This window comes from Rhinatrema bivittatum, chromosome 8 (assembly GCF_901001135.1).
Source record: "Rhinatrema bivittatum chromosome 8, aRhiBiv1.1, whole genome shotgun sequence".
Classification (NCBI taxonomy): Eukaryota; Metazoa; Chordata; class Amphibia; order Gymnophiona; family Rhinatrematidae; genus Rhinatrema; species Rhinatrema bivittatum.
The window spans coordinates 243,211,200-243,355,378 of record NC_042622.1 but is presented as its reverse complement, the minus strand read 5'-3'; the positions used below and the strand labels follow the sequence as shown (position 1 = coordinate 243,355,378).

At 46.1% G+C, this 144,179-nt stretch overlaps 1 protein-coding gene across 1 annotated transcript; it reads right to left on the bottom strand.

The window, feature by feature from the left end:
* Positions 1-40,840: 40,840 nt before the first annotated feature.
* Positions 40,841-124,695, bottom strand: PGPEP1 (pyroglutamyl-peptidase I). The gene is made up of 5 exons (XM_029614369.1): positions 124,450-124,695; positions 119,604-119,656; positions 100,491-100,607; positions 60,458-60,690; positions 40,841-44,010 (listed from the first exon to the last, which is right to left on the bottom strand). The coding sequence occupies exons 1-5, from the start codon at positions 124,484-124,486 to the stop codon at positions 43,818-43,820; spliced, it is 633 nt and encodes a 210-aa protein (XP_029470229.1). The 5' UTR covers positions 124,487-124,695; the 3' UTR covers positions 40,841-43,817.
* Positions 124,696-144,179: the final 19,484 nt, after the last annotated feature.

The following is a 144,179-nucleotide window of genomic DNA, read 5'->3' as shown; positions in this document are numbered from 1 at the left end:
TGAACGTTGTCCACGCCGGCAATGTGGGTGGCCGCGAGACGTTCTATGTGCCATTCCGCCCAGGCCATCAACAGCGCCGCCTCTGTTGCTACCGCTGGACTTCTTGTGCCTCCTTGTCGATTTATGTACGTCACTGTGGTCGCATTGTCCGACAGGACTCTCACCGCTCGTCCGCACACCATCGGAAGGAGGCTGCACAAGGCCAGACGAACCGCTCTGGTCTCCAACCGGTTGATGGACCACGTCGCTTGGAGCGCTGACCAGGTACCCTGGACTGCACGGGACTGGCAGACCGCCCCCCAGCCCAAAAGGCTGGCATCCGTTGTCACCACCAACCAAGACGGGGGTTCGAGGTCCACCCCCTGTAGGAGATTGTCGGGAGTCAGCCACCAGTAGAGACTGGAGCGGGCCGGCTCCAGCAAAGGCAATTCTATCCCGTAATCCTCCGACCTGGGATCCCACCGAGATAGAAGTGCTCTTTGTAACGGTCGCATATGCGCAAAAGCCCATTGTACCATTTCCATAGTAGACACCATATGACCAATGACTTGTAAATAATCCCAGACCGTGGGAGTCGCGAGGTCCAACAGGCGACGCACCTGAGCCATGAGATTGAGCATGCGTGGCTTCGGAAGAAACACCTTGCCTACCAATGTATCGAACCGAGCCCCCAGGAACTCCAGCTGTTGGGTCGGCTTGAGTCTGCTCTTCACGAAGTTGACTACCCAACCCAACGCCTGGAGCTGGCGCACCACTAAGGAAACCGCCCGGGTGCAGGCCGCATGCGACTTTGCTCGGATGAGCCAATCGTCGAGATAGGGATGCACAAGGACTCCTTGTCGCCGGAGGGAAGCCGCTACCACCACGAGAACTTTGGTGAACACCCTCGGCGCGGTGGCCAACCCGAAGGGGAGGGCGCAAAACTGGTAGTGGGACCCCATCACCATGAACCTCAAGTATCTTTGATGTCGTTCTCGGATTCCGATGTGTAGATATGCCTCTGTCAGGTCCAAAGAAGCCAAGAATTCTCCCTTGTGGACGGCCGCAATAACAGACCGGAGAGTCTCCATCCGGAAGCGAGGCACACGCAACGCCTTGTTTACTCCTTTGAGATCCAGAATGGGCCGGAAGGTGCCCTCCTTTTTGGGAACCAGGAAGTATATGGAATACCGACCCGTCCGGAGCTGGCCCTGCGGAACCGGAATCACTGCCCCCAGAGCCTGTAGATGATCGACCGTTTGGGCTATAGCCATTTGTTTTTCCACCGAGCCGCACGGCGATATCATAAAGAGATCCCGGGGGGGACGTACAAAATCAACTCGTAGCCGTACCGTACCACGTCGAGGACCCATTGATCCGAAGTAATTTTGACCCACTCCTCCCAGAACAGGGACAGCCGCCCTCCAATAACGGGAACGGAGGAGTGGGCCTGCGCACCTTCATTGTGCGGGCTTGATGGCAGCAAAACCTTGGGACGAGCCCCCACGTTGAGGCCTCCTGCCGCGAAAGGAAGGAGACCAAGACTGGGTTCTCATTGCCTGCTGCCGCTGGGGAAAGGAACCACCTCTTCCCCCACGGAAACGCCTTTGCCCCCGGAAGCGAGCTCTGGCATTTCCAAACGACCGAGGTTGCCGGGGCCTATCCTCCGGCAATTTGTAAACTTTGTTGTCTCCCAGGTCCTTAATGAGCTGATCTAGTTCCTCGCCAAACAGCAACTTGCCCTTAAAGGGGAAGGAACCCAACCTCGCCTTGGAGGTGGCATCCGCCGACCAACGACGGAGCCACAACAATCTCCTAGCTGAGACCGCCGAAGACATAAAACGAGCCGAGGTGCGCAGCAAATCATATAAGGCATCCGCCGTATACGCGACCGCAGCCTCCACACAATTGGCCTGCTCAGCTTCGCCCGGAGGAAGCTTCTGCGTGGTCAGCAGCTGTTGGACCCAGCGCAGGTTGGCCCTCTGCACGAGGCTGCTGCATGCCGCCGCCCGGACACCCAGTGCCGCCACGTCAAAGATGCGCTTCAGTAGGACCTCCAGCTTGCGATCCTGGAGATCTTTCAATGCAATACCCCCCGTCACGGGAATAGTTGTATGCTTGACCATGGCCGTGACAGCAGAGTCTACCTCGGGTGTCTTCAAAAGCTCCAATGAATCCTTAGGTAAGGGATATAGCTTTTCCATGGCTCGATTCACTCATAGAGAAGCCTCTGGTAGCTCCCATTCCTTCGAGATGATCTGCAAGACCTTGTGGTGAAAGGGAAAGGTCTGCGGGGGGGGGCTCTAATCCCTGCCATTGCGATATCCCCCGTAGACGTGTCCGCCTCCTGAGGCGGAGTCGTTAACTCTAGCTCCTGCAACACGTGGAGAATAAGGGAGCTTAATTCCTCTTTTCCAAACAAGCGTAGTACCTGGGGGTCATCCCCCTCTACGGCCCCCTGATCGTCTGTCGTCAGCAAGTCCGGAGCCCCCGGGGATTCCGGAGCGGCTCCTGTGTCTCCCAGGTCCTCAGCTCCACCCCCCCCCCCCCGCGGGCGGGGACCCTTGACCCCAGAGGACCCCACGCCCGGTGGGCTCCCCCGGGGCAAGGAAGTGGTCTTGGGGACCTTCGGGGGAGCGGGAGCCTCCGCCTCCCAGCCGGATTCTGCCTGCAAAAAGGCTTTGTGCATTAAAAGCACAAAGTCCGAAGAAAATGGCACTGACCGCTTTAAATGTTTCTTCGGGCCATCCGATGAGGGGGGGCCGTGAGGAGACCCCAAATCGGGCTGGGAGCGCGGGCTCTGTGCCTCAGGAGAGGGAGGAGGGGAGATTTTCTCCTCCGATGCTGAAAATGCAGTCTGCTGTGGGAAATATGCGCTTGCCAGCAAGCCATTTCATCAGGGTTAAACACTAACTTCCCTTCTCCCTGACATTTGCCTGAATAAAAACATCACTTGTGCTTAAGCCTCTCTGCCTAGGAAAGGATACCTGACTTCATGTATTTCTCTGGCTTATAATTAATCCTGTTAGCCTGAAAGTAGGGCTGGGTGTTCCCTAGTCAGAGGCAGGACAAAGTCAGGAGGTATAGATTTCAGCAGCCAATGAGATGATCCGTGCACACCCCCTGAGCCAAAGCCAATAGTGTAGGGACTCGTCTGTTGCTATGGGAAAGTAGCCAATCATGTAATGACACATCATCTGCCTTTGTATGAATGTACAATAAAAGGAAGAGCCTCGTGAGGGCTCACCCCTTCTCTTCCTGCCTGCGATGAAAGCTGCCTCAAGTGTGTTCTATGCCTCCATATTCAACATCTGGTGAGCCCGACCGTGATACTCCATGCTCATTTCGGCTGGTCATAGCTTAAGGTACGTACCGTTCAACAGATTTGCAATCGTAAATATTTTTTAAAAAGTACTTCTTAGTAATTTTTAAAGTATTTCTCAGCAAGTTTGTTCCCCACACTCGTGAGCATGGGCAATGATTTGACTGTACAGCAGAGGCTACATGCCAGGGAGCTGCAGCAAATCATCAATAATCATTATTTCATCACCAGAAGAAAAATAGCGCAAGTCAGCCTGGGGGACTTAGAAAAATTAATAAGTGAAATAGCTTGCCGTTGCCCTTGGTATTCAATGGAGGCGGGAACTCTAAATACCCAGGAATGGATTTCAATCGGCAATTGTCTTCATATGGCTCCCAGAGCTCCCATAAAGCAAAGATTAATCTGGCAAAAATGTACAGAGGCCATCGAACACATAGAAAAAAAAAGTTTAAAGACAGCAGTTTCAAACCATGTGCTTTTAGAAGCAGGCAGACTCAATCAGAATACCCTTCCCCCATCTTATGCTCAGTCTCCCTCAGAGACAGCAAATTCTTTGTATCAGCTCTCCATACCCACACCCAAGCCCATTCACACCTCTTCAGAAAAGCAACGCTTGAGCACAATTGAGCCACAACCTGGCCTGGGTGGGATGATTAGCATTGAACTTCAGCAGAAAGAAAACCTTACAGAAAAAGAATTGTTGGAAGGACTTCAAGCCTTCCCCATCACAGAAAAGAACCATGAACAAAGGGGGACAGAAAATGAAATAGAACATCTGGGGACACACACTCACATGGCTCCTGTGGCTTCCTCTGCGTCCACCTCAGAGAAAAGGCCCCAGGAAACTGAAAACACTGAGGTCAGAAAAACTAGCCTTCCTCCATCTTGCCTGCAACCCCCTTCCCCCACCAACCACTCCCTGTACCCCCATTTGCCATTGCCTGAGACAGTCATTGATTCTGCATCATCAATTTGTCCAGGTAAATTACCATCTCAAACCACTGCTCCCGGTAACAATTTATGTGCCGCGGTCAGCATGGGATTTCACCTAGAACATGGAAATCTCACAAAAGAGGAATTATTGAAAGGGATTCAAGCCTTTCCCATTACAGAAAGAAACAAAGAACTAGGTGTGGCAGCAATAGAGTTGAGTGCCATGAGCAGTGACTATGCCCCCAGGTCTTCAAAGAAATCAGCGTGTAAGACCTTGGGCCAAGCAGCTACACTCCTGTGTTACAAGCAAAGAAAATATCAATATGAAAAAAAGGATTTAATTAGACTCCTGCGTTACAAGCAAAGAAAAAATCACTATGAAAAAAATGATTTAATGAGACAGTACAATGACCTGTTACAAACCAGACTACATCTAGTGCTGGAGCAGGCACAGCAAACTTGGAAAAAATGGTTTCTATTAGTCTTTGATATTCAGTTACAAAAAATCTGCATACTTTGAGAGTATTTTCCCCCACAAAGTGTATGCATAGCCTTATGTTAAAACTGCACTGAAATTTGAACAATTGCTGTGTGGATTTCATGTGAGATATTCACTTCTTACAAAATTAATTTGGCTCACATTTAAAATGACTCCATTTCTCTGAGATTTAAGTTTATAGCTTGAATTGCCAGCGCACAGATTTTTATTGTAATTTTCTCTACAGGAGAAAAATAGTATCTGTCTGCAAGGAATCAGCAAGTACTTGCCAGCCATTGTCTGTGGTTGATGTTATCTATTGTTAAACAAAGCTATCTTTCAGTTCCTATTGACTGAAGGATTAATTCCTTGGGTGCAGTTCTTTTCTTTTGAGAAACACTGCTCCCCCCCCCCCCTTTACTGTAACTCTTGCTTGCCACTCATGGGGGAGGGAGGGAGAACTTTTGAAAAAAAAAAACAAAAACTGGACTTAGTACTGCAGTTTCTCTCTCTAGTTTATATATGTTATAACTCAGACAGATTAATAGTAGTTACAGTCACTTTAGCGTGCAGCAGACAGAGCAAACAGCGTGTTTAATTTCCTATTCTAATAATTATATGAAGAAATTCTATTCTGATACTCCACATTGAATTTAAGCTCAGAGTATTATTGATTGCAACCTGGAACAATAGTTGCAATCTATAAAGTAATGATGGGGTCTCCACTAGGAGGCGCTATGTTATTCTACCAGTTATATTATATTATTGTTTTAATAATTCTGTTGTATAATAGTTTTTATTTTTCAGGCCTACAGACCTTCTGTATTAAAGAAACTTCAGTTTTATTTTCTTTTTCACAAAATTTATACAGAATTCTGAACCTTAAAATTTTTACTGATAGAGGTTGCTACATCTAAAGCAATCCCTCCCAAGCCTTTTCTTGCAAATCCAAATTGATTTTATTAAATTGAATAATAGAATTGATTTCTTCAAGGTTAAAAAAGTAAGAAGCTCACTTTTATCCTTACCTTAATAAATTTTTGCTGTATGCCAGTTTTTAATATTTTCCAGATTTACAGCCTTCCCGCCATGAGAGATGTGAAGGTGAACACTTTGCAGTTTATTTTAACATTTTTCTAACACCTTTTGACTTTTGATCCTTGATCTAATTTTGTTTTTGATAACTTTTTGATAAGATTTTTAGCTTAAATTATGTGTTATCTGTTGTCTGTCTTGATGCCAAGAAGACTATGAATGAATATTTGATGAATGAATATGAATATGTGTCAGTCTTGTGTAACATAGGTTTAATGTAATGTCTAATATACTTGTCATTTGATTCTGCTTACTGCAAATGACTTTTCCTTTAAATGATTAATTTACACTTATTGCTATTTTACTGAATGAAAATTGATCACTGCATAAAAACTTTCTTGATAATGGGGTTACCCTCTGTTCGGAAAACTGATAATGGCTCTATTTACTGCAGCCATTCCTTTGCATGAATTTCGTCAATAATTGAACATTAAATACTTATTTGGCATCCCCTACACCACAGGGCAAGCCATTGTGGAGAGAGCCAATCATACCCTTAAGAGCTCTGGACCAAACAAAAAGAAAAAGGAGGGATTGCCCCTGGATTTTCCCCCTGAACAAAGTATTGTTTACTTTAAATCATCTAAACATATCAGGTTCACATAAGAACACAGCCATGAGTAATCATTATGGGACTAGGGTTAGTCACCCACAGCCATCAGTTTTGTATAGAATATTTAATGTCTGGTACGGTCCCGTTCCCTTAAAATGGGGAACGAGGATATGTTTCTCTGCTTGCTTCCACAGGTATCAAGCCGTGGAAAGATGGAAAGGTGTCCAGGTCTACAGGACCCGATCCCCAACTTCTCCCTGAGCCTCCACAGCCCTCAGAAGGACAGAGACCGGACTCCTTGCAAAAAGCAGCGCCACATGATCTGGGGACAGATCAAGGCCCTATCCAACCAATCTGCACAACTCTTAGAACAGCAAGGCCTTGAGAAAACTCCAGAGAACTTATTAGCCGCTTTTTCTTGCCTGAATGCCAACTCATTAACAATTGTGTTCTGTACCCTCATCCTTTGCCTTATTTCTCCAGCTATGGCGATTTCAGAACAAGGACTCTGACAGAACAACATGTACATCCTCTGCACAGAACTTTTCACACCTGTTGAATCGAACAGACTGTTGGATCTGCACACACATGCCAACCCAAGCCTGCGGAGAACTACTGATGCATGCTGTACCATTTAACCTTACAGTATGGACTAATTATCCTTTACAGAGAGGTGTTTTCATTAACTCTCCAGTTAATAATACCATACTACACATTGGTAGCCGTATTCAAGAGACTGCCGCTCTTTATTGGGACTATGATACAGGGGATGGAAAGGGAATTCAGGTGGGAAATATCCATATTGTAACCGAACCTTTGTATTAATCACTGAACACTTACATAATTATACCACATATATGTATGCAATTGGCAGATTTCAGGATGTGCAGTGGGAGACCCAAGCAGGTACAGAAAGTATAGAGGGGATGAAGGATTTACCCTTTGTAGTTATATAACCTAAATGATATGAATTACAGAGACTTACATATCCTAGCTAACTGGACGACTGCCATATTTAATCAGACAGTCCATGCATTAAAACTACTCACAACAGAAGTTTCTCAGATTAGAGAAGTAGCATTACAGAACAGCTATACCTTAGAAACCATTTTAGCCTTAAAGGGTGGTGTTTGTGCATTAATTGGATCTCATTGCTGTGTGTACATATCAGTTTATAAAGCAAACCTCACACATACCATAGAGCAGATAGAAACCATGGTTGCTGATGCACCACTTTCAGACAGAATACCAACTTCTCCATGGGACTGGCTATGGTCCTGACTCCCTGATATTTCTGGTCTCAAAAGGGTGATTTCTATTATAATTACTGTAATTATCTTAATTATTTGCCTGTGATGCTGTATTCAGTGCATACCCAACCCTCATATCCATATTGAAACCTTGCTCTCAGCCCGGATATAAAGATGTCTTGTAAGATGCCTAATAGGGAATCATGAGCCCTGCAGCGTTGGCACACCACCTGCACCAGCTCTGGGTGATATGGAGATTCAGGAGCTCATCGGCAGCTGGCACACCACGCCGAATCAGCTTTCTTCTCTCCATAATCCCCCTTCCCCTATTTCCAGCCCATACCAAGACATAACAGATTTCAGTAAGGGTCTAAAGCTTTATTGAGCTTCCTAAACAAAAACAGAAAGGGTGAGATGTGGGAAATATGCGCTTGCCAGCAAGCCATTTCATCAGGGTTAAACACTAACTTCCCTTCTCCCTGACATTTGCGTGAATAAAAGCATCACTTGTGCTTAAGCCTCTCTGCCTAGGAAAGGATACCTGACTTCATGTATTTCTCTGGCTTATAATTAATCCTGTTAGCCTGAAAGTAGGGCTGGGTGTTCCCTAGTCAGAGGCAGGACAAAGTCAGGAGGTCTAGATTTCAGCAGCCAATGAGATGATCCGTGCACACCCCCTGAGCCAAAGCCAATAGTGTAGGGACTCGTCTGTTGCTATGGGAAAGTAGCCAATCATGTAATGACACATCATCTGCCTTTGTATGAATGTACAATAAAAGGAAGAGCCTCGTGAGGGCTCACCCCTTCTCTTCCTGCCTGCGATGAAAGCTGCCTCAAGTGTCTTCTTTGCCTCCATACTCTACAGTCTGCCGCGTGTTCAAGATGGCCGCCGCACTCCTCCCCGGTGGAGGAGGGGCCGGAGAACGGCTGCCGGAGACGCTGCTGTGCCGCGCCGCAGAGGGGAGAGGAGATCCGCTGCGGGCAGCGCTCGGCCCCCCCCGAGGGTCTCTCGCCCCCGGGAATACATCGGGGGGCAGAGACCCCCGCGGGAAAGTCGCGCCCCCGCCTCTCCATAGGTCAGGCAGACAGATCGCGGCATCAGCACCGCGAGCGGAGCAGCAAGGAAAAAATGGCGCCAAAAACCCAGTGAGGAGATCCCCACAGCAAGCGCGCGCCGGGTGAGCTAGCCACCCCCTCCGGGGTCCGAACAGGCACTGGCAGGCTGGGGTCAATATAAAATGAGCGCACTGCCTGTCCCCAACAGGACTTAAGTGGCTCTGGAAATAAAACTTTAAACTTTTTTTTTTTTTAAACCCCCTTCAGGACTAAAAACCTGGAATTGGGGGGGGGGGGGAGGGTGACCGGCCCACCGGTAAGCTCTCCCCCAGCCTGCGGACACTCTAACCCGGGAATATCAGGAGGGTACTACCCTCCGAGCCTGCCTCACACTGATCTCTAGCTGCGCAGCGCAAGACACTCACACAGACACTCACGCAGACCGACAGGCAGACAGAGGAGAGAAAGGAAGCATCAACTGATCTTGTCCCCTGTCCTACCTCACTTTTTTTTTTTTTTTTAATTTCCCAGTACCGAGAAAAACCGACCGGACCAGGACCGCAGGTTATGCCTCTCAATCTGCTGGAGTCAGAGAATATACTGAAGGATCGCAGTATATCTAGGGGGTGCTTTCAGTTTTCTCTCTGACTCCATCTGCTGGAGGGGAGGCATAACCCAGCTGTCTGGACTGATCCTGGTACGTACTGGGAAATGACTGTCGCCAACTGAAGAAGAGTTTCTTTCCGAATGGCAAGAGAAACTATGAACGCATCCAACACTGGACAAGCAAATTCTAAGGCATAACCATCTCTTAAGACCGACAGAACATACTAATCTGTCTTAATATGAGTCCACTCCTTGTAAAGTTGGGCCAAATGCCCTCTTATTCTCTGAAACGAAGAGCGGAATTCTTGACCTTCATTGTAAAGACTTGCCTCTCCCTGAACCTCCACAGACACCATCCTGAACATCCTTCTGGCATGAGTGAAAGGACTATGATCTTCAAACTTGTTTCTGAAAATAAAAAAAGCAAGATGTAGACCTTCCTGGCCAAAAGCACTGCACATCTCAAAACTTTGGTCTACTATGGAGCACTTTACAGGATGTCATGGGCTTATTTTCAGGAAGCTTAAGTTAGTTGGCTTCACTGTAATACTTCACCAGCTTTTCCAAATCATCCATGAAAAATAGCTTCCCTTTGAAGGGTGACTTCCCTAAACAAGACAGACCAGAAATCCGCCAACCACTTACACAGCCACAGCAAGCGCCTAGCTGATATGGAAACAACCATTCCTCTAGCTGAAGTCCAGATGAGCTCATAAAGGATATCAGCCAGAAAAGCAAGCCCAGATTCCAACCTTTCTGCTTTCCTTTCCATGACACTCTTCTCGGATAGCACAAACAGGCCCTGGCCAAATAGCTGCCACACACCTTGCCTTTAACATTCAATTTTTCTCCTGCTTGCATACTCAATAAAAGGAATAGACTGGATTAGAAAGCTGTTTCCTGTGAAGAGGTATATTTTGTTATCAACTTGCATATGGACAGTACCAAACCACCAGCTAAGGTACATCTATCACGTGTTGGTGTCTTCTACTAAATCAGATCTTAAAACATGACCCTGAACTAATACAGCTTCTAAAAAAAAAAAGGCACTCTTCTGCTTTTCTCTGTCAACTCTATAAACACCCAGCCCCACATCTGCTCGGCTTTTGCCAGAGCCACTTTTAAGTCTGTGTGAACAATGCAGCCACATGAGGTGCTGCTGGGGGTAGGCATGCTGCTGTGGTGTTCTGGAGGACCTCCCCTGCTTCCTGATCCTTAAATGGTTTGGGGAGGGGAGAGAAACCACTTACAACCATTACACAACTGTACAGGGGACCATTCCCCTCACCAGGCCTAAGGCCAGCCCTGACTTTAGCTCAAAAAATTTTTAAAAACTTGTTTACCACAAGAAAGGGGATGCCAAGCTCAGGATTGTTTTCTGTGTCCAAGTCAGCAGGTTTCACCATGTGTGGACATCAGCCTCAGAGAGAATAGTGCTGGAGGGGACTGTATGGTATTTTTGCTCTGTGAGTAGAAACAAGTGAGTAGAAATGGGAATTTTAGTAAAAAAAAAAAAAAAAAAGCCACCATAAAAAATGTGAACTGAATGTTAAAAAGCCACTGCTAGTTACAATTTATATTGAATATTATCTAATGCAGAGGTTCCCAAACTTGGCCTAGGGAACCCTCGGGATATTGGGTTTTCAGATATAAGCAATAATTATGCACAATAAATTTGCATATATTGAGTCTCCATGATATGCAAATTTCTCATACATATTCATTTTGGATATCCTGAAAACCTGACTGGCTAGGGGTCCTCCCGAACAGGTATGAGAACCACTGATCTAATGGAAACTGTGGATTATAAGAACTGATACATAAAATAAAGAAAAAAGGCAAGCTGGAGGTTTTAGACAAGAAGTAAGACAAAATGAGGCTAAATGGCGCAAAAACCCAGGAACCAACACCCTTTCAATCTACAAATCATCTCTGCAGCAATACAAATCAAGCACCTTAAGATCCAAGAGGGACTACTACGCCTCGAAGATACACAACCTTGTATTCGATGCCAAAGCCCTCTTCAGCTATGTAGCCAACCTCACACAATTAAACCAACCAGAGATTGCTCATGACCAAGCTCAATCGAAAGCGGAAGAATTAGCTCTATTCTTCAGCAACAAAATCAATACTCTTCTATCACAGCTCCCCACGAACCCCACTGTTCCACTAACCACTCCTCAACCCTCAATCAACTACACTCAGTTAGAAGAACTTGACACAACTTCATCCATTGAGATCCAAGGAATTCTTAGGAAAATGAAACCTTCCTCTCACCCTTCAGATCACATCCCAGCCAAACTACTACTATCAATTCCAGAATCTATCTCCAAAACCTTGGCAGATATCATAAATTGCTCCCTTACACAAGGATTCTACCCTGACAACCTCAAACTTGCCTCACTCAAACCCCTGCTCAAAAAACCAAATCTCGACCCAAACGATTCTAACAACTTTAGACCGATAGCCAACCTCCCATTCATAGCCAAGATAATGGAAAAATTGGTAAACTCATGACTCTCAAACTACATTGAAGATAATAACCTTCTATTCCCATCACAATACGGATTCCGTAAAACTTTAAGCACAGAAGCCCTCCTCATCTCTATGACTGACCACATCATCCTAGGCTTAGACAAAGGACAAGCCTTCCTTCTGATACTACTCGACCTTTCGTCTGCATTTGATACGGTTAATCACTCCCTTCTCATCAACCAACTAACAGCCATAGGTATCTCAGGCACTGCCCTATCATGGTTCAGAACCTTCCTCAGCAACAGAGGATATAAGGTTAAGATTCATAATAAAGAATCCTCTCTTCACCCCGCGTCAGTAGGAGTCCCTCAGGGCTCATCCCTGTCTCCTACCTTGTTCAACATTTATCTGTTACCCTTATGTAAACTTCTCACCGACCTCAATCTCAAACACTTCCTCTATGCAGACGATATCCAGGTCTTGATCCCCATCGAAGAGTCACTCGCAAAAACTCTGTCTCACTGGGAAACCTGCCTCCAAAATATCAAACAGCTTCTCACAAGTCTCAACCTGATACTAAATTCATCAAAAACGGAACTTCTACTCATCACACCAGAAAACAGCTCCCTCACACTCACCCATCCTACCGTACCAAATACTACACAAGTAAGAGACCTAGGAGTTCTAATTGACAATCACCTAAACCTGAAAGCCAACATCAACAAAACCACCAGAGACTGCTTTTATAAGCTCCAAGTGCTGAAAAGAATACGACCTCTCTTCCACACACATGACTTTAGAACGATTCTACAATCAATCATTTTCGCAAAGCTGGACTATTGTAACACCATCATGCTAGGTCTCCCCTCATCACACACCAAACCATTGCAAATGGTCCAAAATGCCTCCGCCCGTATACCCACTAACACCAGGAGAAGAGAACACATAACCCCTATCCTGATGGACCTTCATTGGCTGCCCATACACTTCAGAATAATCTACAAGGCCATTCTCACCATTTTCAAAAACATCCATCAATTAGCTCCAATCGATCTCCATATCCCCCTCCGATTACACCACTCTACAAGACCGACAAGAGATGCTTACAAAGGTTCACTTCAAGTACCTCCAGACAAAACTACCAGACACATCACGCTTAGAGATCGGGCATTCTCCACAGCCGGTCCAACTTTATGGAACTCCATTCCCCCGGATCTTAGAATGGAACCCAGCATCTCAACATTCAAGAAAAAACTCAAGACGTGGCTGTTCACGCAGGCATTTCCTAACTCCAACATTATTTAATCTCCCATCAATCAACACGCTTCGCTAGTAATAACGTTAATAAATGTTATTTATTCAATGCTATCTATACTTATATATAATTATCTGATCTTCATTTTCCTTCTCACTCCAAGTTATTGATTTCCTTGTTATATGTAACTGCTTTTTCTGCACTATTGTTCAAATTGTAAAGTTTTATTATTATTACACCCCTGTTTCTTGTGAACCAGCATGATGGGACTATCGTCCTGAATGTTGGTATATAAAAATAAATAAATAAATAAAGTACTGTTTCTTTGCATATTTGGATTTTAGATTTAAATACTTATCTTTCCAAATCCAAGCTCAAGGCACATTACAATTGGGTACAGTAAGTAGTAAGTTAAGTCCTTTCCTCAGAGAGCTCACTAACCCCGGGATTCATCATTCCCTTATAAATATAGCAGAATGATGGCCCGCGGGGGCAAAAAGGAGCGGGGGGGGGGGGGGGGTGAAAGTATGCAGCCAGTGCATTTTCGCCTGCCGTGGTTGTGGCTGGGCCGCACACTTTCACCCCCATAGCGCCACGGGAAAAGGTGGTGTTATTTCCCACAGTACTGCCAGCGATAATGTGGAAAACATTATCAGCCGCAGCGCTGCCGGGCCATAACTCCACCCACACTCTTCCCCTTCCTGATTTAAATTGTACCGCCGCAATGCAGCCGGTAACATGTGCGATAAGGCCCTAACGCCCGCGATAACTGCACATCACAGTTTAAAGAATGACCTTGTAAGTTTGTGCTTGAGGGAATGGAGGAAGAAGTGACTTGCTCAAGGTCACAAGGCGTATCAGTGGGAGAATGTGATCTGAACCCTGGCTTCCTTGGTTCTCAGCTTGTTATTCAAATTCCATCCACAGCACCAACCTAAAAAGAAAAAATCTTCCAATTTTAATTTTACTTGATTGGCATCAAGTAAATTGGCATCAATACTTAAGTCAGTATTGGCCTATGGAAATAAATATAAAAGCTTTGTGGGTGTGTATATTTATTCTATACCACTGTTACCAAATCTGCCAGTTTTTAGGAGAATTTTAACCATATCACATTGCATTTGTGATAGCTGTGGTCATACTCCTTCCATTTGGAATGAAAACTACTGGTATCAATATGCCTCAGATAGGCTAACGTCTTCCTCTGGGAATAGTCTTAATAGGGAAGAAATGCAGTGGGGAGGCGGCAATAGTCAGGAGAGCCTAAGCTCACATATTGCGTATATTTTATTTAAAAGACTTTTTTATGCACACCATATCACTAAATATAATGAACAACCAATGCAATCTCAAAGGACAAAGTCAATGATTTAAGAACTATGTTTTCAGCATGCAACAAACAACTAAAAATCTTGGGAAAATATGCTGTTCCTAGTTAAATTCTACTTACACCCTAGCTCAGGGATGGCCCTCAAGTGCTCAAGAGCCACAAACCAGCCTGGTTTTCAGATTATCCATATTGAATACGCATAAGATAGATTTGTATACAATGGAGGCAATGCATGTTCTGGCTCTTAAACTGGAGTTCGCCACCCCTGCCCTAACCAGTAGAGATGTGAATCGGAACCGAATCGGTTCCGATTCAAATCGTGCATTTTTTTTTCGTCCGGCCCGATCGGTTTTTTTTTTTTTTTTTATCCTCTGCGCCCGATCCAACAAACAAAAAACCCACCCTGACCCTTTAAAACCGCTCCCTTAGCCTCCACCACCCTCCCGACCCCCCCCCCAAAACGTTTTAAAATTACCTGGTGATCCAGTGGGCCCCGGGAGCAATCTCCCGCTCTCGGGCCGTCGGCTGCCACTAATAAAAATGGCGCCGATGGCCCTTTGCCCTTACCATGTGACAGGGTAACCGTGCCATTGGCCGGCCCCTGTCACATGGTAGGAGCACTGGACATTTTTAAAAATGGCGCGGGCCATCCAGTGCTCCTACCATGTGACAGGGGCCGGCCAATGGCACAGTTACCCTGTCACATGGTAAGGGCAAAGGGCCATCGGCGCCATTTTTATTAGTGGCAGCCGACGGCCCGAGAGCGGGAGATCGCTCCCGGGGCCCACTGGACCACCAGGTAATTTTAAAACGTTTTTTTTTTGGGGGGGGGGGGTCGGGAGGGTGGTGGAGGCTAAGGGAGCAGTTTTAAAGGGTCGGGTGGGTTTTTAGGTTGTGTCCTAACTCCCGTTAGTGTGCACTAACCCGATTAACGATTTTTTCACGATAAATCGGTGGAATTTGTATTGTATCGCACTCTTTAACGATTAATGACGATTTAAAAAATGTCGGACGATATTTTAAATCGTCAAAAAACGATTCACATCCCTACTAACCAGTCCCCATCTCCAAACCCAATAATTTAAGCCAGGGTTTGTGAACTCTGGTCCTCAAGAGGCACAAACTGGCCAGGTTTTCAGGATATCCACAATAAATATGCATGAGATAGAACTGGGCAGATGCAAGTTGTGCGCACCAGCCCGCAATCCTGGGCACAGCGGCAAATGGCCACTTTGCCTGGAGGCTCCAGCCCGGCTCCCGCACCACCCCCACCCGCCCATGTCCCTCTCCTTTTTTCAAGCCCCGGAACTTACACGCATCCAGGGGCTTTATGCACGCCTCCGGGCATTTTGAAAATAGGCCCAACGCACGTAGGGCTTTGAAAATCTGCCCCAGTGGGTTCATTAGTCTACCACTGTGAGTATGGGATAGCACTGGAGGAGTCTTCAGCCATTGTAATAACAATGATCAGCTATCTCCCATTCCTTTTAACAAACTGATTTGCAATATGCTAGCAGGGCAAAATGCATTTTACAGTGGGAGTGGTTAGAAACCTGATCCAGACTTATTAAAAATGAAAAATAGGATCCAAGATGGCAGCACACCGTGAGTAGGAGCGGAGTGCTGTCCTGCTGCTAGTTTGGAAATTACTTGTTTCCTGAACCTCAATGCCTCTGAAAAGAAAGGGGAAGATTAGGGTTTATCCCTCTCTCCCCCCACCATCTCCAGCTATGCAGCAGGAAATTATCAGTTTCCTAACCTCGCCAGTTTCAGCGCCAGGAGTCGAGGAGCCCTTGGTGCCAGAGATGGAGAGAGAAGACCCGACACCGGAGGAGACGACACTGAGTCCCGATAAAAGAACAGCCCTGACACAGAGAACAGAGTCGTTGTTTCAACCCGGCGCGCTGAATGTTGAAACTCCTTCCAGGTTGCTTGCAGTGAATCCTTCCTTGACTGTAGCCTCTCGGGCAATACCAGTTACTACGGTTGCCCCAGCAGAGATGATCAGTGCGGAGATATCAGGACCCGGTTTGAAAGAAGGGGCAACTGGGGTAAGTCCCATTGGAATATGTTGCCAGAGGATGTGGTTAGTGCAGTTAGTGTAGCTGGGTTCAAAAAAGGTTTGGACAAGTTCTTGGAGGAGAAGTCCATTACATAGAAACATAGAAATGATGGCAGAAGAAGACCAGTCTGCCCAGCAAGCTTCACACATTTTTTTCTCATACTTATCTGTTTCTCTTAGCTCTTTGGTTCTATTTCCCTTCCACCCCCACCATTAATGTAGAGAGCAGTGATGGAGCTGCATCCAAGTGAAATATCAAGCTTGATTAGTTAGGGGTAGTAGGAGTAATAACCGCCGCAATAAGCAAGCTACACCCATGCTTATTTGTTTTACCCAGACTGTTATTCAGCCCTTATTGGTTGTTTTTCTTCTCCCCTGCCGTTGAAGCAGGGAGCTATGCTTGATATGTGTGAAGTATCCGTTTTTCTTCTCCCCTGCCATTGAAGCAGAGAGCTATGCTGGATATGCATTGAAAGTGAAGTATCAGGCTTATTTGGTTTGGGGTAGTAACCGCCGTAACAAACCAGCTACTCCCCGCTTTGTGAGTGCAAATCCTTTTTTCCACATTTCCTCTTGCTGTTGAAGCTTAGAGTGATGTTGGAGTCACAGTAACCCTGTGTATGTTTATTGAATAAGGGTATTATCTCCAGGCAGTAGCCGTCATTCTGGCGAGCCACCCACTCTTCATTGACGGCCTCTTGACTCTATGGATCCACAGTGTTTATCCCACGCCCCTTTGAAGTCCTTCACAGTTCTGGTCTTCACCACTTCCTCCGGAAGGGTATTCCAGGCATCCACCACCCTCTCCGTGAAGAAATACTTCCTGACATTGGTTCTGAATCTTCCTCCCTGGAGCTTCAAATCGTGACCCCTGGTTCTGCTGATTTTTTTTCTACGGAAAAGGTTTGTCGTTGTCTTTGGATCATTAAAACCTTTCAAGTATCTGAAAGTCTGTATCATATTCACCTCTGCTCCTCCTTTCCTCCAGGGTGTACATATTTAGATTCTTCAATCTCTCCTCATAAGTCATTTGATGAAGACCTTCCACCTTTTTGGTCGCCCTTCTCTGGACCGCCTCCATCTTGTCTCTTCGGAGATACAGTCTCCAGAACTGAACACAATACTCCAGGTGAGGCCTCACCAAGGACCTGTACAAGGGGATAATCACTTCCCTTTTCTTACTCGATATTCCTCTCTCTATGCAGCCCAGCATTCTTCTGGCTTTAGCTATCGCCTTGTCACATTGTTTCGCAGACTTCAGATCATTAGACACCATCACCCCAAGGTCTCTCTCCTGCTCTGTGCACATCAGCCTTTCTCCCCCCATCGAATACAGTTCATTCGGATTTCCACTCCCCATATGCATGACTCTGCACTTCTTGGCATTGAATCTCAGCTGCCATATCTTCGACCACTCTTCCATCTTCCTTAAATCCAGTCTCATTCTCTCCACTCCTTCCGGCGTGTCCATTCTGTTGCAGATCTTAGTGTCTTCCGCAAAAAGACATACCTTACCTTCTATCCCTTCCGCAATGTCGCTCACAAAGATATTGAAAAGAACCGGTCCCAACACCAATCCCTGCGGTACACCGCTTAAAACTGCTCTCTCTTCAGAGAGAGTTCCATTTACCATCACACATTGTCTTCTGTCCGTCAACCAGTTTGCAATCCAGGCCACCACCTCAGCACTCACTCCGAAGCTTCTCATTTTATTCACCAGTCTCCTGTGCGGGACAGTGTCAAAAGCTTTGCTGAAATCCAAGTAGATGACATCGAGTGCTCTTCCTCGATCCAATTTCTTGGTTACCCAGTCAAAAAAGTCAATCAGATTTGTCTGACAGGATCTTCCAATGGTGAATCCATGCTGCCTCTGGTCCAGCAATTCTCCCGACTGTAGATAGTTCACTATTCTCTCTTTCAACAGTGACTCCATTACTTTTCCCACCACCGAAGTGAGGCTAACCGGTCTGTAGTTACCAGCCTCTTCTCTGTTCCCACTCTTGTGAAGCGGGACCACCACCGCTCTCCACATTAACGGCTATTAATCAAGTTTACTTAGGGAATAGCCACTGCTATTAATTGCATCAGTAGCATGGGATTGTCTTAGTGTTTGGTAATTGCCAGGTTCTTGTGGCCTGGTTTGGCCTCTGTTGGAAACAGGATGCTGGGCTCGATGGACCCTTGGTCTGACCCAGCATAGCAATTTCTTATGTTCTTATGTCCAAGAGAATATCCCAGAGTTCAAGCCCCTAATGATTCCTGAACGCCCTGAGATAGTCACTATGGCTGCTTTATGGGATTTAATGGTGGCCATTTCTACCACAATGAATAATCTTAATATGAAAGTGGAGTGCTTGGCGCGATAAAACACTCAAACTTCATATGATCTACAAAGGAAAGTTGATCAAATTTCTATGAAAGTTCTGACTTTGGAAGTGAAGGAGTGAGAAAAATTGAAATTTAAAGCAGCAGTGGTGAAAGACAAAGAATTTCTCGCCAGAAGAGTGGAATCCCTAGAAAATGCCTCTAGGCATTTAAATATTAGGATCCTGAACTTTCCTAGAATACTGGGAGAAATCCCTTATGTTTCCCTGAAAAGGTTTCTTTGTGAAGTTCTTGGATTTGAAGAAGAGAATCTGCCTGCTATAAATAAGTGCTATTTTCTACATAAAGCTGCGGCAATATCAAATAGATTGAATCTTCACAATAATCTTACTGAAATATTAGAAAATTCAACAGAGGTTCTGGACAGAGCCACACTTCTGGTGTCATTAATATCGTTGGCAGATGTTCAAATTATTATGAAAAATTATTTCAGGAATTTTCCAACCTCCTTCATGAATGAAAATGTCAAAATTTTTCCAGACCTCTCTTCAACAACACAAGAGAGGCATAGAAGCTTTTTAGCTCTACACCAATAAATAATTTCTATGGGTTATACCTTTATGTTAAAATTTCCATGCAAATGTGTGTTAAAGAGGGGGGCTGAAACTTTTTTTTTTTTTTTTTTAAACTTTGGAACAATTGAAATACTTTATTCAATCTAAAATCCCCACCACTTCTTCTCCCATAAATATATAATAGAATGTAGAAACTGGTAGACGTGCAACGCCTTTCCTTTACTTATAAATTGGTTTAATATCTCTGTAATTTTCGGATCCCTTAAGATTATACTATATTGATTTATGGAAATGTAATGGAGAGTGTCTTTTCTTGTTCTTGGAAAATGATATCTGGGATCTCCATTTGTTTTCTGTTGTTGCAAAATTCAGTTTTTGTAATATTGAAAAAAATTGATAAAGAATTAAAAAAAATAAAAAGGTTGGTCCTTTTTTTATGCATGCCCCATACAATAAGTTACATTGCAGAGACTTTAAAATAAATTAGGAATATTTGGAGTCCAGGTACAAAATTCTTGATGTAGAATCACTCTAATGAGAAGCTGATTAAGCAAATGTTGCTTACCTGTAACAGGTGTTCTCACAGGACAGCAGGATGTTAGTCCTCACATATGGGTGACATCACAGGATGGAGCCCAATCACGGAAAACGTCTGTCAAAGTTTCCATTGACTGGCCCCTACTGGGCATGCCCAGCATGGCACTAACCCTGCAGCCAGCAGGGGTCCCCCTTCAGTCTTGTTTAAAAGCTACAGGCAGTGCCGAAAAATAGAATAAGAAAATGTAACGAACCCAACACTGCAGGGCGGCGGGCAGGTTTCATGAGGACTAACATCCTGCTGTCCTGTGAGAATACCTGTTACAGAGGTTAGGACTTTTCAGCTCGGAGAAGAGACGGCTGAGGGGGGATATGATAGAGGTGTTTAAAATCATGAGAGGTCTAGAACGGGTAGATGTGAATCGGTTTTTTACTCTTTCGGATAGTAGAAAGACTAGGGGGCACTCCATGAGGTTAGCATGTGGCACATTTAAAACTAATCTGAGAAAGTTTCACTCAACGCATAATTAAACTCTGGAATTTGTTGCCAGAAGAAGATGTGGTTAGTGCAGTTAGTATAGCTGTGTTTAAAAAAGGATTGGATAAGTTCTTGGAGGAGAAGTCCATTACCTGCTATTAATTAAGTTGAATTAGATAATAACCACCGCTAATACTAGCAACTGTAACATGGAATAGACAGTTTTTGGGGTACTTGCCAGGTTCTTATGGCCTGGATTGGCCACTGTTGGAAACAGGATGCTGGGCTTGATGGACCCTTGGTCTGACCCAGTATGGCATGTTCTTATGTAGGTAAGCAACATTTGCTTTCTCACAGGACAAGCAGGATGGTAGTCCTCATATGGGTGAGAACCGAGCTGAGGATGTCCGAGAAATGCACCAAATGTACCCAGGTGTGCGAGGCACTTGGACTGGGTTAAAATTTGGACAAGGGCATCCTGAACCCTACCGGGCAGGCGGAAGGGTGTTGGTACGTCACATTGTAAATAGGTTACGAAGGACAGACTGGCCAAAGATGGAATCTAGTCTTCCAGCTTTGTCCAAGCAATAGTGGGCTGCAAAGGTGTGGAGAGAACTCCAGGTGGCAGCACTGCAAATGTCAGGAAGCGGCACCGATCGTAGGTGTGCTACTGAAGTTGCCATGGCCCTCACAGAGTGTGATTTAACACGGTCTTGAAATGGAATGCCTGCTTGCTGATAGCAAAAGGATATGCAGTCCGCTAACCAGGAGGAGAGAGTCTGCTTACCCACAGGCTGCCCTAATTTGTTAGGAGGGAAGGAGACGAACAATTGAGTGCTTTTCCTGTGGGCAGCTGTACGGTCTAGGAGCCCGTTTACAGTCAAGGGAATGCAGAGCCTGCTCTCCTGGGTTGGAATGGGGCCTGGGAAAAAAGGTAGGTATTATGATGGATTGATTTAAATGAAAATCCAAAACTACATTGGGTAAGAATTTAGGGTGAGTGCGGAGTACGGCCCGGTCCTGCAGAAGCTTAGTGTAAGGCAGATAGGTAACTAGGGCCTGTAATTCACTAACTCTGCGAGCTGAAGTGATTGCCAAAAGGAAAGGTGGTGAAGGCAAATCATCGGTGTCTGGTGAGGAATCATCAGTCCAGGTATCATAGGGATCAGCCCCTGCTCCTCTAGGATGTAGAGGGGGACGGGATGGTGGGATACCTGAAGGTCCTGGTCTAGGCTCCGAAGGAATAATTGGAGGCACTGATGAAGGCATCGAAGGCACTGGCGCAGGCATCGATGGATGGCTCGGTGGTGCCGACGGGCGTATCGGCACCAATGGTTGGATCAGTGGCGATGGACGTAACGGTATCGATGGCTGAGGCAGAACTCCCAAAGGAGGAATGCGAAACTGTGTTGCTCCTCCCGATGACAGAGTGAGCGGGGAGGGCACTGGTGCCATCGGTGACCCAGGGTCCATCGGTGGAAAAGCAGCAATGAGCGCTTCCATCCTGGAGAGCAGCAGTGCCAATGCTGCTTGAATCGGGTCGGTGATCGGTTCTGCAATCGGTACTGGTGTCTGAGGAACCTGAAGTCGTTACATCGTCTTGTCGATTGCCTCCTGAACCATCTGGTCCAGTTCTTCTCAGAGACCTGGAGCAAGCAGCCCCGGCTCCAGAACAGAAGAAGGAGACAGAGGCATAGCCGGAGGGACCACCGTTAAAGGCGGCGTTGCAGCTCCTGATGCCCTTTCGGGGGAGGGTTGCCTCGGTGACCCGCTTGCCGAAAAGGTCGGTGCCTTTTCTGGACGGGGTTTCTTCGACAGCGGCTCGGATGATGGCGAAGTCGATGATTTCGCTCCCTCGATGGTCCGAGGCTTTCTATGCCAGTGGCAATGTTTGTCTCTATGATCCCCTCGGTCCTGAGGGGGAGTAGAGGGTGTCGAAGGCCGAGATGTCATCAATGCCGGATGGTCACCGACCGGTGGTCGGTGCTGGCGCGAAGTTGACAGTGCCGGTTCTGACGTCGATGCAATGGATGGAGTCGGGGTTTGAGCAAGGAAGAGAAGTTCCATCTTCTCCATTCTGGCCTAGCGACCTTTTGGTGTCATAAGGGCACATTTGGTACAGGTCAAGACATTGTGCTCTCGTCCAAGACACATTACACAGACTTTATGGGGGTCTGTGATAGACATGGTGCGATTACAGTCCAGGCACTGACTGAACCCCCACTCCATGGCCATGGAAAAAAATTGAGCTGCGGTACGGTCGTCGGCCAGTAGGCCGCGAGGGCCAAACTAGACGGAAACATGGGTAAAAACTTACCGGAGTACCGCGGCTTGAAAAAGTTAGAGGGACCCCTGTTGGGCAAATTAACTTTTAGGAATTCCGTGAGGAAAATTCCTGTCAGGAATCTCTGCAGAGCTCCTTAACCGCGAGGCTACTGCTGCATGGAAAGAAGACTGAAGGGGGTCCCCCTTCAGTCTTCTTTTGGGGCTAGTCAAAGTTCTGGAAACTTTGGCAGAAGTTTTCCGTGATTGGGCTCCATCCTGTGATGTCACCCATATGTGAGGACTACCATCCTGCTTGTCCTGAGAGAAATATATTTACATACACACGATCTCCTCTGTGTAATCCCTACTCTATTAAGTTTTAGCAAACTCACGGGCCGATTCAGTAAAGTCCACGGGAGAGAGTATTTAAATTAGGTCCGGCGGTAGAAACGGGCAAAAGGAGGCGCTAGGGACACTAACCCGTCCCTAGCGCCTCCTTTTGCCCCGGAGTGGCGGCTGTCAGCGGGTTTTGGCAGGAGACTCGATTTTGCCGGCATCGATTCTCGAGCCCGCTGACAGCCATGGGCTCGGAAACCGGACGCCGGCAAAATTGAGCGCCTGGTTTTCAACTCGACAGCTGACTTCAAAAATGTTTTTTTCTTTTCTTTTTTTTTTTTTTACTTTTGCATGTTGAAGGTGCTATTAGGTTCGGCGAGTTGGACGCGCGTTTTCCGCCCCTTACTGAATAAGGGGTAAGGGAAAACACGCGTCCAATGGCAGGTTAACAGTGCGCTCTGTCAGAGCGCACTGTACTGTATCGGCCCGTCAGTTAGCTTAAGGGAAGGACTCAACCAACAAAAACAAAAAAAAAAAGATACAGCCACAGTATAACAGAACACATCCAAAATTTACACTTGAATAAAAAGTTATCTGCAAAATACTTTGAGACTAATGCACAATTCCACCCAGCCCTTCCTCTCTCCATACACACAAAGGTTCAGAATCAAAAGGGCTGAACCTTTAACACCTGGAGATTATTTCCTGAAAAACAGTGCCTTGTGAACAGTAAAATAACAGTTCCTTTTAAGTCCGCCTGCAGCCTTAATTTTATATTTTCTAGTGCAAATACTTCTAAATGGGTATCACATTTTAACTATGTATGATTGGGTGTTTGTTATTCCAAATATACTACAACCAAACCATTAAGAGCTAAAGCCCTCATTAAGGTATTTATGCCACAGCACCAAATTGTAGAAACATTTGCTATTGTGAACGTACAGCACTCTTGAAAAGTGCCAAGCCTGATACTGATAGCATTTGCTATCTACCATTTTTCTATAAGATAGGTACATTATGGGTGCTAGCAGTCAAACATCTTACCAACTGGGCTGCCGAGGGACCCAGCTTTAGGGGTGAGGAGGTGATGGTTTATAATCTGGATCCATTCAATCTTTGGTTTCTATGGAGCAATGGCTGCCTATTAGGGTGGTAGCTTTGGTGACAGACATTAATTCCTCATTTCCCACAGGCCACCGAATGGCCATCAAATGGAATCATGAGAAATCCTTTGCAAAGTATTTAGAAGTCATAACTTAAGTCTCGCTGTTCATATAGCAGAAAAATAAGAATAGGTTCAGTTTCATTTCTCATATGTATGGAAAGTGATTTATTTAAAGCTGTGAGTTCTCACATCTGCACTTCAGATTACAATGAGGAACCTAAGCAGTACATTTCTGGTTAGTGATTATCACCAATCCCATTGCATTTCTTCCAAAACATACAGAATGGGGAAAAGTCCTTTTTGAAGGTAACCTCAACATTTTTTTTTTTTAAAGAACAATTCACTCAGTTCTTTGGAATATCTTAAGTAACCAAAAAAATGCATACATACATTTTGAATAGAATTTATTTTTTGAATCATTTTGGCTCTTACAACCTACTATTTCTTGAGCACCGACATGCAAGAATTACTGAGTTACTATAAAAATCAAGAAAGGTCTTAAAATTGTAAACCACAAGCAAGAGGTATGGGTTGGAATTCTTCAAGGAATAGCATGAATGTAATGGAAAGTGTCTGAGTGAAGACAGATCCTGTGTGGGTCAGGTGTTTAGAGCATTCTGCTTAGCCAAGCTCTGGTCCATTACTTCAGAATTTTCCTTGATCTTTTGTTACAGGTTTAATTGTTGTTTTGAAATCTAAGCCCTTGTTCTGTTGCCTTACCTGTTTTGTCCTATTATTTCAGTCCTGGTTCAGTTTTATCCACTTCATTTCTGGACACTCCCTGCACATTACCACTACTGATAATTTCTATACTGCTGCTAGACAAACAGCACTATACAGAGTCCCTGCTGAATGGAGCTTACAATCTAGTCAAGAAACAGTCAAAGTTCCAGGAAATATATTTACCACCATAAACAATTAAAAGCAAGGCTAAGAGCTGGACATGATAGCGTTTAAGATTTAAAGGCAACCTCAAAAAGGTTGAGATTTCAGGCCGGGTTTGAATATCACCAGAGAAGGAACATAACTCACCCATTGGGAAAGGCTGTTCCAGTCATATGTTGCAGGAAGGTAGGAGGTACAAGACTGAGCTAAGAGCAGCTTACCCAATGAATGGAGGTCATGAGGAGGGGAGCTGGGCGAAGGGATAAGAGTATATAGAATGAGGAGCTACAGAGTGAAGGCACTTGTAGGTGAGTAGGGGTGGCTTGTACTGGATTGTGAAATTAGTTGGGAACTACTATAGTGACTTAATGAAGAGGGATTATAGGGTCATAATGGCAAGAGGAAGATATCTCATGCAGCTGAATTTTGGATAGATTACAGTGGAGATAGATGGAACAGGAGACCACCTGTGAGAAATGGATTACAGTCATTTAAGTAGGGGATGAGGAAAGAGTAAATAAGTATATATAATCCAGAGCTTCCCAATCTTGTCTTGCTGGCCCACCCCATTCAGGTTCTCCACAATGAATATACATGAAATAAAGGTATAGATACTGGATCTCCACTGTATGCAAATTTATCTCATACAAATTCATTTTATATATCTTAAAAACCCAACTGGCTGTCATCGGGGTCACCAGGACAGGTTTGTGAAGCCTTGGCATAAGTGCAACATTCCCCAAGTCTCTTGGTTACTTGTGCTTTTTTCATTAAAAAAAATTTGTAGAAAATGCACTACAGGAGGATATCGCAATCTTATGTTATGCATAATAGCACCTCATGTTTTATTTAAACAAAAAAAAAAAATAGAACTTTGGTGCAGACCTGATCCAATTAGTCAGTTAAATGCATAACATCAGGCACAGTCACTTTCCTCTTAGGAAGGTATGCAGTTTAAAAGCTGTGGACCTGCTACCAAATGGAGCTAGGGCATGAAGCTGTTCCCCAGGGGCTAACGCTAAAAAAGCCTTATGGACAAAATACAGGTAAGCATAGCACACCCAGAAAATATTAATTAAAATTATATGGTAATTCTCTGCCCCAACTTTTAATGCAGAAGCTGAATGCAAAATTTGTGAGAAAAGGAAAATATTCTCCCCAGAATATAAGTCAGTTAATTTAATAGCACTAAAATGGTTTAGGCTCTTAAAGAGTACTACCTTAAGGGGTTTCCACCAAAATGTCAGAGGGACACATTTTAGTAAACAAACCTAAAATTTAAAAAGTTTGTTGGAAGAACTCACGTTCCATTTAGTTACATACAAGAACTCCATTAATGTATTTTATTTAGTATAATAATTATCTGTGCACAGAACTGTAGATGCAGAGACCAAATTCTAATCCTACCACCACTCTGAAAGTTAATTAACCTCTGTATGCTCAAATGTAAAGACTGGCTCTGAGACCTTATACCCTAGTGATTCATCTTGTATAGAGTTTTATATCCACATTAAATGCAAAATCTGTTCAGACTGATAAAGGAAATTGGCTCTTTTTGGAGCAGACACACGATTTTAAAATATTTAGTCCAAACTTTAGCCCATTTGGCCATGCAATCTATCTACAAGTTCCTCCTCACAAACACTTCATTCTTGAAAGACAATTAACCTATTTAAGCATGCAACCTTGTACAGAATAATTAAAGCTTCTGAAAAGGGAGCCCCAAAGACCCTTAAAGGTGAATTTTAAAAGCCCGATGCACACCAAAACTGGGAGATATGCGAATGTCAGACTGGCATACACTAAGCAGATTTTAAAAGCTTCGCGAGTTCACGCATATCTCCCACTGCACACAAATGAAAACTTCCAAAAAAAGGGACGGGACATGGATGTTCCTGGATTTCAACTTCAAATTAGCGCATAAATACTTACCCACAGGCATGTGTAACTTTACTTTTATCATGGAGGACTTATAAGTAATAAAATAAATGAAATAGATTGGCGGGATTTTAAGGGTCGAGGCTAACAGGGGAGTTTTGAAGTCCTATTTCTGGACAAACTGGTAAAACTGGTAATGGCGTCAGGATGCATCTTAAAATCCCCCCCCCCCCCCCCCCCCACTTACGCAGTGGAAGCATTTGTGCACATCCATAAAATTGTGCACGCGCAACAGGCTATTTTGTAACATGTGCTCACATACACATTTGTTATAAAATGGCCACATCCCTGAGTGTGGGCCCACGTACCTATTTAAAAGTTACACACAAAAACAGAGCTTATCTTAATTTCCACTTGTCAAAATTCACAACCAAAAAGGAAATATCAACTCGGGTATTATTTAACCACAGGTGCCACGCACCAAAATTAATTTATCCAATACTAGAAAAAATGTTTTTGAAAAATATTGTTTTGCTGCATCATCAAGCCTGACAGCGTGCCTACCTTACTTTCAAACGGAGGCCACCCGGTCTTCTAATCATCTGCGGTCACAGTTTTATCTTTTTTTTTCTGTTTTTTTTCTTGAAAAAGGACATTCGTTTGATGCACTACAAGTTTGTGTTCTGGAACAAATTTTGCCACATTGGCGGGGAGGAGATATAAATAAAAAATGGTTACAGGCAGAACAAAAATGGATACATTTTTTTTAATACACTACATCCCAATGGCCTAAATGCGGAGCTTGAATTGAATGTTTTTTTTTGAATCAATAATGGTGATGACATCACAGTAAGACGTGACGTTACTCTGATTGTGATTGGTTAACATCCGGTTTTAAGCTGACGTCTGATGCAAAGATGGTCTCTGTTCCTCCTGTTTGATCATTTCTTGAGACGTTGGTCGTCCTATGAGAAGGTCCAGTTTCATGCCAACACCAGATAAGTAAAAATTTCAGACTAGTTTAAAATGGTTTTTGATAATGTTTCCTCATTACACAGGAACGTATATTGGAAAGGAACTTGCCCGTATTGCACGGTATATAGCAATCAGATGTGTATGGAACGGTGTTTATAGCAGTTTGTCTGCGAAACAATCGGCTGGTTGTTGAGCCGGGCTGAAGTTAAAGTATTTTGTGACTTTAAAACCAAGCAGAGAGTGAACTTTGTGTGTATGTTTAAGAAAGTCTAACACACAGTAATTACTGTGACCATATATTAAAAAATATTTTTTAAACAAAAAAACAGAAAAAGAAAGATAAAAGACTGTGACCGCAGATGATTAGAAGACCGGGCGGCCTCCGTTTCAAAGTAAGGTAGGCACGCTGTCAGGCTTGATGATGCGGCAAAATAATATTTTTCAAAAACATTTTTTCTAGTATTGAATAAATTAATTTTGGTGAGTGGCACCTGTGGTTAAATACCACCAGAATTGATATTTCCTTTTCGGTTGTGCCTATTTAAAAGTTGACATCTTAGTGTCAACTTTTAAATAGGCACAACCATTATCTCCATTAGTGAGCACTCGATTTAGTGCTCACTAATGGAGATAATGTCTCTGATGTCCAGGTGGGTGCCCACCTCAGCACCAGTGATCATCATATGGTATTGTTTAATATCACAAAAAGGGGAGACTGAGAGGAAACGATTGCCTGCTTACCATTTCCTGCAAACCCGGGGTAAGAGCTGCTTCTTGCCCAGAAGGTGATCTCAGCGCGTTCCTCGACGTGGAGGGCGGGACCCAGGAAGTGGTCTAATAAAACGGGCCCTTCTGACTTCCACATTGAGACTGAGAGGGAACGATTGCCTGCTTACCATTTCCTGCAAACCCGGGGTAAGAGCTGCTTCTTGCCCAGAAGGTGATCTCAGCGCATTCCTCGACGTGGAGGGCGGGACCCAGGAAGTGGTCTAATAAAAACGGACCACTTGCGGCGCGCAGCCGACGCCGGCGCGCTGCCCAAGGGGTGCGCGCCTGTTTGGCTTCGCCCGGATTCAGATGGACTCGGATGGACATTTCAAAAATTTAAATCAACTACCTCTCTCTCTCCAACTGGGGAATTAAGTCTAAGACGATCAACCTAACCAAGATAAGTACTTTTTTTGTCTTTTGAATTTCCTTCTCTACGCAACACAATGCCTCACTCGGCCCGAAAAAGAAGGGCAAAGGAGAGGCTTGTGGATGATAACTTGGCTAGTCCGGTGTTGGGCCCGATGGACGCCCATATCAGAAAGGTCTCCCTTCGACCGGGTGATGAATCACTTGAAGTTTTGCAGGAAGGCACGGCTAAACTTCGTGAACTTGACATCTCTCTATCCCCGGAAGTTAGAGTTCCCCCTGTGAATCCGGCATTTGTAAGATCTGACCTGAATACTGACAACCCACAGCCTGTTTTAGAAGTGGGCGAGTTGGGTGTTGGACTGGGGTCAACTTCAGGTTCATTAGCAGAACATACTAGTTCGTCTAGTATAACAGAGGGGAAAATAACTGAGGCATCTGTGTCTCTTCAGGACCAGAACTTAAAGGGAGGGAAAATAGAAACCATATCTATAGAAAGACCTGAAGTCTTTTCTTTAGAAACTATTTGGGAAACCTTGGTTATACTGAATAAGAATGTTATATTACAACTTAACCCAATTTGAGTAAAATGGAGTAAATGGATATTAAAATTAATAAGATAATGATGGATGATAGTAAAAGAGATCAGTTTATAGAAAAAAACATTGGTGAAATAAAGAAATTGAAAAATTTAAATGAGTTAATTATAAAGGAAAATCAATATCTTTCGAGGAAAATGGAGGGTTTGGAAAATCAACAGAGGAATAAAAATTTAAGGTTAGTAAACTTTCCTAAAATCCCACATCTCAGAGCTAGAGAGTTATGGAATAAATATGCTATGGAGGTTTTGAAAATTCCCCAGCAAACTTTACCCCCATTAACTCAAATATATTATACCCCTTCATGGAAAAATATAAATGATACCGATAAAGAACAACCATCTTTAACCCCATTAAATGTTACTGATATACTAGAATCCACTAATTTAGAGTCAATACAATCTGCTACTCTAGTAATTTCCTTTCTCTTAAACACTGATAAAGAGTGGGTTCAGAAACTTTTCTTTAGGAACATAGGAGAAAAGTTCTATCAACTATCGATAAGAATGTATCCGGATGTAACAAAGGAAACCCAAAAAAAGCGAAAAGAATTTCTTAATTTAAGAGCTGAAGTATTGAAAATGGGAGCTTCATTTAAATTGAAGTTCCCATGTAAATGCTGCATAGATTGCCAAAAAGTTAAATATTGTTTCTTTCAACCCTCACAGCTAAAAAAGTTTCTGCTAGATAAACAAAAAGTGGATCCTTTGAACAGTACAGGTATAATGCCTCAGTGATAAATCTAACAATAGTTAAATTATTTGGGGAAACCTTGTTTGATCGTCTGATATTTCCTTACCTTATTTCCAAATATTATGCCTTGAGATAGTTTTCTTGAGTCTCTTTCCCCTATTATAGAGGACTTAGTAAAGGTGTAAAAACAGACACATTTAAACCATTATAATTGTACTAATATTTGTATTTGTGATATTTTGTTTATGTTTTTCACCTAAATATCTGAATCAAGTTGTATGCTTGTATATCTTAAAATTTCATAAATAAATATCACAAAAAGGATATTAAACAATATAAAAGGATACGGAAAAGAAACACAAAGTCCCAAGTTTTGCAGTTCAAAAACACGGACTTTGATGAAATGGGGAAGTATCTGGAGGAAGAACTAGTAGGCTGGGAGAACGAGAGAGACGTGGAACAACAGTGGACCAAACTAAAAGGAGCAATTACCAAGGCAACTAATCTATATGTTAGAAAAGTAAAGAAAAGCAAAAGAAAAATTAAACCTGTTTCTCAAAGGAGGTGGCTGACAAAATAAAGGCTAAAAGAACAGCGTTCAAGAAATATAAAAGATCCCAAAGGGAGGAGCACAAGGAAGAATATCTGGTAGAACTGAGGGAGACAAAGAAAGTAATCAAGATGGCAAAAAGACAAGCGGAAGAAAGGATTGCCAAGGAGGTAAAGCGAGGTGACAAAACATTTTTCAGATACATCAGTGAAAGGAGAAAAGTCCAAAGTGGTATAGTGAAATTGAAAGATGAAAAGGATCAATGTGTGGAGAGAGACGAAGAAGTGGCAGAAATATTAAACAAATACTTCAGTTCAGTGTTCACTGAAGAGGACCATCGCTAGTTAACAAGAAACTGGAGGGGAATGGAGTAGATGTAACTCCATTTACAGTAGAGAATGTATGGGAAGAGCTGGGGAAACTGAAAGTGGACAAAGCCATGGGGCCTGATGAGGTTCATCCCAGGATACTGAGGGAGCTTAGAGATGTGCTGGCGGGTCCGCTGTGTGACCTGTTCAATAGATCCTTAGAAACGGGAGTGGTGCAGAGTGATTGAAGAGCGGTGGTGGTCCCACTTCACAAGAGTGGGAACAGAGAAGAGGCTGGTAACTACAGACCGGTCAGCCTCACTTCAGTGGTGGGAAAAGTAATGGAATCACTGTTGAAAGAAAGAATAGTGAACTATCTACAGTCGCGAGAATTGCTGGACCAGAGGCAGCATGGATTCACCAGGGGAAGATCCTGTCAGACAAATCTGATTGACTTTTTTGACTGGGTAACCAAGGAATTGGATCAAGGAAGAACACTCAATGTCATCTACTTGGATTTCAGCAAGGCTTTTGATATGGTCCCGCACAGGAGAATGGTGAATAAAATGAGAAGCTTAGGAGTGAGTGCTGAGGTGGTGACCTGGATTGCAAACTGGTTGACAGACAGAAAACAATGTGTGATGGTAAATGGAACTTACTCTGAAGAGAGAGCAGTGTTAAGCGGAGTGCTGCAGGGATCGGTGTTGGGACCGGTCCTTTCAATATCATTGTGAGCGACATTGCGGACGGGATAGAAGGTAAGGTTTGTCTTTTTGTGGATGACACTAAGATCTGCAACAGAGTGGACACACCGGAAGGAGTGGAGAGAATGAGACGGGATTTAAGGAAGCTGGAAGAATGGTCGAAGATATGGTTGAAGATATTCAATGCCAAGAAGTGTAGAGTCATGCACATGGGGTGTGGAAATCAGAAAGAACTGTATTCGATGGGGGGAGAAGGGCTGATATGTACGGAGCAGGAGAGAGACCTTGGGGTGATAGTCTCTAATGATGTGAAGTCAGCAAAACAATGTGACAAGGCGATAGCTAAAGCCAGAAGAATGCTGGGCTGCAGAGAGAGAGAGGAATATCGAGTAAGAAAAGGGAAGTGATAATCCCCTTGTACAGGTCCTTTGTGAGGCCTCACCTGGAGTACTGTGTTCAGTTCTGGAGACCGTATCTCCGAAGGGACAGAGACAGGATGGAGGCGGTCCAGAGAAGAGTGACCAAAACAGGTGGGGGGTCATCATCGAATGACTTATGAGGAGAGATTGAAGAATCTAAATATGTACACCCTGGAGGAAAGGAGAAGCAGGGGTGATATGATTCGAACTTTCAGATACTTGAAAGGTTTTAATGATCCAAAGACAACAACATACCTTTTCCGTTGCAAGAAAATCAGCAGAACCAGGGGTCACGATTTAAAACTCCAGGGAGGAAGACTCAGAACCAATGTCAGGAAGTATTTCTTCACGGAGAGGGTGGTGGATGCCTGGAATGCCCTTCCAGAGGAAGTGGTGAAGACCAAAAATGTGAAGGATTTCAAAGGGGCATGGGATAAACACTGTGGATCCATAAAGTCTAGAGCAGAGCTTTCCAAACTTTTCATGTTGGTGACACTTTTTAGACAAACATAATTTCACGACACGGTAATTCAGTCTACTAGTAAACCAGAGGTTAAAGGTTAAACGAATGAAACATATTTCGACAATTTATGTATGTTTCCTTAAATATATACATAAATAAAATGTTTCATGACACAACCTATCTCATGAAAACCTTAAATTTATATTAAAAATATATATTCCAAGATTCATGTTATTGTTATAATTTATGAGAAACAATAATAAAACAAATTGTCTGTCCCCCACACACTCATCTCTCTCCTCCCCCCAGCACGTCTGGCCCCCACACACTCATATCTCTCCCCCTCAAGCACATGTCTGTCCCCCCAGCACGTTTGCCCCCACTCACTCATCTCTCTCCCCCCAGCACATGTCTGGCCCCCACACTCATGTACCTCGTCTTTTTGATTGTTGCCAGTTAAGTGCTTCACTCCCTTCCATGATCACCAGACACTGCTGCTTGCAGTCAGTACTCCTCATGGCCAGGCCTCATCGGCAGCAGCAGCCAATGCAAGGATGGCTGGGCTCGTTCCACCCACCAAGCCCCCCAAAAAAACGCGATTGACAGCAAAAATCACCCAATAACAAGCAACCCATAAACTGAAAAAAAAAAAGTGAATCTCTAGGAAAAAAAAGCCCAAACTCGCATCAGAGTTGACCGGGCTTGCGCGACACACCTGCACACTGCAGGCGACACACTAACGTGTCCCGACACACAGTTTGGAAAGCTCTGGTCTAGAGGATGTGAATGAAGAGAAGAGGCAAGGGGGTGGCTTGCTTGCAGGAATGACGGCTACTACCCTGGAGATTAATATCCTTATTCAATAAACATACACACAGTTAATGTGACTCCAACATTGCTCTGTGCTTCAACGGCAAGAGGAAATGTGGAAAAAAGGATTTGCATCCACAAAAAAGCAGGGGAGTAGCTTGCTTGTTACGGCGGTTACTACCCCAAACCAAATAAGCCTGATACTTCACTTTCAATGCACATCCAGCATAGCTCTCTGCTTCAATGGCAGAGAGAATGAAGAAAAGATGATTTATATTCAGCATCAACCAACAAGGAATGAATTACATAGTCTGAGTAAACAAATAAGCATGGGTGTAGCTTGCTTGTTACGGCGGTTACTACCCCGAATCAATTAAGCATGATACTTCACTTGGAATACATATCCAGCGCAGCTCACTGCTTCAACAGGGGGAAATGAAGTAAAGAGGATTTATATTCAGACAACCAACAAGGACTGAATTGCACAGGCAGGGTAAACAAACGGGAGTAGCTTGCTTATTACGGCGGTTACTACCCCAAACCAATTAGCTAGATACTTCACTTAGATGCAGCTCCAGCACTGCTGTCTGCATCGATGGTGGGGGTGGAAGGGAATTGGAACCAAAAAGTTACCAATAAGGGCCCTGACCTCAGCGGTCAGAGTAACAGATAAGTATGAAAACAAATAGGTGTGAAGCTTGCTGGGCAGACTAGATGAGCCATTTGGTCTTCTTCTGCCGTCATTTCTATGTTTCTATGTAGTGTAATAAACACCATTACATATAGGATTTTAAGTCAGTTTCTCTCTCTCTACTGCTACTTCCCCTCTTATCCTACAACTATAATCACCACAAAGAAAAGCTGTGACATGTCTCCCACCATGAGAATAAAATTTGCTGTATTTCTGGCATCATCATTCCTCTGAGTGTTTTTCTATTTGTGGTTAATCCCATTATGGTCTGGGGTGCCCCATATCTCTGTTATCAGTACATCTATAATAATTACTGGCCTTATAACCTCGTTCTTGCCATTTGGCTAGCAGAAACGTATATTCCATAAGGAGAAGCATGGCCAAATACAGTGGTGGCCTTGCATAACAAATCTCTAAAAAAATTTTTTTTTTTTAAATTAGCTTTATCAAAGATCTAGTCTGTTTTGCTGCCAAAGATGAGCTGGCACAGTCCTTTCCCATCAGACCAGCAGAAAACAGGGGAATGACATAAAGCAAAGGAATTTAGGAGGGGCATAATTAGAGCAGCCATATATCTCTAGCTTGATTTTTGTCCCACTATGTGCAGGGAGATGTAGTTCTGATTTCACAAATGACTTTTCCAAGAATAACAAAAACTCTCTCTCTTCTCCCTGCATACAACTGACCAAACTGGCTAGATTGGCTAATTCTAGGCTGTCTTCTGCAAACCTCATCCAATCCTGAACCAACACAAGGAGTAAAAGCACGGAGAAAAAAAACCCACATCCCTCTTCTCTCCAATCAGTTTCACCAAAAAGCTGGCAACAAACTGAAGAACTAAACATAGGCCAGGTTGCACACCATTTCAAATTCAAGCTGATTACAATAGAATAATTAGTCTTCTAATCCCTGGAAAGAAAGAACTTAAGACTGTCCATTGCCCCTGCTACTAGTAAGTAAGGTGATGTGGCCAATATCTAGAACTTTTCTCTAATGACAGTGTCTCAGAACTCTGAGTTGAGAAATAGGTATGGGGAAAAGAATCATGAAAATATGAACTGTAAATTTAAAAAATAGAAACCAAGGGTTTCCAAGAATTTTAAAGCCGATAGTTTTCTCTTTGTTTCCTTATCCTCCCCATCACCATGTACCACTCCGACATGGCATTTTCAACATGGATTCTTCGCAGGCTCAAATACCATTCATTTAACAGAATTACTGAACAAGGATGAACTACATCGGGCATTTTCAGATAAAATGTCATCAACTGGTGTAAAGCGAGTTGCTTACCTGTAACAGGTGTTCTCACAGGACAGCAGGATGTTAGTCCTCACATATGGGTGACATCATTATTATCATTATTCTATGTAAAAAACCCCAGTCTAACCTCCCAGACCAGGGCAACCTTTTCGTTACTTGTAAACCGGACTGATTTGTATTGCATACAGGAATTCCGGTATATAAAAATTAAAAATAAATAAATAAATAAATCATCAGGATGGAACCCCAATCACGGAACACTTGTCAAAGTTTCTAGAACTTTGACTGGCACCTACTGGGCATGCCCAGCATGGCACTAAACCTGCATCCAGCAGGGGTCTCCCTTCAGTCTCATGTATAGTAAAAAATGTGCAAAAAATAAAACAAATCGCAAACATACCCAACTCTGCGGGGTGGCGGGTGGGTTTCATGAGGACTAACATCCTGCTGTCCTGTGAGAACACCTGTTACAGGTAAGCAACTGCTTTCTCACAAGACAAGCAGGATGGAGTCCTCAAATATGGGTGAATAACGAGCTGAGGATGCCCGCACATGTACCAAAAACACCCAAAGACATACAACAGGCACAACGGGGCAATTTTTGGAGAATGGGCAACCTGAAAGTCCCAGCAGGTTGTTATAGGAAGTTGGGTATTAAGTTGAGAACAATTGTGCAGAACTGACTAGCCAAAGAGAGAATCTTGTGCGCCAGCTTTGTCCAAGCAATAGTGGGCTGCGAAGGTATGGAGATAACTCCAAGTAGCAGCCCTGCAGATGTCAGCAAGAGGCACAGACGTTGCCATTGCTCGAATGGCGTGCGCTTTAACAAGTCCCTGTAGCGGAAGGCTTGCTTGTTGGTAGCAGAAGGAAATACAGTCCGCCAACCAGGAGGATAGGGTCTGCTTTCCCACCAGGATACCCAGTTAAATTTTATCAAAAGACAAATAGCTGGGTGGATTTCCTATGGTCTGCAGTACGTTCCAAATAAAAGGCTAACGCACGCTTGCAGTCCAAGGAATGCAGAGCCCGCTCACCTGGATGTGAGTGGGGTTTCGGAAAGAAAGTAAGCAAAGCAACAGATTAGTTTAAATGGAACTCAGACTACCTTCGGCAGAAATTTAGGATGAGTGCAGAGGACCACCTGATCATGAAGAAACTGTGTAAGGGGGTATGTTACCAGCGCCTGTAGCTCACTGATCCTGCGGCAGATGTCAAAGCTAAAAGGAAAAGTAATTTCCAAGTAAGATATCGCAACTCGCAGGAATGGAGAGGCTCAAACAGAGGTTTCATGAGTCTCGCTAAAACCACATTAAGATAGCAAGCCGGGGCTGGGGACGGAGAGGGGGCTTGAGGTGAAGCAAGCCCTTCATAAAGCGTACTACTAAGGGTTATGTTGAAAAAGAGATATCCCCTGTTCCCCCATGGAAAGCAGCCACCGCACTGACATGTACTCTAATGGAGGAAGTTTGTAAACCCGACTCCGAGAGGTGCCAGAGATAGTCCAAAAACTGAGTTATGGGGCAGGTAAAAGGGTCTAACTCCTTTGAAGTGCACCACAATGAAAATCTTTTCCACTTAGAATGGTAAGATTTTCTAGTAGAAGGCTTTCGTGAAGCTATCAGGACCTGAGATACAGAGTCCGAAAGATTGAGAGGCCACAAGATTAGCCTTTCAACATCCAAGCTGTCAGCAACTAGGCCTGAAGGTTGGGGTGGCGCAACTATCCGCTCCTCTGAGATATCAGGGACGGATCTGTGCCTAGCTGAATTTGCAGACGCACTGAGAGATCATGAAGGATGGGGAACCATACCTGTTGTGGCCAGAAGGGGGCTATTAGAATCATCAGATCCCCGTCCCCGCGTAGCTCCACGAGAGTCTTGCTGATGAGAGGAAGTTGTGGGTAGGCATAGAGGAGGCCAGTCACCCAGGAAAGGGCGAAAGCGTCCCGTGGTGGAGTTTTGTGACTGCGATGTAGGGAGCAGAAGTTCTCCACCTTGCGATTGTGAACAGACGCAAAGAGATCGATGTTCGGATTCCCCCACTTCTGAAATATCGAGTCCACCACCGCGGGGTTGAGGGACCACTCGTGGGGCTGAAACGTTAGACTGAGTTCGTCCGCTAGAACACTGTCCACACCCGCCAGGTAGGTCGCTCTCAGTAACATGGCATGAGAGAAAGCTAAGGCCCAAATTTGTGCTGCTTCCTGACACAGGAGGCAGGAACTGGTCCCCTCCTTGCTTGTTGACGTACCACATTGCTACCTGATTGTCCGTTTGGATCAGGATTGTTTTGTTTGATAAGCAATCCTTAAAGGCACAAAGGGCATATCTGATCGCTCGGAGCTCCAGAAAATTTATTTGATGTCGTGCCTCTTCTGCTGACCAGGTTCCCGGAGTCTGCAGGTGGCTGACATGTGCTCCCCAACATAGAGTGGACGCATCGGTTGTAAGGATTATGTGAGGTTCTGGAGCTTGAAATGACAGCCCCAGGAGCAGATTGGACTCTTGAATCCACCACGCCAGTGAGACGAAGCTGCCTTGTGACATGGACAATGTTGGACATTGAATGATGTGCCTGTGATCACTGGGATTTTAATGTCCACTGCATTACTCTCATGGCAAGTCGAGCCATTGGGGTAACATGGACAGAGGATGACATATGTCCCAGCAAGACAAGGAAATGACGAGCAGTCGTGGTTCGACGAGACTGCAGAGTGCGCGCTAGTCCCGCCAGCATATGAGCTCGGTCCCTGGGAAGAAAAGCCTTTGCTTGGATCGTGTCGAGATCCGCTCTGATAAAGGAGAGGACTTCAGATGGAGTCAGCTGGGACTTTTGATAATTGATTAGAAATCCCAAGGATAGCAGGAGCCGTACAGTAAAGATGGAGGGAGTGAAGAACTGCCTCTGGTTGAGCACTCAGTAACCAGTCATCTAGATAAGGATAGATGTGAGTGCCTAGGCCTCTTAAGTATGCGGCTACTACTGCCAGGCATTTCGTGAAGACACGAGGGGCCGAAGCTAGGCCAAACAGAAGTACTCTGTACTGGAAGTCTGTTTCCGACAAGGAAGTCTGTTTCCGACAAGGAAGTCTGTTTCCGACAAGGAACTGGAGGTACTCCGATGGGACATCAACAGAATCCTGGGAGTCAGAGGAGTCATCTGTCCACGGATTATAAGGATGATCTCCAGCATCCCGGGGTGGTCCAGCCAATATAGAAGGAACTCCCCCGGCCAGAGGAGGCCTGGCACAGAGGGTATCTGTGCCAGCATCGACAAATCCGGGTCTGGCACCAGTGAGGGACAAAAAGACATCGCTGGCATCTGTGTCTTCGCCGGGCGCCTCGGTGCACTCACTCCAGGTGGTCCCGGAACGGGCTCGGGCATCGATGACCCCTCCTCGTCTGAGGAAAGAGGAACGGGCGAAGGAGCCATGAGGATCGGTGATTTTCTCGGAGCCGTCTGTAGGGCACCGATGAGGACGTCCAGCTTGTTGAGGAGAGGAACCAGCCTGTACCACCTCCTCTTGCACCATATGGTGCAATTCCTCACAGAATGCTGCAGCGGTGAACCCCAGGTCCAGAGTAGGAGGCATAGCGGACATCGCCGGAGGGTCCACCGGTCCCGGTGGAATCTCGGCTGCCACGCCCAATGACGGCAGAGAATGCCTCAGTGCATCTGGCTTAGAGGAGGGTTGAGACTCCTCAGCCCGGGGCTTCTTCCTCGGTGGCTCGATTCCGGATGTTGAACCCACCTTTGTCCCAGAGGTCGAAGGCATAGATTTTTGATGTTTATGGCGGTGCTTCTCTCGGTGCTTGGTCTTTTCCTGTGTCCAGGACCGAGGACGGGGACACCGAAGACCTAGACACCGACTGAGAATTATCGGATCGATGGCGCAGTTTAGCCGGTGACGGCATCTATGAAGTCTGAGATGGCGGGCACTGCTTCATGTGAAATAAGAGCGCCATTTTCTCCAGACGCGCCCGACGGCCCTTCGGTGTCATCTGGGCGCAATTGTTACACGAGTCAACGTCGAGCCCAAAGTACACAGACCAAATGAGGGTCTGTGATCGACATTGTCCGAGGACAATCAGGGCAACGATGAAAACCCATCTCAATCGAAAAATTTAGGCTGGTTGCGGTCGCTGCTGCTGAGGCCTATACAGATCCCCGACGAGAACAGACCGAAAAATGGGTAAAAACTTACCGGATGGACATGGCTATCGATGGCACAGAAGGGAGACCCCAAGGGGGTATACATTTTTGCAAATTTGCAAAATATTCCTGAAAAGAAAATTCCTGTCAAACTTGTGAAGAGCTCCAAAATCCGCGTGGCCAAAGCTGCACGGAAAAAAAAAAAAAAAGAGACTGAAAGGAGACCCCTTCTGGATGCAGGGTTAGTGCCATGCTGGGCATGCCCAGTAGTTGCCAAAGTTCTAGAAACTTTGACAAAAGTGTTCCATGATTGGGCTCCATCCTGATGATGTCACCCATATGTGAGGACTACCATCCTGCTTGTCCTGTGAGAACCATATATACCCTTCTGGCAGGAGGGATGCAATAGTCTGACACATGAAGTGTTGTCAAATTTAAAATAGAAAGGAATAGTACTGAGATTTATAAAATACTGAGTGGAGAGTGGAACAGATAAATGGGGCATGGTTATTTACTCTTTCAGACAGTACAAGCACTAGAGGAGACCCCATGAAACTAACAGGTGGATTTTAAACAAATTGGAGAAAATATTTTTTCAGTCACACAATTAAGCTATGGAAATTGTTGCCAGAGGATGTGGTCAAGCATCTAGCACAGCTAAATTTAAAATGGGCTTGAACAAGTTCATGAAAGAAAAAGTCCATAAACAATTAGCAAGGTAGACTTGGAGAAAGCTGCCACTTATCCCTAGGCGTGGGCAACAAAAAATGGATCTACTTTTTAGCAACTGCTAATTCCTAGAGATGTGGTCTGGCCACTGTTGGAGACAGGATGCTGGGCTCGATGGATCCTTGGTCTACCCAGCATGGCACTTCTTATGCAGCACATCAAAACTAAAATTGCTTTAACAGAGAAACCAACAAAAGTAGAGAAGATACCCATACAAGGCCAACTAATGTTTAAAGATGCAAGCTTTCAGGATTACTAAGGTCCCACCTTCAGGCTTGACATTAGTTCAAATTATAAAGGTGTCTCTTCTCAACTGCTTTGTTAGTTTTAGGTAAATAGCAATATTACAACACAGTATCACAATTATGATATTAAAGAGCTAGAAGTATATTCACAGAAAAAGATACAAAGCTCTTCCCAGGACCCAAGCTGCACTTTCAAGCCTGGTTAATTCTTTCCTTCAGTATTACATCAGCGGTCTCACCTTTATTCTACTTATAAAATTCAGTCAGTTTAACAGGATAACTGTAATTTTTTTTTTTTTAATTCCTAGTAACTATACCTCTTAGCATAATACAATAAAAACCAAAGGTTTACAACACATGAACATTAAACTTAGAAATAACTAAAATGGAGGGAAAACAATGAAGTATTGAACTGCACCGAATGCTACAGCTTGACCATGTAAAAGCACAAATAAAACTGGAGAATTCACTCCTGTGTGGTACACACTACATGCCTCTGAGAACATTTTTTTTTCCTGGAGAGAAATGAACCTGGGAGGGCTTCAATGATCAGTAGCAGAAGTACTTTACTCCATGAGGTCCTTTAACCCAGGCCTATGCAAGTTATCGCCTGCCTCTAAAAAGTAATGCAGATTTGGGCAAGCTGGTGAAATATGGTCAAAGGGCTCAGAGATTTGGCAAATCTGTTGCTGCAGTAGCACATTTATCCCATGCTGCACTGGCATAACAGTGAAGGGATTTTTTCCTCCTACAGTGGGGATGCATCAAGAGAGGCATATGAAGAGTATGACACCACCTACAACAGTCAACCCGCAACCTAGTCTGGCATGAGAACTATTTCATGAACATTTGAGGTTCATGAGATATCTCCAAATTCAAGATAGCAAAATTGACAAAGCCAAAACCAGATAAAATCATGCTGCACTACTTCAAACTGGTGGGAGTCATTTTTTGGCTAAATGATTTAACCTGCCACAGCCTAGCTCATGCATACTTAAAATGAATGAGCTAGTGCCATCCAACTATTGTAATTCATGGTCTACCAGCTGGTTATATTTTCTAGTGATGATGCCAAATTGTACAAAATTTTTCACCACATTTTTTCTCACATATGCCACAAAAAGATATGATGATCCAACAAGGCTTTCCCCATCTTGTAGGCAGTCCTGTGGTTATAATCAAAGTGCCAAGAACATATTGTGAAAAGAAACAGGACTGCACAACAGCCCATGCTGGGAATGACGAGGCAAAAACAAAAGCATGGCCATCCATGGCTGGTATCTTTCATGAGGGAGATGTAACCAGGGCTGTCTGAATAACTCTGTTCATGATGACTCTTTTACAGAGGTGTGACAATTGCGCTCAACAGTTGCAGGAAAAAGGTTTGGCTTTTGAATGGCAAACCTGCTCTGCAGAGGAGGCAGAAGGTGAGCAGAATTCTAACAGACTGCTGTTTGTACACACAGAGCAGAGCCAAAGACCTCTGTATGCTAATCTAGCAACATTGTTTTTGTAAATAAAAAAAAAAAATGCAAAGTTGCGCAGCATTGTAAATGGGAAGTTAACCACCAAAATGGGATGCTAGTATCATCTTATTACAAGGATATGTTAATAGGTCCTGGAGAGCCCTTATTGCTAGCCAAAATGTATTTTTTGTAGCAGTCTAAGACATGAGTGGCTATTCTGCAACCTAAATCACTACCATTCCTGTCATTATCAAGAACTGAAGAGCTATAATCTGCTGTAAACAATTTACTACCCAACACTAGGATAATGCTTTGTAATGAGTGGCCTAAGCAAGCTCCATCTTGAATGCTTAATTAAAAATCACAATGTAATGCAGCGCCTCAGAGTTTGGTCTTGCTGAGTCAGACATCAACTATGTCCCATGCAGTTTCCAAAACTGCAGCTGCTGGGTTTATAAGTTCGGAAAGCATGCCCACTGTACTTTATGCCATATTGGTGCTCGTGTATTCATTTCTGAACTTATTACATAAGAATCCTGCAACATTTCTTATCAACCCTCTGTGCAAACGAGCATCTGATTCACATTCAAGGGATTGCAAAGTAGCAGCATGGGAGGTTAGTAGAAATGGGTAGAACTACACTGGCTCTTACTGTACTGTGATTTACAATGTAACTATCATACATAGTATGGAAGCTGAAGGGACACGATCATGCCTATGTTATCCATGACCCAATTACAGCATATACCAAGTTGTAGTAAATGAGATTCTGAAGTGCTTATCTGGTTTGCAAAACTAACTGAAACCATGAAGAAGGAAATGCCCATACCAGAAGCCTCTAGGATTCCAAGGCCCCTGTCCTGCCCATTTCTGCCAGGCATGCTACTAACCAGATACAGCAATCACCTGCATAATTTTATTTAAAGACCATCCCCCAGCCTCATCACTACCACCACTGTGTGGCAACAGTTAAATCCATGAAATTTCACTTGTACTTTTAAGGACTGAATCAGATCATTTGGTGGGAAAAATCACTAACTAAATCAAATGATAAGACAAAGGTTAATAGATAAAACAAATGAGACCACTTAAGCAAAATCCTACTGTATTACGGGGGAAAAAATATCCGTCTTCCAAACAGTCCAAGTTAACACACATTCAATCTTTCTCTCCAGCAAGGTATGCACTTCCTGCCTCAGACTAGCACTGTACAAACACACCCTTCTATGATAACTGATTCACAAGCTAAAACTTTACATTAAAAACAAAAAAAAAAGAAGCTATCAGCATTTTTACTACTAGGTACTTTAAATTAAGGACTAATAAGGGATCATCTCAGCTTTTCCGATCTGAATTCACAGGCGCTCACTCCCATACCCCCCCCCCGAGTGTCAGATTTCACAATGTCTAGGTTATAATATAGTATGTTTTAAAAACTGCTGTCCACTGACAAACAGGGGCCCTGTGTAGTCCAGGCCAAGCCATTCCGGTGCTCCTGGGTACGTGGAAAATTGAAGTTGGTGAAATTTTTAATCCGCTCTTACAAAAACTGAAAATCAGAGTTAAAAAAAAAAAATAGAATAAAATAAAAATTTCACAGAATTTCTGGCAATAAATTTTATGTTGATTGGCAGGTCGTGATCTCTGCTCCAGTTTTACTTTGGATCAAGAGAATTCCCTGCTTGTTATCAGGAGAAATTTATTTAAAGAAGTGCAAAAAACGGCAAGTAGGAGGGTTTATTTTTTTGTTTGGGTTGCATTATTTCCCAGCCCTGGTCTCAGTGTTCGTGGCGACCATTGATTTTCTCGCCGGTCTGCTCTAGGACGTCAAGCATCTCCTCGATGATCGCTTGCAGGGCCCGGCCCAGCTGCTCCGCAGTGTACGGTTTTCCCAGTGGAGGGACATGAACGAAGGCAGACCTGCCGCGGCTCTGATAGAGTGAGGTGTAGTACGTAAAATCACAAAGGTATCTAAGTAAGGGAGAAAAAAATACAAAGTATTAGTGTTTTTAAAGGACAACTGCGGTGACAAGGGGAACTTTGTGCCTGTTCAGATTTATTTAGCACAGAGATCTTTGTTTCCCCAGTTAAGACGCCTTTTCCTTCCAATCCTAGAACTGAAAGGTAGGTTTGCAGTCTAACATTGGTTGTGCTCTGCAGTTTCTGGCAGCTAGGACTAAACAAGTTAATATGCTGTGTTCCCCAAGTGAGGCTTGAAATGAATACATCCCCAGTCTCCACAAGGTGCTGTAAAGATGCAACATTATATATTGCTATTGCTCAGGAAGCTGGTGCCTTGGGCTTTCATTGGTTGTATACACAAGCAGAGTGACCTGGTCTAGAATTTGCCATTAGATCAATCTTCACTGGGAGTGCAGAGAAACTAGATATGTGCCAAGGCCCTTTCCCAACTCTGTGCATGCTTGTGAGGACAGCCTCACCTGACTCCTCGAACACTGGCTATATACCAAGAAAAATGTCTAGTTAGCATTAACTGTATGATCCTTATTTTACTTTACTGTTTGCAAATTAAATCATTTTTCTGTTCACTGCTCTTGATATTTGTTAAAAAAAAAAAAAAACTTTTAGTGTGTTAGCTCTCTCCTATAGCTGGTCTATAGGTGCATAACCAGGAAGTATGTGACCCTTGCGTTGTGCAGTGGTCTCACTGTCCCTAGAAAGCTTATGGGCAGGGTACTTGCCCAAATGCAAGTGGGAACCAGGTGGCATGTTGCCTGTGTATGTGCACAGGTGCAAGTGATCCTCAGTGGTACTTGACAGGATCCTCTGAATGTCTGCAGGATTAATCCTGAGAGTTAGGGGCAGCACTGAGGCATTACATGATAATCACATTTTTTTTTAAATACTGACTATAACCACTTATGCTGTGGAAGAGTTTCCCTTTAAAAATAAGTTTGCAGGCCTTGCAGAAATTTGTATCTTCCATGTACTAGCCACAAAAGCACCAATATGCTACATTCAAAATGTTCACGTCAGGCTTGAAGCTCTTTAAGCAATTCTACTGAACCCTACTAAGCAGGCATGCTATCTCAGGAGTCCTGTATTACCTTTACCATTACTTGAACCTATTTATGATGTCAGAAAATACATCTCACATTCGCACTACATGAACCAAATTGTTCCCATTCCATGTGAGGTCATTTGTGACACTGTTCCAAACATGGCTGTTCAGGCTCAGAAGAATTGGGGAAGAGAAACTTGCATAAATACCCATTATAATGACCAGTCAGTGAAATATAACTGAAAGAGTATATTGCTATTTGTGAAGCATACTCTTTCAGTTATATTTCTGCGCTACTGCGGAACGCAGAATTCCCCATCTGCATAGAACTGCCAAATTCTGCGCAGAAAATAGCAGCGGAGACCCTGGCATGCCATGAAGGAAGGCCCGGCACGCCATTTGCGGTGAAAAGGGAAGGACCCTGTGTGCCGCGCTCCGTTCTCGAAGATGAAGGCCCGGCCCGCCGTTCGCCGTGAAAAGGGATGGCCCCCATGGGCCTTCGTCTTCGCCACAAATGGAGCGTGTTCCACAGCATGCCGGTGAGAGAGAATGTGTGTCAGGGAGGGGAGGATGAGAGAGCAGGAGGGTGAGAGAGAGAGCATGGGAGGTAAGAGGGTGGATGTGGGTTTCAGAGAGAGGGAGCCTATATGAGGGGAGGGGGATGCTGGTGAGAGAGAATGTGTGTGAGAGAGAGGAGAGGGGGTGTGGGGGAGGGTGAGAGACAGCTTGGTTGGTAAGAGGTGGAATGGGGGGGGGGGGATGCTTGAGTGTGGGTTTCAGAGACGGAGCCTATATGAGGAGAAGGGGTGTGGGGGAGGGTGAGAGACAGCTTGGTTGGTAAGAGGGGGAATTGGGGGGATGCTTGAGTGTGGGAACATATATGAGGGGAGGGTGACAGAGCATGGGAGGTAAGAGGGTGGGGGTGTGGGTTTCAGAGAGAGGGAGCCTATATGAGGAGATTGTGAAGGAGTGTGTATGTGTGTGAGAGATTGGGAGCTCGTGTGTATGTGAGAGTGCTGGCCTGTGTGAAGGGATTGTGTGTGTGTGTGTGTGTGTGAAGGGCTGCGTGAGAGAGAGACATAGGTAACCTGTGTGAGGATGTATGAGTGAAAGAGAAAGGGAACTTGTGTAGGTATGTATGCAAGAGAGAGGGCCCTATATGAGGGAATGTGTGTGTGCGCGAGAGAGTGCAGGAGCCTGTATGAGGGTGTGTGTATGTGGAAGGGACACTCTTACAGTGAATTTCTAGGAAAATTCTGCTCAAAATATTTAAAAAATTCTGCAACTTTAAGTAATTACATTTTAAATTATTACAGAAAAAAATTATTAGAGACTGTCATGTAAATTGTGTTATTTTGACAAATATAAAGTTTGCAGAATTCCCCCAGGACTAATATATGTTCCAGTGGTTTGTTATACCATCACTGCTAAGGGGAAAACTGCCCCAAAACACCAGAGGGCTGACTCACCCACGTACAGCTCCTGGAGAATAGACTCCACCTGCACTTCACAGCCCTTCCAGGAGTGGCAGAGCTACCAACGAATTATTCATCCTGGCACATTTTCGACAAACCCCCTCCTAATTCATTCAGTCACCATATCATAGCAGAGAAATGCTTTACATCTAGCACTGAGAATACCTTCTTACCCTTGATTTAGTATAAGGAACATGTTTTGCTCCCCTCAAGGAATTTCTCCATGTCACCACACCCATCTTTCATCAAATCCACCTGTACCTCAGCCCCATATAGACAGCTGGTGACCAGTCTGCTCTACCTGTTTAGTAATGAAGAAATCATGCAGGCTGGAGACAACAGGATTTGGGTAGTAAAAGTAAAGATAACCAGCTGTTAACACTCCAGTGTGCTTGTACACAGTTTTAACGTATAATTAGGGTTTCTCACATTCAGATTTCTTTTCTGGGATCTAAGTTTTATGATTGTTAGCAGTCAGCTAAAACTACCCAGACTCATTTTCTGGCACAGGTTCCTACTACTCAAGTCAATGTGCATGCAGGAAAGCAGACACTGGATTTATAGTCTTAACTTGTGAGTGGTTAACAAGCATCACTGGAAACAGCTCTGAAAGAGTGTTATCTTGCTCTCAGAAGTACTCTGCCCTAATACATGAAGGAATACATGAAAAATAAGGCAAATTCAACACTTAAATATAGAAACAGAACATGACGATTGATAAGATCATTCAGCCCATCCAACCTCTCTCACTCAAGAGATCCTCTGTGCTTGTCCAATGTTTCTTGAATTCTGATACTGCTCTCATCTCCACCGGCAGATTACTCTTGAGTTTATGCCTTTCATTCACATCCTATAACCCCTCATTCAGAGCCTCCTTTCCATCGAGAGGCTCAAACCTCTTCTTATTCCCTGTAAGTATTTAAATGTCTCTATCATCTCTCTCTCTTCCTGCAGGGTACGTGTTTAGATCTTTAAGTATATGAAAATTGGTTCTTACCTGCTAATTTTCGTTCCTGTAATACCACAGATCAGTCCAGAAAAGTGGGTTTTGTATCCCTCCCAGCAGGGGGAGTCAAAGAACAATTAGAACTTTGGGCACTGCTACATAACGAGAGTGCCACCTGCAATACCTCAGTATTGGCCTGTACCCAAACCCTCACTAACAGAACTAACTAGCGGCCGAGGTTGAAACCCAAACAAAAAAACGACAACTTGCAGCCTCAGAAACTGCTCCATCGAGTAACTGTCAACACGGAGCTCCGTAATTAAAAAAAACAGCAAATCGTAAGGCAATGCATGCAGTCTTTCGGTATCTGAAGAAAGGGGTGGGCCTCTGGACTGATCTGTGGTATTACAGGAACGAAAATTAGCAGGTAAGAACCAATTTTCATTTCCTGAATATACCCAGATCAGACCAGAAAAGTGGGGTTTATTTATTTATTTATAACTTTTTTTATACCGAAGTTCAGGTAACAGAATTACTTATCACTCCGGTTTACATTATAACAAGTAGAAAACAATGACAACATATGTCTTACAATGAACAAGGGAGTGAACAACTTGGATAACATAACATAACTAGGAACAGTAGCAGTATGCACTATTAAGGCGAGACTAAGCGCATAGGGAGGGAGGTTTGCTAATGGGGGGGGAGGGGGAAGGAAGGTTGTTCGTGGAGGGGGGGGGAGGAGGGAGAAATTTCTTATTGATGAGTAAAAACATGAGCATAGGTTCTGGACGTCAACAGTATGAAAACAGTCTATGGGAGCTGTGGAAGACTAAGTAAGTTAAGGGAATGCTTAACCGAATAGCCATGTCTTGAGTCTTTTTTTGAACGTGTTGGGGCAATGTATCAGCCTTAGCTCCGGAGGAAGCAGATTCCACTGTTTGGGGCCTGCTGTGGATAGAGCTCTTTTACTTAAAGATGTTTTCATGGGAGGTGCATGTAGAGTTCCTCTTTGTGCTAATCTTAGCGGTCGGGAAGACGTGTGAAGCTGAAGAGGGATTCTGAGGTCCAGTGGAGTGTTGTTGAATATGGCTTTGTGGGTGATTGATAGAAGTTTAAACAGGATTCGAGATTTGACTGGGAGCCAGTGGAGCTTCTTTAGAATTGGTGTTATATGATCTCTTTTGTTGGATTTAGTGAGACACCTTGCTGTAGCGTTCTGTAACAATTGAAGAGGCTTTAGGGTGTAGACTGGGAGACCGTGAAGCAGTGAATTACAGTAGTCCATTTTCGAGAAGATGAAGGATTGTAATACTGACCTGAAATCGTGAACTTGTGTAGTGTAGGGTGGCTTGGAATGTACAAAAGCCACCCTACACTGGGCGGGAACTCAAAAGACCGGCACGCAATACACTCTCAAAGAACGATTCATCATCAGCTTTAACGTCCAAGCGATAATATTTAGTGAAAGTGTGTAAAGAAGGCCACATTGCCGCCCTACAAATCTCCTGAGGCGACAGGAGTTGACACTCCACCCAAGAGGTCGCTTGTGCCCTGGTTGAGTGTGCTCTGAGACCCAATGGCACATGACGCCCTCGGAAAATGTAGGCGGAGCCGATGGCTTTCTTAACCCAACAAGAGATGGTCGCCTTAGACGCCTTGTCACCCTGTTTGTGTCTCCCAAACAGGAGAAACAAGTGATCCGAACGTCGGAAATTATTAGTAACCGCCAGGTAGCGCAGCAAAATACGCCAGACATCCAATAGATGAAGGTCCCTGCCCTGAGAGGAATCCAGAGCCCAGTGCGGAAAACCGGGAAGATCCACTGCCTGATTGACATGGAAGGTCGAAACCACTTTGGGAAGGACGAGGGAACCGTGCGCAGGGAAATTCTATCGTCAAAAATCCGAAGAAAGGGATCGCGGCACGACAATGTCTGCAATTCTGAAATCCGGCGGGCCGAGCAAATAGCCAAACACTGTTTTTAAAGTCAGATCCTTCAATGAAGCCCTGCGCAGAGGCTCAAAGGGGGCTTCGCACAGCGCCCGGAGAACTAGATTCAAACTCCAATCAGGACATAAAGGCCAGACAGACGGATGCAGATGTTTACCCCTTTGAGAAGGCGAGCAATATCCGGATGGACAGCTAGAGACACACCATTCAACCGACCCCGCAAGGCGCCCACCGCTGCCAACTGAACCCAAAGGGAATTAAATGCTAACCCCCTAGTGAGTCCTTGCTGCAAAATTCAAGCACCCGGATGACGTCCACCGTCAACGGATTGCAGGAGCGTTGGAGACACCATGCCTCAAACAGTTTCCAAACGCGAACATAAGCCATAGACGTGGCTGGACGGCAAGCCTGTAGGAGCATGGAAATAACCTGCTCGGAATAACCTTTCAAGCGTAAATGTCGCCTCTCGAAAGCCAGGCCGCAAGAGAGAAGTGATGCTCCCGATCCGAAAATATGGGCCCCTGACAGAGAAGATGCGGTAGATGAGCGAGTTGCAACAGACCCTCTAGGACCAGGCGAATCAGATCCGCAAACCACGGGTGACGCGGCCACTCTGGCGCCACAAGAACCACCCTGCCGGGATGGAGTTCGATGCAATGAAGAAGTCGACTGATGAGGGACCACGGAGGAAAGGCGTACAGAAGAATTCCCGTGGACCAGGAACACACCAGCGCGTCGAGACCCACTGAGCCCTGCTCTCGCCGATGACTGAAAAATCTGTCCATCTTCGCATTCGCCCTGGTTGCCATCAGATCCAACTGTGGCACACCCCACCGGGCGCAAATGAGGTTCCACGCGTCGCGAGACAGTTCCCATTCCCCATGATCCATTCCCCGGGATCCAGCTGTTGTCTGCTGAGAAAAATCGGCCTGCATGTTCTCCACTCCCGCGACGTGAGAAGCTGCAATTCCCTGGAGATGGCGCTCTGCCCAGGCGAAAAGGAGGCATGCCTCGAGTGCAACCGCGGAACTTCTTGTACCCCCTTGGCGGCTGATGTAAGCTACCATCGATTTGTCGGAGAACACACGAACCATGCTGTTCCGTATCCAGGGGAGAAACGCCTGTAAGGCCAGCCGTATGGCTCTCGTCTCAAGCCAATTGATGGACCAGGACCCCTCCATCGGAGACCAGAGCCCTTGGGCGGTTCTGTCTGCACACACTGTTCCCCAGCCTGACAGACTGGCATCGGTGGAGATTATTATCCAATCCAGAGGATCCAAGTACATTCCCTGTTCCAGATTGTCGCGCGACAGACTGAATCTGGACTCGGGAAATAGCGGCATTGGGAGATGGAACTGTTCCGACACTGGACTCTAGCTCGACAAGAGCACACGTTGTAACGGTCGCAAGTGAGTGAACGCCTAGGGTACCAAATCCAAGGTGGAAGCCATGGAGCCCAGGACTTGCAGATGATGCCACACTGTGGGCTGCTCGCTCCACAGGAGAGCGTGAATCTGTTCTTGCAACTTCCACAGACGATCCTCCGCTAGAAACACCTTGCCTTGTAATGTATCAAATCACGCTCCCAAGTAAATCAGCTTCTGGGTGGGTTCCAAATGACTTTTCTGCACATTGATGACCCATCCGAGTGACTGTAAGGTGACCATCACTGTGTGGACGGACCATACACAATCCTCCCGAGACTTGGCACGAATCAACCAGTTGTCCAGGTAAGGATGGACCAGAATACCCTCCTTGCGAAGGAAAACCGCTACCACCACCATAACCTTGGTGAAAGTCAGAGGAGCTGTGGTGAGGCCAAACGGAAGGGCTCGAAACTGGAAGTGCTGACCCAAGACCTTGAAGCGCAGGAACCGCTGATGATGCATCCGGATTGGAATAGCAAATGTTGCTTACCTGATGTAACAGGTGTTCTCACAGGACAGCAGGATGTTAGTCCTCACAAATGGGTGACATCGAGGATGGAGCCCAACCACGGAAAACTTCTGTCAAAGTTTCAGGAACTTTGACTGGCCCCTACTGGGCATGCCCAGCACAGCACTAACCCTGCAGCCAGCAGGGGTCTCCCTTCAGTCTTGTTTTTATAGCTACAGGCAGTGCCTAAAAAGTAAAATAAACGAACCCAACACCGCGGGGTGGCGGGCGGGTTTCGTGAGGACTAACATCCTGCTGTCCTGTGAGAACACCTATTACATCAGGTAAGCAACATTTGCTTTCTCACAGGACAAGCAGGATGGTTTTCCTCACAAATGGGTGAGTACCGAGCTGAGGATGTCCTGACTTGCACCAAATGTACCCAACGGTGTGCAACAGACACAACAACTGGGGTGTTATTTGGGAAAGGGCATCCGCACCCTACCGGGAAGGTGGAAGGGTGTTGGTACATCATGTTGGAAAAAGGTTACGCAAGACAGATTGGCCGAAGATGGAATCCTGTCTTCCAGCTTTATCCAAACAATAGTGGGCTGCAAAAGTATGGAGGGAACTCCAGGTTGCAGCCTTGCAGATGTCAGGAAGCGGCACCGATCGAAGGTGTGCTACTGAAGTTGCCATGGCCCGCACAGAGTGTGCTTTGACACGGTCTTGGAAAGGAATGCCAGCTTGCTGATAGCAAAAGGAAATGCAGTCTGCCAACCAGGAGGAAAGAGCCTGCTTACCCACAGGTTGTCCTAACTTGTTAGGATGGAAAGAGACGAATAATTGAGTGCTCTTCCTGTGAGAAACTGTACGGTCTAGATAAAAAGCTAGAGCTCGTTTACAGTCTAAGGTATGCAGAGTCTGTTCCCCGGAGTTGGAGTGGGGCCTGGGAAAGAAGATAGGTAGTATGATGGATTGATTGATATGAAACTCCGAAACTACCTTAGGCAAAAATTTAGGGTGAGTGCGGAGTACCGCCCGGTCCTGCAGGAGTTTAGTGTAAGGCGGATAGGTAACTAGGGCCTGTAATTCACTAACCCTGCGAGCTGAAGTGATAGCCAAAAGGAATAACACTTTCCATGTGAGATATTTTAACTCACAGGAGTGCAGAGGTTCGAAAGGTGGTTTCAGAAGGCGACCAAGAACCAGATTAAGGTCCCAAGATGGGGCCGGCGGACGTAAAAGTGGCTTCAAATGGAGCAAGCCTTTAAGAAAGCGTGTTACAAGGGGTTGTACTGAAATAGGAACACCCCCAATACCTTTATGGAAGGCGGCTACCGCACTGACATGCATTCTAATGGAAGAGGTCTTGAGACCGGATTCTGATAGATGCCACAAATAGTCCAAGAACTTAGAGATTGGGCAGGAAAGTGGATCAAGGGACTGAGAAGTGCACCATGATGTGTACCTTTTCCATTTGTATGAGTAAGATTTTCTTGTAGAGGGCTTTCGTGACGCTATCAGGACACGAGAAACTGAATCTGAAAGGTTAAAAGGCTGAAGGACTAACTTTTCAACATCCATGCCGTCAGGGACAAGGCTTGGAGGTTGGGATGAAGGAGGCATCCGTCGTTTTGAGTGAGCAGATGAGAGTCCTGTCCCAGAGGAATGTGCCTGCGGACGGAGAGATCCTGGAGTATGGGAAACCACACTTGGCGTGGCCAGTGCGGTGCTATCAGGATCATGGTTCCCCTGTCCTGGCGGAGCTTCACGAGGGTCCTCGACAGCAGAGGAAGAGGAGGGAATGCATAGAGCAGACCGGTCGTCCACTTGAGGGAGAATGCATCCCTCGGCCGAGAGTGCTGGCTCCGAATGAGAGAGCAATAATTGTCCACTTTGTGGTTCTGCGGGGACGCAAAGAGGTCTATGTGGGGGTAACCCCACTTGTGGAATAGAGAGGTCGCTACTACAGGATTGAGTGACCACTCGTGTGGTTGGAAGACCCGGCTCAGCTGGTCTGCCAATACATTGTCTACTCCCGGCAGGTAGGTGGCCCTGAGGTACATGGAGCGGGAGAGGGCTTCTGCCCAAATTTGCACAGCTTCCTGACACAGAAGAAAGGAGCCTGTGCCTCCCTGCTTGTTTATGTACCACATGGCCACCTGGTTGTCTGTCTGGATTAAGATTGAATGGTGTGATAGGCAATCTTGAAAGGTCCTGAGAGCATAGCGGATTGCTCGGAGCTCCAGGAAATTTATCTGGTGTTTGGCTTCCTCTAGTGACCAGAACCCTTGAGTTTGTAAATCGTTTACATGGGCTCCCCAACCGATGTTGGAAGCATCGGTAGTGAGGAGGACCTGAGGATCTGGTGGGAGAAAAGGCAAACCCTGTAGGAGGTTGAATGGATTCATCCACCAGGCAAGAGACAGACGAAGTGCGTTGGAGACGCGTATTATAGAGGACAGAGGCTGAAGAGCTTGAGTCCACTGTATTCTCAGAGTCCACTGTGTGACTCTCATGGCCAAGCGGGCCGTAGGAGTCACAAACCGAGGAGGCCATGTGTCCCAGAAGAACGAGGAAGTGGCGAGCTGTAGCTGTGTGTTGGGACTGCAGCTGGCGAGCTAGGGACACTAGGGCTTGGACTCGTTGATGAGGAAGGAAGGCTTTTTCCTGTAAGGTGTCCAAGTCTGCCCCAATGAAGGATAAGGTTTGAGATGGGACTAAGTAGGATTTCTCGTAATTTACTAGAAATCCTAGAGAAAGCAAAGTTTGAATTGCTAGGGTCAGGGAGGACCGAGCCAGGTGCTGGGTTGGGGCCCTGATCAACCAATCGTCTAAGTAGGGGTAGACGTAGACTCCTTCTTTCCTTAGAAATGCTGCAACCACTACAAGGCACTTGGTGAACACTCGTGGTGCGGATGCTAGGCCGAAAGGTAACACACGATATTGGTAGTGATTTCGGCCTACTAGAAAACGCAGGTATTTGCGATGAGATTGTGTTATCGCAATGTGGGTATATGCGTCTTTGAGGTCTAGAGAGCATAACCAGTCCCCTCTTTGCAGCAGAGGGAGTAGCGAGCCCAGGGTTACCATCTTGAACTTTTCCTTGTGAAAGTACTTGTTGAGGACCCTCAGGTCTAGGATGGGACGAAGTCCCCCTGACTTTTTTGGGATCAGGAAGTACCTGGAATAGAACCCTAGGCCTCGTTGCAAGGGAGGAACGGGTTCTATAGCGTTCGACTGTAGGAGAAGAGAAGCTTCCTGTTCTAAAAGAAGAGAATGATCGGTAAGACTCCACGCCTGCAAGGGTGGGGAGTCTGGAGGGAGAGACAGGAAGTTGAGATGGTAACCCTGTGCGATGATCGCTGTCACCCACTGATTTGTGGTGATCCGATGCCACTGTTCTAAAAAATGGCATAGCCGACCTCCTACTGGTATGGCTGGAAGAGGGGTCTGGCATGTGCTCTCTAAGTGGAAGTCAAAAACCCGCCGCAGGGCCAGGAGGTGGAGCTGCTGCAGGTTTTTGTTTACAAGCCTGGCGAGGCTGAGTCTTATGGTAGGACCGTGCAGGCCGAGGCTTGGTAGATGGGGGATAATACTTTCGTGGCCTAAAGAAAGACTTTTTGGAGTCCTTCCTAGACAGTTGTTTGGAAGGCAAGTCAGGAGGAATAGATGAGAGCTGTTTTAATGTCTCATGATGATCCTTCAATTCAGCAACAAGTTGCTGAATTTGCTCACCAAACAGATTATCCCCTAAGCAGGGCAAATCCGAAAGCCTGTCCTGAACTTCTGGGCGAAGGTCAGATGATTTGAGCCAAGCCCAACGTCTAGCAGAAATGGCTGTAGCAGAAATTCTAGTAGAAGCATCGAAGATGTCATAGGCGGTTCGGATTTCATGCTTTCCAGCTTCAAACCCTTTATTTAAAAGGGACTGAATCTGGGGCTGGAACTGCTCTGGCAAGGCGTCAGCGTATTCTTGCATTTGCTTTAAAATGACTCTGTTATATTGAGTCATATTAAAGTTGGTAAGAAGCTATTCTGGAAATCAGCATAGCTCCATGGTAAACCTTCCTACCTATACTATCTAGGAATTTATTGTCCTTAGTAGGAGGTATGGAAGAGTGTGGTTTTAGTCGTTTAGCTTTTTTCTGAGCTGATTCGACGACCACAGAATGATGATCTAACTGAGGCTTTTGAAAACCTGGTGCTGATTGTACCAGATATGTAGAATCAGCTTTTTTATTGACTGGGGACACAGAGCCAGGAGATTCCCAATTCTTTTTAAGAAGGTCTAGAAAAACCTGATGAATGGGAATAGAGGTGATGACTTTCGGGGCATCCAAAAATTGGAGCAATTCCATCATTTGGTGCCTATCATCCTGTTCCGATTGAAGTTGGAAAGGAACCAACTCTGACATTTCCTTCACAAAGTTTATGAAAGAGAGGTCCTCAGGGGGAGAACGCTTTCTGCTCTCCGCAGGAGAGGGTGGTTAAGGCAAATCATCCGTGTCAGTAGATGTATCATCAGCCCAAGTATCATAGGGATCTGGTTGATGACCTGGAGGCCCTCTAGGGGGCTGAACTCCTGAGGGCCCAGGTTGAGGCTCCGAAATATTGGCTGGAGTCACCGGGGGCATCGAGAAAATTCTCGATGGAATCGGTGTCGATATCGGTGCCGGTGTAGGCATCGAGGGAACCGGTGCCGGTCTCGATGGAATCGGTGCCGGCATCGGAAACCTCGGTGGAGCAGAGGTGCGTATCGCCCCCGAAGATAGTATCGGTGGCGAGGGACGACCTGACCTTGGTGGAACAATTCCCGAAGGGGGAATTCGATGCGGTGTTTCTCCACCTGATGAAAAACCTGTCGGTGACAGCGGTCTTGCCGGTGTCGGTGACACAGGTATCACCGGTGGAAGGGCTGTCATGAGCGCCTCCATCCGGTGCAATAGCAGTGCCAGTGCCGCTGCAATCGGCTCGGTGGCCGGTTCCGCTCTCGGTGCCGGAGTCGGTGCCGGAGGAGGCTGGAACCGTTGCATCGCCTTATCGATGGCCTCCTGGACCAGCCGGTCCAGTTCTGCCCAGAGACCAGGGGTAACAAGACCCGGCTCGACGGGAGAGGAAGGCTGAGGCTGAGCCGGAGGGACCACCGTCACCGGTGGGATCGCGGCTCCCAAACCCGGAAGGGGTGAGGGTTGCCTCGGTGCCTGCGAAACAGAAGTGGACGGTGCCAACTCTGATCGAGGCTTTTTCTGCGGAGGCTCGGTCGGTACAGAGGTCGATGACGTTGATTCCTCGACGGGCCGAGACTTATGACGTCGATGGCGATGTTTCTCCTTCCTATCTCCTCGATGATCAGGGGAAGGGACAGGAGTCGATGGCCGAGAAGTCGTCGATGGCGGACGGTCACCGGAGGGCTGTCGATGGTAGTAAGACTTTGACGGTGCCGGTTCCGATGACGTCGATGCAATCGATGGCGTTGGGGTGCGAACATGGAAGAGGAGCCCCATCTTCTCCATTCTGGCGTTGCGACCTTTTGGTGTCATTAGGGCACATTTGGTGCAAGTCAGAACATCATGCTCACTCCCTAGACACAACACACAGACTCTATGAGGGTCTGTGATTGACATGGTTCGGGTACAGTCCGGACACCGACGGAACCCCGACGCCATGGCGGAAGGCCAAAAATTTAGCCGCGGGACTGTTGACTGCCAGCGGGCCTCAAGGGCCAAAGTCGACGAAAGTCGATGAAACAACGGCAAAAACTTACTGGAGTTCCGCGGACGAAAAAATTTACCGAAGGGAGACCCCTGAGGGGCAAATTTTCTTCAGAATAATGAATTCTAAATTCCTGTCAGGAACGTGATTAAGAGCTCTTTCACCGCGTGGCTACTACTGCGCGGAAAAAAGAAGACTGAAGGGAGACCCCTGCTGGCTGCAGGGTTAGTGCTGTGCTGGGCATGCCCAGTAGGGGCCAGTCAAAGTTCCTGAAACTTTGACAGAAGTTTTCCGTGGTTGGGTTCCATCCTCGATGTCACCCATTTGTGAGGACAACCATCCTGCTTGTCCTGTGAGAAATGAAGATACGTCTCTGTGAGATCCAGGGACGCTAGAAACTCTCCCTTTCGAACCACCATCACAGTCCATAGGGTTTCCATATGAAAAACGAGGGACCCTGAGACAACGGTTGAGTTTCTGCAGATCGAGGATGGGACGAAAAGTACCCTTCTTTTTTTGGACCAGGAAGTAAATTGAGTACCGTCCCCGTCCCTGCTGCGCTTCCGGCACCGGGACAATGGCTCTGAGGTTGAGCAGCCGCTGCAGGGTATCATGAACCACCTTGCGTTTGATGCAAGAGTGCACACGGGACTCCACGAACACTTCCCGGACTGGACACGCAAACTCCGGAGTGTAACCGTTCCTGATCACCTCCAAGACCCAGCGATCCGAGGTTATTCTTGCCCATTCCACGTAAAAGCTGGTTAATCTGCCTCCGACAGCTTCTACGATGAAATGGGTGCTCGTGGCTTCATTGGCGGGTTTACTGTTACCCGCCCCGAGGTGTCCAGAGTCCCTCCCGGAGCGGCGGCCACCGCAAAAGGACTGTTGGCAACCTGGTGTCGACTTAGGACCCGCCGGAGTGGAATATCTGCCAGATCGAAAAGGGCGAGAGTCCCGAAAATGAGCCCGAGGGGGAAAAACTTTCTTGGTCGCTCTTCTATCCTCTGGCAACCTATGGCCCTAGGACTCCCCGAGGAGCTTGACCAACTGATCCAACTCCTCCCCAAAGAGAAGCTTGCCCTTGAAGGGAAGGTTACAAAGTTGGGATTTTGAGGAGAGATCCGCTGCCCAATTCCGTAACCAGAGAAGGCAACGAGCTGCCACCACGGACACCATGGACTGAGCCGAGGTCCGAACGAGGTCGTATAGCGCATTTGCTCCATATGCAATTCCGGCTTCCAAACGGGCCAGCTGCAACGCTCTACCGTCGGCGTCTGCCACATTAGTACTCAACTCTTGGATCCAGCACAGGCACGCTCGTTGCATAAGACTAGCGCAGACTGCCGCTCGAAGGCTCAAAGTGGCCACTTCAAAAACCCGCTTCAACTGGATCTCCAGCTTTCAGTCCTGCATGTCCTTTAAGGCAGCAGATCCCGCCACAGGTATCGTGGTCTTCTTTGTGACCGCCGAGACAACCACATCCACTTTCGGAATCTTCAGCAGGTCCAGCACTCTGACGACAGAGGGTAGAGCTTTCCCATCGCCCTACCCACCTTTAAGCCCACATCCGGAGTATCCCACTTGCGGGTCACCAGCTTTCGGACTTTTAGGCAGTGGAAAAGCTGTTGATGGTCCCCGAATACCATCCAGAACCGGATTAACTCCTTCATTATCGGAATCCTCTTGAGTAACCGTAAGACCGAGGACATCCAGTACCTGGGGAATAAGCGGACGAAGCTCATCTCGCTTAAACAGGCGGACAACTGTAGGATCATCACCCTCCACCGGAGGGAGGTCATCCCCATCAGGATCATCCGTATCCATGTCCACCAGATCAGGATTCTGGTCCGGATCCGTCCCCCAGACTCTGAACCGGCGCCGCCCCTGCCCCAAAACCTGGGTCATGGGGATCCCCGCGACCATCCCCTCCAGGACGAGAGCAGACCACCGGGTGCTGCTGGGTGGCTGCAGGACATCCCTGCTTCAGAGGGGGCTCAGCGGGATCCCCAGCGCGCCTGGGTCTCTTTAAGGAAGTCGGTCTCCGTGCCAAAAAGACCTGATGCATCAACAAGATAAACTCTGGGGAAAAATCTCCTGCATCTAGCTCCCCATCTGGGGGGTCCTGCGGGGCCGATTCCCCAGTCCCCAACATCGGATCTACTGCCATGGGGACCAAAGCGGGAGGGGAGAATCCTCTTCTTGCTCAAAGTGTCGTGAGTCATCCCCCTCCCTCCATCCCCGGCCTTCCAAACCGGAGCAGTCTGGGCACAACGACGCAGAGTTCAAATTCTGCCTGCGCGCCCCACAGGAGCGGCAGACCGCAGATTTTTGTGGCACCATGCCGGGCCGCATAGCCACGCGGTCAGAGCAGCTGAGGGAAGAAAAAAATAGGCCCAAGACCTGCAGCTGCGCGAGCGCCGCCGGCAGCGTGGGGAAAAAAAAAAAATAGAAACACAAGGCCTTCACGAGGAACCTCGCTGTTCGGCCACCCGGGTGCTGAAAATGCGGCCTGGACCCGGAACACACACTGCCTACCTTCACTATCAACCCGGAGCCCCGGGAGAGGAAGGAAACAAAACTGCGACGGCTCAAAGCTGTCCCCACAGCCTGCTGCACAGCAGGCTCCCCAGTGCAGACTCCTTACCTCAGACTGAAGAGACTTTTTTTTTTTTAACTAACTTTAAACAACTAAACTACTGAAGCCTGCACTAACAGGGGTCGAGAGAGCAGCTTCGGAGGTAGGAAGACCAAGAGCCCCCGGCCTGTACATCCCGGGACGGAGCGGGCGAAACACAGTCAGGGGTGTCTAACCCCCCGGATGCCCGGCTTCCACTGAGGGATGGCCCATGAAGGTGCCTAACACCTCAGGAAGCAAACAAGAAGGGAAAATAAAATAACAAATTGCCTAACTACCCTGAAAAAAACTAAGACTTCAGGAGATGCACCTACCACCTTCTGGAGTCAGAGAAATACTGAGGGACTGCAGGTGGCACTCGTTATGTAGCAGTGCCCAAAGTTCTAATTGTTCTCTGACTCTACCTGCTGGTAGGGATACACAACCCACTTTTCTGGACTGATCTGGGTATGTTCAGGAACCCCCATTTGCTTTTCGATGAAGACTGTTGACCATTTTACTAGTGGCCCTCTGGACCAACTCCACCTGGTTTATATCCTTTTGAAGTGTAATCTCCAGAATTATACACAGTATTTCAAATGAGGTCTCACTACCTCCTTTTTCCCCTGCTCTGTATGCACCCAAGCCTACTGACATATGATATGATAAAAGTAGAATGGGAACAAATGAGAAGAGAAGTCATGTAGGTGTGAATAAAAAGGAAAATCTAGTGCAGCACAGAATGTATCATATTACCCATTTCCCTCCACCCCCTCACACAGACACACATACGTAAATATATAAATGTATACCTGCCAGCGTCCTTGGATATAGTAACTGCAACATCCAGGCCAGATGCTGTGACTCTCTTACAGACTGCATCCATGTCAATAATTGAATCTATGCATTCGGGTCCACCATCCACACAACAGTGAGAACCCGGACAGAAGAGACAGTTGTCCAAGCCTCTGTACCCTACATTATGTCCACATTTTTCCAGAGTTACAGTTGTCGCCATGCCAGACACTCCTACGTGAACCACCAACTACAAAAAAGAGAAAATAGAGAAAAACTGCAGTTACAAATGAGCAAAAGATCCACCCAAGCCTCAAGCATGAATGGCCTGAACAACTGAACCAATTCATTTTGTAGAAACACTGCAATTGGGTGCAATTAGACTGTTCAATTAGGTGCTCATTTACATAAAATCATTTGTTACATGCATACACCATAACATAGATCAGTGATATTTAAAGAACTTACAAGACAACTACACATAGGTTGTAAACGCAGATCACTGAATGATACAGTCCGTGTATCACAAACACAAAAAGTAGCCTGCTTCTTGGGGTAGCTGTGGCTCAGTGGCAGTGCTGTGCACTGCCATGCAGGTGGTCTTCTGCACCCCAAGTTGATTGTGGTTGCTATGGAGGAAGCATTCACAGCCCCTTGGGGAATGAGGTGGTTGAAGAAGGTGGGGGAAGGGAGTCCGTCATTGTTGAGTGACACCTGGAGGCCAGGTTTAGATCTTATGATATAGGATCCTGGAAGGAGCCCTGGTGCAATGATCAGACTAGGAACAGTGGGAGAGAAGGTCTATTAATATAGGGGGAAAATCCCCAGATATTTATGAATGAAGGCTTAAGGCACCAGAATCCCAGCTCTGGTTCTGACTGAACTAAGAAGAAAAAGTAGAAAGAAGGAACCACCTGGCTAAAAAATAAGTAACCTGCCTAGTATTTTAGATAAATCACAATCTAAAGAGCCAAGTATATATTGCAAACGAAATAATCTATAAGGTGTAGAGGGGAATGTTACACAACACTTTTCTGCATCCTGCCTGTTTTTATTTAGACAATATATTTAATTGTACTTCCATGGTAGCTAAAATTCACCCAAAACAAAACAGTGAACAAAGTCACTACCTCACAGTCATAGAAGTATACAAACAAAGGTGTGAGAAAGAAATAGCCTCAAAAGCCACACAGTCCCAAAAATATTATAAAGTTAAAAAATATCAAGTCCTTTTAACAAACATCAAAAAACCAACTTTTCAGGTTTCTTGTAATAGTGACAACAATGAGTCTGCCGACACTTTGTATTTCACTATTAAGCTGAATTGGGAGGGACAAACTTGCAAACGCACATAAAACATTTTATAGGGACCAAAATAAAATGAAATCTGTCCCACACATAGCCACAGAGACAAGGACACATACCTGTAAATAAAGATGTCACATATGTAGAACCACAGTGTGTCTAACTGAAAGCTTTTAGCATCATTCATAGTCAGAGCCTGCGGCTGTCATTATAAAAGCTTTGAAAAATGGCACGAAAGGGATCACATGACAGATCAATCAACCAAACACAATTACTCAGTAACCCACAATCCTGTGGAAGCATTGAGAGGAGAAGGCCATCTTGCTAGAGGTTGAAGAGAATCGTAAGTATTGCTTTGGTAAATTTTAGGTCTTACAAAGTTTGGTGGAGAGCTGAAATAATTGGGTATATTCTTTACTGTATGCATGCCTGTAATAAAAAGCAAGCCTAAGATAGGTAATTCTAGTGTCTGCTTTCCCTCCCTCCCACCCATAGCTCGTCCTTTGATTTTTAATGTGAAAGTGTCTCTTGCCTATAAATCAATCAGGCTTGTATCTAAAACACAGGATTGCTCCAGCCCTTAATAAAGAGCTTAATTGTCCCCTTGCAGGTCACTACCAGATTAATAGTAAATACATCAATAAATTCAAAGTATGCTAATTTATGCATTCTTACTCCCTTAGCAACCTAAACTCAACAAAATTAAGATGAAGGCAGCAGTCCAACTACAAGGAGGTGGCCTTCCAGTCTTTTGCATTGAGTGTCACATGTATGAATCTTTAACCTTTTGGTGAGAGGTTGTATGTGAGCACTTGATGCAAAGAGCTCCTGGCTCTCAGCGAATGAGTCAGATCTCTAGAAGCTAGAGTGGCAGACCTGGAGGAGCTGAGGCAGACAGATGTATATAGAGGAGACCTTCAGGGACATAGCAGCTAAGACCCAACTTCATTCTGGCAGCCCTGGTGATGCCTTGGAGGAATGTCTCCTAGTCAGAGAGCATCAACCTGGTGCAGCAAGAAATGATCCTGTAGCAAGGACCTGCTCTCCACTTCATGCACTGTCCTCTTGCACACAGGATAAGTCTCCCAGGGCTACTGCCCAGGAGGGAAGGGTTATGTCACCCGTCAGTTAGTGATTCAATTAGGGACGCAGATAGCAGGGTGACTGGTGGACATGAGGATCAACTGGTAACTATCCTGCCTGGTGCATTGGTGGAAGACCTCACCCGTCACCTACATAAGATTTTAGACAATGCTGGGGAGGAGCTAGCTGTTGTGGTACATGTGGGCACCTTCAACATAGGAAGATTTGAGAGGGAGGTTCTGGAAGGCAAATTTAGGCTTTTAGGTAGAAGCTGAAATCCACTACCTTCAGGGTAGCATTCTCTGAAATGCTCCCTGTTCCACGCGCAGGTCCCCAGAGACAGGCAGAGCTCCGGAGTCTCAATGCATGGATGAGACGATGGTGCAGGGAAGAGGAATTCAGTTTTGTAAGGAACTGGGAACCTTTTTGGGAATGTGGGGTCGGGTCAGTAGGGGAGTCTTTTCCTAAAAGATAGGCTCCCCTTAACCAGGGTGGAATAAGGCTGCTGGTGCAAACCTTTTAAAAGGAGAGAGCGCAGCTTTTAAACTAGAACAAAGGGGAAAGCAAACAATCACCCAGCAGTGGATGGCTTGGAGGAATGTATCTTTGAAGGATACTAATGAAACAGGAGAGTTAGAGCATCCCAACTTTTGCATTAAATGCAAAAGTAATCCATGTTGCCTATAAGTAAAGAATCACCTGAACTAAAGGATTCCAAATTATCCCTATCAACTGAAAAGCAGAATGTTAATACAGACAAAACACACTTTGAAATGCCTGTATGCCAATACCAGAAGTCTACGTAGTACGATGGGAGAGTTCGAGTGTATAGCAGGAAATGATGAGATTGACATAATTGGCATCACAGAGACCTGGTGGAAGGAGGATAACCAATGGGACAGTGCTAGATCAGGGTACAAACTATATCGCAATGATAGGGAGGATTAACTTGGCTAGAGGGGTGGCACTTTATGTTCGGGATGGCAGAGTCCAATAGGATAAAGATCTTGCATGAGACTAAATACACAGTAGAATCTGTATGGGTAGAAATCCCATTTGTGCTGGGGAAGAGTACAGTGATAGGAGTGTACTACTGTCCACTTGGCCAAAATGATAAGATAGACCATAAAATGCTAAGAGAACTTAGGAAAGCTAATTAATTTAGCAGTGCAGTAATAATGGGAGATTTCAATTACCCCAATATTGACTGGGAAAATATAGCATCAGGACATGCTAGAAAGGTAAAGTTCCTGGATAGAATAAATGCTTCATAGAACTGGTTCAGGAATCAAAAAAGAAGAAGCTATTTTGGATTTAATTTTTAGTGGAACACAGCATTTGAGAGAGATAACAGTGGTGGGGCCACTTGGCAATAGTAATCATAACATGATCACATTTGAATTAATTACTGGAAGGGAGACAGTAAGAAAATCTACAACTCTAGCACTAAACTTTCAAAAGGGAGACTTTGCTAAAATGAGGAAAATAGTTAGAAAAAAACAGAAAGGAGCAACTACAAATGTTATGTATGTACAAGTGTGGATATTGTTTAAAAATACCATCTTAGAATCACAGTCCAGATGTATTCCATGCATTAAGAAAGGTGGAAGGCAGGCCAAACAATTGCCAGTATGGTTAAAAGGTGAGGCGAAAGAGGCTATTTTAGCCAAAAGATCTTCATTCAAAAATTGGAAGGATCCATCTGAAGACAATAGAAAAAAAAAAAAGCATGAGCATTGTCAAGTTAAATATAAAAGACTGATGAGACAGGCTAAGACAGAATTTGAAAAGAAGTTGGCCAGAGGGAAAAACTCATAATAAAAACCTTTAAATATATCCAAAGCAGGAAGCCTGCTGGACTGTTAGATGATCGAGAGGTTAAAGGGGCACTTAGGAAAGATAAGGCCATCGTGGAAAGATAAAATGAATTCTTTGCTTCTGTGTTTACTAATGAGGATGTTGATGAGATGCCCATTCTGGAGATTATTTTCAAGTTTGATGATTCAAATGAACTGAACCAAATCAAGGTGAACCTGGAAGATATAATAGGTCAGACTGACAATTGAACAGTAGTAAATTGCCCGGAGCAGATAGTATACACCCCAGGATTCTGAAAGAACTCCAAAATGAAATGTCAGACCTATTATTAGTAATTTATAACCTATCATCAAAATTGTCCATTATACCTGAAGACTGGAGAGTGGCTAATGTAACCCGAGATTTAAAAATGGCTCCGGGGTGACCCAGAAAACCATAGACCAGTGAGCCTGACTTCAGTGCTCTGAAAAATCATGGAAACCAATCTAAACAACAAAATCATAGAACATATTGATAGATAAAGTTTAACAATACACAGTCAGCATGAATTTAACTAAGGCAAGGACTTGGCTCACAAATTTGCTACATTTTTTGAAGGGGCTAATAAACATGTGGATAAAGGTTTTTGACAAAGTCCCCCATGAAAGACTAAGAACATTTAAGAGTCATTGGAAAGGAGGCAATGTAATTTTGTGGACTGCAAACTTATCAAGACAGGAAACTGAATAGGATTAGTTTTCTCAGTGGAGAAAGGTAAAACAGTGGAGTGCCTCAGATCTGAACTTGGACAAATGCTTTTTTAATATATTTATAAATGAAAGTTATTCAGAGTACTTAAATCACATGCAGATTGTGATAAATTGCAGGACCATCTTGCAAGACTAGAAGATTGGGCATCCAAATAGCAGATAAAATGTAATGCAGACAAATGCAAAGTGATGCATATAGGGAAAAATAGCTCATGCTATGTTACACAATGTTAGGTTTCATATTAGGAGTTACCACCCAGGAATCATAGTGGATAATACATTGAAATTGTTGGCTCAGTGTGCTGCGGCAGTCAAAAAGGCAATTATTAGGAAAGGAATGGTCCGATACCTCAGACATGCTTACATGGTTTACCTATTTTGGATGAGTGGGATCTTTGTGACCTATTACATGTCACTGGAATCAGGGCTGAATTTAAAATCGTGTCACCCACATGTAGTGTGGGTGCAACTTTGAAGCTGTGTAGACACATGGCACTATAGCAAGCAGAAGCTGGCTTCTTTGGCCCTGAAATTTGGTGCCTTCAAAATTTGGCACCCTAGGCAATTGCCCATGTTGCCTATGCCTAAAACTGTGCCAGACTGGAATGTTATGTTTTCTCTTGCTATTTTTTCTACTATTCTGTGGGTTGCCTATCGTACAGGTCATAACTTTAGAGACCTTTTGGTCTTTACATTTGCACACTTCATTTTTTTGCTGAGGCATTTGGTCATAACCCTGCAACACTTGTCAGGCTTGCCTGCTATTGCTCTGTTTTAGGAAATTTTGTCATCCTGTTACTTGCAAGAAATTTTGCCTGAATTTTATCTCCGACTGTGATTCATCTGGTATAATTTGTGTGATATCTTATCCCTCTGCATGCATTTTACATAGGTAAGACCGGCCATAAAATCAAACCTTGTATCTATAAGCAGTGTAGTTGCACTAGATGGGTTCATTTTATGATAGCTTGCTGCTCCAGCACTAACAGCATTGGATTTTTAAATTACAAATATTGCATCTGATGGTTTAAATCAGGGCATTGAATGGTCTCTTTTCTGATTTTGTTCATATATTGTTATTATACAGATAGTCCACTTTACTTCTCTCATTTACCTATGAGTTTCCTTTGGTGGAGGGGCATCACATCGTTTATGTGCTATGTTTTTTTGTTTGTTAATTTCAAATATGTTTTAGTTTATTATTTTGCAATGGTTTATGAAATGTTCCTTTATGATGTAAAATCTTGTTATGTGTGTTTAATATCTACAATATAAATGGGCTCTGACCGATGGTCCTGACACTCTACCATCCATGCGCGGAACACAGCTCTGACCGGTGTGCCGTGCGAGAACATGAACACTGCCCAACGCACACAAGACACCTCTCGCTCGCATATCCCGGGCGGCGGTGGCGGTTCCCTCTCCCTGGAGACGAAAACCGGAGCGAACAGTGAGACCATAGAGTAGAGGGGGTGAGAACTGGTAGGGCGCACCGAACGTCAATGAGCATCAATGACAGAACAAGAACATGCACGAGAAGCCTCGCCAACCCTCTGGACCACCTCACACCTCTGGCTGGAAGCTTCAGCTGCTCTCACGTGTGAACAGCCTTGCAGGAACACAAGGGAGTGGAGGAGGGCTCAGGGTCAGGGAAGGGGTCATGGATGAGGTGAGAGGGGAAGGACAGGGAAGATGAGAGGGGACAGAAGGCAAAGGGAAGAGGATATGAGTTACTAAGTGGGAAGGGTAAGAAGTTGTGGAGAAGAGAAAAAGAGGGAGTGGAGGAGGGCTGCGGGATAGAGAAGGGGTTTTGGATGAGGAGAAGGAAAGGGAAGATGAGAGGAGATAGAAGGAAAAGGGAAGGGTAAAAAGGTTGTGCATAAGAGAGAAGAGAGTGGCTCTGACAGACATGCCAGTCTGACCGACGGAATCTCGCCCGGTTATGGCTTGTTTATTGATATTTTGCTTGTTGATCTGTCTCATGTGACTCCGTGCCATTTTCAAAGCTTTTATAGTGACAGCCTCAGACTAACTATGAAAGCTGATAATGAAAGTTATGCTAAAAACTTTCAGTTTGGGTATTTGCCAGGTTCTTGTGGCCTGTTTGGCCTCTGTTGGAAACAGGATGCTGGGCTTGATGGTCCCTTGGTCTGACCCAGTATGGCAATTTCTTTTGTTCTTACATACACCGTGGTTCTACATATGCGACTATTTAAGGTATGTGTCCTCGTCTCTGTGGGAACATCTGGGATAGATTTCATTCTATTTTGGTCCTTAGAATATATTTTTTTTAAATGTATTTTATTTATTTATTATAAATTTTTATATACCGCCGCTCAAAGATATCACGTCGGTGTACAGTGAACAGGAACTTACGCCGGAGCGTTATACAATTAACAAAAGTAAGTATATAAAAATTTGAACATAAAACAATTAGAATCTTTTAAAAAACAGAGCTATCATTTAGTGCTTTTGTAGGTTTGTCCCTTCCAATGCAGCTTAAGAGTAAAAAAAAAAAAAAAAAAGACTGTCAGGGGACTCACCATTGTCACCATTACAAAAAAACTGAAAAGCTGGATTTTTGATGTTTAATAAATGACTAGAGATTTTTAACTTTAAAATGTTTTTGGGACTATTTCTCTCTCACACTGTATACCAAAATTCACCCACCATATTTATTTTCCTTTAATGAATAAGTATAACTTTATTTTGAGGGGACAAAAAAATACAAAATACTCCTATGGAAGGTCTCCAGTTCAATCCCCCAAGACAAGGGGATGGTCATTGTGTAAGGGTGACAACTAATGTCCAGATTCAGGGCTCTTATTTCAGGGTACCAGAAAGAGCCATGATGCATGGCCTCTGTCCTAGGATTGCCACTGCAATAAACATACCGGATATGAGGGGTGTGGGTGAGGAAATAAAATAGGCCAAACTTTTCAGATCCCACCCCGGCAGTTCTTTGCTTATCTCCAGGCCAGACACTATCTAGCTTCTCTACAGTGGGGAAAGAATTCTCTCTCTGGGGAAGACACTTTTGCAGATACTCTCCAGGATACTGCTCTCATGAATAACTCTATAGTGGGGTGGCATAAAAAGTGTAAAAAAAAAAAAAGGTTGCAGGCCCAGCTCCTTGCACCTCTTGCTACCTTACTGGGCTTCCACTTGAAGGGAAACTATTACTGTAGAATTTTTGACTGGATGCTTCACAGCGCTACATCACCATAATATTGATGTCAGTTTGCGTGAATTACAGTTTAAACTGCTACATCAGACATACTTTAACCATGTGTGGAGACACTACTTGGGGTTGGCTCCTACTCCACTGTGTATTAAATACAGTCAGGAAGGAAGGCTCTTTATTGCACCATTATACTGCCTGAAGCTAGAGGTTCGGCATTAAGTGCTGTCTGCTCTTAACAGATGCACTGGGTTAGTTGTAGCGAAGCATGGTAAAAGTTCTTCTCTCTGATATGGATGAGGGGACGGAAAATTTGGAAGAGAGAAAGAGGCTGTCTTTTGTCGATTTTGTGCAGTTGCCCCATGGAGTCTGCAGTTTTTTTTGTTTCTGTTACGTTTGTTCGATGCTAGCATTGTGTTACTGCATTCTCTGTACATCTTCTTTGTTGTCTTGCCTATTGTAGTTGGATCGATGGATTTGTTGTACTTAATATTATTGTTTGGGACATTTGGGGTTAAATTGGTTATTGTTCATGTTACCAAGCTTTTCTCTCTTAATAAAAATTATTTTAAAAAAAAAATGCCCAGGTACTTGTGAATGAAGACTCACTCCACCAGATCTCAGCCCTGGTTCCCAGTTAGCTTGAAGCACAAAGGAGCAGATAGAAACAGCTAGGTAAAAAAAACCTCAAACAGAACATTGGGCTAAAAGTTTCTGGATCGGGGGGAGGGGGGGCGCTATATAGCTGTCATCTGGGATGGATGTCTGAATGCTGAACTCCCTCTCACAGAACAATAAAACGGTCACCCTCCCATGCCCTAATTGTGATCCTTGAGCATATTTAGCTGTGTCAGCTTGCCCTGTTTATCTACGATGACGGCCAAATGCAAAACAGTCGATTTGAAGCACTTTTCCTTCAGGAAGCACGCAGTGGAGCTCCTGAATGATGATGGCAATAAGGTCGAGGATGGCTCGAGCGGGAAAGATGGTGCTGGTGGGCCTCCCATGATCCAGGCACCGGCAGGCTCCATTGACTTACCATCCAGGGATGAGCTCCGAGAATGGTTTCTCGAGCTGCGCTTTGATATGCACCAACACAAATCTGAATTACTGGCTTCCATTTCCAAAGCGCACAATGATCTGTTGGCACTTGGAGCTCGGGTTGATGAGGACACCCAAGTCGACAGTCATGGTGTCCCATTGAATACCCTGACGGCACAGCAAAAGATGATTACTGCCAAGCTCACTACCCTCTCCTAGAAACATGAGGACTTGGAGAATTGTACCCAGAGGTGCAATTTAAGGATCAGTGGAGTACGTGAATAACTGTGACATCGCAATGAAAATCTGCATGTTTATACTCTTTGGCAGTCAGGCAGTCAGGACACAATCTAATGACTCCTCAAAACATACAGCCCTTAACCATGCCTTTTGTATATTGTATTTAACGTGTATATTGTTTAACCATCTCTATTCTTTCCTCTCTCTTCCTTCTTTCTCCAAGTTCTGCTACCCTTGTTAAATGTAACTGCATCTTCGGTCACCATAGTTCTAGTTTGATGTATATACTGCACTCCCGTTTCATGTAAACCAGCAAGATATGTTTTCATGATTGCCGGTATATAACAACCTTAAATAAATAAATAAATAATGACACCAACTGATGCCTCAGCGCTGGATATTAAAATTGAACACACTCACCAGGTTCTTGAACCCATCTGATAACTGTCCTTGGGACTTTGTTTTGTGTTTACACAGCTACCTGCAGAAATCTTTAATTTACGAGGCAGTGAGAAAGAAGCAACACTGACTCTGGGAAGGTCACACACTGGCTATTTTCAATGATATGGCCCCATCAACCCTGCATAAACAGTATGAGCTATGCAAGTGACAAGTTTTCTCCACTCGGAAGGTATCAGATATCATTGAACCTTCCTTTTGGACTTCATTTTGTCCTTAAGGGTTCCATTCATCAGGTAAAATCACCCTCTGAAGCGGCAGAGGCATTCAAGCAGGCAGGCTTCATGATAAACTTTACCATTCACAAGATGGCGCCTAATATGCAGAAGTTGGATATGCACCCATGCTGGCATCGGGCAGGCAAGGGAAGATGACACCTGCGCCACCATTCTGAGGATTCTCATTCATAAGAACATGCCATACTGAGTCAGACCAAGGGTCCATCAAGCCCAGCATCCTGTTTCCAATAGTGGACAATCCAGGCCATAAGAACCTGGCAAGTACCCAAAAACAGTCTATCCCATGCTACCGATGCTAGTAATAGCAGGGGCGTGGGAAAAACACTGTGGATCCCATTGTGGACACCTATAAACTTCGGACAAGTGGGTCCTAGCCATCATCAGAGAAGGGTACTACCTGGACTTCCTTCGAACCCCTCCGGACAAGTTCGTGGAATCTCCCTGCCACGACCCCCTCAAGAGGGCGGCAGTGGAAGCTACTCTGACCAGACTCCTGACCTTAGAGGCCATATCCCCGGTACCAACACAAGAAATAAATTCCGGGCATTACTCCATTTACTTCATCGTACCCAAAAAAGAAGGTACGTTCAGACCCATCCTGGACCTCAAGTCGGTCAACCGGCACCTAAGGGTCCCAAGATTTCGAATGGAAACCCTGCGGTCAGTCATACGTGCAATACAGCCAGGAGAATATCTCACATCCCTGGATCTGTCGGAAGCCTACTTGCACATCCCAATCCATCAGGAACACCAGCGCTACCTATGCTTCAAGGTCCTGAATCACCACTATCAATTCCGGGCACTACCCTTCGGGTTAGCCACTGCACCGCAAACCTTCACCAAGGTAATAGTAGTGGTAGCGGCGACACTCAGGAAGGAGGGAATCCTTGTTCATCCTTACCTGGACGACTGGCTGATCAGAGCAAAATCACTGGAGGAGAGCCACCGAGCAACCAACAGTCATAACTCTACTGGAAAGCCTAGGATGGGTAGTCAATACAAACAAGAGCTCCCTACAGCCATCGCAGTCGCTGGAATACCTAGGGGTCCGATTCGACACCAAGGAGGACAAGGTCAGTCTGACCCCCACAAGGAGATCAAAGCTGCGGGACAGACTACAGACCCTGCTGAGGGCCACCCGGCCCACAGCATGGGATTACCTACAAGTCCTCGGTCTAATGGCATCCACACTGGAAGTGGTACCATGGGCGCGAGCCCACATGAGACCCTTGCAGCGCTCACTCCTATCACAGTGGAGTCCACGATCCCAGATTTACACCGTGCATCTACTTTTACCGACCAGATTTCGGACCCAGCTAAGGTGGTGGCTGCAGTCCAACCACATGAGCCGGGGATCAAGAATATCCTCCCCGACCTGGACCCTGCTCACCACAGATGCCAGCCTACACGGATGGGGAGCATACAGCGAAGAGCTAACCACCCAAGGGTGGTGGAACGAAGTCGAGTCGGGGTGGAACATCAACCGATTAGAGGCACGGGCAGTCCGGCTAGCCTGCCTATGGTTTGCCCACAACTTCGAAACAAAGCGGTCATAGTGATGTCGGACAATGCCATCAAGGTGGCCTACATCAACAGGCAGGGTGGAACCAGAAGCCAACAGGTATCCTTAGAAATAGCCCCCCTGATGACCTGGGCGGAAGCAAATCTCCAGGACATCTCCGCTGTCCACATCGCCGGGAAGGACAACACCATGGCAGATTTCCTCAGCAGGGAAAGCCTAAACCCGGGAGAATGGAAGCTGTCAACCACAGCCTTCAAGATTATAGTGGATCGGTGGGGGACCCCAGACATGGATCTTCTGGCAAACAGATCCAACGCCCAAGTACCCAGATACTTCAGTCGCAGGCGAGATCCGCAGTCACAAGGGATAGACGCCCTGGTACAGACCTAGCCACCGGGGACCCTCCTATACGCCTTTCCCCCATGGCCCCTGCTGGGCGCAATCATCCACAAGGCTCAGCGACACAGAGGTCTAGTTCTTCTGGTGGCCCCGGACTGGCCAAGAAGACCCTGGTACGCAGACATGAGAAGACTACTGGTAGGGGACCCTCTACCCCTGCCCCCACACAGGGACCTACTACAACAAGGTTCCATCCTTCACGAGGATCCAGTTCAATTTTCTCTTACGGTCTGGCCATTGAGAGGGCCCGACTGAGGAAGAGGGGATACTCGGGGGCAGTAATAGAAACCCTCCTCCAAGCACACAAGTTCTCCACATCGCTAACATATAAGGATCTGGAGAGTATTTGAGGCCTGGTGCGAAGATCACAACATCGAACCACACTCCTCTAAAGTCCCATAATTTTGGAATTCTTACAGAATGGACTCCAGAAGGGCCTGTCCCTCAACTCAATCAAGGTACAGGTGGCAGCGCTGTCATGCTACAGCCCCAGGAACAAGGGCGACAGCATAGCCGCGCACCCAGACATATCAAGATTCCTGAAGAGGTCAAACACATTCGCCCACCACTAAAGTGGCCAGTGCCCCTGTGGAACCTCAACCTCGTCCTGGAATTCCTAGCGGGACCCGCCTTCAGACCCCTCCGAGGCCTGTCTCTCCGTCTACTAACCCTAAAGATGGTGTTCTTGCTGGCCGTATGCTCAGCCTGCCGCATTTCAGAGCTACAAGCACTGTCCTGCCGTGATCCATTTCTCAGAATCACCCCGGGGACCATCCATCTACGCACGGTCCCCTCCTTCCTCCCCAAAGTGGTCTCTCACTTCCACCTCAATCAAACCATTTCATTACCAACGATGGAAGGTTTGAAGAAATCGGAAGAAGGCCGGTCTCTATGCCATCTCGACATCGGCAGACTACTATCCAGATACCTGGAAATGTCAGACTCAGTACAAAAGACCACCTGTTCGTCCTGCACAGCGGGAAGAAGCAAGGGGAAGCGGTCTCACGGGCAACCATTGCTCGCTGGATCAAAGAAGTCATCAAGGCGGCCTACGTAGAAGCGGGAAAATCATCCCACACTGCGCGGAATATTCTCCATCGCCCCAAGGATAAGGGGGGGAATTGTGGTCCCAAATTTTTGTAATTATCATCAAGCGGCGCAGCTTCGGGTGATAGCGGAGTGGACGGCCCGTCATATTCATAAACAATGGATAAATATTGAACAGCAGGGACTTGATGTGGACACTCTTTATATTCTAGTTTGGGGCCTACCTGCGAAGGAGGGTTGGAGTGGGATTGAAAACCCGTTCACTAGGTTAACTTTAAAGATTGGGGCCAATTGTCGGTTAGCTCTGTCTGATCACAAACAGGTATCAGCCCTCTTGCCCCGGGTATATATGAAGTAGGTCACCCAATCACTGAAATGGGCCGGGCTTTTCTAAGTGGCAACATTGGGGTGTTTGGTATTACGGTCAACTAACAGATAATATGACTAATTTCTTTTCCTGACTTACAACGGCAGTTTCCGATCCCCAGTAATGAATATTTCCATTATATGCAACTTCACCATTGCGCACAGGATTCATACCTGAGGGAGCATGTTAGCCGCCAGAGGACGGACTTTGAGGACATATGCTTTACACAGGGGGTGTTTAAACGGGTGATCTCTAAGATCTATATATGGCTGGATCAACACTCAGCTGAACCTAGCCCTTTTCTGCTACAATGGGAACGAGATTGGGGACATTCGTGGACTATTCAATAATGGACACTATTATTTGAATATTGCCAAAAGTTCTATTTCCGCTAATACAGTAGAAACAAACTACAAATTGTTATATCAATGGTACCTTATTCCCCTTAAACTGAGCAAAATGTACCCAGGCAGAGTTGCTACCTGTTGGAGGAACTGTATGGAGGAGGGCTCTTTTATGCATATCTGGTGGACGTGTCCTAAGGTGGTGCCCTACTGGAGTTGGGTTGTCACCATTATCTTGCAGATGTTGGGGGCAAAAGTTTCAGTCATCCCTGAAATATTTCTACTATCCGCTTATCCCACGGAGTGGCTGTCTCATGTATGGGGATTGATTAACCATATACTATGTGCCGCTCATCAGGAATTGGCTTCACATTGGTGCAAGAAGTCCCCCCAACAACGGAATCCGTTATAAAAAGACTATGGTCAGTGCACTATTGGTATTATCTACGTGCAGGACAGATGGAAAAGATGGCATTTCACAATGGACTGTGGGAACCGTTCCTATGTTGGTACAAAACTTTCTAAAGACTGATGTGCGGGGTCCTCAACTCAGCGGCGTTGAGGACGTATGCTTGGATTCCTTACTAAGGGGATGTTCATGGACGTCAGGACGGGGAAATGTAGTTATTTTTTCTTCACTGTGTTTTCTTTTTAGAGCTGTTCTATTGTAATTAATGAAGAGGATAGCTCAGCTGTGTGATATACCGGGGGGGGGGGGGGGGGGGGGGATGGACTTAAACAAGGGGAAAAATGTTTATTGGCAGTTTGTATACTATATATTAGGATTTCAGAATATTGGACACTGTTGATAGTTATTGTGGTTTCTATGTCATGGAACTGTTTGTTATTGCCAATAAAAATATAAATAAATGAGATTCCATAGGGGCACCGGCCACTTTAAGGGTGGTCGGATTTGTTTGACCCTTCTCAGGAAGCAGAAAACATCTGGATGGGTTGATAGACTGATGCCGTCCACTTTGGCTCTGAAGCAGGCCAGCGCGGGATTTGACCGTCCACGGAAGGATCTGAATCGTCTCCATATTCGTATGTAAGCTAGAGACGAGGAAAACTTGTGTGCTCGGAGCAAGGTGTCAATCACTGCCTTAGAATATCCGCTCTTCTTCAGGCGAATCCTCTCAATGGCCAGACGATAAGAGACAACAGAGTTGGGTCTTCGTGGAGGATCGGTCCTTGCCGGAGAAGGTCCCTGTGTGGAGGTAGGCCATGGAGATTTCCTGCAAGAAGTCTTCGCATGTCTGCGTACCATGACCTTCTTGGCCAGTCCAGGGCCACTAGAAGTACTAGCCCCTTGTGCTGTTCTATCTTGCGGATGATCCCGCCCAGTAGTGGCCATGGGGGAAAGGCGTATATAGCAGGACTTCCTGTGGCCAGGTCTGGACAAGGGTGTCGAATCCCTGGGATTGCGGTTCTCGTTTGTGGCTGAAGAAATTGGGAACTTGGGCGTTGGACCAGGTTGCCAGGAGATCCATGGCTGGGGTTCCCCAGCGGTTTACTATCAACTGGAAGGCTGTGGTCGACAGCGTCCATTCCCCTGGGTCTAGGCTCTCTCTGCTGAAGTAGTCAGCAGTGACATTGTCTTTTCCCGCAATGTAGGCGGCTGAGATCCCTTGCAGGTTTGCTTCCGCCCAAGCCATTAGGGGGATCTATTTCCAGGGGCACCTGTTGGCTTCTGGTTCCTCCCTGGCGGTTGATGTAAGCAACTGTTGTGCGCTGTCCGACATGACAGAGGTTCACCCCGGAATCTGTGACTGAATTGCAGGCAGGCAAGTCTGTCAGCTCGAGCGTCCAATCTGTTTATGTTCCATCCCGACTCTTCCTTGTCCCATTGCCCCTGGGCCATCAGTTCCTGGCAGTGAGCTCCCCACCCTCGCAGGCTCGCATCCGTGGTGAGCAAGATCCAGGTCGGTGGGGATAGTTTTACTCCCTTGCTCAGATGGTCTTCCTGTAGCCACCATTGGAGATGGTGGCTACAGGAAGCTTCTGCCGGTAGCTGGAGGCGAATGGAATAGTTCTGGGACATCGGGTTCCATCGTGACAGTAGGGAACGTTGCAGTGGGTGCATGTGGCCCTTGCCAATGAGACTACGTCTACGGTTGAGGTCATGAGACCGAGAACTTGCAGATAGTCCCATACCTTAGGGCGAGAATGGTTCAACAGTTTTCGCAATTGGTCCATCAGTTTCCTTCTCCTTGAGGGGGAAGAACAACCCTGTCTTGTTTGGTGTCGAACCGGACTCCCAGGTACTCTAGCGATTGGGAGGGCTGCAGGCAGCTCTTGGCTGTGTTGACGACTCACCCAAGATTCTGCAATAGATTCTTGACTCGAGGTCACCTGGTAACTTTCCCCTGGAGATTTTGCCTTGATCAGCCAATCATCTAGATACGAATGTACAAGGATTCCTTCTTTCCTCAGTGTCGCTGCCACTACCACCATGATTTTGGTGAACGTCCAAGGAGCAGTAGCTAGTCCGAAGGATAGCGCCCAGAACTGGTAATGATGGTCCAGTATCGCAAAAAACGTAGGAAGCGCTGGTGGTCGTGGTGGACCGGGATGTGGAGATAGGCTTCGGATAGATCCAGTGAAGTCAGGAATTCTCCCGGTTCTACTGCCCTTATAACCAAGTGTAGGGTTTTCCATGCAGAAGTGCGGCACCCTCAGATAGCGAGTGACAGTCTTGAGGTCCAGGATGGGCTGGGACATTCCCTCCTTCTTAGGGACGATAAAATAGATGGAATAGTGATCAGTACTTTGTTGGTGCGTGGGCACAGAGGTTATAGCCTTTAGGCTGAGTAGTTTTGTCAGTGTGGTTTCCACTGCCATCCTCTGGGAGGGGGAGTGGCACGGTGATCTCACAAATTTGTCTGGAGGAATGCTGTGGAAGTCCAGATAGTATCCCTCTCAAATGATTGTTAGGACCCACTTGTCAGACATTATCTCGACCCATCTTTGGTAGAAGAGGGTAAGTCTGCCCCTATGGCTTCTTTCTGTGGATGGGTCTGTTGATTCTCATTGTGGGTTGCGGCCGGGGCCTGTACCTGAGCTGGTTCCCTTCTTGTTGTGTCTGTTCCGAAAGGACTGGGCCCTGCCTGCGGGGCGAGGTGCTTGGTATGTGTTTTTGTACTGTCTAAAATGCTGGGCTCCTCTGCCCTTGGTTCTTCAGGGAGAGGAGTGAGGGTTCTTTTGTTCCTGTCCTCCGGTAACCGAGAAGTTAGCCCTATGTGTTGGCTAACTTCTCCAGTTCGCTTCCGAACAGGAGGGACCCTTTAAAAGGCATTCAAAGGAGTTTCGTCTTGGAGGTCGCATCGGCTGACCACAGTTGCTTTAGGGCTGCCACTATGGATGAGACGTCCCTGCTGAAGTGCGCACTAGGTCTGAGGTCGCATCTGTGAGGAAATATATCGCCGGTTCTAATGTTTTGGCGGAAGTGGTTGCGTCCCTGGAGGGGAGCAAGCAGGTACGTGTCACAACGGCGCAGCAGGAGGTGACCTGCAGGGTCATTTCTGTGACATCAAATGACTGTTTAAGGGTAGATTCCTGACGTCTGTCCTGGGCATCCTTGAGTGCAGCTCCTCCTTTGACTGGTATGGTAGTGCGCTTTGAGATAGCGAAGAAAATGGCGTTCACTTTTGGGAACCCTAGGAGTTCTTTGGCTGTGGGTTCCAGGGGGTATAGGGCTTCTAAGTGCCAGTCTTCCTTTGAAGCTGGCCTCCGGGGCATTCCATTCCAGGTCAGTTGTTGTACGGCCTGCAGCACTGGGAAATAGCATGAGGCCTGATGGAGATAGACCAAAACTGGGTTAGTCTTTGGCTCCGCTATGGAACTTGCGCCAGGAATGGCCAGCGTCTTCAGGCTCAGAGACACGAGATCTGGCAACTCGTCTTTGGAGAAGAACCGCATCATGGTTCGGTATGGTTCCATCCCTGGACAGATTTCCCCTTCCCCCAGGGAGTCAGGCTCTTCCCCCCTCAGTGTGTGTGTCCCCTAGGGGGAGGCTTTTGCCCGGCTGGGGCATGTTTCAGGGGGTCCGAGAGGGGCTTGGAAGGTCTTGCGCTTCTGATGGAGACTGTGGCTGTGTCGCAGGATGTACCGATTGTGCCTAGACAAAGGTTTGTAGTCCTTTGAAGAATTCCACCCAGGAAAAGGTCCCTGGGTCCATACTGAATCCAGTGGAAGTTCCCCGAGGAGGCCATCTGAGGAGGGGCCGGGTCGGAGATACAGAAGTCCGGGTTACTATTGTTGGTTGAACCGGATTCCTCTACTAGCTGAGAGGGGCCTTGCTTCGGTTCCCCGAGTCTCCTCGCACTGCAGGCATAGGGCAGAGGCCACTTCGGGTTGCGCAGCTCTCAGGTGGCAGGCTGGGCAGAGGGCTTGTCCCTTGGCTTCCTTGGCCGGCAGTGCCATGATTTGTGCACATGGAGTAGCTCAAAAGTCATCTGTGCGCATAGGTGCATGCGCCGGGAGACTTAGTTGTGCGCTCCGGGTGTGCCGACAATGTGTGTGCAGGAAGCGGAAGATGTGCTGCAGGCCGCTATTTGTGCGCACACCACTGTGCGCACAGGCCTATCTGTGTGCCCGGCACCGTTGTGTGTGCCGCTGTGCGCCCGGCACAGTTATGCGCACCGCTGGATGAGACGGTGGTGCAAGGAAGAGGGATTCAGTTTTGTTAGGAACTGGGGAACCTTCTGGGAAGGGGGGGGAGTCTCTTCCGAAGGGATGGGCTCCACCTTAACCAGGGTGGAACCAGACTGCTGGCTCTAACCTTTAAAAAGGAGATAGAGCAGCTTTTAAACTAGAACAAAGGGGAAAGCTGACAGTCACTCAGCAGTGCATGGTTCGGAGAGAGGTATCTTCAAAGGATACTAATGTTGCATTAGAATTAGGGCATCCCGACAGTGAGGGTCCAATAATAAGAAAAGTAGTCCAAGTGCCTGTAACTAAAAACTCACCTGAGCTAAAAAAATTCTAACTTATCTCTATCAATTAAAAAGCAGAATGAAAATACAAACAAAAAATAAACTTTGAAATGTTTGTATGCTAATGCCAGAAGTCTAAGTAGTAAGATGGGAGAATTAGAATGTATAGCAGTGAATGATGACAGACTTAATTGGCATCTCAGAGACATGGTGGAAGGAAGACAACCAATGGGACAGTGCTATACCGGGGTACAAATTATATCGCAATGAGAGAGAGGAGCACCCGGGAGGCAGTGTGGTGCTTTATGTCCAGGATGGCATAGAGTCCAACAGGATAAACATCCTGCACGAGACTAAATGCACAATTGAATCTTTATGGGTAGAAATCCCTTGTGTGTCAGGGAAGACTATAGTGATAGGAGTATACTACCATCCACCTGGTCAAGATGGTGAGATTGACAGTGAAATGCTAAGAGAAATTAGGGAAGCTAACCAAATTGGTAGTGCAGTAATAATGGGAGACTTCAATTACCCCAATATTGACTGGGTAAATGTATTATCAGGACACGCTAGAGAGATAAAGTTCCTGGATGGAATAAATGATAGCTTTATGGAGCAATTGGTTCAGGAACCGACGAGAGAGGGAGCAATTTTAGATCTAATTCTCAGTGGAGAACAGGATTTGGTGAGAGAGGTAACGGTGGTGGAGCTGCTTGGCAATAGTTAGCATAATATGATCAAATTTGATTTAATGACTGGAAGGGGGACAGTAAGCAAATCCACGGCTCATGCTAAACTTTCAAAAGGGAAACTTTGATAAAATGAGAAAAATAGAAAAAAACTGAAAGGAGCAGCTACAAAAGTAAAACGTGTGCAAGAGGCATGGTCATTGTTAAAAAATACCATCCTAGAAGCACAATCCAGATGTATTCCACACATTAAGAAAGGTCAGTTGTTGTATGGCCTGCAGCACTGGGAAATAGCATGAGGCCTGATGGAGATCGACCAAAAGCATATGAGCCAATATAGGACTATTCCTAGTCAGTCTCCTACGAACTGGGGAGTCAGAGTGGGCAATTGGAAGTAGAGCAGGATCCATCTTGTCCAATTGGGCCTGGTCCAGGGATCGCCATAATTGCACAGGTATGCCGAAACCACATTTTAAGTGTAACCAGGCGAGCCACCCAATAATACACTAAAATTTGGAAGGGCCACCCCCCTTGCTTTTGAGAGAGCCACAACTGGGAGAGTTTAATAAGTGGCTGCTAATAGCTCCAAATAGATTGAGAAATCAAACCATGTAGGGCATTAAAAACCTTAGCTAGTATGTCGCAAGGAACTTGTTGAAAATAATATAAGAATTTTGGTAAAAAATACTCATTTTGACCAAATGTATAAGTCCTGCCCAGATCATTGGCAAATCTGCCCATTTCTGCAGATTACAATGAATCTCAGCCAATAAGGGATCAAAATTACAGGTGTACAGAGTTTTTAGGTCTCGTGAAATAAAAATACGCAAATATGTAAATTCTTCTCACACAATTCGAAAATTGGCCAATCAGGGATAACTGTACAAGGGCCAATAGAGAAGATAGGAAAATTGGTTCTTACCTGCTAATTTTCGTCCCTGTGGTACCACGGATCAGCCCAGACTCCTGGGTTTTACCTCCCCTCCAGCAGGTGGAGACAGATCAATTTCTGTGGACTCTGTCGTATACCCTTGAGGTGCCACCTAGAGTCTATCAGTATTCCATTGTACCCAAGCAGAATAATAATAAAGATTCACAACTTTCACTGAATAACCTCCCCCCGAAGAGCAGAAAAAATGAAGAACTCGTAACCGAAACTCAAAAACAATGCCCTATAATTCTGACCCTGGACAGGGGGGCACATGAAACTTACAACCAGAAATAATGAACTACCAACCGAGCGGACTCTGGGCTGATCCGTGGTACTACAGGAACGAAAATCAGCAGGTAAGAACCAATTTTCTTTTCCCTGTACGTACCCAGATCAGCCCAGATTCCTGGGATGTACCCAAGCTTCGCTAAACAGGATAGGACTGCGAGAGTCCAGCTCGGAGAACACTGGCTCCGAACTCCCCAGGCTCAGGTGCCCAGAAATCAAGGCTATAGTGTCTCGTGAAAGTATGAGTGGACTTCCAGGTAGCCGCCCTACAAATCTCTTGCGGCGCCACCTGTTGACATTCTGCCCACGAAGTCGATTGTGAGCGAGTAGAATGAGCCTTAAGCCCGAACGGAATCGACCGGCCCTGTACAAGGTATGCCGACACAATAGCCTCCTTCAGCCACCGGGTGATAGTTGCTGGGAAGCTTTCCGACCCCTTCTGGGTCCACTCCATAAGACGAAAAGATGATCCGTCAGACAAAAACTATTCGTGACTTCCAGGTAACGCAACAATACATGTTTCACATCCAGCTTTCGCAAATCTCTGGCCTCTGGCGAAGAGGAATCTAAACCCACAAAGGAAGGAAGCTCCACAGACTGATTTAAATGAAAAGCAGAGACCACCTTCGGGAGAAAGGATGGAACCGTGCGCAATGAAACACCCGTGTCCAAAATCCTTAAGAAAGGATCTCTGCAAGATAACACCTGGAGCTCTGAAATGCGCCTCACCGAAACAATAGCAACCAAAAACACCATTTTCAAAGTGAGATCCTTCAGGATCGCCCGCTTCAAGGATTCAAAGGGCACGGAGGACCAAATTAAGTTTCCAGGAAGGACAGGGATTCCGAACTGGAGGGTGCAAGTGCTTAACCCCTCTCAGGAACCTAGCCACATCGGGATGCGAAGCAAGCGCCACCCCATGCACCTTACCTCAAAACAACCTAACATTGCTACTTGAACTCTTAAGGAATTAAAGGCCAGGCCCTTGGACAAGCCCGCCTGAAGGAAATCCAGAACTTCCGGGATTGAGGCCTTGTCAGGACGAATGCTACGTTCCACACACCAGGAGTCAAACACCCCCCAGACCCTAACATAGGCTCTGGAGGTAGAGGTTTTACGGGAGTGTAAGAGCGTGGCAATAACCGCAGGCAAATAACCTCTGCCTTTCAAAAGCCATGCCGCTAGACAGAAGCGATCGACCTCGCCAAAATAGACGGGCCCCTGGTGCAGTAGAGTCGGGGACGGAGGAAACCGCAGTGGACCATTGATGGCTTGAGTCAGAAGATCTGCAAACCACGGACGCTGTGGCCATTCTGGAGCCACTAGATTCACTGTACCCGGGTGAACTTCTATTCGGCGCAACACTTTTCCAACCAGTGGCCACGGAGGAAAGACGTACAACAGAACGTCCCTTGGCCAGGGCAGAACCAGAGCATCTACTCCCTCTGCTCCCGGTTCTCGTCGCCGACTGAAGAAACGAGGAGCCTTGGCATTGCAGTACATTGCCATGAGGTCATGGATGGCCTGGTCCAACGCTGGCACAGAAGATGAAAGGCCTTGTCAGAGTTCCCACTCCCCTGGATCCAACTGGTTTCGACTGAGAAAGTCTGCCTGCCCGTTGTCGACCCCGGCGATGTGGGAGGCTGCAATCTTGTAAAGGTGCCGTTCCGCCCAGGCGATCAGCAGCCGTACCTCCGTCGCCACAGAACGGCTCCTGGTTCCTCCAGGACGATTGATGTAAGCTACCGCTGTGGCATTGTCGGATAGTATCCTCACCAACTGCCCTTCCACTAAGGGAAGAAGGGCCTGCAACGCCAGCCGAACAGCCCTGGTCTCCAAGCGATTGATGGATCAGGAGGATTTAGTCTTCGTCCATTGGCCATGCACAGCCGCTCCTCGACATACCGCCCCCCATCCGGAGAGGCTGGCGTTGGTTGCGACCACGATCTACGTGGGAATCTCCAAGTCCTCTCCCTGACGCAAGTTGTCTGGACACAGCCACCAATGTAGACTGGCATGCGCCGCATCCGTCAGCGGTAATTGAAGCTGGAACTGCTGGGAAAGTGGACTCCAGCGGGAGAGCAACGCAGACTGCAAAGGACGCATATGAGCAAAGGCCCATGGAACGAGCTCGAGAGTGGAAGCCATTGACCTCAGGGCCTGCAAATAATCCCAGGCCGTGGGCTGAAGCATGGAACTGAATAAATCCACCTGGGAAATCAACTTGAAAAGTCTCTCTTCTGTAAAAAAAAAAAAAACACCTTGCCCGAGGCCGTATTGAATCTGGCTCCCAGAAACTCCAAGGACTGAGAAGGAATCAGATGGCTCTTGTTGGGGTTTACCACCCAACCTAAGGAAGTCAACCTCTGGAGGACCCGCTGGACCCCGGTCCTGCACGATTCCTCCGACTTCACACGAATCAGCCAATCGTCCAGGTAGGGATGAACCAATACTCCCTCGTGCCGCAGGGTTGCTGTTACCACCACCATCACCTTGGTGAAGACCCTTGGCGCTGTCGCGAGGCCGAACGGCAGTGCACAAAACTGGAAATGTTGGCCGAGGATCGCGAACCATAGGTACTTCTGATGATCCGGACGGATGGGAAAGTGCAGATAAGTGCACAATGAAATAGATCGAGTAACGCCCGCGCCCGAGTTCTCCGGCTGGAACTGGAACTATGGCGCCAAGGTCTTGTAAGCGCAGCAGGGTCTTTCGTGTACCGCTTGCCTCTTTTGACGATACGTGCATGGGGAAACCATGAAGCGGTCGTGGATCGGCCATGCAAAATCTAAAGCACAGCCATGTTCTATTATGCTTAGGACCCATTGATCCGACGTTACCGTAGTCCACATCTCCAGGAATAAGGACAGCCTGCCCCCAATCTTTGGAACTGAGGAGTGAACCGGCCACACTTCATTGTGAAGGCTTGGGGCCCCCATGAGACTGAGGGGCTCTTTCTCTGGAGGGCCGCCAGCCTTGAAAGGACTGGGGCCATGTATTTTGATGGCTTTGTCCCTGACGAAACAAGGAGCCCGTGGATCAGGAGGAGCGAAAATGTCCATTCCCCCGAAATCTTGCTCTCTGAGGAAAAGAGCCTCTCGCCCTGGGCCTGTCCTCCGGCAACTTGTGGACTTTGTTCTCCCCGAGTAACTTGATCATATCGTCCAATTGCTGTCTGAACAACAATCTGCCCTTGAAGGGCAGAGAACTCAAATGCGACTTGGAGGAGACATCTGCCGACCAATTCCGCAACGATAGAAGGCGAAGCGCCGAAACCGCTGAAACCATTGCCCTTCCTGAGGTCCTCAAAAGATCATACAATGCGTCCGCACTGTAGGCCACCGCAGACTCCAGTCTCCCAACCTGTCGTGACTGGGCATCTGTAAGCTCCACGGATGCTTGGAAATCCTGGATCCAGCGGAAACTGGCCCGCTGCGCGAAGCTGCTGCAGATGGAAGCCCAGACTCCCAGAGCTGATACCTCAAAGATTTTCTTGAGATGTACCTCCAACTTGTGGTCCTGCAGATCCTTCAAGGCTGTGGCTCCAGTCAATGGAATAGTCTGCTTCTTAGTCATCGCTGAAACTGCCGCATCTACCTTAGGCACACTGAGAAGATCCAGCGTGTCCTCTGGGAGCGGGTATAACTTATCCATAGCCCTGCTCAACTTTAACCCCAGATCAGGAGTGTCCCACTCAAATAAAAGGTCAGACACCGAAAAGTGGAACGGGAACGAATGCGCTGGATCTTGGAGTCCCAGCACCACCGGATCCATAGTAGCCCCCAACCTGGAATCCTCTTGAGGGGCATCAATTCCCAATTCGCCTAAGATGACCGGAATAAGGGGACCCAGTTCATCCTTTTGGAACAAGCGAACCACCTTGGGGTCATCCCCATCCACCGGAGGGGATCGCATGTGCTTGGACGGAGGAGCCTGGGCATCTGAGTCCACATCCTGACCTTGATCAGGAACCAGGCGCAGAGAGTCGTCCTGATCTGAAGAATCCGAGGAAGTGCTGTCCCTCGGACAGACCATGGAACGAAGCAGACGTTTCTCCTTGGGCGCTCCACCAGACCTCGGCGGCTGAACCCTCTTTCGGGCCTCAGAGGAGCCTCCCCCTGGCCCTGCCGACACAAGTGCTCTGCGAGCTACCTTGTGCCCCTGCACCTTACCAGCCCTGCGCGCCTTAAACGTCTTGTGCATTAAAAGCACAAAATCTGAGGTGAACGATAAAGACCCTTCAGAATCCTCCCCTTCATCAGTGGAAACTGTGCAAACAGACAATGAAAGCCTGAGGCAAGCTTCTGCAGGCTAGCATCGGAGCAATAATGCAATGTGCTTGGTCAATCTTGAGAGCACCATTTTGCTGGGGATGGTAAGTAGCTGAGGCAACCAGCACACCGCAAATGCAACAGGGTCCCGGCCCTCCAATTTCTCCAGGAGGCCAATAATTCTAATGTTATTGTGCTGCAAACGATTTTCCAAATTGGAGAAATTACTTACCTGATAATTTTGTTTTCCTTAGTGTAGACAGATGGACTCAGGACCAATAGGTATAGTGTGCTCCTGATAGCAGTTGGAGACAGAGTCAGATTTCAATCTGATGTCAGCCCTAGTACATATACCCCTTCAGGAAGCTCTGCTCTTCAGTATTCTCTTTGAAAAGCAATTGTGGATATATATGTGACTGAATAACTTGATTAACTTGAACTGGTTGATGTGGTTATAGCTGGAGACCGCCAGTGCACTCAACTGAGAAACGCCGACACGGATGGGTGTCTTAGAGGGAAGCTTGGCTTACCCGTGTTTGTCTTGCTCTCGAGGATTGTCACCCGAGGTTTGTGTGTTTGTCGGCAGCCGTGGGCGGGATGCTGAGTCCATCTATCTACACTAAGGAAAACGAAATTATCAGATAAGTAATTTCTCCATTTCCTAGAGCAGAGCTTTCCAAAGTGTGTGTCGCCTGCAGTGTGCCGGTGTGTCACGCAAGCCCGCTGCACGTGACACACCAGCAAGTGGGAGCCAATGCGGCTGCCGGTAGACCTCATCCCACTGGCGGCTGAGCAGTAAAGAATCGCTGTGCTGTGTGCCGCAGACACACAGCAGGAAGATCGGTAGGACCGTGGTGGAGCTCACCTCACCACGGCCCGAAGAACAAGGTCACGTCGAAATGTGCAGATGCTCCTCCTCCTTCCTGCCCACGCGGCCCCGGAAGGAAAATGTTGCCGGAGCCGCACGGGCAGAAAGGGGGAGGAGCATCAGCCGCGTGCAGAAGAGGAGCAGCATTGTTGCAGCGTGCGAGAAGAGGAGGTAGCAGGGCCCCCACCACGGATCGGTCCGAAAAGATCAGGGCTGCTGCTGCGATCGGCCCGAGAAGATCAGAGCCCCTGCAAAGCCCGTCCTGCGACTTGTGAAGAGGAGGCCCAGAGGTAAGAGAGAGGCTGAGGGCCCGTAGAGTGCGTGTATGAGGTGCGTTGAGAGATTGGGTGCGTGTATGAGGTGCGTTGAGAGATTGGGTGCGGGAGTGAGGACCTGAATGTTTGCAGAGACAGCATGTGAGAACCTGTATGTGTGTGAGAGAGACAGCATGTGATAGTGAGAGCCTGTGCTTGAGCAAGACAGCATGTGGGAGTGAGAGAGAGCCTGGGTGTGTGAGAGTCAGACAGCATGTGCAAGAGAGAGACTGTATGAATGATTGTATGAGAGAGCATGTGAGAGTGTGTGTGTGTGTGAGAGAGAGAGAGAGAGCATGTGAGAATGAGAACCTGACAATGTTTGAGGGAAGAAGATAGATGGAGAGAAAAGAAATAGAAAAAAAGACAATATGAAAGTAATTGGCAAAAAAATAAGAAAGGGGAGGTGGAACAAAAAAGCCTGTGATTAGAAAACTAAGTTCAGACAGCAAAGGTAAAAAAAAAGAAATAAATTACTTTTTACTGATTGGCACATGTAATCTTTGGTAATGTGCAAGAGTAGCACTTTCTCTATGCGGATCTCACAATGTACGAGATCAACATGGAGTAAGTGGAAACCGACGGGGCCTGCACAGAGGCGGCAGCAGAATGGGCTTCAGTGCCAATAGCAGCAATCAGCGCCTCCCCAATAGCCATGCGGCATCAGTGACAGTGGCAGCAGAGGAATGAGAGAGGCTCCAAGATTGCTGGCAAAAGAAAGAAAGGGGGTCTGCCTTTAGTGTGTGCATGTGTATGAATGGGAGTCTGCCTGGGGGTGTATGTGTGTGAATGCATGGGTGCCTGCCTGAGGGTGTGTCTGTGTATGAGAATGTATGGGTGTCTTCCTGGGGTTTGTGTGAGAATAGGTGCCGGCCTGTGTGTGAGAATGAATGTGTGCATGCCTGGGGGATGGTGAGGGAGTGGTGTGAAAATGACTGGGAGCCTGCCTGGGGGTCAGTTTCAGTGTGTGAGAATGATTGGGAACTTGCCTGGGTGTGTGTGTTTGTGTGTATGTGAGGCAGCCAGAGAGTGTGTATGAGAAAATCCAGAGGAGTAAGAGTTTGTGTGGGGGGGGGGGGTGTGTGGAGGGGGAGAGAGTGTCTTAGAGCCTGAGAGTGTGTCAGTGTCTGTGAGAGCGAGAGGTTATGGTGGGTATAAGAGCATGAATGTGTGTGTGACAGTGTATGTGTGAGAGAAAATGGACATGTGAGTTTGTGTGAGAGAGGATAACCTCCTAATCCTGGACAATATCAGGGTGACTGGAAATCAAGAGCTCCCACGTATGGACAGCAGGGGCTTTTTAAAATCCTTATTAGTTTTAATTATTGGGTGTTATTTGATATATGTGCTGTTTTGAAATATTTTATTGGTGTTTGGGAAATTGTAAAAAATGTATATGATTTTAATTAATAGAAATCCTATTTATCAGTAGTTTTAAAATATTCTTTTATTAGCCTCACCAGCAATCATCCAGCCTCTCCAGCAATCATCCAGCCTCTCCAGCAATCATCCAGCCTTGACAGCACTCAACTAGTCTCGACAGCTCTCATCCAGATTGTCCAATACTTAATGCACCATTTGCAATATTACACCACTGTTCCCAAACAATTGAGCCACAATAATGCACATCTGCACTATACCTAAAATCTGGCACAATATCAGAAAGCACACAAAACCTGCAATTCATCACATCACACGACAACAAAGACTATTACCAATAATGATCTCACCGATAACACAATTCCTAGGACTCTATTTACCTTAACACTATTCAACGCTCAGTCTCTCTCCAAAAAAATGGACATCCTCAGTAACTACCTCATAGAAGTCAGCCCAGATATCTGTGCAATTACAGAGACATGGCTAAAACACACAGATACTGTACTCATAAATCAACTGCCCATACAATCTTACGACTTATTCTCTGTCCCAAGACCCAAAAAAAGAGGTGGAGGTCTCCTTCTTGCAGCAAAAAAAGGACTTAATATTACCTTACAACTTACCAACTCCTCCAACAAACTAGAATTCTCCCTCTTTAAATCCGATCAAATCCAAATAGCTTTAGTCTACGCACCACCAGGAACCTTAGAATTGGATCCCTCTCTACTGATAGAACTTACAGCCAAACACATAAACGCCGACAAACCTGCTATAATCCTCGGAGACTTTAATTTACACGTAGATGCTTCTCCACAATCCATCAACTGCCAAACACTTCTTTCCTCTCTCAACCATTTGGGCTTTACTCAAATTATCAACAGTTCTACCCACAAGGCAGGCCACACTCTGGACCTCATCTTTATTAACGAACCCTTTAACATTCATACCAACCCCACTTGCACACCAGTTCCATGGTCAGACCACAGAGTTATCCACACAACCCTCAGGATCAACAACCCACCACCTCAAACCACTAACAAATCCACCATTCACTTCAGGAAACCATGCTCTCCAGATATACTCAGTGAAAAGATGTCTGAAGCATTAAAGCAACTAGACCTCACAGACGCAACAACTGCAACTACCTCTTGGATCAATATTAACAATAAAATTGCAGATCAAATCTGCCCAACTACAACCAAAACCATACAACCTACAGTAGACAATAGGAAACCTTGGTTTACACCCGAACTTAAATCCCTTAAACAATCTCTTAGAAAAAAAGAACAAAGCTGGAGAAAAAAACCCAACCACTTCAACACATGCCATCTACAAATCCCTCCTCAACACCTACAGGAATACTATCCTTAGAACAAAGAGAGAATTCTACGGAAAAAAAATACACCACTTCATATTCAACTCAAAGGCTCTCTTCTCTTACGTCTCCTCTTTAACCAAACCATCTCCTCCTACTATCCCAGACCACCAAGCTCTCAACAAAGCAAATGAACTAGCCAACTACTTCAAAACAAAAATCACCAACCTTACCCAAACAATCACATCCAACAGCCTTACCCTAACACACCATCTCACATCCTTGCCGCAACTAAACACAGGCCTGGATTCATTTGAGCTCACTTCTTCACTGGAGATTGAAAACACACTCAAAAAATTCAAACCTTCCTCCCACCCATCAGACCCAATACCAACAAATCTCCTCATCGCCATTCCAAACACCATCTCAAAACCAATTGCAGAAATTATCAACACATCCCTTTCTCAAGGTTCAGTTCCTAATCAGTTAAAATTGGCAATACTGAAACCATTACTAAAGAAACCAAACGCTTGCCCATCAGACCCAGCTAACTTTAGACCTATCGCAAACTTACCACTCATCGCCAAACTAATGGAAAAAATTGTCAACAAGCAACTGTCAGATTATTTGGAAGATTATTACATTCTATCCCCAGCTCAATATGGATTCAGAAAACGCCTAAACACCGAATCTCTCTTACTATCTCTCACTGACACAATCCTCCTTAATCTAGAGAAAAAACAATCTTACCTGCTTATTCTTCTGGATCTTTCCGCTGCATTCGATACGGTAAAACACTCTATGCTAATAGACCAACTAGCCAACATAGGGATCAAAGGCACAGCCCTCAGATGGTTCCACTCCTTCTTAAGCAACAGATTCTACAAAGTAAGGATAAACAACAAAGAATCGCATCCAATCCTTACTGAGCAAGGAGTCCCGCAAGGATCCTCACTTTCACCCACTCTCTTCAATATCTACCTCCTCCCTCTCTGCCATCTACTCTCAAACCTTAAGCTTACCCATTACCTCTATGCAGACGACATACAAATCCTACTTCCGATTACAGAATCCCTTCAAAAAACCATCACATACTGGAACGAATGCCTACAGCCCATCAAAAACCTACTCTCAAGCCTCAACCTAGTACTGAATGCTAATAAAACCGAAATGCTCATTGTTTCCCAGGATCCACTCACAATCTCTTCCAGCCTCTCTCTACCAAACGCAAACAACACGTTCTCATCTGACGTCAGAGACCTTGGAGCTTGGCTTGATAATCATCTAAACCTAAAAAAGTTCGTAAACAATACCACAAAGGACTGCTTTTACAAAATGCAAGTCCTCAAAAAACTTAAACCCCTCCTTTTCTTCTCAGACTTCAGGCTAGTACTACAATCCATCATTCTTTCTAAGCTTGACTATTGCAACTCCCTGCTACTAGGTATACCCGCCAACACCATCAAACCATTACAGATGGTTCAGAATTCAGCTGCTAGAATTCTAACCAGCACCAACAAAAAAGATCATATCACCCCAATCCTTCAGAACTTACATTGGCTTCCCATTAAACAAAGGATACTCTATAAGGCACTCACTATCATCCACAAAGCGACAAACAAACTAGCTCCCATCACATTAAGCTCTCAACTCCAACTGCACACTTCTTCCAGACCAATCAGAAGCGCATACAGAGGAACACTGCATGCTCCACAAATAAAATAATCATTGAGCAAACGAGCGCTATCCTCAGCAGGCCCACACCAGTGGAACACGCTTCCCCCAGATCTTAGACTAGAACCCAGTCACCAAGAATTCAAAAAAAGACTGAAAACTTTTCTCTTCCAACAAGCTTTCCCTGACGCTTAATTTTACTGTGACGGACAGACTTCCTTATTACTAGGTATCCCTTAATTATGGACACTGTACCAAATACTACTTTTAAGAATCTGCAACAGGACAACTATCTTTGAGTTCAAAATTCACTTTATCTCATATATATATTTGGCATTGTTAATATTTATTTCTATGTTAAATAGTTATACTGCTTATATTAAATAATATAATTCTTTATTTATTACCAGTTAAACTATTATTTTTATTTATCATTATGTTAAATTGTCTACCAGTTATACTGTTCCATATGTTCTACAGTTCCATGTAAAGCTCCGCTCTGTTGAGCAGTTCTTTGTTTTATGTAAACCGGAGTGATTTGTAGTCCCTACAAGAACTTCGGTATATAAAAATTAGAAATAAATAAATAAATAGTATGGTTTTACTATTATAACTGATGCTTTGCTTTTTGATTTTATTTGTTTTATGAGGAATGGTGGTTCTGTTTTTCCATTGTTAATACACAGAGTCTGGCTTCTTGGGGTTTCCATTTCAGTTTTTGTCTAATTTGTGCTCCTTTATTTTGTATTCTGTATTTGGTGAGGGTCTGTCTCTGCTCTGTGTGTGTGACCATTATGAGAGAATCTGCTAGCATAGGGATCTATAGCAATCTGGTTTGTTTCGTTTCCTCAGTAGGTGGTGTATTGGTATTCTAGGACCCAGTGTAATATTTACCCTTGCTTTTTCACAGGTAGGGTTATTGTTGTTTGAGTCCTTGGTGTTATTACTGTTATGTTACAATGGGATTGCAGTATAGATTTGAGTGTCTTTTTTGCGAGGTTTTATTTTAGTTCACAATGTGCCTGGCAGTGGAAGGTGTTTGTGCTGCTGTTACTGTGAGGTGACACCAGCATTTGAAAATATCTTTTAGTATGATGAGCTGTAAGGGAAACATCCAAGCTCCATTGTTTGGGGGAATTTCAGTGGATGCACAGAGTTACAGAACTGGAGGTGCACGATTTATATTGACATTCTGTCCCTTCCTATAAATTCCAGGCTTCACTCTCATAGCCATATATAATTAGTTAAATGAGGCTATCAATAATTTTATAGTGTGAAACTGGCCAGCTTTTTAAAATTACGCAGAAGACCCTTTGGACTTTCTTATTAACACCAAATATTCAAAAGCTGTGTTCATCCCATCAAACTCATATATCTCATTAAAGAGGTAAATTGAACAACACAACTTTGTTTTATTATTGTTATTCATAAATTATAACAATATTAATCTTGGAAATTATATATTTTTAATATAAATGAAAGGTTTTCACAAGATAAAATGTTTCACAACACAACCTATTATGTATATAATTAAGGAAACACATGTAAATTGTCGAAATACATTTCGTTCGTTTAACCTTTAACCTCTGGTTTGCTAGTAGACTGAATTACTGTGTCCCGAAATTGTGTTTGTCTAAAAAGTGTCACCAACATGAAAAGTTTGGAAAGCTCTGTCCTAGAGTATAGCAGATGGACTCAGGACCAATAGGATGTACAAAAGCTACTCCCAAACCGGGTGGGAGGCTGCTTGTGGCCCACTTAGTACTGCCCTTGCGAATGCTGTGTCCTCCTGAGCCTGAACATCCAGGCAGTAGAACCTGGAGAAGGCGTGAAAGGAGGACCATGTCGCCGCCTGACAGATCTTGGCGGGTGACAGCATCTTGGTTTCCGCCCAGGACACTGCCTGGGCTCTAGTGGAATCGTGCCTTGACTTGTAGAGGTGGAGGCTTGCCTGCCTCTAGGTAGGCCGCCTTGATGACTTCTTTTATCAAGCCGCAATGGTTGCCCGTGAGACTGCTTCCCCTTGTTTCTTCCTGCTGTGAAGGATGAATAGGTGGTCCGTTTTCCTTATGGATTCTGACCTTTCCAGGTATCTGACTAGGAGTCTGCCGACGTTAAGATGGCAAAGGCAGCGAGATTCTTCCGAGTCCTTATGCTTGTCTGGCGATGGCAGCGAGATGGTTTAGTTTAGATGGAAGTGAGAAACCACTTTTGGAAGGAAGGAGGGGACCATGCGTAGCTGTATGGATCCCGGTGTGAACCTAAGGAACGGTTCTCGACAGGACAGTGCCTGAAGCTTGGAGATGCGACGGGCCAAACAGACTGCCACTAGAAATGAAGTCTTCAATGTTAGTAGTCGGAGGGACAGACCGCGGGTGGGTCTGAAGGAGGCTCCTGCTAGGAAGTCTAGGACTAGACTGAGATTCCATAAAGGTACCAGCCACTTCAGAGATGGTCGGATCTGTTTGACCCCTTTCAGGAAGCAGGAGACGTCCAGGTGAGAGGCAAGGCTACCACCCTCTATCTTGGCTCTGTAGCAGGCCAACGCGGCCACCTGCACCTTGATGGAGTTGAGAGACAACCCCTTCTGTAAACCGTTCTGCAGGAATTCCAGGATTGTGGGGATTTTGACTGTCCGCGGAAGGATGTCGCGGTCTTCACACAAGGCTTTGAATATTCTCCATATTTGTACGTAGGTTAGAGATGTGGAAAACTTGCGTGCTCGGAGCAGAGTGTCAACTACCGCCCCCGAGTATCTGCTCTTCTTCAGGCGTGCCCTCTCAAGGGCCAGACTGTAAGAGAGAATAGAGTTGGGTCTTCGTGGAGGATCGGGCCTTGTTGAAGCAGATCCCAGTGTGGAGGGTAGAGGGCTCCCTGTCATTAGTCTTTGCATGTCTGCATGCCACGGCCTACTTGGCCAGTCCGAGGCCACTAGAAGTACTGGTCCCCTCTGGTGTTCTATCTTGCGGATGATCCCGCCCAGTAGCAGCCACGGAGGGAAGGCGTATAGCAGGACTTCCTGTAGCCAGGCCTGGACGAGGGCATCGATCCCTTAGTATTGTGGTTCTCGTCTGTGACTGAAGAAGTTGGGAACTTGGGTGTTGGACCAGGTTGCCAGGAGGTCCATGGCTGGTGTTCCCCAGCGGTTTACTATCAACTGGAAGGCTGTGGCAGACATCCTACACTCCCCTGGATCTAGACTCTCTCTGCTGAGGTAATCTGCAGAAACGTCTTTTCCCACGATGTGGGAGACTGAGATCTCTTGTAGGTTTGATTCCGCCCATGCCATTAGGGGGTCTATTTCCAGGGACACCTGCTGGCTTCTGGTTCCTCCCTGGCGTTGATGTAGGCCACTGTTGTGGCTTTGTCCAACATGACTGACCGATTCACCCTGGAGTCTGTGACTGAACCATAGGCAGGCTGACTGCCTGTGCTTCCAGTCGGTTGATGCTCCATCCCGACTCTTCCTTGGGCTCCCCACCCTTGTAGGCTCGCATCCGATGTGAGCAGGATCCATATCGGCGGGTATAGCCTTACTCCCTTGCTCAGATGGTCTTCTTGTAGCCACCATTGTAGCTGGATTCGAACTTCCTCTGGGAGCTGAAGGCAAACGGAGTAGTTCTGGGACATCGGATTCCATCGTGACAGAAGGGAACACTGTAGGGGTCGCATGTGAGCTCTTGCCCATGGAACCACTTCCAGTGTGGATGTCATGAGACCGAGAACTTGGAGCGAAGACTGCTTAACAGGTTTCGCAATTGGTTCATCAGTTTTGCTCTCCTTGGAGGAGTCAGAATGACCTTGTCTTGTTCTGGTGTCAAACCGGACTCCCAGGTATTCCAGAGATTGGGAGGGCTGCAGACAGCTCTTGTATGTGTTGACCACCCACCCGAGGTTCTCCAGTAGGGTTTTGACTCTGGTGGTCGCCTGATGACTTTCCTCTGGTGACTTTGCCCTGATCAATCGTCCAGATATGGGTGTACGAGGATTCCTTCTTTACTCAGTGTCACCGCCACAACCACCATGATTTTAGTGAACGTTCGGGGTGTTGTGGCTAGCCCGAAGGGTAGTGCCCGGAACTGGTAGTGGTGGTCCAGGATCGTGAAGTGTAAAAAAACGCTGATACTCGTGATGGACCGGGATGTGCAAGTAGGCTTCTGACAGATCCAGGGATGTGAGAAATTCTCCCAGCTGTATCGCCCTTATGACCGAGCGTAGGGTTTCCATGCGGAAGCGAGGTACCCTTAGGTGGCGGTTGACGAACTTGAGGTCCAGGATGGGCCGGGAAATATCCTCTTTCTTGGGAACGATAAAATAGATGGAATAGTGCCCAGTATTTTGTCAATGCGCGGGCCCCAGCATTTTGACCTTTAAGTCTAGCAATTTGGTCAGTGTGGTTTCCACTGCCGCCCTCTTGGAAGGGTCGTGGCAGGGAGATTTCACAAATTTTTCTGGAGGAATGTTGTGGAAGTCCAGATAATATCCCTCTCGAATGATGGTTAGGACCCACTTGTCCGAAGTTATCATCATCATTATTATGCATCAGTAGCAAGGGTTCTTCTTAGTGTTTGGGTAATTGCCAGGTTCTTGTGGCCTGGTTTTTGGCCTCTGTTGGAAACAGGATGCTGGGCTTGATGGACCCTTGGTCTGTCCCAGCATGGCAATTTCTTATGTTCTTATGCCCCCTATGGCTTCTTCCTGTGGATGGGTCGGTTGATCTTCATTGCGGGGTGCGGCTGGGGCCTGGACCCACGCCAGTTCCCCTTTTGCTGTGTTTGTTCCGAAAGGACTGGCCCCTGCCTGCGGGGCGAGATGCTTGATATGTACTTTTGTATGGTTTGAAGCGCTGTGATCCCCTGCCCTTAGATATTCAGGGGGAGGGGCGCTGGCTTCTCTTGTTCTTGTCCTCCGGTAGCCGCGGTACTCTGGATTCGCCCCATTTGTAGGCTAACTTCTCCAGTTCGCTTCCAAATAGGAGGGTTCCCTTAAAAGGCATTCTCGTGAGTCTCATCTTGGACGTCGGGTCAGCTGACCAGCTTCGGAGCCAGAGTTGCCTTCTGGCTGCCACAACAGACGAAAAGCCTCTGGCTGTGGTGCACACCAGGTCAGAGGTCGCATCCTTGAGGAATGATACTGCTGGTTCTAGTGCTTCGACGGGTGTGGTGGCGTTCCTGGTCTTTGATAAGCAGACGCATGTCACCACAGCACAGCAGGCAGTGATCTGTAGTGACATAGCTGATAAGTCGAATGACTGTTAGAGGATGGATTCCAGACGTCTGTCCTGGGCATCCTTGAGTGCCGCTCCTCCCTCGACTGGGATGGTAGTGCGCTTTGAGACTGCGCAGACCATGGCATTCACTTTGGGGAATGCCAGGAGATCTTTGGCAGTGGGGTCCAGGGGGTATAGGGCTGCCAGGGTCCGTCCCCCCTTGAACATGGCCTCCGGAGCCTCTCATTCCAGGTCAATTAGCTGTTGAACGACTTGCAGCACAGGGAAATGGCGGGAGGCCTGACTGAGTCCCTCGAGGAGGGGGTTAGTCTTCGGTTCCCCTGTGGCACTTGTGCCTGGGATAGCGAGCTCTTTCAAGCTGTGAGCCACGAGATCTGATAGTTCGTCTTTGGCGAAGAACCGCCTCATGGTTTGGTAAGGTTCCGTTCCTGGAGGGATTTCCCCTTCCTCCAGAGATTCTTGATCCTCGTCCGAGGTGTCCATGTCCCCAATGTTGGGGCTTTGAGGCGGGAGGGGCACTTCTCTGGGTTTAGAGGGTCCTGGGATGTTAGGGTCCTCTAGGGGAAGCTGTGGTTGTGTCAACGGTGGCGCCAGTTGCATGTGAACAAAGGTATGTAGGCCTTTGAAGAATTCTACCCAGGAGAAAGATGCTGGGTCTAAATTGAGAGGCGCTGCGCCCCGGGGAGCCCTGTTTTAGGGAGGCTCCCGCTAGGGGTAGCCAGATCCGGTATACTGTCGGTGGATCCCAGTACTGGCTGGAAAGGACCTTGGCCAGGTTCACCCAGAGCCTCCTTGCACTGTAAACACAGGGCTGTGGCCTCTTCATGCTGCGCAGCTCTGATGTGGCATGCTGGGCAGAGGCCCTGAGCCTTCAGCTTCTTGTCCGGTGGTGCTATGGTTTGTGCGCGTAGGCTTGCAGAAAACTGCGGTTTGTGCGTTCAAGCGTACGTCGGGAGGCTGAGTTATGCGCTCCGGGTGCGCCGAAGTTGTGCATCTAGGTCAGATGCATGCTCAATATGATGCGCGCGCCACTGTGCGCACAGGGTTTACTTATGCACCCGGCAAGTTGAGCGTGTAGCTGTGCACCCGGCGCCTTTGTGCGCGTGCCGGTGCGCACAAGTGATTTTGTGCGTGCGGCTCGCCGTTGTACGCACGGGGTTTACTTATGCGCCCGGCAAGCTGAGCGTGTGGCTGTGCACCCGGCGCCTTTGTGCACGTCGCTGTATGTACGGCACTTATGTGCGCACCGGTGTGCGCGCGGCTCGCCTCTGTGCGCATGGATCGAATCTGTGGACAGGGTGGTGATCAAGTGAAAATGGCGCCGGCGACCACGCGAGCAATATGGTGACCACCTCGGAGGGTCTACACGTGAGAGGACCCTCGTATCAGACCGGGGTCTAGCCAGATAGGGCTAATCAACCCGGTAGCACTGACACCGGCTGGCGATCTGTGCGGCGATTCGAGCCTTGGAGACCGGAGACTTAAGAAGTTTTCTACCTTACCTTGTCTCAGCGTTTCCCGCTTTCGTTCCGGGTAGTCTCCGGCTGCGGAGGGAGAGGGAAAAGTAACTTCACCGCCACGCTTGAAGTTGCACCTGCTGCCTCTCAGCCGCACGCGTTGCCGGGGGCTAAGTCCACGCCGGGAACCGGCTGCCGGACAGAGGCCTACCTCTGAGGGAGCGCGGAAATCACCTCAGTAATTCTCAACTGGGGGAGGGACCCGTAGGTATCACCGCAGGAGAGCGGGGCTCGTCTATAGAGGTAAGATTTCTTCTATGTTTTAGATTAGAATACTCTAATGCTGTGCAAGCGTGGATAGAGTCCCGAACTGCTATGGAGACAGAGAAATACTGAAGAGCAGAGCTTCCTGCAGGGGTATATGTACTAGGGCTGACGTCAGATTGAAATCTGACTCCATCTCCTACTGCTATGAGGAGCACACTATATCCATTGGTCCCGAGTCCATCTGCTACACGCTAGGAAATGTCCATTTTTTGACCAGCAGAGGTATGTTGCCTCTACATTAGCACTCAGTGAGGTTACTGTGTCTTCCAGGTCAGAGATACGAGTCTGCTTCCTCTAGCTTCCCTGAATGATCACGCACCATGTCCACCAACTAGGCTACCTTAATCGACCACCACTCCCAACCGGGGATCCAGATAGGAGGTAATCTTTGCAGCAGGTTTTCCACTTTATATGGGACGTCTCCCTTAACTACCGGGGTTTCATTCGCCTCATCCTCCGAGGAAGGCACAATCAGGCCGTTGTTCAGCTCCGGCAATTTAGCCCAATTAGTTTTTTGTTTTTTTGTTTTTTTAAAAGGGCTTCGACCTTTTCTCGGCCCACAGTGCTGGTAAAGAACCTTGTGAAGGATCTTTGCTCATCTCTTCCAAAAAAAAAGAATTAAGGAGTATGCGAAAAATGTAAGAAGTTATTCAAGAAAATGAATAGGTCCCCACAGGAGCTAAGCAACGTGTCCAGTCAGTTCAGAGAATCACCAGAAGTCCTTGAATGTTAATTTAACAGCCACTAAGGTGTGCAATATCAAGCAATGGTATCCCTTTAAGTGGGCCAAGCAGTCTCTTAAGTATCTGAGGGTTCACTTGGAGGCTCATGTAGCAGATTTATATGCTCTAAATTATGTTCTGCTGCTGAAAACTATTGAGCAAGATTTGGTAGAGTTTCTCCTGGTTGGGCCGCATTGCTTGTGTTAAAATGAATGTTCTTCCTTGATTTCCTTATTTTTTTCGCCACTCTTCCCATTGTATTTCTTCTGCTTTATTACAGCTATGGCAAAAGAGTATTTTTGCCTTTATTTAGCACCCACCACAAGTGGCCCAATCGGTTTTTATTTCATCCCAAGCTCCGAGGTGGACTCAGGGGTGCCTAACCTGCTGTGGTACTTTGCTGCCGCTCAACTGCGGGCTTTGGTGGATGTGCATAGGCAGACAGAGGTGAAACAGTGGGTTTTGCTGGAACAGGTTTTGGAGGGGCTAATGCCTTTAGCTACCTTGTCTTGGCAACCTTGCTCCACTTGGCGGCCAATGAAGTATTACCTGATATCTATGCAGCATACCATGCAGATTTGGCGACAATGGAAGCCTTGACTAGTGGGTAACAGCACCTATTTTTATTTGCCTTCGTTTCACAATATTTCATTCTCAGCTGGCCTTCTTTCTAAGTCATTTGCAAAGTGGTCTGATCATGGGATCATGTGTGTTGGCCATTTGCTTACCCTTTACAGCATTGGTGACTTAGCAGATATATATCATCTGGGCTCTGTGGATTTTTTAGCTTATGCTCAAATTAGACACTTTATCAATTTGCTGAAGCGGGCCAAAATTCTTCAGCTCTCTAAATCCCTATTTGAAAACTATTGTGAGCAATCGGATAAATTACGGGATCATATCTCCAAACTTTACTGTATTCTTAATGGCTGCTCTAATGAAACTTTTCGGCATGTCAGAGCCTGAAACACAGATTTAGGGAACCCACTAAGCAACTATGATTGGGATTTAATATTTCTCCGCACTGCTAAATGTTCTATATCCGCTAATCTGCAGAACATTGCAACAAGATTTTGTATCATTGGTATTTGACTCCAATTAAGCTACATAGTATTTTTCTACTGTATCAGATAAATGCTGGCAATGTATGGCTGTGGCCTCATTCTAGAAACAGGTTGCAGATTGGGTATCAGTTATTGGGGGGGCGGGGGAGGTTTTCAACCCACACTTCATTTTACTTAACCTACCAGTGGAAGGTCTTGATAAACATTCTCAGCATCGTTGCCTGCAAGTTTTTCATCTCAGCCAGATGTGAGTTGGCTAGGGTGTGGAAACAAATAAATGTACCATCTTTACAGGTGGTCATCCAACGCTTGTATTCCCACCATCACCTAGCTCACATATTCTGTGACTCTGGCCTCGTGATCTTTTTCCTTTTGTTTACAGTGCTATCTGATGTCTTGCTGAGTTTATTTCACACTTCGGGGGGGGGGGGGGGGCTAAATTTTGGCTGTGTGCACATTTTCTCTCTTTGCTGTACCTGTTTATTGTTTTTGGTGTCAGCCAATAAAAATTTTCAAATCTTAAAAAAAAAAAAAAAAAAAAAAGTTACCTTATCCATTAAATGTGACCTCAGAAAATGAACTGTATGCCACAGGTGCTTCTATATGTAAAGTTCTACAAATAGGTTAGAAGCAATGATATTAACCAATGAGAGAACAAAGGAATGTTTCTGTGAATACAAAGCATTTCTTTAGCAGGTTAATGGTTGCGTAAACGCTCCACATCTGTTTTCCATTTATACTTATACATACACCAACAGACAAGACTGGGATTATATATTTTGTTTTACTCACTTCTGGACAGTGTTTCTTCCATAGTGCTGGAATTAATCTTTGTACTGTCTGATATTCAACAGGAACTTCATAAACATGCAGATCCACACCATCTCCCAAGCCCATTTTTTCTAATTCCTTTAAAGAAAGGAGAAAAAAAAAAGATAAATCATTAGGACAAGAAGTCAAGTATGTGGAAATGTCTGTCTGTAAGAAGAAAAGTGACAAGTAAATGGGTTGTTCCTTCAGTCTGGGGATTAAACAGGTTTCCAAGTTATGCAGCCCAGGGTGGTTCATGAGGCCTGCACAGTAATGCAGCTGAAGCAACAAATGGGTTCAGGGCTTAAAGTGGATCCTCAACCAAAACTCACAGTACAGACAGCATGATGCTGTATCACGTTTTTCTTGGAAATAATTTTTCCTTACCCATCCAAAATGGAGAAATTACTTACCTGATAATTTAGTTTTCCTTAGTGTAGATAGAGTTGCTTACCTGTAACAGGTATTCTCCAAGGACAGCAGGATGTTAGTCCACGTGTCCCTCTTCAGTCTTAGAACAGAGTTCGCGAAAAATAAAACAAACCAAAAGAAACCCAACTATGCGGGGTGGCAGGTGGGTTTCGTGAGGAGTAACATCCCGCTGTCCTTGGAGAATTCCTGTTACAGGTAAGCAACTCTACTTTCTCCAAGGACAAGCAGGATGGTAGTCCTCACATATGGGTGATTAAATAGCTCCAGGCCATTCCCAACTTGTGCAGCATAGAACAGGTGCCAATGTGCACAACAGCAAGAGCTGCAATAACTAGAGGAGCAGGACTGCACCCAGGGAAGGGCCCACAGAGGGAGAGAGTTGGGTTTCGTGCTGAAAGAGATTACAAAGGACTGACTGTCCGAAACGATTGTCCCACCGGCCATCCTTATCCAAGCAATAATGTGAGGCGAACGTGTGGAGAGAACTCCAGGTTGCTGCTCTGCAAATCTCATGAATGGGGATTGCATGCAAGTGAGCCACCGAAACTGACATAGCCTGCACGGAGTGAGCCTTGACATGGCCTTCAAGCTGTAAGCCAGTTTGAGCGTAGCAGAAAGAAATACAGTCTGCAAGCCAATGGGATAAGATTTGCTTAGATATCACAACCCCCAATCTGTTTTTGTCGAAGACGACAAAGAGCTGAGTGGACAGGCAGTGAGGTGCCATCCGTTCCAAGGAAAAGGCCAGAGCCCTTTTTCAATCCAGAAAGTGTGCAGAGCCCACTCTCACCCTGGTGATCGTGCGGCCTTGGAAAAAAGGAAGGCAACACAATGGATTGATCAAGATGGAACTCCGTGACCACCGTAAGAAGGAACTTCGGGTGCATACACAAAACCACCTTATGACAAAATTCTGTATAAGGGGAGTATGACACCAGAGCTTGCAACTCCCTCACCCTGCCTGCTGAAGTAACCGCAACCAAGAGGATGACCTTCCAGGATAGGTACTTCAGGTCGCAGGACCACAATGGCTCAAACAGAGCCTTCATAAGCTGAGATAGGATGACGTTTGGTTTGGCCTCTGTTGGAAACAGAATGCTGGCCTTGATGGACCCTTGGTCTGTCCCAGCATGGCAATTTCTTATGTTCTTATGATGTTGTGATCCCAGGAAACTGCTGGTGGCTAAGTGGGGGGCTTAAGTTGTAACAAGCCCCTCATGAACCACCCCACAAGCAGATGGGTGGAAAGGGAGGTCCCATCCCTACCCTGATGGCACTAAGGTGAACCCTCACCGACATGGTCTGCAGACCAGACTCGGAGAGGGGCAACAGGTGGTCCAAAAGCTTCGGTAGGCAACAAGAGAAGGGATCCAGACCGCACCCCATACACCAAGCTGAAAACCGCTTCCACTTGAGATTGTAGGATTTTCTAGTGGAGGGTTTTCTGGACTCCAACAGGACTCGCGATATGCCTTCCAAGAGGCCCAGAGCCTGTAAAGCCATCCGGTCAACATCCAAACCGTGAGAGAGAGGGTTCAGAGGTTGGGGTGGCGGAGCCTGCCCTGGTCTTGAGAGATTAGGTCTGGAGCAGTCCCCAGCCAAATCGGGGGGGTGGCTTGAGGCAAGCTCCCATAGAAGCGGGAACTAGACCTGGAAAGGCCAAAAGGGTGCAATCAGGATCATGGGTACTCCTGTCATGTTGGACCTTTTGGAGTGTTTTTGAGATGAGCAGAAGGGGAGTGTAAGCATATAGCAGCTCAGTGCCCCAGTGAATCGAAAAAGCATCTGCCACCGATCCTCTGCTCATCCGGCCTAGGCAACAGAAGCAATCCACCTTCCTGTTCTCCGGGGAAGCAAAGAGGTCTATGCCCGGGGTCCCCCACAAGCAAAAGATGCTGTGTGCTACATCTTGATCGAGGGACCACTTGTGAGGCTGGCAGGCTCAGCTCAAGGAGTCTGCAAGAACGTTGTCCACTCCAGGGAGGTACACCGCTCTGAGGAGAATGCCATTCTTGATGGCCCATGACCAGTTCTGATCTGCCTCCTGACAGAGGGCACATGACCCTTTTCCTCCCTGCTTATTCAGATACCACATAGCTACCCGATTGTTGGTCTGAACAAGGACCACTTTGTTGAGAAGTTGCTCTGAATACCTGTAGGGCGTAACAGATCGCCCACAATTCCAGGAAGCAGATCTGGGACTGCGACTCCTGCAAGGGCCAAAGACCCTGCGTGTGGAGGCCTGCAACATGGACTCCCCAACCCGTATGGGATGCGTCCGTGGTAAGGATAATCTGGGGCTGCAGGCTCCAGAAGGGCATCGCCCACCACATGAGAGATTGCCAAAGGAACGTGGTGACTAGGACACGAATCCTTAGGTCATGTGTAGCTTGGCACCACTGGGAATGTGACATTTATTTATTTATTGGTTTTTATATACCGCCGTTTATCGAGATATCACATCGGTGTACAGAGAACATATTACATATGCAATAGCGTTATACATAGAACAAAATAGTAAAAGTTAATAAACTATATGCCATAGCGTTATACATAAAGCAAAATAATAACCATTACAATGAACAACTCAAGAATGTGGCGGGGGGAAACAAGGATTGCCTTCATTAAATAAAACGTAGAACGGTGTAAATATTACATAAAAACAACTTAGGATATTAATTAAGCATAGCTTAAGGAAAGAATACCGTTGGAGGACATAACTTAGTATGACAGAGGGGTAGGGGGAGTAGGAAGGTAGGAGAGAGAGTTCAAAATTGGGAGAGAGAGGTAGTGATAGACGTTCCATCTTAGGAGAGGTGTAAGGATGAGTTAAGAAAGCATCATTAGAGCCAAGTGGTGATAATATACGGGATATACGGGAATGGAAGATACCAATGAGAACCTCTAGGGAGGAGGAGAGAAGAAAAGGTGGGGGCGGCCATATAAAAAGTGAAAGGATTGGCAAATGGAGGCTATGGAGGACGAAATATGAGTCATGTATAGGCTTGAGTGAATAACCACGTCTTGAGTTTTTGTTTAAATAACTTATGGGACAGTTCCAGACGCAAGTCAGAGGGCATGGCGTTCCATAACGTGGGGCCAGCGATGGACAGGGCATGGGCTTTAGTGGAAGCATAAATAAATGTTTTTGGAGAGGGGGTTTGCAGGGTGGCTAAGTATTGATTTCTAGTTGGCCTGTTAGATATATGGAATTGTAAAGAGTTAGAGAACCAGTTCATTTCTGGGTTGTGGAGAGATTTGTGGATGAGAGATAATGCCTTGTATTGAATGTGAGAGTGAATAGGGAGCCAATGTAAGCCCTTAAGGATAGGGGTAATGTGCTCGTTTGAGGTGGTGTTGGTGAGGACACGAGCCGCAGTGTTTTGCAAAATTTGTAGTGGGTGTATGAAACTTTTGGGTAGGCCTAGTAGTAGTGCATTACAATAGTCAATTTTCGAAAAGACCATGGCTTGTAAAACAGTACAGAAATCGGAAACGTGCAGTAGTGGTTTGAATTTTTTTGAGTGTGTGGATCTTGAAAAAACTTTGAGTGTTGCATTAATAAATTTTTTGAGTGTCATATGGTCGTCAAGTAGGACTCCTAGGTCCCGGACTTGGGAGGAGTATTGTATGAGAGGCGGAATAGTGCATGTTATGAGCGTAGTATTTAAAGGTGTAGGAGGTGCTATAACCATGAGTTCCGTTTTTGTGGTGTTAAGAGCAAGTTGGATACAGCTTAAAAGGTTAATTGAGGTGAGAGTAGCTTGCCAGATTTCAAGAGCTTTGGGTATAGATTCAGTGATAGAAATTAGGATTTGTACATCGTCGGCGTACAAATAGTGAGGTAGCTTAAGGCTGGAGAGGAGCTGGCAGAGGGGTAGCAGGTAAATATTAAATAGGGTGGATGAGAGTGAGGAGCCTTGAGGGACTCCCTGTGTGAGGGGAATTTCCTGGGATTCATAATTGCCAATTTTGACTTTATAATTTCTGTTGCAAAGGTAAGAGCTAAACCAGTTGTGTGCAAGACCGGTTATTCCAACCTCGAAAAGTCATTTGAGGAGGATCTGATGGCTCACGGTGTCAAATGCGGCTGAAATATCTAGTATTACTAGTATATGGGATAACCTTTTATCCAAACTTTTGATCAGGTAATCAGAAAGTGAAAGAAGAAGAGTTTCTGTGCTGTGTAACTTCCGAAAACCAAATTGAGAAGCAGAGAGGATTTGGTGTTCATCTAGGTAGTCAGTGAGCTGGCGGTTAATTGTTTTTTCTAAACTTTTTGCAATAAAAGGGAGATTGGAGATGGGGCGGTAATTGGTCAGGTCAGCTGGGTCAAGCTTAGGTTTTTTTAGGGTGGGTTTAAGGATGGCTTGTTTTAATGGGTTAGGAACAGTACCGGAATCAATGGATGCATTGATAATATTCGATATGGAAAAGGCTATTACGTCAGGTATGGTGAGGAGGAGTTTTGTGGGTATGGTATCAGAAGGGTGGGATGACGGTTTAGCTTTTTTGAGTAATGATTCATTACATTGTAAGGTTTGTAGGGGGGCTACTGGATTGTACAGCGTAACTATGTTGGGGTATGTGGGGGACAGTAGGAAATCGCGTCATGAGTTTGTTGACTTTATCATGGAAGAACGTTGCCAGTTCACATTTAGTTCTGGCTTCTTCTTCTGGAATGAGATTTGACTTGAGATTGGTGAGTGAGGTGACATATTCAAATAGTGTTTTGGGGTTGAATTGATACTGATGTATTTTAGTGGCATAAAAATTCTTCTTGGCAGTGTTTATGTCCTTGTTGTAGCTGTAAACGGAAGTTTTGTAGCGCGCAAGGGCGGTTGGAGAGGGGTCTTTACGCCAATTTCGTTCGGTTTTTCTGAGGGCTTGTTTTTGTTCTTTTAGTTTAGAATTGTACCAGAGTTTTTTTGAATTTTTTTGAGAAGATAGTTGTTTGGTGATATTAGGGCAGATGTTATCAGCGACTGTTAGGGTGTGCTCATTCCATGACGCTAGAGCGGTGTCCGCGTTAGTTAGGTTGAGGTTGTTGAGGGAGAGGGAAAGGGCAGAAACTAGCTCATCTTTGTTGCAAGATTTACGGAATTGTATGGAGGTGGATATGACAGGGGGGGGGGACGGGACTTTCCAGGCTGTTGAAAGTTCTTATAATATAGTGGTCAGACCAGGGGATAGGTGTACATGATAGGGATTCAGTTACAATGTGTTGGTTGGTAAAGAAGAGGTTGAGCGAGTGACCAGCTTTATGGGTAGGAGAGTTTATGATTTGATTGAGTCCTAGGGATTTCATTGCTTCTAAGAATGAGGAGCAGCTAGGTATGAGAGGGGTGGAGACCACGTGGAGATTAAAGTCACCTAGGATAATAGCTGGGTAATCAAAGGAGATATTTTTAGCTAAGAATTCTATTAGGGCAGAGCCCTGCGCATGTGAAGTCAAGCAAACGGCATGACATGCATCATCACTGCCATATGACCCAGTAACCGGAGAAACTGGTGTGCTGAGACATGGGAGCAACCGGAGACTACCCAAGCGAGAGCCACGAGAGTCTCCGCCCTGCCTAGAGGTAGAAAAGCCTTCGTCTGGACGGTGTCCAGCTGGGCCCCAATAAAGTCCAGTTGTAAGGATGGCTGGAGATGGAAATTTGGATAGTTGATCAGAAAACCTACATTGGTTGCCAATTCACTACAGAATCTTATACAAGGCCATAACCACCATCTACAAAACCATCCATCAATACTCCCCGCTTAACCTTCATATCCCTTTCAGAAAATATACCTCCTCCAGACCCATCAGAGAGTCCTATAGAGAAACCCTACAGGTACCAACTCCAAAACCACTAGACACACAACATCCAGAGACAGGGCTTTCTCCACTGCAGGACCCCCACTATGGAACTCCATCCCACTGGATCTGCGACAGGAACCCTGCCTTCCTACAATTAGGAAAAGACTCAAAACGTGGTTATTTATGAAAGCCTATCCAGACCCCATTTGAACCTTAACTCACCACTTACTGATAACCATCTTAAGAGAAATTCTGGGTATTAATAACTGTTCCTAAACATGGTAATTCAATAATAACTCTGCAAACTCCATAACTCTGTTCACACCATTAATTGGTAAATTTGTTCTCCCTGTTAAATACTTATCTCCTTTTCACTGCTCCAAGTTGTGTAATTTCCCTTGTTTTATTGTAACTGCAATCTTTTTTGAGCACCTGTTAATATTTCTTATTATTTGTTATCTTACTTCACTTCTTGTTAATTGTAAACCGGCATGATGCGATTCCCATCGCGAATGCCGGTATAGGAAAAAACTCAAATAAAATAAATAAATAAATAAAACAGATTTTCTAAGACTCAGATTGTGACTCGCAGGGCCAATCGTAGAGGTAAGGGAAGACATGAACCCCTCGCCTCCGAAGATACTTTGACCATCGCCAGGCAGTTGGTGAAAATGCGGGGTGCAGATGCAAAGCCGAAAGGAAGCACCTGATAATGATAGTGTTTCCCATCTACCAGGAATTGCAGGTACCAGTGATCCGCCCAAGAAATGGGGATATGGTCATATGTGTCTGAGATAGAGGGAGCAGAGCCAGTCTCCCGTCTTGAGGAGGGGAATCAAGGTACCCAACGAGACCATTTTGAACTTTTCTCTGACCAGAAACCGGTTCAACGCCCGCAGATCCAGAATGGGCTGAAGGCCACCAGTTTTCTTGGAAATCAGGAAATAACTGGAGTAGAACCCTTCGCCCTGTTGGCTTGGTGGAACTCATTAGACTGTCTGAGCCATTATGAGGGTGCAGGGTGAAGTATCTGCAAGTTCCCTATTGCTTTTCCACCGAGGACATGGAGGCAAGTGGGGTGGAACTCATTGGAAATGCAACCTGTAACCTTGGCACACGATGGACAGGACCCAGATGTCCAATGTAATCGAAGCCATTAGTCTGCGAATAACTGTAGTCGACCCCCCACCAGGGAGTTGACACCACGCAGAGGAGGCTGGCTCATGCTTTCTGGTCGCCAGTCAAAACCCCGAAATGGGGTTCTGTGGCAGGGCTGGGATTGCCAAGGGGGCTTCTAAGGAGGCTGGGTGTCAGACGTACTGACTGATAACTACTGAAGGGTAACATAATAGTCCTTCAGTTGTGCTACCGCCTCCTTAATCCTGTCTCCAAACAGATTTTCACCCATATAAGGCAAATCTGCCAGGTGGTCCTGGACCTCAGGGTGCAGATCAGAGGCGTGCAGCCAAGCCATACGGAGAGCCCCAATGCCCGCTTTGGGGGTTCTCATGGCAGTCTCGAAACATCATATGCAGAGCAGACCATGTGCTTATCACACTCAAAGCCCTGCTGTACTACCCTCTGGAACTCCTCCTCAAATTGCTGTAGGAGGCGTTCTCCAAACTCCTGTACCTGTTTCCATAGTTTCTTGGAGTACTGTCCCATATATAGTTGGTAACAAGTAATCCTGGCCGTTAACATAGCACCTTGGAACACCCGGCACCCCGAGAGTGTCCAGAGCTCTATGCCTCAGCCCCCCCGGGCCGGGAGCATGAGTGTGAAGGTTCTTTACCTTCTTCAAGGCCGATTCTACTACCACCGACTGGTGAGGGAGCTGTCTGCGTTCAAAACTGGTGGTAGGATGTACAAAATAAACTGCGTCCGTCTTGCAGTTCACCGGAGGAACAGAGATGGGGTGTTCCCAGAGGCGGGCTACAAGCTCCTTGAAGATGTCATGGACTGTAACAGCCACCACCCTCCTTCGGGCCATCCAGGAATTGCAAGATCTCCAGCATCTTGTGCCTAGAGTCCTGCTCTGTTAAGAGCTGGAAAGGCACTGATTCTGCCATGGCCTTGACAAATCCAGTGAAGTAGAGATCCTCTGGGGGGGGGGGGGGGGGGGGGGGAGAATTTTCACCGCTCCTCCAGTGCAGAGGACTCAGAGGGCAAATCCTCTGATTCCTCAGTGAAGGACATGGATGCCTCCTCTTCCCAGGGATCATAAGGGGCCTCCCCCTCACTGTGCACATCTGGGGACACGGGGGACCAAGCATCCAACTGGGCCCTAAGCTCAGACCTCAGAACCCAAGAGGGAACAGAGGGTACCAGAGGGGCTTGAGGCCGCATGAGCATCGATGGATCTAACAGTTTCGGAGGTGTCTGGGGCACTGACCCCAATGGCCCAGAGAGAGCTGGAAGGTAGCGGGGTGCCGCCAAACCTGACAGCCCTTCATCTTGAGGAATCACTCACCGAAAGGGAACCAGTGGTGGCGGCAGCGATGCTCCCTTCAGCTGCGAAGGGGCTTGGGGCATTGGCGCCGGCAAGACACAGAGTAGCATATCCAGCCGCTCCAATAGAGGCGCAAGCACCAATGAAGTCAGCTCCAGCAGTGGTCCCGGTGTAACCGGAGGCTCAATGCCTTGCAGGGCCTGGCCAACCGCATGCATCTCTCCAACTCCTCCTCAAAAGCTGCAGAGGAGGAAACAGCTTGAGGTGGAATGTCCCCCGGATCATGGGGAGACAATGAACCCTCCACCGGCGCCAGGGAAGGCCACCAAGAGGCTTTGGAAGGACTGAAGGGAGTCGCTTCCTCCATCAGAAACTGCTTTGGGGGAGACACCGATACGATCGACGCCTGTCCGTGGTCCGATTTGGAGGAAGATGATCAATGGAGATGTTTCCTCAATTTTTCCCGATGCTCACCTCAGTCCTTACCTGAAACGAATAGTAATGGAGAAGAACCCGACCTGGAATGGAAGACATCAAAAGCACTCGAGACAGAGAAGCAGCAGAGGAGACCCCAAAGGGGGTCGAGGCTGGGACTTCCTTCCCGAGCTGGGTAGAAGTCCCCAATGACTGATCCGAATGTTTAGGGCCAAATAACTTCTCCATCTTGTCCAAGCATGCCCAATGGCCCTTGGGGGTCATCTGGGCACGCTTGGACAAGATAAGAACATAAGAACATGCCATACTGGGTCAGACCAAGGGTCCATCAAGCACAGCATCCTGTTTCCAACAGTGGCCAATCCAGGCCATAAGTACCTGGCAAAAGATGGAGAAGTTATTTGGCCCTTACCTTTCGGACTATGTCCTTCACAGACCCCCCAGGGGCTACTGGCAAAAGCTGGACGATGCCATCGCAAAAAGAATGCAGCACGCAATCGATGGTCGGTGGCCACCCGGGGGGGGGGGGGGGGGGGCGCATGACACTGTCTGCGATCAACTGCGATAAACCAAGGAACTTACCAAGATCGCAGGGAGAGATCCTGAGAAACGCAAGGGACCCTACACAATGCAGGTGATGCAAAAACTGCAGAAAAAAAGAAAGAAACAAGCGAGAGTTCCACAGCTGCAAGGCGAAAGCTTTGCGGAAAGAAAGAGACTGAAGAGGACCCCGCGTGGACAGCGACATGCTGGGCATGCTCAGTTTTACCTGCCAGGCTCCATCTGATGTTACCCATATGTGAGGACTACCATCCTGCTTGTCCTTGGAGAAAGATGGCCTCAGGACCAATGGGTTATGCTCCCCTGCCAGCAGATGGAGTTGGAGTAAGGCTGTAAAGCTGACATCACCATACATAAACCCCTGCCATGACCTCAGCCCTCCAGTATTCTCTTCAAACACCACTGTGGACATACTAGTGAAAGGTCTTGATTAAAAATATGATTAAAAAATGGATAACCATAACTGTACTCAACCAACCAACCATAAACACTGAACTCCAGTAAGAATATATGTACCCTAATCTAGGAACTGGATTAACATTTAACTGTAATCCCTTGGATTCGAGGCCCACTCCACGGAAGAACCTACGGCACAGTCCTTGGGCAGCCAAGAGCGGTTCGCAGAGTCCATCTGTCTACACTAAGGAAAACAAAACTATCAGGTAAGTAATTTCTCCATTTCCTAGCATGTAGCCAGATGGACTCAGGACCAACTGGACGTACAAAACCTACTCCCAAACGGTCCGGTTAACACCACCCGTGCAAAGGCTGTGTCCTCTTGGGCCTGTCACGTCCAGGCAATAAAACCTGGAGGTGGTGTGCAAGAAGGACCATGCTGCTGCTCAACAGATATCAATGGGCGACAGTAGTCTAATTTTTGCCCTATGAGTTTGCCTGAGCCCTAGTGGAATGATCTCTAACCTGAGAAGACAATGGCTTTCAAGCCTCCACAAAGGCTCCTGTGACCACCTCCTTAATCTAGCGAGCTATGGTAGCCCGCTAGGCTGGTTCACCCTGCTTCCTTCCACTGTGAGGGACAAATAGGTGGTGTGTCTTCCGGACCGGTTCTGAGATTTCCAGATACCGCACTAGGAGTTTCTTGACATCCAAAGCAACTAAGGAAACGATATTCCTCCACATCCTTGAGTTTATCTATAGATGGCAACGAAATGGACTGATTCAAATGAAACTCCGATACAACCTTGGGCAAGAAGAATGGAACTGAATGTAGTTGTAATACCTCTAGAGTCTGAGAGGAACGGCTCCTGGCATGACAATGCCTGCAGTTCAGAGATTCAGCATGCCAAACATATAGCCACCAGGAAAACAGTTTTCAAAGACAATAAACGCAAAAAAAGACTGTGCAGTGGTCGAAAGGAAAGACCTGCCAAAAAGTCCAGCACTAAATTAAGATTCCAAAAGGGAATCGGCAACCGTAAGGGAGGTCGAAAGTGCTTCACTCCCGTCAGAAAACAGTTCACGTCAGGATGAGCTGACAGTGAGGTCCCATTCACCTCACCCTTGAAACAGAAGAGAGCTGCTACCTGCACCTACAAGGAGTTAAGGGCCAAACCCTTTTCAAGAAGTCCTGCAAAACGCTAGAGGCGTGGAGAACATCAGAACGTGGAGTTCGGGGATAATTACTGCCACAGAATATCCCCACATTGTCAGGCAAGCCCTCTCAAGAGCCAGACCATAAGACAGAATCAAGTCGGATCCTCGTGCAGGGCCGGTCCCTGCTGCAACAGGTCCCCCTACAGTGGGAGGTGCAGGGAGGTTCTCCACCAGGAGTCTTTGCATGTCTGCATACCACGGAAGCCTGGGCCAATCTGGAGCTACTAGTAGGCTTAGTCTCCTGTGGAGCTAGATTTTGCAAATGGAGGGTCCATGGAGGGAAGGTGTATAGCAACTCGTCTTCCGGCAGATCTGAACGAGAGCGTCGATTCCAAGGGACAATGTATCTCTTCTGCGACTGAAGAATCTAGGAATCATCGCAGGTTGACTGATGGGAGGCCCCGGCGATCGACTATCAGTTGAAAGGCTTTGGTCGACAATCCCCACTCTCCTGGATCTAGACTTTCCCTGCTTAGAAAGTCTGCTCTGATGTCTTTTCCTGCAATATGGGAGACAGAGATCATTTGCAGATGTATTTTCGCTCACTCCATGAGGAGGTCTATCTCCTGTGACACCTGCTGGCTCTTGGTTCCTCCCTGGCAGTTGATGTAGGTTATCACTGTTGCATTGTCAGACATCACATGGACCACTTGACCCTGGAATCTGACTGCTCGGTCTCTTCTTCCATCCAACGTCCCTGGGCCATCAAGCTCCCAACAGTGAGCTTCTCAGCCCCAGAGAATCGCATCTGTCGTAAGAACCAGCCAGTTCCGGGGGGGGTGGACGGGGGTGGACAGGGATACACCCTTGTTCAGATGAGCTTCCTACAACCACCATTGGAGGCAAGAACAGACTTCCATTGGTAAGTGGAGATGAACCGCATAGTCTTGAGACTGTGGGTTCCAACGTGATAGCAGAGAGCGTTGAAGTGGACTCATGTGCGCCCTTGCCCACGGCACTACTTCCAGGGTTGCCACCAAGTCAAGGATTGGAGATAGCTCCACATAGTCGGGCGTACTGTGTTCACCAAGTGGCACATCTGGTACATCAACTTCTGTATCCATGCGGCCAGAAGAAAGACCTTGCCCCACCTGGTGTCGAATTGGACTCTAAGATACTCCAAGGACTGGGAAGGTTTGAGGCTGCTCTTGGTCAGGTGTACTACCCAACCAAGTTCCTATAACAAGGATACCACCCTGTTGGTCACCAGGAGGCTCTCTTCCACGGACTTGGCCCGGATCAGCCAATCATCCAAGTATGGGTGCACCAGGATCCCGTCTTTCCCTCAACCATCATAATCTTGGAAAAGTTCTGGGGGCAGTAGCTAGGCCAAAGGGCAGCATCCAAAACTGATAAGGTCGACCCAGTTCCACAAAACATGGGAAACTGTGTTCTTGTCGGATTGGAATATGTAGGTAGGCCTCGGACAGGTCCAGGGAGATTAGGAACTTTCCCAATTGTACAGCCATTAACACAGAGCGTAAGGTTTCCATGTAAAAATGAGTCACTCACTGGTGACGACTGATACTCTTGAGGTGCAGGATGGGACGAAAGGAACCTTCCTTCTTGGGTACGACAAAATAAATGGAATAACGCCATTTTGCTGGGGTGTAGGTACTGGGATCACAGCCCTCATCCTGAGGAGCTTTAGCAGTGTAATCTCCATTGCCTGCTTCTTGAGCTGGGAGTGGAAAGGAGACATCAAATACGTCCCAAGGAGTGCTGTGGAATTCCAGCACATATCCTTCACGTACGACTTCCAGTACCCATTTGTCCAAAGTGATCCTGACCCACCGTTGGCAAGAGAGAGATAGACCCTCTATCTCCTCATCCCAGAGGTGGGTCGGTTTCAGGATAAGCTTGAACCTTAACCTGTCCCTCTCTTGGGCTGCTGGATATGAAAGGCCTGAGACCTCCCAAGGGGTCAAAACCTCTGGAATGTCAAGTTCCTGTAGGGGTGAAATCACTGGGAACCCCTGGAACGACCCCTCATCGGCAAGGGGTGCTGTAACTGCATCCTCTTATCTTCCAGTAACTGGGGAACTGGAGATTCACCCCATTTACTGGACAGCTTTTTCAGTTCGCTCCCAAATAGGAGTGAGCCTTTAAAGCTTGTTGCTGATTTATGGTTCATTGTAAACAGAGGTGATTTTCTGAACGTGCCGCGGTATATAAAAAAAAATCTCTAAATAAATAAATAAATTGCATCTTTATGCGATTAGCTTTGGAGGTTGTATCAGCTGACCAATTCCGCAGCCATAGCTGTCTGTCCGCCACCACTGAGGCCATTCCTCTGGCTGAAGTATGGACTAAATCGGAGCTCGCGTCTAATAAAAAGGCAGCAGCGGATTCCATAACCGCTCTGAATTCACCTGAAGCATCCACTTCCTGAGAGAGAAGTAGACACAAACGAGCCACCAGAGCACAAGAAGCAATCTGTAAGATCATTGCTACTGCGTCAAAGGCTTGATTAAGGATAGACTCAATCCATTTATCATGTGCATCCTTTAAGTCCGCTCCTCCCGCCACTGATATAGTTGTTCGCTTAGAGACTGCACAAACCAGTACATCCTCTTTAGGGTAACACTAACCTTCTCTGCCGGGTCCAGAGGGTATAGAGCTTCCAACGCTCGGCCCCCTTTGAAACTTGCTTCTAGGGAAATCCATTCCAGATCAATCAACTCCTGGATGGCGTCCATCACTGGAAAGTAGCAAGAAGCTTTCTAAGGGAAATCAGAATGGGATTCTTCTTTGGTTCAGTCATAGAATCCATCCCAGGAACTCCCAGCATCTTCAGGGTCTGAGAAACAAGGACCGGCAATTCATCTCTGTGAAAGAACTGCAACATGGTCCAATAAGGTTCCAACCCGGGGGGGCTTTCCCTATCTTCCAAGGAATCTGGGTCCTCCTCTTCATCCGTGCCATCCGGGTCCCTACCAGGGATACCCTTGCTAAGGTGAGGCATGCCTCGGGGCGTGCCAGTCAGAATGGAAGAGGGAAGGATAACCGGATGATGTTTCATCCAGACAGGGGCAAGAGAGGCAGCAGACTGTGCCTGTATGGAGACTTGCAGCCCCTGGAAAAACTCCATCCAAGAAAAGGCAGCCAGGTCCATGCCTAGTCCAGGAGGTACTGGGGTGGGTCCAGCTGAATTTCCCTCTCACATGGATGACCCATTCAAGGGTGTACTCAGATCCAGCATACTGCCAGTTAAAGCTGTTACCAACCCATCACCTGAATGGGACCAGTCTGTTACAGAGGAGGCCAACTCTCCTTGGGCTTCCTCACAGTGCTGACATAAGCTGGAATCCAGGTCAGGCTGTGAAGCCCAAATATGACAAGCAATGCTGAGAGCAAGGTGCTTAGCTTTCTTGTTGCTGGTACCATTGGCAGCGGTAGCTGTGCATTCAGTTGGCAGCGCTTAAAAAATGTATGCGCACAAACTTAAGAGTATGTAAGCAGGGCACGGCAAGGGCACACGCAGCCTATGCGCACAGCTCTTCCTGTATCATGCGATTTCAAAGTTGTGTGCATAAGGACGCGCCCGACTTTATGCACACAGTGCGTGCGCAGAGCCGACACACTGTGCGAACTGACGTCCTATGGAGGGCAATACGGCATGCAGAGAAACACGAGCAAGATGGCACTGCCCTAGCCTACCACACGGTGGGCCAACCACGCCTATGGCGGGGCCTAGCTCGCTGGGGGCTGCTCAACCCACTCAGGAATGACTTATGTACAGCGCTCCAAGCATGGAGACCGGGGGGGGGGGGGATTCATCTTCCGTTTTTTGTTTGTTTTTTTTAAACTTACCTGGGCTTACCGGCTGAGTACAAAGACATTCTCCGCCTGTGGGTGGAGAGGGCTTTGGCAGTCACCACGCACTCAGTTTCCTGCACCCGCTGCCTTTCAGCTGCCTAAGCAGCAAAGTCCACACCAGGAACCAGCTACCGGACCAAGGCACGCCTCTGAGGGATCTCAGATATCGCCTCAGGAATTCTCAACTGGGGAACGGAACTTTAGATATCTCTGCAGGAGAGCGGGGCTCAATTTTCTCCAATTTAGAATGCAGAATTTCTCCTTCCAAAAAGGAATCATCCCCATGGGGAGAGGTATGTCCACTATCTGCTGGAGATGGAGAATACTGGAGGGCAGAGGTCACGGCAGGGGTATATGTACAGTGACATCAGCTTTACAACCTTACTCCGTCTCCATCTACTGGCAGGGGAGCATAACCCACTGGTCCTGAGTCTATCTGGCTACACGCTAGGAAATCTTTCATTTTTCTTTAGTTAAGTTTGACTTGGCTGTCTGCTCTGGCCAGAGCCAGATGCATTATGGTGCTACTAGACGTATGCTCCTTGGAAGGACACTGGATAGACAATTAAAAGACAGCTTTGCAAGTGTCTCTGGGTCAGAATAAGATGTAATGCTGGCCTCCACAGCTCCCTATGTTACCTGGCTTACACTAGCAAGGGGATGTGAGAGTGAAGGGAAACACTGGAAGTTATCCATGATAACTCCCAGATGAGATCTAGTTTAGAAAAGAGTATACAGAGATGTTTTTCAGGAGAGTACACTGTGATCCTATTGAATATTTCTTATCTAAGTCCTGTGAAACAAGGCCATCACTTTATTAAGGACATGTCAGCATCAGCTGCCATTTTACTGCACTAACACAAAATCAATTCTTCAATCAGAATAAGAGGAATTGTTTACCTCAGCCTGCATCATGAGATGAGATGAATTTGGTTGATGGGTTATTTTAGCATTAGATGCATTTACACAAATAACCAGTGATCCTCTTCTATACAACTGTTTCAGAAGTTTGTAAACAATGATAAACAAATAATCATAGTGTTTGGACAGCCAACATCTTGATGTGCTTATAAATTCCAAGTTTCCTGAATAGTAAGGTGTGACCTCCATCATAAATACAGTGCCAATGTCCTTACAATAATATTAACCAGATTGGGAATAATATACTTCAGCAGCACCACAACATGCTCTAAGCCCTAGAACTCTCTCTCCTGGCAACAAGAAAGGGGAGTACACCACCACTGGCAAAGACCCAACTCTCTCCGACACATAGCTTTACCAACTGACTGCTGATGGTGGTGCCCATCAAGCCTCATGTTACTAACTCCTTGCAGTTCATCTCAAATTATCCTAAGTAGGGATAGACCAGTCTCATTCCTACTTCCAAGGCACCAGATAAACACAAATATTTAAATTCCTTTAATAAAATGGAGGCATTTTTTAAAGCATGTTATAAGAATTAAAATTAAAAATCTCTTTAGTCTGAATATTTGATGCAGTTGGAATATTCTTCCAGTCCCATTATCATATTCTGTCACTTTATGGGGAGTTTTCTTTTTACAAGTTTACAGCCAAAAAGAACGTTTTACTAATCGCAGCATACATGTTCTTCTCTTCAGCATTGAAAAGAAATCCTCGGGTCCCTTAGACAACTTATTGTCTGCAGCTTTGTATATCCGGCAAATACAGAAAAAGAACATGTCTGACCCGTTCCCTGACCTTTGGACAATGGACCCCTTTGTTAGTCTCTAATATCCTTATCAGATCTGTCTAGACACCCTGACAGCAATTGTACCCGGTAAATGTCAAAATACACTTTGACCCCCCTCCCACCTCCTCCTTATCCTCTAGCTCAGTCAGAAACACATTAAAGGGATGGCTTCAAGAGCCAATTAGCTTCACAGTCTATGGGGCACACCTGGGTCTAAGATGAACTGTCTCCCTTTGCAGGGAAAGCATGCACTACTGCCTACACCAGAACAGCACAGTCAACGTAAACAGGGAGTAATGGGGTTCTATCACACAGCTGGACCCAAAAGAAGAAACTTCACAGCGGCAATTTCAAACCGACACAGAAATATGTTTCTGAAAGTAAACCAGCACCTTATCTTTCTAGGATGCAGGCTTGTGCCATAGACCACAAAGAGTCCTATTTATGAATCGAAACAAACTGAACTGCATTCTGACATCTTAAAATCGAGAGTCTGCTAGTCTGACTTTATACACCCTTAGTTTATGCAGACATATTTTGCTGAAGAAAAATCAGACTTGCTAATTTCCCATGCAATTTTAAACCAACCAGGGAAAACATTTCCCAGCAGTTTCAACACAAACACAGAGGGCTATAAAATTAATGACTGATTTTATTTATTGTTGGCTTGATCTAAAAGGGATATCCTTTTTGCCACCTGTTAAGAATTGACACAATTTTACTGGATTTGAAAACTATCCAAAGCTTTAGTTAAAACTGAATATGCAAGGGAGAAATGAAAAGAAAATCCAGGATTCCAATCTCTGGCAATTAAAAGATCTCAGAAAGCACAGCTAGACCTGCCTTAGAAACAGAAACATTCACCAAGATTGTTTAATTGATTTTCTTTCCTTCTTTACATTAAAATGCAGATCACACCGCCCGAGCAGTCTTTGTATCTGCTCATCCCCCATGAAGTTCGCCCTGTCTGAACCTTGCACAAAGCCACCAATTGACACGTGTTCCAAACCACGCTGAGGCTCTCGCCTGTTTCTGCATCTCAGAACTGGAACATGGGTTATGAATGGTAAACTTGTACATGTGGAAAAAAACCGTACTGAAAGAACATGAAAGCAGATATAGAAATGTTTAAACAAATGCAAAAGCTTTCTGTGTACGTATCATTCCCCATGCGGCAGAGGAAACACTCACAGGCTGATGCAATAAGATGCGTGCAAAAAAACAGGTGCTCATACTAAGCGCCCTTTTTCTTAACATGCGCTGAACCACATCCCCTGTGCGCCCGATGCAATTTTCTAATGAGAATGAACCCAAAGCGGCGTATGAAAAGGGCATGTTAGGAAGAAATGTGTGTTTCTGGCACTCAAAAATATATTGCATCTGATGCATCAATGTCTAAATTGTGCATTCCTAGCAAAAGTGCATCGCTTACATGAAGTTACAGAAACCTGCAATGCCTGTTTACCATAAGTAAAGGAATAACCCACAGTTTTCCTAATATGTCCTTTAGCTAATTATTTTATTTAGATTTTTATCTTCAGCTTTTTGGCACTTCAAAGTGTACAAAGCAGATTACATTTAGGTACTATAGGTATTTCCCTATCCCCACAGGGCTTACAATCTAATTTTGTAATTATCATGCTCCGCTTCACTAACAGCTATATACATTTATTTATTTTTTGCTCCAACCCCAAGTTAATGTCTCTAAACAATCCTAGCCTACAAGGGGCACATTTATCGCAACTCAAGTATGTTGGGTGCCCAATTTTTAGACATGCTTTCCCTACATTGGGCAGTAATAACTAATGTCTTCGTTTGCATGCAATTTAATTTTGATCAGCACTATCCAGTACTCTTTCGTTAAGGCACGCATTATGGCTGCACTAATCTCCTTACTGCATCGGACACTATGATTGTGCGCCCGAAACGTGTCCAATCACAAGTAAACTTGTGCGCTAGGCTGGGCGCACTTTATTGCATCGGCCTGTCAGAATGTGTCTGAAACCAAGTCGACACATGCCATGCACACACCCCCAGTTTTTAAAATAAAACTCCAAGTAGCTAATAGCGACAATGAGCACTTCTACAAATAAATTGTCTCTCTAAGCTTTATTTTTCAAAAAGAATTGTTAACGATGTCTAAATGGCAGAGTGAGTTTGACCCCTTATCTGTCAAAAATCTGCCAGTGCATAGCCTGGGAATAGCACAGTAGGTACTATTTTTTTCAGCATGCTGAAAGTTACACAAACTAGCAGAAATGACTTTATTACCTGAACCGCAACCCAGCTGGCATTTACCGCATGCTCCCCAAATGGCCCGAACCCTGAAATGAAAGTTTGCAATTATGACATTTTTATTTTTGCCAGCAAAATGATTTAACATTTGTTTTCGGAGGGGAGGGGGAGAAGGGTAAATCTTGCACCTCTTCTGTTTTAAATACATTAGCATGGCAGTTCCTTTAATTATTTCCATCTTTTAACAAGGTACATTACAGCCGACAAAGACCAATTGGCCCATCCAGTATCACTTCTAACTTTTCAACAAGTCTAACTTTCTATATGAATGTGTTCAAATAAAATCTGCCTGTACAACTTAAGGTATTTTTCAGCTGTGATGCACCTAACTTGAGAACTAGATGGATTTGAGGACTGGGCATGTTGAAAGCCAAAAGAACCGAAGTTATCCTGGATCTGTCCAAGCCAGTGTTTGCCCTTTTAACTAACAGAACATCCTACAAAATTTCACAAACTAACTTTGTTAGGACTACAGTGGCTGGACCAAGTCTGGACTTTAGGCCTTAATTTAATGATCTAGTTTCCAACACAAGGTTCTTTCATCAGTAACATGGGCAAAGAAAAATAATCAAGCACTGGTCTCACTGAAATGACACTTAGGGGCAGAGGTCTGAAAGCTGTGATCCAGAATACGCCTGGAATTCTTTCCACTGAAACAATGGGGGAAGAGGTCTGTTGATATATCTGGAGCAAGTTTTCCACTGAGCAAAATTCTTGAAGCATCAGACTCTTCGTTTCAGTAATAACATCTCTAGTAGAAGCTGCCAGATGTCACACAGGCCATGGGCTAGATTGTGAAAGTAAACCGTACATTAAATATTTTCACCTATCTCATGACCCTCACTAGTTTCTCCACTATGGATTTCAAAAGTCTTCCCCCCATCCTCACCACTATTCACCAAGCTGTTGCTCTGGACTTCTGATAATTCTCTATCCATCTTAGGATCCATGACAATCTATCACTTTTGGCCCACACCTGCCACATACCCCTGGTTTGTACTTCTCAGATCTGGAGGTTGTACTCAGTTTGCTGGAAGAGTTGTTCTGATATTTAAGGTCTGTAGCATCCAACGTACCTATGTGAAACTTAAGGCTGAGAAGAACAAAGCCCAGAATGGTCCATTTAGTTTTACAATCAGGGCCCATTTTATTTGAGCAAATATGTAAGACCCCTGAGGTCTTCAAACAGGGAAGGTGAATCTCTTAGTCAGATGTCAATTAGGATTGAATGCGAATCAAAAAACTTTGTTTCCAGAGCCAATGAAGATTTATACATTTTGTGCTTCTTGAATACTAGTAAAACTGGCCAGAACTGCCAGTTTCTAAAAGGCATGCAACATTTTCCATCACTATGCAGAAGTACATTATTTCTATTGTACTTAAAAACAGCCACAGTAGCTGGATTCTAGCTCAACTACCTATCCCTTTAAAGAGACCAAGTCACCAGTAGCCTTAATTCTCAGCTTTTGGAGGTCCCCTTCTGTTGTAACCCTTTCCTATTTAGTCCAGCCGCTGTGACAAGTCTTTGGCCAGGGACTACAGGCTAGGGCTCCCTGTGAATGTGGTATGTGTGCACCCCAAATTTTGTCTATAGATGTTACTGTTGCATGAGGAGATACTCCCTTCTAAAGATGCACCATTCCCAACCTGCCCAAGGAGCAGGAATCAGGTCAGGGAATCAAACCTGGGTCTCCAACACAATAAGGTTGCTGACCCGTCAGGCCAGCTCTGCTGTAGTCAGACTGCACCACACCTACATGAAGTTCTGATAAGCTGCAGTGCAATTTACTTATGGATAATAGTGGGAATAAAACAGGAGGTTTCAAAAGGTTTTAAACACCAGTATCTCCTATAGAATTAAATAAAAGTCAGAATGAAAAAGGAAGAAGTTTGATTTTGTTTTAAATTAACATCTGAATTATCTGAACTTTGTCAGTCATTGGTACAGCTTTTATGAACTATCTGAACAGAGCCAAGTAAAAAAAAAAATAAATAAAATAATAATAAAAATATATATATATATATATTTATTTATTTATTTTATTTATTTCAAGTTTGTGGAAAGGACATATGAAATGGAGAAAACATTTTTCCACACTTTATCTCATAGGCCCAACATCACCTTACTTAATAGGGCCCCCTGGAAGAATGTAAATATTAACAGACTGATGCAGAAAAATGCAAGGCCTAGAATGCTATAGAAGCTAAAAGGTTAAGTGGCATAAGCAATGCTTCAAGATTTTTATTACAGTCATAAAACTCGTTAAAATATAAGTGGTGCCATGCTGGATCAGCGTAATGGTCAATCGAGCCCAGCATCCTTTCTCTGACAATGGCCAATCAGTCACTTGGACATACCCAGCAGAAGGCTTCCCTGTTGCTCCTGCCCATAAGTAAGAGATCGCCATCCCCAAGTTTCCCTGGCTAATAAATGTTACTTTCACTGAGCATTCCCTAGTTCTAGTACTATTTGAAAGGGTAAACAAACATCCCTTAACTTGTTCTATACCATTTGTGATTTCATTTGAAACTTTAGCAAAATTAATCCATATGACCCAGATTTCTTGTGGAAGGTTGTTCACCTAAGATGGAGGATGTTTTTGGGAACCAAAGTTGTAAATTGGAACACTCTTTAGCAGGTGTCTGATGAGTGCAGAATGTCAGTTAACTCACAGCTGATCTAAAAACAAATCTTTCAGTTACTGAGACAGCTGTGCATTTATACTAACCACTCCCTATAATCTACATAACATGTGGCAACTGATCACAAAAAAGTATTCACATACTCTGCTTTTGTAATGAACAATCATTGGTTGACAAGTAACAGTTAAAAGCCCAAACAGCTTTCAAATAAGTGGTTATTATGCCCCACTATGTAAAACAAGACATATCCAAGCAGATGCATTTCACCAAAGTACACTTCTCTGCCATATATGACAGCACTACACTGTAAAATAGCAAAGGCCGTCAGGTGAAATTAAGCAAACTTATGATGTGAGTGTAATTACCAAGACGTTACCCTTCTTCAATGCATTATTATATCTGGAGTCCACAGTGAGGACAGTGTACTTAAATGTGTGCAGTAATCAAATTATGCAGCTTCTGTCATGGGCACTGAACTTAAAATATAGCAGTAGTGTCCTTTGCAACTTCAAATTTCCTCCACCCCAATTATCACAAAATTAAAGTGCTGAGACGATTCAGCATTTCTAAGAAAAAGTCACTGGAACACAAGATTTGATTGTTTTTATGAATGACAGAAATGGTTTTAAACTTTTGAAGGTGGTGTAGGTAAAGGGGATAAATAAATATTGATTTTGTAGTTTATTTGTTTTTATATACCGATGTTCGTATGGTACATCACATCAGTTATAAACTGTATTCTCGAGTCTAGACAGACCTGGGTAACAGATTTTAAAAATGTGGTTCTTAGAAGCCTCAAGAGTCCAAAACCAAAAGTCTCTCTTTTCCGTTTTCTACAACCCTTTCAAACTACATTCCAGCTCCACCACCTAAATCACCTGAGAATGTAGAACACAAGCAACCACGTTTGCCTTTAATTTCATAAACAGTGGGCTAAGTCTAGGACAAGGTAAAGGCACTTAGTATCTGTAAACCTCTCACTGACCCTCAATAACATACCTTCCTCCACAACTCATCTTAATGCCTGTCCTTTTGTATGTAGTCTTAGAGGCCTTTTGGATATGCTCTCGTGGGCTTAAAAAAGGCAAACTCCATCTACTTCCTAAAAGTTATGATTTTCTTGTTTCTCTGCACTGTACCCTAGGGTAAGTAGGTAGATGTTTTATTTGCTCAGTTACTTTCACCACAGGAAGTAGGGGGCTTTGTTATGCTGAGGACAGTGCTTCCTGATTCCTGTTTAAACAGTGTTTTTGTGTTGGCTGAGTCTCCCACAAAATAAGAGCAAATGCAACAGCAGACCCCTTCCTCCCTCCCCTTATGTAAATAAGTATTTGCAACAAGGATTGTGCATATCCAACAGGAAACAACAAAAAACAGGCTTAATATTTCAAGTTTTTGTTCACCTCTCTCCAAATTCCACGTCTCCCTCAGACACGCATTTTGCAATGCAGGTCATATTACTTAAAATTAGCAAAATACTGAAAAAAAAGGAAGGTGGGTGAAGAGTGAACAGATTTGCCTTTCACAGCCATCCATAACACGGTGTGAACTCTTAAGGAAGTCAAAGTGGGAACCAGAGTAATCTTTAAAAATCTTAACACAAAGGCTCGCCTTTCCTCCAGTCTGGAAACTCCTCTAAGTCATTCTGTGTAATAAAGAAGGCTAACTTCAGAAATAAGCAGATAGAACCCCCACTTTCCGAGACCAGTCTTCTCCGTGCAAGCAGCTTCTTATCCAGCTACAGATTCTGTTCTTCCCCAGTGGGAAGCAGCCAGATGTCCCATGTGTGGGAGGGGGGACGAGCTTGCGCTCCTTGGCCTCTCCTGAAAAGTTCCTGCAGGCCACGAGCTGTCTGTGGGGGTTGCAGGGTGTTTCCATGGGAGCTATGCACTACCTTTCGACTCAGACTCCACTTTAACTCCTCCGCCCAACACAAAAGCCCCCCTCCCCAATCCTCCTCCGCCCTCCACAAATGCCCTTCTGTTTGGGGGGGGGGTTTGAATTAAGTTAAAGGCAGAAAACAAAACAAAATACCCTTCTAAAAATTCCCCCTTACCTCCTCCACCTTAACAAATACCCCCTAGTCACCTTCTTCCCTCCACCTCCTGCACCCTCAACAAATACCTTCCCGCCCCCCAGCCTCTCCCTACCGGCGGAAAGTTGTGTGAGAGCCGCTTACCCGTCACCACCACTACCGCCTTCTTCTCCGGCTCCATCGCTCGCGTTGCCTGCCCCGCCGCCGCTTCCTACCCGCAGCGTCCCCGGAGGGGGGAGGGGCGGGGCACAAAACAAAAGCCCCCACGGACCCCGCAGCCGCCACCGCCCGCTTTCCGCCGGAGCCCGAGCCGGATCTGAGAGCGCGCAGCGCCGGCGGCGGCGACCCCCCTCCCCACACCACCGCCACGCACGTAAGCTCACGTCACCGCGCGGGACACGCAAAGCTAGCCCAGGCCCCGTCCCCGCGCCCCCTTTCCCCTCTCACCAGGGAGAATGAGTAACGCATGCGCGTACCGCAACTAATACACGACTGCGAGAGGTGGCTCCTGTCAGTCTGTTTTTGGATTGAACCGCTCCTCTCCAATTCCAAAGTGTATTGTAGTAGTTGTAGTCCTGATTGTTATTTTTATCATCATAAGAGCATAAGATGTGCCATGCTAGGACAAACTGATGGAGCGTAGAGCCCTGCATCTTGAATAATGATGGGATGATATTGGCTCTTGACTATAGGTGCCAATTCTGTAGGTGTAGTGGGTGCTTGAGCACCCCAATATTGAATAAACTCTGTCCAGGGAGGAGTAATTTGTGTTGCGTTTATCACTCTATTATGAAAAGTTGGCTCCTCTGCCGTCTTGGCTGTGTGGAAGTTAGCACAAGATTGTTTTGCTGATTGCCAATGATTCTTGTGCCAAGCTTCTGGGCCCATGATTAAAGGTACAGTGAGGATAATCTCAGGCACATTAACATCAGCTCCAATAGACTGGCTTCCTCTCGTCCTATCTCATTCATCCACCAAAAACAGAGAGGGACTTGCAAACCGTCAATCTCCTCCCAAAGGTGAATCAGAACACCAGAATCCTTTTGCCTGATGTTTTGAGGAATTCTAGAACAATATTAAAATCTAAGCAGACCCTTTGTGACTTACAATACTATTTTTCAGGATTTCCATGGTGACCTGGAACAATTCAACAGCTCCAAATAAGCACCTCATTACTGACCCTACTGAAGAACTGCCAAGCTTTGACTTGTGATGGAAAGACTGGTACACATTTAAAACTCAGATGTGGCCAGTGCAAAATGAGAAGCACAGGTGGATTATATATACTTTTCTTGCCCTATGTGCTTTTTTAAGGGTGGTCTCACTAGCATTCATCGCAACAAACTAGATCATAAATTTGGACAGTGGCCTATGAACTGATGATTGCAAATGAAATCAACACCATATGAAGAAGAAGAAGACTATTACTATGTATCTGTCCCAAGCAGACTTGAATTCTGCCACAGTCTTGGCTACCACCATCTCTGCAGATGGCTATTCCAGGCATTCACTACCTTCTCAGTAAGATGTATTTCCTCATATTTCTGCAGGGCCTTCGCCCCAACTTTGTATCATCATCCCTTGTCCTTGAGTTTCTTTTTTTGTGGTACATGCCAGCTTGAATGTTATTGAAGCTTGCCAATTATTTGAGTGTTTCTATCATATCCCCCTTTCCCTTTTCTCCAGAGAGTAAATTTTGAGTTCCGTGAGCCTTTCCATTTAGGGTTTGCGTTGTACCATTTTGTCAGCCCTCTTCTAGACTGTCTCCATTCTCTTCAATGTCCTCACAAAGATGTGGCCTCCAGAAATAAGTTCAGTATAAGTACAGTATTCAACATGGAGTCTCACCAGTGTCATCTATAGGACAATATTACTTCTTTTTTCCTACTGGTGATACCTCTTTTTATGTACCCAAGCAAGCCATTAGTTTTCCCTTCTGCTTTATCAGACTGACTGGGAACCTTCAAGTGATCAGAGATGATTACTCCTAAGCAGTGGTGATTTTCTGCCAGGTCATGCTAGGTCACTGACCTGGAACCATTTTGAACTTGCTTCTTTTTCCCTATTGCAGCTGGCATGAAAGATGGAGGCAGCCACTGACTCCAACCCAGTACCTGGGGGGGGGGGGGGGGGATATAGGAAAATTACCACTTCTCTTAGGTCTCTTTCTTGCCAGGTAGTTGTCAGTTCTTGCCCTTCTAACTGATAAGTGGCTTGTGGGTTTTTGTGCCCTAAATGCATGTTTTACTTTTTTTTTTTCAGAGTTATGCAAACAATGCAACAGGCTGGAAAACTTTTCTGTATTATTCTGTATAATTTCTTATCCCAAGATTTAATCATTAACCAACAAGTTCAGCGATTAACTAAAATAAAACTTTAAGTTGCAAGACAAATGTAGCAAGGAAAGTATTGCTAGAGAATCAGCAGTGAGTTTTCAGCTCAAAGGTCCAAGTCCATTTGAATTCCAAAACAATCTCTAATCTCATGGCATTATATCTTGTTCAGTACTGGAAATTACAGAAATCTTGTGTAGTACTGAAAGGAGTATTCCCACATCTTCTAAAAGTACTTCACTTACAAATATAGTAAAAGGATTTGGGTTAATTCTGAAGCAGCTCTTCCCATTCTTGGGAGAAGGCCAAGCCCAGCTTCCTTCCAGTTCTGGTCAAGAGTTGGAACCCATGTGACTCAGTCTGGTCTACAGCTGATGAAAAATGTCGCAATCTTGAATAAACATTGCTGCTGGGGTGGAGGGCAAATTTAAGCCTCAAATTTTGCAAAACCTGTCAAATACCTACAGTACATGCACATAATCTGCTTTGAAGTGGCTGAAAGGTGGAATATAAATAAAAAATAAATGATGGAGGTACAAAACAGACCCTGGAATTCATCATTCCGCTATAATTATATATATAATTATAATTATAGCAGAATGATGAGTCGTGGAAAAAAAGGGGCAGGGGGTGATACTGAGCTGGCTGCCACACCGCGGTGGTGCATTTTCGCCCACCACAGTTGGGGCCGCACTGCCCACTATTGCCCCCATAGCGCCTCAGCAAAAGGTGTTGTTATTTCCAGCGCTACTGCCAGTGTTAATGTGTAAAACATTATCACCCGCAGCGGTACCGGCATCAACATGATATTAACCCCGCCATAACCCCTCCCCTTTCCCTAATTTAAATCTTAATGTCGAGAACCGAGGTTGCCCACTCCTGTTCTAGGAGATGCTTACCTGACTTTTCTTGCAATTCTATCTGCACCAAAACATGCCTCCTAGATTATTGTGCCATTGAGGGATCAAGTAATATCATTTGGTCTTAAATAATAGGTGCAGTGATTTTAATTCTTATTGTATTTGGTTTTTCTGCTGTTTCTTTTTTTTGAATAGTATTAGAGTGTTGAAGGTTTTGGCTTATTTTTTCATTTTTTGTTTAAAAAATTCCCAACTTGATCCTCTTCTCAAACAAGACTAGCAATATATTGAGCAAACTATATCAATTACAGCTACAGTGGCCCCATTTTAGGAAAAAATGGATTGGGATCTAGCAAATTTATGAGGATAGTTTATTATGACAGAATTTGTATGACTATTATGAGGACTATTGAGAAAATTACTCTGGCAGACGAGGATTTCAGTTTGGTTTAAGCAAGGTTTCTTATAGAAACATGATGGCAGAAAAAGACCGTACAGCAGGGGTGGCTAGCTCTGGTCCTCAAGAGCCACAAACAGGTCTAGTTTTCAGGCTATTCACAATTGCAAACAGAATGTTGGGAATTATTAGAAAGGGAATGGTGAATAAAATGGAAAATGTCATAATGCCTTTGTATCGCTCCATGGTGAGACCGCACCTTGAATACTGTGTACAATTCTGGTCACCGCATCTCAAAAAAGATATAGTTGCGATGGAAAAGGTACAGAGAAGGGCAGCCAAAATGATAAAGGGGATTGAACAGCTTCCCTATAAGGAAAGACTGAAAAAGTTAGGGCTTTTCAGCTTGGAGAAGAGACGGCTATGATAGAGGTGTTTAAAATCATGAGAGATCTAGAATGGGTAAATGTGAATCGGTTATTTTCTCTTTCAGATAATAGAAGGACTAGGGGGCACTCCATGAAGTTAGCATGTGGCACATTTAAAACTAATCGGAGAAAGTTCTTTTTCACTCAACGCACAATTAAACTCTGGAATTTGTTGCCAGAGGATGTGGTTAGTGCAGTTAGTGTAGCTGTGTTTAAAAAAGGATTGGATAAATTGTTGGAGGAGAAGTCCATTACCTGCTATTAATGAAGTTGACTTAGAAAATAGCCACTGCTATTACTAGCAACAGTAATATGGAATAGACTTAGGGGTAGACTTTAAAAAAGTACGCCCGCGCGTACTTTTGTTCGCGCACCAGGCGCAAACAAGAGTACGCCAGATTTTAATAGATATGCGCGTAGCCGTGCGTATCCTTTAAAATCCGGGGTCGGCGCGCGCAAGGCTGTGCAAAATTGGCAGCCTGCACGCGCCGAGCCGCACAGCCTGCCTCCGTTCCCCCCCGAGGCCGCTCCGAAATCGGAGAGGCCTCGGAGGGAACTTTCCTTCCACCCCCACACCTTCCCCTACCTAACCCACCCCCCCCCCCGCCCTATCTAAACCCCCCCTACCTTTGTAGGGAGGGGCCTGGAAGGGAACATCCCTATCCCCTAACCTGATCTTCCCACCCCTTCCCCTAACCTTTCCCGCCCCTAGCCCTACTCTAAAACCCCCCCCCCCCAATTTTTATTTTACCTTTTGTACCTGCCTCCGGGCAGGCGCAAGATGCGAGCGCCGGCAGGCTGCTGGCATGCGATCCCTCGACACAGTGGCAATGGCCGCTGTGTTGCAGGCCTCTGGCCCTGCCCCTGCTGTGCCCCCCGACCACCCCACCCCGCCCCCAGACCACCCCTTTAGTAAAGCCCCGGGACTTACCCGCGTCCCGGGGCTTTATGCGCGTCGCTGGGCCTTTTTAAAATAGGCCCGGCGCGCGTAACCTTTTTAAAATCCAGCCCATTATATTTTAAGAAGAATTAAATAATCCAAACAAATTACCTGTAAGATATGAAGAAACACTGTCTCGAAAAATTAAATTAATATGAAATCAATACAAATATGAAAAATAGCAATCTGCTATAATTAGAGAAATCAATGTTAGTATTCACTACTATAAAATCAATACATAACAGAATAAAAAGTAATAATGAAAAATAAACTCACTTCAATGATGAGTTATGAGTGTGCTTATTGCAGAAATGCCCTTCCTACCACATACAGCTTCACTTTGTATGCATGAAGATTCTTAGTAATATAGATTTATTTTTACATTTTCATTTGTGCTTTTCTGTTATGCCCACATACCTGATTTTATTTGGTTTTATCTCCTTTTTAGTTGAGGGTTAAATAAAAACATTAATTGAAATGGCAAAAATCAAAGTGATGTGTACTGACCACTGAATAATATTTAACATTATAAACATTTTCCTGTCAGTTAAAAAATAAGAATAAATCAAAACATTTTTATTTATGCTCAGTAGTATCCTCCTACTCCTTTGGGCTTTTTCCCAAATGGGACAATAGTGAGAAGGGGAAAGGGGTGCTATTATTTTTATTCTTTCCCTCTGCCTTCATTTACCTGAGCCATCACAGCTAAAGGACCCCTCTAACTGCAGGCTGCAGCTCCCTCTGAGACCCGGTGGATATGCTCTGGAACCAGCCAGTAGGTGTCACGTTTGAGGGATAGATGGCGGCTCCCTTGGTCCAAGGGGCTGTGAACACAGGATTCAAATCTGAGTTTCCCCTACAGTGGTACACTGTAGGGGAAACACATAGGAGCGTTGGTTGCTTGAGCCTCTATACACAAAGGAAGGAATAAGACTAAAAGAAGCAGCAACAGTAGACCAGAAAAGGTAAGCTGAGGTTTGAGAAATGGAGCTATTAACGCTGCTTTACTGTACAACTGATGAAATGGCTGTAGAGTCTGAAGTCCTGGATTGCAAATTGGTTGACGGACAGAAGACAATGTGTGATGGTAAACGGAACCTTCTCTGAAGAGAGAGCGGTTTTAAGTGGTGTACCACAAGGATCGGTGTTGGGACCGGTCCTGTTCAATATCTTTGTGAGCGACATTGCGGACGGGATAGAAGGTAAGGTTTGTCTTTTTGCGGATGACACTAAGATCTGCAACAGAGTGGACACGCCGGAAGGAGTGGAGAGAATGAGACGGGATCTAAGGAAACTGGAAGAGTGGTCGAAGATATGGCAGCTGAGATTCAATGCCAAGAAGTGCAAAGTCATGCATATGGGGAGCGGAAATCCGAATGAACTGTATTCGATGGGGGGGGAAAGGCTGACATGCACGGAGCAGGAGAGGGACCTTGGGGTGATAGTGTCTAATGATATGAAGTCTGCGAAACAATGCGACAAGGCGATAGCAAAAGCCAGAAGAATGCTGGGCTGCATAGAGAGAGGAATATCGAGTAAGAAAAGGGAAGTGATTATTCCCTTGTACAGGTCCTTGGTGAGGCCTCACCTGGAGTACTGTGTTCAGTTCTGGAGACCGTATCTACAAAAAGACAAAGACAAGATGGAAGCGGTACAGAGAAGGGCGACCAGGAAGGTGGAGGATCTTCATCGCATGACGTACGAGGAGAGATTGAAGAATCTAAATATGTACACCCTGGAGGAAAGGAGGAGCAGAGGTGATATGATACAGACTTTCAGATACTTGAAAGGTTTTAATGATCCAAAGGCAACAACAAACCTTTACCATAAGAAAAAAATCAGCAGAACCAGGGGTCACGATTTGAAGCTCCAGGGAGGAAGATTCAGAACCAATGTCAGGAAGTATTTCTTCACGGAGAGGGTGGTGGATGCCTGGAATGCCCTTCCGGAGGAAGTGGTGAAGACCAGAACTGTGAAGGACTTCAAAGGGGCGTGGGATAAACACTGTGGATCCATAAAGTCAAGAGGCCGCCAATGAAGAGTGGGTGACTCGCCAGAATGATGGCTACTGCCTGGAGACAATACCCTTATTCAATAAACATACACATGGTTACTGTGACTCCAACATCACTCTAAGCTTCAACAGCAAGAGGAAATGTGGAAAAAAGGATTTGCACTCACAAAGACGGGAGTAGCTGGCTTGTTACGGCGGTTACTACCCCAAACCAAATATCCAAATTACTACCTCCACCTTCCTCTATTCCTGATGCCTTTCAACTAGCTTGATCACTCCATTCTTATACTTCACTTTCAATGCATATCCAGCATAGTTCTCTGCTTCAACAGCAGGGGAAAAGAAAAACTGTTACTTCACACATCCAGCAGAGCTCTCTGCTTAAACGGCAGGGGAGAAGAAAAAAGGGTTCACACTCACAAAGCGGGGAGTAGCTGGCTTGTTACGGCGGTTACTACCCCAAACCAAATGTACCTGATACTTCACTCTCGACGCATATCCAGCATGGCTCTCTGCTTCAACGGCATGGGAGAAAGACTGATACATCACAAATTTCCAGCATAGCTCTCTGCTTCAACGGCAGGGGAAAAGAAAAACTGATACTTCACGCATATCCAGCATAACTTCAACGGCAGGGGAGAAGAAAAAAGGATTCACACTCACAAAGCGGGGAGTAGCTGGCTTGTTACGGCGGTTACTACCCCAAACCAAATGTGCCTGATACTTCACTTTCGATGCATATCCAGCATAGCTCTCTGCTTCAACGGCAGGGGAGAAGAAAAAAACTGATACCTCACGCATATCCAGCATAGCTCCCTGCTTCAACGGCAGGGGAGAAGATAAACAACCAATAAGGGCTGTATAACATAATCTGGGTAAAAACAAATAAGCATGGGTGTAGCTTGCTTATTGCGGCGGCTACTACCCCTACTACCTCTAACTAATCAAGCTAGATATTTCACTTGGATGCAGCTCCATCACCGCTCTCTACATTAATGGCGGGGGTGGAAGGGAATTAGAACCAAGAGCTAAGAGAAACAGATAAGTATGGGAGAAGAAATGAGGGAAGCTTGCTGGGCAGACTGGATGGGCCATTTGGTCTTCTTCTGCCGTCATTTCTATGTTTCTATGTTTCTATGTTTCTAAGTCAGATGGCAGTCAGATACAGCTCTTCCCTTTGAGACTGACAAAGTCTCAAAGAGGGTTTTTTTCCCCCCACAAAATAAAGAAATAAGCACCAAATGCAGAAGAAACTCAGGGTGGCCTCAATTCTGCAATATTCCCGAGTTGCAACATTCCCTGGCATTAGGCCACTATTACTGCTCTTAAGAACATAAGAACATGCCATACTGGGTCAGACCAAGGGTCCATCAAGCCCAGCATCCTGTTTCCAACAGTGGCCAATCCAGGCCATAAAAACCTGGCAAGTACCCAAAATCTAAGTCTATTCCATGTTACTGTTGCTAGTAATAGCAGTGGCTATTTTGTAAGTCAACTTAATAAATAGGTAATGGATTTCTCCTCCAAAAACTTATCCAATCCTTTTTTAAACACAGCTATACTAACTGCACTAACCACATCCTCTGGCAACAAATTCCAGAGTTTAATTGTGCATTGAGTAAAAAAGAACTTTCTCCAATTAGTTTTAAATGTGCCACATGCTAACTTCATGGAGTGTCCCCTAGTCTTTCTATTATCTGAAAGAGTATAACCGATTCACATTTACCCATTCTAGACCTCTCATGACTTTAAACACCTCTATCATATCCCCCCTCAGCCATCTCTTCTCCAAGCTGAAAAGTCCTAACCTCTTTAGTCTTTCCTCATAGGGGAGCTGTTCCATTCCCCTTATCATTTTGGTCGCCCTTCTCTGTACCTTCTCCATCGCAATTATATCTTTTTTGAGATGTGGCGACCAGAATTGTACACAGTATTCAAGGTGCGGTCTCACCATTGAGTGATACAAAGGCATTATGACATTTTCCATTTTATTCACCATTCCCTTTCTAATAAGCCCCAACATTCAGTTTGCTTTTTTGACTGCCGCACACGGGGCGGATTTTCAGAGCCCTGCTTGCCTAAATCCGCCTAAATCCAGGCGGATTTAGGCGAGCAGGGCCCTGCGCGCCGGTGCGCCTATGTTCAATAGGCCTACCGGCGCGCGCAGACCCCGGGACTCGCGTAAGTCCCGGGGTTTGGCGAGGGGGGCGTGTCGGGGGCGGGCCCGGTCGGCGCGGCGTTTTTGGGGCTTGTCGGCAACGTTTTGGGGGCGGGCCCGGGGGCGTGGTTACGGCCTGGGGCGGTCCGGGGGCGTGGCCGCGCCCTCTGTACCCGCCCCCAGGTCGCGTCCCGGCGCGCTAGCGGCCCGCTGGCGCGTGGGGATTTACATCTCCCTCCGGGAGGCATAAATCCCCCGACAAAGGTAAGGGGGGGTTTAGACAGGGCCGGGCGGGTGGGTTAGGTAGGGGAAGGGAGGGGAAGGTGAGGGGAGGGCAAAAGAAAGTTCCCTTCGAGGCCGCTCCGATTTCGGAGCGGCCTCGGAGGGAATGGGGGTAGGCTGCGCGGCTCGGCGCGTGCCGGCTATACAGAATCGATAGCCTTGCGCGCGCCGATCCAGGATTTTAGCGGCTACGCGCGTATCTACTAAAATCCCGCGTACTTTTGCTTGCGCCTGATGCGCCAGCAAAAGTACGTCAATTCGCGCGGTTTGAAAATCTACCCCTTATTGAACTGACAATTTCAATGTGTTATCCACTATGACGCCTAGATCTCTTTCTTGGGTGGTAGCACCTAATATGAAACCTAGCATTGTGTAACTATAGCATGGGTTATTTTTCTCTATATGCATCACCTTGCACTTATCCACATTAAATTTCATCTGCCATTTGGATGCCCAATTTTCCAGTCTCACAAGGTCTTCCTGCAATTTATCACAATCTGTTTGTGATTTAACTACTCTGAAAAATTTTCTATCATCTGCAAATTTGATTACCTCACTCATCGTATTTCTTTCCAGATCATTTATAAATATATTGAAAAGTAAGGGTCCCAATACAGTTCATTGCTCACTCCCTTCCACTGAGAAAATTGCCCATTCAATCCTACTCTCTCTTTCCTGTCTTTTAGCCAGTTTGCAATCCACGAAAGGACATCGCCACCTATCCCATGACTTTTTACTTTTCCTAGAAGTCTCTCATGAGGAACTTTGTCAAACGCCTTCTGAAAATCCAAGTACACTACATTTACCGGTTCACCTTTATCCACATGTTTATTAATTCCTTCAAAAAAGTGAAGCAGATTTGTGAGGCAAGACCTGCCCTGGGTAAAGCCATGCTGACTTTGTTCCATTAAACCATGTCTTTCTACATGTTCTGTGATTTTGATGCTTAGAACACTTTCCACTATTTTTCCTGGCACTGAAGTCAGGCTAACTGGTCTGTAGTTTCCCGGATCACCCTGTTTTAAGAACAGATTGAGGGAAAAAAGTCTGTCTCCTTACAGGAAAACGCAACTGAAAGCCACCACTTAACGTTTGATGACATAAGGGCAGCTCATTCCACATTTGGGGGTAGATTTTAAAAACATATACGCGAGCCTCCATATGTGCGCGCTACACAGTGCACACACATGGATGCACGATTATATAACATGTACGCACCGGCGCACGCATGTTATAAAATACGGGCTGGCGCACGCAGGGGGGATAGATTTGGCCAATTTACATGCGGTGATGAGATCGGGCCTCCCCCAGTTCCCTCCCAGTCCGTTTCAATTAAGGAGCGGACTGGGAAGGAACTTTCCTACCTCCTACCTACCCTCCCTCCCACTTCCCCTCTCCTCCCCGACCCCTTAACATGGCCCACCTTTTTCATTTTTCTTTATTTCAGAACTTAAGCCAGCTCCTGTGCTGGTGTAAGTTGCACGCGCCGGCAGGTTGCCAACACACAATCCCCTGGCACAGCGGCAAATAGCCACCGTACCAGCCACCTCCAGCTCCGCCCCCTCCCCACCCCCCTTCCCGCCCCTTTTATGAGGCCTGCTTCTTGTGCACATAACAGGGGTTATGCGTGCGGCCGGGCCCCTTGTAAAATGTGCGCGGCGCTTGCAAGCCCCAGCTGCGCAGGTAACTCCCGTATTTTATGTGCGGGGGGGATTTGAAAATTTGGCCGTTTATGTTTCCTTAGTTATTGAAAAAGTCATTACCTGGAGCTAGCTGCCTTACCACACTGGCCTCTCTTGTGCTTTTCACACCCTGAGGCGTGAGGAATGAGGCATTACTGAGAAAGAGGTCCTCACTCCTACATCCAATTAGTTATTTAACGAAGCAAAGAGGAGGAATAGATTTAAAGAGAATATATCTGCCTGATAGGCAGGAACACAGCGTGCACATAATGAAGTTAAATTAAAATAATAATTCTGAAAGAGCATTTCACTGCCGTTCAGAATCATGGTCTGGACAGCTTCCCTGAGGTACAGACAGACAAATCAAAATTAATAGCGCATTTCACATTGTTTAAAACAAGCTAAAAATGATAAACTGCTAAAAATGATAAACTCAAGGCATTTAAGAAAAGTTTAAAAACATGGCTTTTTAAACAGGCATTTTACAAGGAGACGGGAGAATAGAAATTACTCAAGAATAAGCAGATAAGCACCGACACACAGTAATACAGTAGAGTAGTCTATGAACCCCACATCACAACTAGCATATTGATAACACTATGTATGATAAATTTACCCGTAAAAGTACTTTCAGTACACTCGGTCATGACCCACTTCTCTAAAAATTATTTTGTCTAATGATATATTATAACCAAACCTTTGAAGGCACCTGTTAGAATGTACTATAGTACACTTTTACCTACATTAAATATGTGCCTACATGTAAACCGTTGCAATGGTATATAACTTAGCGACGGTATAGAAAAGATTTTAAATAAATAAAATATAGTACTGGGCTAGCGATGCAGCCAGATGGCAAAAGTGCAGAAGGGAAAAATCTGGAGGGGTTGTGGTACAGAAACCATCATGATAGATCTGGTGGACTCCATACTACCCTATTTGGATAGAGGGTTTTCTGTGTTGATTGTGCTTCTTGATCATACAAGTGCTTTGATTTAGTAGATCATAACATTCTCATTGCATGCTGTCAGTTTCTGGGTTTGGGGGGGGTACAGTCCTGAATTAGATCTCTAGTTTCCTGCAGAATAGATTGTAAATGGGGTCAAATACTTAACTTCAGTAATCTGTGGGGCTCCTCAAGGTTCCTTATTATCCCCTTTATTGTTTATCTGGCCTCTTTGGGGAATATCATTCATTCATTTGGTTTTACCCCTTTTATTTACGCTGATGATGTACAAATTCTAGTTTCCCCAGGATCGAATCCAGGACAGATCCTTTTTCATCTGGATAAATGTATGAATGCTGTGGGTCTTTGGTTAAAAGAGAACTATTCCATTTTGAATTCCAAGAAGACAGAGGTTTTACAAGTGGGATCCTATGTGGAGAAATTTCAACTTCAAATTGAAGGAGAGATGGTTACAGCTAGAGATGATGTGAGATCACTTGGGGTTATACTACATTCTAGTTGGTTTCTGGATAGTCATATCAATGCAGTACAGCAAACAGCATACGGACGCTTATGAATAGCGAGACAATTAAAATCTTTTTTAAGCTTTCAGGCATTAAAATTGGTGGTTTATGCCCTGATCTTGGTCTTAGACTACTGCAACATCATCTACTAGGGTCTTCCAAATAAGGTGATTCAGAAACTCCAAGTGGTTCAAAACATGACCACTAGAATCATTATGGGCCAATCTAGGTGAGAATCAGCTGTGCCTCTTTTGTTGAAGTTTCTGTTATTATTTGTGATAATTGTGGGTGGATCCTTGGGCCGGTAGCAGATGACCATGCCCACAGGGGAAAATCCCGAGAGGGACCACCGGTCAGGCTCAGAGTTGGGAGACAGACACACACTAGTTCTTTTATTAAACTGTTTTAAAGAATCACCAGAGGTGGCAGTAGTGAGCTGGAAGAGCCCGGCTGGGCTGTAGTCCCTCAGGCACTGGAACAGCGATCCCAGGATGGCTGAGCTGTAGAGAAACTGAGATAGTGAGTAGGCAGAGTATGCAGAGTTCAGGAACAGAACCTTGATGGTAACACTCACACAATAGTCTCTTGGAACAGCTCAGGAGCTGGAATGAAGTAGGCCCTCGAGGAGCGAGTACCTGGTTCCAGGGAAAGCTCTGAGAGAGAGATGGTAACTCACTGATGTTGTAGGCAGCGGTGACTTCCTGGCAGAAGTTATATTCAGTAGCAGGTCCGGGAAAATGGGCCCTCAAGGAGCGAGTACCGGTTCCAGACTGCGACCTGAAAAGCAAGAGAGAGAGCGAGGCCCCCAAGGAGCGGGTACCCCTGGTAAAGTCTGAGGAGGCAGAGTAGAAAGGTAAGCGGAGAGCGAATCCCATCCGCAGCGATACCTGGAGGCAGCTAGGTAGGAAACCCTTTTGCTAACTCGATTAGCTAGCAAAACAAGAGACCTTAAATATCTGGCGATGATGATGTCATCTCAGAGGGACGCCCCTGAGGTTCGCGCCACAGCTGGTACTTGAGTTGGGGCAGCGCGCGCACCCTTAGGCCTCAGGAGAACATGGCGGAAGGCAGTGTCTAGCCGATCCGGGGACGCCGGAGGAGGTCGGTAAGATGACGCTGCAGCCACCAAACTTCCATCAACCAAAGAGGGAGTCGCCAAAGAGGTAAGGTGGGCGGAGTGGAGACGTCGAGCAGCAACGGTCGCAACAAATAGGTGCCTCTCAGGTCAAGCTTGGAAAAAATGGTGGAGCCTTGAAGGCCATCAAATAGTTCAATAATTAGAGGCAAGGGGTACTTGTCCTTACGAGTTATAGTGTTCAAGCCCCGGTAGTCAATACAGGGGCGCAGGGTCCCATCCTTCTTCATGACGAAGAAGAACCCCACTCCTGCGGTCAAGGAGGACGGGTGGGTAAAATCCTTGGCCAGGTTCTCTTTAATATAGTCAGTCATGGCTTTAGTCTCAGGCATGGAAAGTGGATAAACTCAACCTCGGAGAGGAGTCGTTTCCAGCAGATCGATGGTGCAGTCGAACTTGCACAGGGGGGGGTAGAATGTCAGCCTTTTGCTTGGCGAAGACATCCGAATAGTCAGTTTAGGGCCCTGGAATCCCTGGAGACATGGTGGCCGGCTGAACAAGCTGGGAAAGCTTTACTGGAGTCAGACAGGACTGGCGGCAGCGGGGGCTCCACTCGGAGAGCTGAAGTGTGGACCAATTAAATTGAGGAGTATGGTGTTGCAGCTAGAGCAGATTGCTAACCCATCCCTTGGAGGGATGGGTTAGCAATCTGTTATGGTTCGCTCCTCAAGTGGAGAGGAGTTAGCAGTCTGTTATGAATCAACTCCTGAGGTAGGAGGAGTTAGGAATCTGTTATGCTCTACTCCTCAAGAAGGGAGGAGTTAGCAATCTGTTAGGGTTCTCCGTGAGGAGTTAGCAATCTGTATGAACTGGCTCCTATGGAAGGAGGAGTTAGTAATCTGATATGCTCAGCTCCTGTAGAGGGAGTAGTTAACAAACTGTTAAGGTATAGACTGTGGAGTTGCAATCTGTTATGAATCTGTAGCTGAAGACTCCTGATGGGGAAGGAGTAGCAATCTGTTACCAGCGGAGTGCTTGGAGAGGGCACCCAGCTGTAGAAGAATGTAGATAAGTGGATCCTTGGGCCGATGGCAGATGACTGCGCCCCCAGGAGGATATCCTGAGAGGGACCACCGGCTAGGCTTGGGTATGGAGACAGACACAGATACTTCTTTTATTAGACAGGTTAGTAGAACCACCAGAGGTGGCAATAGTGAGCTGATATGCCCAGCAGGGCTGAAGTCCCTCAGGAACTGGAACCGCGATCCCAGGGTAGCTGAGCTGTAGAGAAACTATAGATAGTGAATAGATAGGGTATGCTGTGTTCATAGCCAGAACTAGATGACAAAACTCACATAATGTCTTAAGGAAGCTCAGTAGCTGGAAAGGGTTAGGCCCTCGAGGAGCGAGTACCTGGTTCCAGGGAAAACTCTGAGAGAGCGATGGTAACTCACAAATGTCTGTATCTGTGATAGCTTCCAGGCAGTAGAGAATCTTCAGAGTGTTCAGGAACATGGGCCCTCGAGGAGCGAGTACCGGTTCCTATCTGCAATCTGAAATAAAGAAAAGAGAGCGAGGCCCCCAAGGAGCGGGTACCCCTGGTAAGTCCGAGGAGGCAGAGTAGTTTGGACGAATCCTCGCTAGTACATCAATCAGAGCGCGCGCACGCCCTACGTCATCAGGCAACATGGTGGACCCACAGTGTCGTGCCGGTCCAGGGAGGGAGACGGCAAGGAGACGCCGCGGCAGCCAACCATCCATCAGACCCGGAGGGAGTCGCCTCAGAGGTAAAGAGGGCGGAGTGAGGGTGTCGAGCAGCAATGGACGCAACAAGCAGATCCAGGACCACAGGATGGATGGACTTATCTAGGAGATAAAATTCAATCTCCTCCACATGAAGAGCTCTGATCTTCATGACGACTGGTACTTGCGTGATCCGACCAGGAAGAGTATCGCCTTGAATTGAGGCGAATCACAGAGGAGTTTCAATGGTCCTGGTGGGGATTTTTAGGTAGAGAGCAAGTTCCTTCATCAGGAAGTTCCCTCCTGCCCCAGAATTGACCAGGGCCAGGGTAGGAAGTGAACAGGAGTCCCAGGTCAGGGTTGCAGGCAGAGATAACTGGAGGGCCGAATTAGCAGCGCCTAGGGTCAGGTCCCCTCCAGGGACTTGGGAAGCTCACAGGCTGCGAGTTCGTCTTTCACCTGTGGCGAGAGCCCATCTAAGAACATGGGATGGAGGCAGTCCTCCTGCCCGGTCAACTCAGCAGCCAGGGTTCAAAATTCAATGACGTAGTCGTTGAGGGGCTGACGGCCCTGACAAAGATGGAGGTCAAAACTGGTGGTTGCCAGCCTCCCAGGATAATCGAAGGTTCTCTGAAAGATTTCCACAAAACGAGACAGGTCTTGGAGAAGAGCATCAGAGCACTCCCATAGTGGAGAAGCCCAGGACAGGGCTTTCCCCTCCAGGTGAGAGAGGATAAAAGTTATTTTGGTTGCATCATCTGGAAAGGCTGAGGATTGCAGCAAAAACTGCATGTAGCACTGGTTGATGAACCCCCTACACAACTTTGGGTCCCTGTCGAAACAAGTAGGTGCCGGCAAGGAAATAAATGGCTTGGATGATGCCGATGGAGCCAGGGGACCAGAAGAGGATGTCGGCGAGACAGCAGAAGAGGGACCTGAGTCCAAACAGGCATTGAGATGCCCAATGGAGGCCACCAGTGCCTCGAGGTATTGTTGCTGTTGCTGGATCTTTAGGTCCAGACCCGGGATGGCCTGGAGGGCGGGGGCCTTCGCTGAATCCATTGCCTTGGCAACCTGTTGCAGAGGTTGACCCTTGGCCCGAGGTGGGGTTAGCGCTATCTGTGAGGGAATGCCCCCACAGGTCCCCACAATCGGGAGGCTAGGCCGGACAGGAAGCAGAGGCAAAAGGGACTTCGCCAATACTAGCCCTCATTTCCCGCAGGTTGAGCCCTTGGGTGCCGGGGCCAGCTGGTCTTAGGTGGGCCTCTGTGTGGATGATCCCGGGGGTGGCCAGGCATGGAGCAAGACCAGGAGCAATGATGATCCAGTCCAGGGGCCACAGCAGGCAACAAGAGAAGTCAGGTCCGGTCCAGGGGTCAGAGGCAGGCTGCAACCTTGTAGTCGGGTCCAGTCCAAGGCTCAGAGGCAGGTGGCAAACTCGTAGTCGGGTCCTGTCCAGGGGTTAAGCCAAAGTCAGTCCAAGAGCAGGGCAAAGGAACCAAGGCAGGGCACGGATAATGGAACTCAAGATCAGGAATGAAGACTGGAACGCGGGATCAGGAACAAGCAGGAACGAAGACTGGAATTCAGGATCAGGAACAATGGCAACTCAGGAACAATGCTCAGGACAAGCGAGGCCGCTGACGTCATCAATGGGGCCGCGGGAGCTTTTCTCACCATGGCCCTTTTAAATCTCGGAGCGCAGCGTGCGCACACATCTAGGCGCAGGATGGCGAGGGAGGCAGCGGCAATGGCGTGGGCTGCATGGTGGTGGGCGCCGCCGGAGGACAGAAGATGGTCCGATGGGGGGGGAAGCCCTCGCCATGCTGGAGGGACTGGGGCATGTGGCAGTAGCACAGCCACGAAGAGGGCTGCTGCCTACCGCGAGAGCAGGAGGGACCGAGCTTGGGGCCTGGCGTCAGACGGTAGGAGGCCCTGGCCTGAGGCCTCCTTGGCCTGAAATCATAACAGTCAGAACTCAAAGTTTGGAATGATTACCATTATCTATCAGAGAGAAGCTGGACCTGATGCATTTTAGGCATAAGGTGAAAGCCTGGCTGATGGAGCCAGAGGCATCCAAATTTAAAGAAGAAATAACAATGATTGCCTTACGATAGATTATGTGGCAATTCAGCCTAAGGAAGAAATAACGATGGCTGAGTGAGGTGTTTTAATAATCTGATGTTCATTATTTTTGTTTTATGATTGTTTTGTTGTACTTGTTTATAATATGCACATCGCTTTGAAAGGTTTAATGATAAAAGCTGGAAAGTGATTCATAAATTTTATATAAATAAACAATTTCCAACTCTCACAGTGTGCCTAGGGCTGCTAGGAGATATCCTTAGAACGCTGGTGGTGGTGGTGGTGGGTGGGGGGGAGGGAGGGGTTGGAGTAGGAGTGAGGAAGGGTAAGAAGGGAGATGACCACAGCTAGAATAGTGAAGGTAGTCAAAACCGCAGGACACTCTTAGCTAGAGTATTGTAGTTAGGATGATACTGTAATTAGTAGTAGTACTATTGGACAGCTTGGTAGACTGGGTGGGCCAAATGAGCCTTATCTGCCAAAATCTACTATGTGACTGTGCCTGGGGGCTTTCTGTTTTAAGAAGCTTTGAAAATAAGAGATGTGATTGATTTACACAATAGTTTCTATCTCTAAATATCAGGGATTTGCTTACTAATAATTTGACCTGCTAGACTTCACTATATGAAGGCCTCCAAACCAAAAGGAAGAGCTGGACAGAGATCTGGTTGAACACATCCATAAGATAGGTAAGAAGGGAGAAGTGGTGATCGTGGGTGACTTTAATATGCCAGATGTAGACTGGAAAATCCCATCTGCAGAATCTAAAAATAGTAGAGCGATAGTGGATGCCATGCAAGTATCTTTGTTCAAACAAATGGTGTTGGAACCCACGAGAGAAGGAGCTATACTCGACTTAGTGCTCACTAATGGAGATAATGTCTCCGATGTCCAGGTGGGCACCCACCTCAGCACCAGTGATCATCAAACAGTATGGTTTAATATCACTAAAAGAATAGGGAAAAGAACCACAAAGACCCGAGTTTTACAGTTCAAAAACACAGACTTTGAGGAAATGGGGAAGTACCTGGAGGAAGAACTTAAAGGATGGGAGAACGAGAGAGATGTGGATCAACAGTGGACCAATCTAAAAGGAGCAATCACCAAGGCAACTGCTCTATATGTTAGAAATGTAAAGAAAAGCAAAAGAAAATTGAAACCTATCTGGTTCTCAAAGGAGGTGGCTGACAAAATTAAAGCTAAAAGAACAGCATTCAAGAAATATAAAAGATCCCAAAGGGAGGAGCACAAAGAAGAATATTTGTATCAACTGAGGGAGACAAAGAAATTAATCAAGTTGGCAAAGAGTCAAGCAGAAGAGAGGATTGCCAAGGAGATAAAAAATGGTGACAAAACATTTTTCAGATACATCAGCGAAAAGAGAAAGGTCCAAAGTGGTATAGTGAAATTGAAAGGTGGTAATGATCAATGTGTGGAGAGAGACGAAGAAATGGCAGAAATATTAAACGAATACTTCAGCTCTGTGTTCACTAAAGAAGACCCTGGAGAAGGACCATCTCTACACAACAAGAAACTGGAGGGAAGTGGAATGGATATAAATCCTTTTACAGTAGAAAATGTATGGGAAGAGCTAAAGAACCTGAAAGTGGACAAAGCCATGGGGCCTGATGGGATTCATCCAAGGATATTGAGGGAGCTCAGAGATGTTCTGGCAGCTCCGCTGTGTGACCTGTTCAATAGATCCCTAGAAACGGGAGTGGTGCCAAGTGATTGGAGAAGAGCGGTGGTGGTCCCGCTTCACAAGAGTGGGAACAGGGAGGAGGCTGGCAACTACAGACCGGTTAGCCTCACTTCGGTGGTGGGAAAAGTAATGGAGTCACTGCTGAAAGAGAGAATAGTGAACTATCTACAGTCCGGAGAATTGATGGACCAGAGGCAACATGGATTCACCAGGGGAAGATCCTGTCAGACAAATCTGATTAACTTTTTTGACTGGGTAACCAAGGAATTGGATCGAGGAAGAGCGCTTGATATCATATACTTGGATTTCAGCAAAGCTTTTGATACGGTTCCGCACAGGAGACTGGTGAATAAAACCAGAAGCTTAGGAGTGAGGGCCGAGGTGGTGACCTGGATTGCAAATTGGCTGACAGACAGAAGACAATGTGTGATGGTAAATGGAACCTTCTCTGAAGAGAGAGCGGTTTTAAGTGGTGTACCGCAAGGATCGGTGTTGGGACCGGTCCTGTTCAATATCTTTGTGAGCGACATTGCGGACGGGATAGAAGGTAAGGTTTGTCTTTTTGCGGATGACACGAAGATCAGCAACAGAGTGAACACGCCGGAAGGAGTGGAGAGAATGAGACGGGATCTAAGGAAACTGGAAGAGTGGTCGAAGATATGGCAGCTCAGATTCAATGCCAAGAAGTGCAAAGTCATGCATATG

Bases quoted from the DNA above. Each gene is read 5' to 3' on its own strand.
- PGPEP1 (XM_029614369.1), bottom strand. From the start codon at position 124,486: ATGGAGCCGGAGAAGAAGGCGGTAGTGGTGGTGACGG. The intron at 119,657-124,449 runs GTAAGCGGCTCT...CTTTCATTTCAG, and splicing joins GGCGGTAGTGGTGGTGACGG to GGTTCGGGCCATTTGGGGAG. The intron at 44,011-60,457 runs GTATACATTTAT...TCCCTTACTTAG, and splicing joins ATATCCAAGGACGCTGGCAG to ATACCTTTGTGATTTTACGT.